Genomic DNA, 109,592 nt, shown 5'->3' on the forward strand with positions numbered 1-109,592 from the left:
TAATGTGATGTAGTGAGATTAGTGTGATGTGATGTGATGAGATTAGTGTGATGTGATGTGATGAGATTCGTGTGATGTGATGAGATGTGATGTAATGAGATTCGTGTGATGTGATGTGATGGGTTTTGATGTGATGACATGAGTGTGATGTGATCAGATTAGTGTCATTAGATCAGATTAGTGTGATGTGTTGTGATGTGATGAGATTCGTGTGATGTGGTGAAATTAGTGTGATGTGATGTGAGGAGATTAGTGTGATGTGATGTGATGAGATTAGTGTGATGTGATGAGACGTGATGAGATTAGTGTGATATGATGTGAAGAGATTAGTGTGATGTGATGTGATGACATTAGTGTGATGGGATTAGTGTGATGAGATTAGTGTGATGTGATGGGAGATGGTGTGATGAAATTAGTGTGATGTGATGTGACGTGATGTGATGTGATTTGATGTGATGTGATTAGTGTGATGTGATGAGATTAGTGTGATGTGATGTGATGAGATTAGTGTGATGTGATGAGATTAGTGTGATGTGATGTGATGTGATGAGATTAGTGTGATGTGATGTGATGTGTTGTGATGTGATGAGATTAGTGTGATGTGGTGAGATTAGTGTGATGTGATGTGATGGAATGAGATTAGTGTGATGTGATGTGATGAGATTAGTGTGATGTGATATGATGAGATGTGATGAGATTAGTGTGATGTAATGTGATGTGATGGGATTAGTGTGATGTGATGTGATGTGAGGAGATTAGTGTGATGAGATTAGTGTGATGTGATGTGATGTGATGTGATGAGATTAGTGTGATGTGATGTGAGGTGACGTGATGAGATTAATATGATGTGATGTGATGTGATGAGATTAGTGTGATGTAGTGAGATTACTCTGATCTGATGTCATGAGATTATTGTGTTGCGATGTGATGTGATGAGATTAGAGCAGTGTGATATGATGTGATGTGGTGAGATTAGAGCAATGTGAAGTGATATGATGAGATTTGTGTGATGTGATGTAATGTGTTGCGATTAGTGTGATGTGATGTGATGTGATGTGAGGAGATTAGTGTGATGTGATGTGATGTGATGAGATTTGAGTGAAGTGATGTGATTAGTGTGATGTGATGTGATGTGATGTGACGTGATGTGATGAGATTAGTGTGATGTGATGAGATTAGTGTGATGTGATGAGATTAGTGTGATGTGATGTGATGAGATTAGTGTGATGTGATATGATGCGATGTGATGAGATTAATCTGATGTAGTGAGATTAGTGTGATGTGATGTGATGAGATTAGTGTGATGTGATGTGATGAGATTAGTGTGATGTGATGTGATGAGATTCGTGTGATGTGATGTGATGTGATGAGATTAGTGTGATGTGATGTGATGAGATTAGTGTGATGTGATGTGATGCTACATGATGTGATGGGTTTTGATGTGATGACATTAGTGTGATGTGATCAGATTAGTGTCATATGATCAGATTAGTGTGATGTGTTGTGATGTGATGAGATTCGTGTGATGCAACATGATGTGATGTGAATGGTGTGATGTGATGTGATCTGATGAGATGAGTGTGATGTGATGAGATTAGTGTGATGTGATGTGATGTGATGTGAAGAGATTAGTGTGATGTGATGAGATGTGATGAGATTAATGTGATGTGATGTGATCAGATTAGTGTGATGTGATGTGATGACATTAGTGTGATGGGATTAGTGTGATGAGATTAGTGTGATGTGATCTGATATGGTGTGATGAAATTGGTGTGATGTGATGTGATGAGATTACTGCGATGTGATGTGACGTGACGTTATGTGATTTGATGTGGTGCGATGAGATTAGTGTGATGTGATGAGATTAGTGTGATATGATGTGATGGTATATGATGTGATGGGTTTTGATGTGATGACATTAGTATGATGTGATCAGATTAGTGTCATATGATCAGATTAGTTTGATGTGATGTGATGTGATGAGATTCGTGTGATGCAACATGATGTGATGAGAATGGTGTGATGTGATGTGATCTGATGAGATGAGTGTGATGTGATGAGATTAGTGTGATGTGATGAGATGTGATGAGATTAATGTAATGTGATGTGATCAGATTAGTGTGATGTGATGTGATGAGATTAGTGTGATGTGATGTGATGAGATTCGTGTGATGGGATTAGTGTGATGAGATTAGTGTGATGTGGTGTGAGATGGTGTGATGAAATTAGTTGATGTGATGTGATGAGATTAGTGTGATGTGATGTGATTAGTGTGATGAAATGTGATGTGATGAGATTAGTGTGATGTGATGTGATGTGAGGAGGTTAGTGTGATGAGATTAGTGTGATGAGATTAATGTGATGTGTTGTGATGTGATGTGATGAGATTAGTGTGATGTGATATGATGTGACGTGATGAGTTTAATGTGATGTAGTGAGATTAGTGTGATGTGATGATATTAGTGTGATGGGATGTGATGTGATGAGATTTGTGTGATGTGGTGAGATTGGTGTGATGTGATGTGATGGAATGAGATTAGTGTGATGAGATGAGATTAGTGTGATGTGATGTGATGTGATGAGATTAATGTGATGTGATGTGATGTGATGAGATTAGTGTGAAATGATGTGATGAGATTAGTGTGATGTGATGTGATGAGATTAGTGTGATGGGATTAGTGTGATGAGATTATGGCGATGTGATGAGATTATTGTGATGTGATGTGACGTAATGTGATATGATTTGATGTGATCTGATGAGATTAGTGTGATGTGATCAGATTAGTGTGATGTGACGTGATGAGATTAGTCTGATGTGATGTGATGTGTGGTGATGTGATGAGATTAGTGGGATGTGATGTGATGGAATGAGATTAGTGTGATGTGATGTGATGAACTTAGTGTGATGTGATGAGATTAGTATGATGTGATGTGATGTGATGTGATGTGATGAGATGTTATGAGTTTAGTGTGATGTAATGTGATGTGATGAGATTAGTGTGTTGTGATGTGTTGTGATGAGATTAGTGTGATGTGATCTGAGATGACGTGATGAGATTAATATGATGTGATGTGATGTGATGAGATTAGTGAAATGTAGTGAGATTACTCTGATCTGATGTGATGAGTTTAGTGTGATGTGATGTGATGTGATGTGACGTGATGTAATGAGATTAGTGTGATGTGATGAGATTAGTGTGATGTGATGAGATTAGTGTGATGTGATGTGATGAGATTAGTGTGATGTGATGTGATGAGATTAGGGTGATGTGATATGATGTGATGTGATGAGATTAATGTGATGTAGTGAGATTAGTGTGATGTGATGTGATGAGATTAGTGTGATGTGATTTGATGAGATTAATGTGATGTGATGTGATGAGATTCGTGTGATGTGATGTGATGTGATGAGATTAGTGTGATGTGATGTGATGAGATTTGATGTGATGACATTAGTGTGATGTGATCAGATTAGTGTCATTAGATCAGATTAGTGTGATGTGTTGTGATGTGATGAGATTCGTGTGATGTGGTGAAATTAGTGTGATGTGATGTGAGGAGATTAGTGTGATGTGATGTGATGAGATTAGTGTAATGTGATGAGATGTGATGAGATTAGTGTGATGTGATGTGAAGAGATTAGTGTGATGTGATGTGATGACATTAGTGTGATGGGATTAGTGTGATGAGATTAGTGTGATGTGATGGGAGATGGTGTGATGAAATTAGTGTGATGTGATGTGACGTGATGTGATGTGATTAGTGTGATGTGATGAGATTAGTGTGATGTGACATGATGAGATTAGTGTGATGTGATGAGATTAGTGTGATGTGAGGTGATGTGAAGAGATTAGTGTGATGTGATGAGATGTGATGAGATTAGTGTGGTGTGATGTGATGACATTAGTGTGATGGGATTAGTGTGATGAGATTACTGTGATGTGATGTGACGTGACGTGATGTGATGATATTAGTGTGATGTGATGTGATATGATGATATTAGTGTGATGTGATGTGATGTGTTGTGATGTGATGAAATTAGTGTGATGTGATGAGATTAGTGTGATGTGATGTGATGTGTTGTGATGTGATGAGATTAGTGTGATGTGATGAGATTAGTGTGATGTGATGTGATGGAATGAGATTAGTGTGATGTGATGTGATGAGATTAGTGTGATGTGATATGATGTGATGTGATGAGATGTGATGAGATTAGTGTGATGTAATGTGATGTGATGGGATTAGTGTGATGTGATGTGATGTGAGGAGATTAGTGTGATGAGATTAGTGTGATGTGATGTGATGTGATGAGATTAGTGTGATGTGATGTGAGGTGACGTGATGAGATTAATATGATGTGAGGTGATGTGATGAGATTAGTGTGATGTAGTGAGATTACTCTGATCTGATGTCATGAGATTATTGTGTTGCGATGTGATGTGATGAGATTAGAGCAGTGTGATATGATGTGATGTGATGAGATTAGTGTGATGCGATGTGATGTGATGAGATTAGAGTGAAGTGATGTGATTAGTGTGATGTGATGTGATGTGACGTGATGTAATGAGATTAGTGTGATGTGATGTGATGTGATGAGATTAGTGTGATGTGATATGATGTGATGTGATGAGATTAAAGTGATGTAGTGAGATTAGTGTGATGTGATGTGATGAGATTAGTGTGATGTGATGTGATGAGATTCGTGTGATGTGATGTGATGTGATGAGATTAGTGTGATGTGATGTGATGCTACATGATGTGATGGGTTTTGATGTGATGACATTAGTGTGATGTGATCAGATTAGTGTCATATGATCAGATTAGTGTGATGTGTTGTGATGTGATGAGATTCGTGTGATGCAACATGATGTGATGAGAATGGTGTGATGTGATGTGATGAGATTAATATAATGTGATGAGATGTGAAGAGATTAGTGTGATGTGATGAGATGTGATGAGATTAATGTGATGTGATGTGATCAGATTAGTGTGATGTGATGTGATGACATTAGTGTGATGGGATTAGTGTGATGAGATTAGTGTGATGTGATCTGATATGGTGTGATGAAATTGGTGTGATGTGATGTGATGAGATTACTGCGATGTGATGTGACGTGACGTTATGTGATTTGATGTGGTGCGATGAGATTAGTGTGATGTGATGAGATTAGTGTGATATGATGTGATGGTATATGATGTGATGGGTTTTGATGTGATGACATTAGTGTGATGTGATCAGATTAGTGTCATATGATCAGATTAGTTTGATGTGATGAGATGTGATGAGATTCGTGTGATGCAACATGATGTGATGAGAATGGTGTGATGTGATGTGATGTGATGTGATGTGATGAGATTAGTGTGATGTGATGTGATGGGTTTTGATGTGATGACATTAGTGTGATGTGATCAGATTAGTGTCATTAGATCAGATTAGTGTGATGTGATGTGATGTGATGAGATTCGTGTGATGTGGTGAAATTAGTGTGATGTGATGTGAGGAGATTTGTGTGATGTGATGTGATGAGATTAGTGTAATGTGATGAGATGTGATGAGATTAGTGTGATGTGATGTGAAGAGATTAGTGTGATGTGATGTGATGACATTAGTGTGATGGGATTAGTGTGATGAGATTAGTGTGATGTGATGGGAGATGGTGTGATGAAATTAGTGTGATGTGATGTGACGTGATGTGATGTGATTTGATGTGATGTGATTAGTGTGATGTGATGAGATTAGTGTGATGTGATGTGATGAGATTAGTGTGATGTGATGAGATTAGTGTGATGTGATGTGATGTGATGAGATTAGTGTGATGTGATGTGATGTGTTGTGATGTGATGAAATTAGTGTGATGTGATGAGATTAGTGTGATGTGATGTGATGTGTTGTGATGTGATGAAATTAGTGTGATGTGATGAGATTAGTGTGATGTGATGTGATGGAATGAGATTAGTGTGATGTGATGTGATGAGATTAGTGTGATGTGATATGATGTGATGTGATGAGATGTGATGAGATTAGTGTGATGTAATGTGATGTGATGGGATTAGTGTGATGTGATGTGATGTGAGGAGATTAGTGTGATGAGATTAGTGTGATGTGATGTGATGTGATGAGATTAGTGTGATGTGATGTGAGGTGACGTGATGAGATTAATATGATGTGAGGTGATGTGATGAGATTAGTGTGATGTAGTGAGATTACTCTGATCTGATGTCATGAGATTATTGTGTTGCGATGTGATGTGATGAGATTAGAGCAGTGTGATATGATGTGATGTGATGAGATTAGTGTGATGTGATGGGATGTGATGTGATGTGATGAGATTAGTGTGATGTGGTGAAATTAGTGTGATGTGATGTGATGAGATTAGTGTGATGCGATGTGATGTGATGAGATTAGAGTGAAGTGATGTGATTAGTGTGATGTGATGTGATGTGACGTGATGTGATGAGATTAGTGTGATGTGATGTGATGTGATGAGATTAGTGTGATGTGATATGATGCGATGTGATGAGATTAAAGTGATGTAGTGAGATTAGTGTGATGTGATGTGATGAGATTAGTGTGATGTGATGTGATGAGATTCGTGTGATGTGATGTGATGTGATGAGATTAGTGTGATGTGATGTGATGCTACATGATGTGATGGGTTTTGATGTGATAACATTAGTGTAATGTGATCAGATTAGTGTCATATGATCAGATTAGTGTGATGTGTTGTGATGTGATGAGATTCGTGTGATGCAACATGATGTGATGAGAATGGTGTGATGTGATGTGATGAGATTAATATAATGTGATGAGATGTGAAGAGATTAGTGTGATGTGATGAGATGTGATGAGATTAATGTGATGTGATGTGATCAGATTAGTGTGATGTGATGTGATGACATTTGTGTGATGGGATTAGTGTGATGAGATTAGTGTGATGTGATCTGATATGGTGTGATGAAATTGGTGTGATGTGATGTGATGAGATTACTGCGATGTGATGTGACGTGACGTTATGTGATTTGATGTGGTGCGATGAGATTAGTGTGATGTGATGAGATTAGTGTGATGTGATGTGATGGTATATGATGTGATGGGTTTTGATGTGATGACATTAGTGTGATGTGATCAGATTAGTGTCATATGATCAGATTAGTTTGATGTGATGAGATGTGATGAGATTCGTGTGATGCAACATGATGTGATGAGAATGGTGTGATGTGATGTGATGTGATGTGATGTGATGAGATGAGTGTGATGTGATGAGATTAGTATGATGTGATGTGATGTGATGTGATGAGATTCGTGTGATGTGATGTGATGTGATGAGATTAGTGTGATGTGATGTGATGAGATTAGTGTGATGTGATGTGATGCTACATGATGTGATGGGTTTTGATGTGATGACATTAGTGTGATGTGATCAGATTAGTGTCATATGATCAGATTTGTGTGATGTGTTGTGATGTGATGAGATTCGTGTGATGCAACATGATGTGATGAGAATGGTGTGGTGTGATGTGATCTGATGAGATGAGTGTGATGTGATGAGATTAGTATAATGTGATGTGATGTGAAGAGATTAGTGTGATGTGATGAGATGTGATGAGATTAATGTAATGTGATGTGATCAGATTAGTGTGATGTGATGACATTAGTGTGATGGGATTAGTGTGATGAGATTAGTGTGATGTGATCTGATATGGTGTGATGAAATTGGTGTGATGTGATGTGATGAGATTACTGCGATGTGATGTGACGTGACGTTATGTGATTTGATGTGGTGCGATGAGATTAGTGTGATGTGATGAGATTAGTGTGATATGATGTGATGGTATATGATGTGATGGGTTTTGATGTGATGACATTAGTGTGATGTGATCAGAGTGGTGTCATATGATCAGATTAGTTTGATGTGATGTGATGTGATGAGATTCGTGTGATGCAACATGATGTGATGAGAATGGTGTGATGTGATGTGATGTGATGTGATCTGATGAGATGAGTGTGATGAGATTAATGTGATGTGATGTGATGTGATGTGAAGAGATTAGTGTGATGTGATGAGATGTGATGAGATTAATGTGATGTGATGTGATCAGATTAGTGTGATGTGATGTGATGACATTAGTGTGATGGGATTAGTGTGATGGGATTAGTGTGATGAGATTAGTGTGATGTGATCTGATATGGTGTGATGAAATTGGTGTGATGTGATGTGATGAGATTACTGCGATGTGATGTGACGTGACGTTATGTGATTTGATGTGGTGCGATGAGATTAGTGTGATGTGATGAGATTAGTATGATATGATGTGATGGTATATGATGTGATGGGTTTTGATGTGATGACATTAGTGTGATGTGATCAGATTAGTGTCATATGATCAGATTAGTGTGATGTGATGTGATGTGATGTGATTAGATTAGTGTGATGTGATGTGATGTGTTGTGATGTGATGAAATTAGTGTGATGTGGTGAGATTAGTGTGATGTGATGTGATGGAATGAGATTAGTGTGATGTGATGTGATGAGATTAGTGTGATGTGATATGATGTGATGTGATGAGATGCGATGAGATCAGTGTGATGTAATGTGATGTGATGGGATTAGTGTGATGTGATGTGATGTGAGGAGATTAGTGTGATGAGATTAGTGTGATGTGATGTGATGTGATGAGATTAGTGTGATGTGATGTGTGGTGACGTGATGAGATTAATATGATGTGAGGTGATGTGATGAGATTAGTGTGATGTAGTGAGATTACTCTGATCTGATGTCAGGAGATTATTGTGTTGCGATGTGATGTGATGAGATTGGAGCAGTGTGATATGATGTGATGTGGTGAGATTAGAGCAATGTGAAGTGATATGATGAGATTTGTGTGATGTGATGTAATGTGTTGCGATTAGTGTGATGTGATGTGATGTGATGTGAGGAGATTAGTGTGATGTGATGTGATGTGATGAGATTTGAGTGAAGTGATGTGATTAGTGTGATGTGATGTGATGTGATGTGACGTGATGTAATGAGATTAGTGTGATGTGATGAGATTAGTGTGATGTGATGAGATTAGTGTGATGTGATGTGATGAGATTACTGTGATGTGATATGATGCGATGTGATGAGATTAAAGTGATGTAGTGAGATTAGTGTGATGTGATGTGATGAGATTCGTGTGATGTGATGTGATGTGATGAGATTCGTGTGATGTGATGTGATGAGATTAGTGTGATGTGATGTGATGCTACATGATGTGATGGGTTTTGATGTGATGACATTAGTGTGATGTGATCAGATTAGTGTCATATGATCAGATTAGTGTGATGTGATGTGATGTGATGAGATTCGTGTGATGCAACATGATGTGATGAGAATGGTGTGATGTGATGTGATCTGATGAGGTGAGTGTGATGTGATGAGATTAGTATAATGTGATGTGATGTGATGTGATGTGAAGAGATTAGTGTGATGTGATGAGATGTGATGAGATTAATGTGATGTGATGTGATCAGATTAGTGTGATGGGATGTGATGACATTAGTGTGATGGGATTAGTGTGATGAGATTAGTGTGATGTGATCTGATATGGTGTGATGAAATTGGTGTGATGTGATGTGATGAGATTACTGCGATGTGATGTGACGTGACATTATGTGATTTGATGTGATGTGATGAGATTAGTGTGATGTGATGAGATTAGTGTGATATGATGTGATGGTATATGATGTGATGGGTTTTGATGTGATGACATTAGTGTGATGTGATCAGATTAGTGTCATATGATCAGATTAGTTTGATGTGATGAGATTCGTGTGATGCAACATGATGTGATGAGAATGGTGTGATGTGATGTGATGTGATGTGATCTGATGAGATGAGTGTGATGTGATGAGATTAGTATGATGAGATGCGAAAAGATTAGAGTGATGTGATGAGATGTCATGAGATTAATGTGATGTGATCTGATTAGTGTGATGTGATGTGATGAGATTAGTGTGATGTGATGTGATGTGATGAGATTAGTGTGATGTGGTGTGAGATGGTGTGATGAAATTAGTTGATGTGATGTGATGAGATTAGTGTGATGTGATGTGATTAGTGTGATGAAATGTGATGTGATGAGATTAGTGTGATGTGATGTGATGTGAGGAGATTAGTGTAATGAGATTAGTGTGATGAGATTAATGTGATGTGTTGTGATGTGATGTGATGAGATTAGTGTGATGTGATATGATGTGATGTGATGAGTTTAATGTGATGTAGTGAGATTAGTGTGATGTGATGATATTAGTGTGATGGGATGTGTTGTGATGTGATGAGATTTGTGTGATGTGGTGAGATTGGTGTGATGTGATGTGATGGAATGAGATTAGTGTGATGAGATGAGATTAGTGTGATGTGATGTGATGTGATGAGATTAATGTGATGTGATGTGATGTGATGAGATTAGTGTGAAATGATGTGATGAGATTAGTGTGATGTGATGTGATGAGATTAGTGTGATGGGATTAGTGTGATGAGATTATGGCGATGTGATGAGATTATTGTGATGTGATGTGACGTAATGTGATGTGATTTGATGTGATCTGATGAGATTAGTGTGATGTGATCAGATTAGTGTGATGTGACGTGATGAGATTAGTCTGATGTGATGTGATGTGTGGTGATGTGATGAGATTAGTGGGATGTGATGTGATGGAATGAGATTAGTGTGATGTGATGTGATGAAATTAGTGTGATGTGATGAGATTAGTATGATGTGATGTGATGTGATGTGATGTGATGAGATGTTATGAGTTTAGTGTGATGTAATGTGATGTGATGAGATTAGTGTGTTGTGATGTGTTGTGATGAGATTAGTGTGATGTGATCTGAGATGACGTGATGAGATTAATATGATGTGAGGTGATGTGATGAGATTAGTGAAATGTAGTGAGATTACTCTGATCTGATGTGATGAGTTTAGTGTGATGTGATGTGATGTGATGTGACGTGATGTGATGAGATTAGTGTGATGTGATGAGATTAGTGTGATGTGATGAGATTAGTGTGATGTGATGTGATGAGATTAGTGTGATGTGATGTGATGAGATTAGTGTGATGTGATATGATGTGATGTGATGAGATTAATGTGATGTAGTGAGATTAGTGTGATGTGATGTGATGAGATTAGTGTGATGTGATGTGATGAGATTAGTGTGATGTGATTTGATGAGATTAATGTGATGTGATGTGATGAGATTCGTGTGATGTGATGTGATGTGATGAGATTAGTGTGATGTGATGTGATGGGTTTTGATGTGATGAGATTAGTGTGATGTGATCAGATTAGTGTCATTAGATCAGATTAGTGTGATGTGATGTGATGTGATGAGATTCGTGTGATGTGGTGAAATTAGTGTGATGTGATGTGAGGAGATTAGTGTGATGTGATGTGATGAGATTAGTGTAATGTGATGAGATGTGATGAGATTAGTGTGATATGATGTGAAGAGATTAGTGTGATGTGATGTGATGACATTAGTGTGATGGGATTAGTGTGATGAGATTAGTGTGATGTGATGGGAGATGGTGTGATGAAATTAGTGTGATGTGATGTGACGTGATGTGATGTGATTTGATGTGATGTGATTAGTGTGATGTGATGAGATTAGTGTGATGTGACATGATGAGATTAGTGTGATGTGATGAGATTAGTGTGATGTGAGGTGATGTGATGAGATTAGTGTGATGTGATGAGATGTGATGAGATTAGTGTGATGTGATGTGATGACATTAGTGTGATGGGATTAGTGTGATGAGATTACTGTGATGTGATGTGACGTGACGTGATGTGATGATATTAGTGCGATGTGATGTGATATGATGATATTAGTGTGATGTGATGTGATGTGATGAGATTAGTGTGATATGATGAGATTAGTATGATGTGATGTGATGTGATGAGATTAGTGAGATGAAATGTGATGTGATGAGATTAGTATGATATGATGTGATGTAATGAGATTAGTGTGATGTAGTGAGATTACTCTGATCTGATGTGATGAGATTAGTGTGATGCGATGTGCTGTGATGAGATTAGAGCAATGTGATGTGATGTGATGATATTAGTGTGATGTGATGTGATGAGATGAGTGTGATGTGATGTGATGTGATGTGAGGAGATTAGTGTGATGAGATTAGTTTGAAGAGATTAGTGTGTTGTGATTAGTGTGATGTGATGTGATGTGATGTGATGAGATGTGATGTGATGAGATAAGTGTGATGTGATGTGAGGTGACGTGATGAGATTAGTATGATGTGATGTGATGTAATGAGATTAGTGTGATGTAGTGAGATTACTCTGATCTGATGTGATGAGATTAGTGTGATGCGATGAGATGAGAGCTATGTGATGTGATGTGATGTGATGAGATTAGTGTGGTGTGATGAGATTAGTGTGATATGATGTGATGTGATGAGATTTGTGTGATGTGATGATATTAGTGTGATGTGGTGTGATGTGATGTGATGAGATTAGAGCAATGTGATGTGATGTGGTGTGATGTAATGAGATTGGTGTCATGTGATGTGATCGAATGAGATTAGTGTGATGTGATGAGACTGGTGTGATGTGATGAGATTAGTGTGATGTGATGTGATTAGTGTGATGAAATGTGATGTGATGAGATTAGTGTGATGTGATGTGATGTGAGGAGGTTAGTGTAATGAGATTAGTGTGATGAGATTAATGTGATGTGTTGTGATGTGATGTGATGAGATTAGTGTGATGTGATATGATGTGATGTGATGAGATTAATGTGATGTAGTGAGATTAGTGTGATGTGTTGTGATGTGATGAGATTAGTGTGATGTGATGTGATGAGATTACTGTGATGTGATGTGACGTGATGTGATGTGATTTGATGTGATGTGATGAGATCAGTGTGATGTGATGTGATGTGATGAGATTAGTGTGATGTGATGTGATGTGAGGTGACGTGATGAGATTATTATGATGTGATGTGATGTAATGAGATTAGTGTGATGTAGTGAGATTACTCTGATCTGATGTGATGAGATTAGTGTGATGCGATGTGATGTGATGAGATTAGAGCAATGTGATGTGATGTGATGTGACGTGATTTGATGAGATTAGTGTGATGTGATGTGATGAGATTAGTGTGATGTGATGTGATGTGAGTAGATTAGTGTGATGAGATTAGTGTGATGAGATGAGATTATTGTGATGTGATATAATGAGATTAATGTGATGTAGTGAGATTAGTGTGATGTAATGTGATGAGATTAGAGCAATGTGATGTGACGTGATGCAATGAAATTAGTGTGATGTGATGAGACTGGTGTGATGTGATGAGATTAGTATGATGTGATGTGATTAGTGTGATGAAATGTGATGTGATGAGATTAGTGTGATGTGATATGATGTGAGGAGGTTAGTGTGATGAGAGTAGTGTGATGAGATTAATGTGATGTGTTGTGATGTGATGTGATGAGATCAGTGTGATGTGATATGATGTGATGTGATGAGATTAATGTGATGTAGTGAGATTAGTGTGATGTGATGTGATGTGATGAGATTAGTGTGATGTGATGTGATGAGATTACTGTGATGTGATGTGACGTGATGTGATGTGATTTGATGTGATGTGATGAGATTAGTGTGATGTGATGTGATGTGATGAGATTAGTGTGATGTGATGTGATGTGATGTGAGGTGACGTGATGAGATTATTATGATGTGAGGTGATGTAATGAGATTAGTGTCACGTAGTGAGATTACTCTGATCTGATGTGATGAGATTAGTGTGATGCGATGTGATGAGATTAGAGCAATGTGATGTGATGTGATGTGACGTGATTTGATGAGATTAGTGTGATGTGATGTGATGTGATGAGATTAGTGTGATGTGATGTGATGTGAGTAGATTAGTGTGATGAGATTAGTGTGATGAGATGAGATTATTGTGATGTGATAGAATGAGATTAATGTGATGTAGTGAGATTAGTGTGATGTGATGTGATGAGATTAGAGCAATGTGATGTGATGTGATGTGATGAGATTAGTGTGATGTGATGTGACGTGATTTGATGCGATTAGTGTGATGTGATGTGATGTGATGAAATTAATGTGATGTAGTGAGATTAGTGTGATGTGATGTGATGAGATTAGTGTGATGTGATGTGATGGTATATGATGTGATGGGTTTTGATGTGATGAAATTAGTGTGATGTGATCAGATTAGTGTCATATGATCAGATTAGTGTGATGTGATGTGATGAGATTCGTGTGATGCAACATGATGTGATGAGAATGGTGTGATGTGATGTGATCTGATGAGATGAGTGTGATGTGATGAGATTAGTGTAATGTGATGTGACGTGATGTGAAGAGATTAGTGTGATGTGATGTGATGTGATGAGATTAATGTGATGTGATGTGATGAGATTAGTGTGATGTGATGTGATGTGATGTGATGTGACGTGATGTGATGAGATTAGTGTGATGTGATGGGATTAGTATGATGTGATGAGATTAGTTTGATGTGATGTGGTGAAATTAGTGTGATATGATGTGATGAGATTAGTGTGATGTGATGTGATGAGATTAGTGTGATGTGGTGAAATTAGTGTGATGTGATGTGATGAGATTAGTGTGATGTGATGTGATGTGATGTGATGTGAGTGAGTCATTAAAGATAGCCTATAACACAATATCTCATGAGATCATAACAGGACAAAATGGATGGCAGGACACAAGAAAGCTCAGAGGAACAGATGAATCTTGGGTTGCTTGTCCACAGGTCCCTGAAAGTGATAGGACAAATTAAAAGAAGGCATTTGTGATGCCTACATGGTATTAAAAGGGGGTGGATAAGTTCGGAAAGGTTTGGAGGGATATGGGCCAGGAGCAGGTATGTGGGAATGGTTTAGTTTGGGAATATATTCAGCATGGATTGTTTGGACCTAGGGGTCTGTTTCTGTGCTGTATGACTCTATGACATCTGGTTATAGTCCAACAGATTTATTTGAAATCACAAGCTTTCGAAGCATTGCTCCTTTGTGAGGTGAAGTGAAGGAGCAACGCTCTGAAAGCTTCTGATTTTAAATAAACCTGTTGGACAATAACCTGATGCCATGTGACTTCTGATCTTTATCAGTCTTAGCAAAGATCATAAAATGTCAGTTTGGAGCTGATTGGTTAAGCCACAGCTGGAATGTTGCGTGCAGTTCTGATCACCACATGACAGGAAAGATATGATTTCACTGAAGGGGATTCAGAGGAAGTTCACCATGACATTGTCCGGGGTGGAGCATTTCAGCTAAGATGACAGTCTGAATATGCTTGGATTGCTTTCTTTGAAGCAGAGAATGTTGAGGGAGTACCTTATAGCAGTATATAAGATTATGAAGATTATGAAGGGTAAGGGTACAGTGAATAAAAAGGGGCAGCATGGTAGCTCAGTGGTTAGCACTGCTGCCTCACAGCACCAGGAATCTGGGATCGATTTCCGCCTTGGGTGAATGTCTGTGTCTGTGTGTGTTTCCTCCCACAATCCAAAGACATGCAGGTCAGGTGAACTGATCATTCTAAATTGCCCAAAAATGTTAGGTGCATTAGTCAGAGGTGGGCAAATGGATTTGGGTGGGTTTCTCTTCGGAGGGTCGGTGTAGACTTGTTGGGCCAAAGGGCCTGTTTCCATACTGTAGGGAATCTAATCTAAAAACTGTTCTCCTTAGCTGAAAGGTCAATAACAAGAGGTCTTAATTTTAAAATTAAATGCTGGAGCTTCAGAGAAGATTTGAGGAAATTATTTTTCACCCAGATAATTAAAAGGGCCTGAAATATATTGCCTGGGAGGATATTTGAGGTTGGAAACCTCACAACTTTTAAAAAAAGTACTTGGATGAGCACTTGAAGGGGGAAAACATTCAAGACTATTGCTGGAAAGTGTGACTCCTGTACGTAGTACTATATTTTTGGAAGTACAGACATGATAGGCTAAAGGACCTCTTCTATACTGAATGATTTTACAATTATAAAGTGATAAAGTCATACAGCATGGAAACTGACTCTTGGTCAACTTGTTTACACCAACCAGACATCCCAAACTGACCTAGCCCCATTTGCCAACATTTGGCCCATATCCTTCTTAACCCTGTCTTCAAAATATTGTAATTGTACCCATTTCCACCACCACCTCTGGCAAACTTGTTCCATACACGCACCACCCTCTGAATGTAAAAGCTGCCCCTCAGGTCTCTTTTAAGTCTTTCTCCTACCTCTGCCCTCCAGTTTTAAACTCTCCTGTGCTGGGAAAAAGACTTTATAAACCTTGATAAAGTCACCCCTCAGTGTCCAACACTCCAGAGAATAAAGCCCCATCTACAGAAACAAGACGAGTCAGGATAAGTACAGGAAAGATGTTTCCAATTATCAGAGACTCCAGAACCAGGTCACAGGATGCAGATAGGCCATGTGAAATTCTCTGCCACAGAATGTGGTTGCGGTCAAAGTAATGAATGTTTTCAAGAAAGAATATAGTTCTTCAGGCTAAAGGAACAAAGGGTAGGAGAAAGCGGGAATGGAATACTGAGTTGGATGATCAGCCATGATTGTTCTGAATGGTGGACCAGGCTCAGAGGGTCAAATAGCCTACTTCGGTTCTGAATTTCAATGTTTCAATGCTGATTGAATGAAATCAGAGCAGCTGGAGTTAACCAATAATACTGATTCCCAAACTGGATGGTCAACTAGACTCTATATAGAGTATAGAGAGATGAATGCAGTCATGAAGGCAGATTTGTACCCAATTCTATGAATGGAAGATTGCATTGATAGGAATCTAAGAGTGATCTATTGAGGGAGTAATAGTGCTGACATCAAAGGCAAAATACTTTTGTTATACCAATGGATAACATTGTTGAATGATGCCATTTTGGTTGAAGAATGCCACAGCTACATTGCAGAAGCCTTTGAGTAAAGTTGTGGTTGTTTTTAGTAATGCTTTAGTTTATTGAATTGATGTTATAGCATACAGTAGCACATGGGAAAAGCATTTAAGATGAGTAGAAGACTTGTTTAAGCAATTACAGTCATCTGACTGAGTAACAAATTTAACCAAAGGTGAATTTGGGAAAACAAGACTAACTTAACTAGGATATATTGTAGGAAAAGAACAAGTGGTGTCAAAGACAGTGAAAGTGAAAGTTCTAATATAAATCATAATTAATCAAATTAAATCATATCAAATCCCTGTTCCTAAAGGTAAATGTACCATCAAATAAACCACCACTCCATTCACCACCAACATTTTGGGAAATCAGACCATAAGGCTGTGTTCCTCCTCCTGGCTTATAAGCAGAAATTGAAGTGTGGGGACCTGATGCAGAAAATCATTTCATAATGGTCTGAGTTAATGAATGAGCTCCTATGTGACTGCTTGGAGTCGGTAGACTGGTCCATATTCAAGAACTTAGTGGCCAAGCTAAATGAGAATGACACAATAATCACAGACTTCCTTAGTAAGTGTAGAGAGGACAGTGTGTGAAACTGGAAACCATAGATAAACCAGGAGATCACTTCCTACTCAAGTCCAGGTCTGAGGTGTTCAAGTCAGGTGACCATGACCTTGACAGGAAATCTAGGTACAATCTTCACAAAGCCATCAGGGATGTCAAGAGGCAATTCCAGTCTAAACTAGAATCCCAGACTAACCACGCAAATACATGTCGATAGTGGCAAGGCTTCCACGATATGATGGGCTACATAGCAAAGTTGAATAGAATTGCTGACAATAATGCATCCCTTTCTGATGATCTCAATGTATTCTATGCTCATTTTGAACAGAAAGTCAGTGAAATGATGTTACTTGCCCTGACAACTGCAGGTCCACCTGTACCCACAGTCATCACACATACAGATGTCAGATCGGCCTTCCTGAGAATGAACTCAGAAATTGATTGGCTTGGATGGATTCCACAGTTGTGCATTCAGATCCTGTGTGGACCAACTGGCAGGAATATTCAGACATCTTTACCTCTGCTTACTCTAATGCGAGGTTCGCACCTGCTCTAAGAAGACTACTATCACCCCAGTGCCAAAGAAAATTTCAGCAACATGCCTTAATGACTACCATCTGGTGGCTCTGATATCCATTATTATGAAGTACTTTGAGAAGTTAAGTAATAGCACACACCAACTCCAGCCTTCCAGATTGCCTTGTTCCACTACAATTCACTTACTGTTGCAATAGATCCATGGCAGACACCATCTCCCTGGCCTGACCCTTATGCCTGGAACATCTGGGTAATAAATACTCCTATTTATTCTTTAGCTTCACCTTCAACACCATAGCTCCAACTCATCTCCAAATTCTTAAGATCTAGAACTCTGCTTTCTGCCTTTGCAATTGTATCCTTGACTTCCTGACCTGCAGACAGCACCTCCTCCATGATAGTTCTCAACATCTGTATCCTGCAAGGCTGTGTTCTCAGCCCCTTAATATACTCTTTATCCACTCATGATTGTGTGGCCAAATTAAGCTCTAACTCCATTTGCAAATTTGCTGGTGACACCACTGTCATGGGTTGGCTCTCAATGATGAGACAGATTTCAGGAAAGAGTTAGCGATCTTAATAGCAATGTGTAAAGATAACAACTGCTGAAAATGTGTTGCTGGAAAAGCGCAGCAGGTCAGGCAGCATCCAATGAACAGGAGAATCGACGTTTCGGGCATAAGCCCTTCTTCAGGAATGAGGATAGTGTGTCCAGCAGGCTAAGATAAAAGGTAGAGAGGATAACAACCTTTCTTTCAATGTCTGTAAAACGAAGAAGCTGGTTATCAACTTTAGAAAGCAGAGTGGAGGACACGGCCTTGTCCATACCAATGGTGATGAAGTGGAGAATATCGAGAGTTTTCACCAACAATCTGTCCTGGTCCATCCTACTGATGCTATATCCAAGAAAGCATGTCGATGCCTCTACTGCTTGAGAAGACTGAAGAAATTTGGCATTTCTACAATGCCACTTACCAATTTTTATAGATGCAGCAGAGAAAACATCCTACTCAAATGCATCACAACTTGATATAGTGACTGCTCTCGACAAGCAATTACAGAGAGTTGTGAACACAGACCAGTCCATTATGAAAACCAGCTTTTCTTCCATTGACTCCATCTATACTTCCTACAATCTTGGGAAAGTAGCCAACATAACGAAAGTCCTTCCCACCCAAGTCATACTGTCGTCCACCATCTTCCATCTAACAGAAAATACAAAAATTTGAAAACATGCACCAATAGATTCATAGACAGCTTCTTCTCTGCTGTGAACAGACTAATGAAAAGACCTTTCATACATTAGAATTGATCTTTCGCTGCACTTTCACTGTAGCTGTAACACTGTATTCTGCATTCTGTACTATTACTCATATGCACTAATGGAAAGTATGATTTGTCTGGATAGCACACAAAATAATACTTATCACTATGACTGTACATGTGACAATAATTGATCAAATCAAAACAAAATGGGAAGTTTATTTAAACCGAATGCAGCGTTCCTATCTATTTAATGATCAAGCCCGTGCTTGACCTCTCTTAAAATCACGTTTGTCCCTTTAACAATCTGCTCCACGAACCGCGCGTTACACTTTACTGTCGCCGCCTTTTAATTTGTCATGTCGTCGCCGCGCCTTTAATGTCGGATAAGCTCCTCCCCGTTAGAGGTCGGGTCATTGCCATAGTGACGCCGCCATCATGCTCAGTAAGAAGTTGGTTCTGTCGCGAGCTCGGGCTCCTGATTTGGACACCGTCCGGAGACTGAACCTTTGGTCAGTACGCAAGCGGACAGGGGTGGTTAGGGAAGGGACGTGGGTGGGGAGTGAGACGAAGAGGTAACCTTAATCTTAACCTGTAATGTTCACCACCCTAGACAATAACTATTGTAACCAGTGAATAACCAGCAGAAAACCCAGAGGAATTTGTATGACCTCACTACAACTGGTTTAACCAGGGTTTCAAGGGCTTTTGGCCGAAACGTCGATTCTCCTGATCCTCGGATACTGCCTGACCTGCTGTGTTTTTCCAGCACCACTCAAATCTTGACTCTGATCTCCAGCATCTGCAGTCCTCACTTTCGCCTAGTTGATTTTAACTGTTACTGTCAGCCCAAGCTACTGAATTCTTGGCTAGTACCCAGGAGGCATTGTGTTGATGTAACCTTGGTCTATTCACTTCTTTTGAGCACCTTCTGTTTTCCTCACCCTTTGTCTTGACTTTAAAATTTGCCTACACCATCAGCTTGAAATGATATCTCAGTCACTGTGATTATATCCTCTATCTCATAATTCTGCATTCCTTCCACTCATTGCTCATTATCTTTCTTCAATCCCTCTGTTCTACATAAACTCACTGGGTAATTTTTGCAACTATTCTATGACCTCATTATCTCGCACAGCCTCACTGCTTATTGGCCATCTCTGATTACTGTCAACCAGTCTTCTCAGACATCCTGTTCACCCCCTCCTTTTTCTCTGTGCTGCTCCTTGGAAAAAACTCTCCAAGTTCCAACACTCAGGCTGGAATCATTTGTTTATTGCATTATTTCTGTTGCTATTGATTTGCACAACTCACTCCACCATATTTGGTACTATGGAATGTGACTTTTGTTACCCTACTTACACCCCTAGTACAACCCATGCCTTTGCTTCCTTTAGTCCAAGGGAAGTAGGCTTACTTAGGTGTGGTGTGTCATAGGTTTAGTCAATTCACAGCTAGGTTTGGCTGCACCACACAGTGCATTATTATGGTCTTCTCTGCCCATACAGCTCACTATTGCAGACTACCTTTTTCATTTGCTGCAAGTTGTATTCTGAAACTTCCTGCCCCCTTTCAGGAAGTGGATGAAATCATAGATCTGATATCTTACCATTGAAGATTAAAGCTACCTAATTAGTTCCATCTGCTATTTCTTTTTTATTCCAACCTTCACTAGTCCACTAGGGTCACACGTCGAACACGTGTGCTGGAAAAGCACAGCAGGTCAGGCAGCATCCGAGGAGTAGGAGAATCAATTTGAGTGGCATAGTGGTTAGCACTGCTGCCTCACAGCATCAGAGACCTGGGTTCAATTCCCACCTCAGGTGACTGACTGTGTGGAGTTTGCACATTCTCCTGCGTGGGTTTTCTCCGAGTGCCCCGGTTTCCTCCCACAGTCCAATAATGTGCAGGTCAGGTGAATTGGTCATGCTAAATTGCCTGTGGTGTAGGGGACTGGGTCTGGGTGGGGGCGGCTCGGTGTGGACTTGTTGGGCCGAAGGGCCTGTTTCCACACTAAGCAATCTAATCTAAAAAAATGTTTCGGGCCAGAGCCTTCATCATTCCTGCCTGAAATGTCAATTCTCCTGCTCGTCGGATGCTGCCTGACCTGCTGTGCTTTTCCAGCAACACTCACTCGACTCTGATCTCCAGCATCTGCATTTCTCACTGGGGTCCCCTGCCCTAGCCATGATTTCACAATATGCTGTACTTTGTCTAGTCTTTCTCTCACTTTCTCTGAGCAATTTTCGAACCATTCCCTGTTTACAACACAGAGGGAGGTCACTCAGCCTGTCATGTCCATGCCAGTGCTGTAGGTGTTATTTACTCAAGCCACATCCTTGCTTTCTGCCTGTCACCCTGCATGTTGTTCTTTTTATGTTGATTATCCAATTCCCTTGTGAACACTTAAATTAAATCTGTCTCCACTGTGCTCTTGGGCAGTGCATTCCAGACTACAGTCATACTCAGTGCATGGAAATGTTTCTCCTCTGTCACCATTGCTGTTTCTGATAAATTACTTTACTTTAACTCTGTTCTCTCTACTTCCATCAACGAGAATAGTTTCTCCTGATCCATGTTAGAAACACATCACAGTGATGGGCTGGGTGGTTGCAGGAGGATATAAATGGGTTGGTCAGATGGGAAAATAGTGGCAGAAGAAATTTAACGCTGATAAGTTTGAGGAGTTGCTCTTTAGAAAATAAAGCATAGTTGGTGAATGGCAGGACACACGGAAGCTCAGAGGAACAAAGGGATCTTCGGGTGTTTGACGATAGATCCCTTAAGGTGGCAGGGCAGGTTGATAATGTAGTTAAGATATATGGACACATCTTTGTCAGTTGAGGCAAACGTAAGAACGGAGAGATTACTCTGTACATATAAAAGTTTGACCATGTGCGAATCTGGTCTCCATGCTTTTGGAAGATTGGATTGCACTTTAGGGGGAAGAAATGCGTCAGAATATTGCCTGGGATGGAGCACTTTAGCCATGAAGAGAGACTGTATAATAGGCTTGGGTGAAGAGTCATCTACAGATTTCAGCATCTGCAGTACTTTGCTTCTCGATAAGTTTGGATTGTTTTTGTTGGAGCAGAGAAGATTGTAGGGGACCTGATAGAGGAGTCCAAGGTTATGAAGGGCATGGAGGGGGCAAATAGAAAGCAGCTATTCCCCTTAACCAACAACAAAGGGGCATAATTTTAAGGTGAAGGACAGGAAGTTTATGCAGGATTTGAGGAAAGGGTGTAAAGAAGTGAGGGTTCTGAATGCGCTGCCAGGGAGGGTAGATAAAGCAGTTTAAAAACTACTTGGATGAGCCCTTGAAACATTACTACGTTCAAGGCTTATGGGGCTTAGTGAGGGCAAGTGGCATTAGTTTAGATTTAGCACTTTCGGCAGTACAGACTTGATCGGCTGAAGTGTCTTTTCTGTATTGTATTATTCTATGATCCCAATAAGGTTTCTAAATTCACAGTTTGATTAATACCTCACAGAGATTAGTAGTTGTTGGGATGTGTGGAAATGAGCATACTTTTTTTTCATAAGAGATTTAAGAATAGGCTTTCGTGAATGGGAGCTATTTTAATGTAGTAAAATTATAATAGATGTTTTAAACTTAATCATCCAGTCACATAGCACAGAAGAGGCCCTTCAGTCTATCAAGTCTGCGCTGACCTATCCAACCTAATCTGACTTTCCAGCCCTTTCGCAGCCTGCCAGTGCCCTCTGTGCTCAAGAAAAGATTGCCTCCTTGATCCCTAGCAGGCCCTACCCTTCCTAAGGTTATCCTCTTTGCATATCGAATATCTTTGGTTTCTCCCTAATTTTACTTGCCAATGTTTTTTCATCCCTCTTCTTTGCTCTCCAAATTGCTTTCTTAAGTTATACCCTGCATTTACTATATTCCATTATTGATTTGCTCCCTTTTTGTACTTGCTAAAAGCCTGCCTTTCCTTATTCAGTCCTGAATATTCCTACATATCCAGGAATCAGGAATGTCTCAACATAGTGCCTGAGACACACCCGTGGAACATACTAGCTATGTCAGTATGTAGGATCTTCAAGGTCATTGAGTAGGTTACTATGAGTTGGTATGGGATTACAGAGGCTGTGGAGGTGTGTATGGAAAGTCCTGAGGGGATTTTGGGGTTGTGTGGGGAGAATAGGTTAGCATGGATGGGGCATGGGGAGGGGTGAGAACATCAAGTGTGAGAACTAGAGAGTTTGATAAGAGTCTCCTCAAAAAGAATAATACAGTAAATTTCTTGGTAGTGTAGATGAGCAGAGATCTCAGTGTGCATGTACATAGAACCCTGAAAGTTGCCAGCCAGGTTGATAGGGTTGTCAAGAAGGTATATGGTGTGTTAGCTTTTATTGAGGTCATGATGCAACTGTACAAAACTCTGGTGTGGCTACACTTGGAGTATTGCATGCAGTTCTGGTCACCGCGTTGTAGAAAGGATGTGAAAGTTTTGGAAAGGTTCAGAGGAGATTTACCATGATGTTGCTTGGTATGGAGGGAAGATTTTACAAGGAAAGATTGAGGGACTTGAAGCTGTTTTTATTAGAGCGAAGAAGGTTGAAAGGTGACTTAATTGAGACATATAAGATAATCAGAGGGTTAGATCGGGTGGATAGTGAGAGCCTTTTTCTGAGAATGGTGATGGCTAACACGAGGGAGCATAACTTTAAACTGAGGGGTGATGGATGTAGGACAAATGTCAAAGGTAGTTTCTTTACTCCGAGTAGTAAACTGCCTGCAACAGTTATCGACTCACCAACCTTACAGACATTGAAATGGTCATTAGAGAGGCATATGGACAAGAATGGAATACTATAGGTTAGATGGGCTTCAGGTTGGTTTCACAGGGAAGTGAGGGCCGAAGGGCCTGTTATGTTTTATGTTCTAATAGGATTCAAAGGTATTTATTGGCTTTTATAGGAATTACATTCACATTTCTTACCCATGATTGATTAGTGTTTGGTATCATACTTCAGATCCATAGCCAGAATTAACGTGTTCCAGGTTTTACATTAATAGGTTAATGTGTGATCAGGCTTTGTCAGATTCTAACTCACTTCCTAAATCTTACACTTATGATTTATCTTACACTCCATAGATTTCAATGATATCTCATCTGATTACTCCCGTAACTTAAATTCTGGCCCTACCTTACCGTACCTCAACTGTTGATTTAATTTGAGGTCCAGAAGTTGACACTTGCTTCATGCAAATGCGTCCTTGGTGTTTGTTTTGCAGGTGATGGTTGAGATAAGCATTTGACTTGCAGCTGAATGCTTCTGTCTGTTAACCTCAAATTCCTATTGAATGTTTTAATGCAATTAAAATGGATATTCTCAGCCTTTGAACAGAAACTTGATGGAGAAATGTCAATATATGAACTTTATTAACTCCTTTCAAACAAAAGAGCTGAGATCGAGAAGATATAGAGAATTTAAACCCAAATTTTGGGCTAAAAGAAAACTATCAAGAAATATTGGATTGAGAGAAAGGAAAGATAAGAGGGAAAATATTCAATTTAAATTTTGATGTTTTTAAGACTACCAACAATTCGCAACCTGACTGGATGTGATACTTACTGTGAGTGAGAGATTGATATGAGGGCTGATCTTATTGAAATGTCAGACTTTGAAGGGTTTGACAAGGCGGATGTTGAGAGGGTGATTCCCCTCATGACAGAATCTACAAAAATGGGGCACAGTTTCAAAATATATGATCTCCCATTTTAGATGGTAGTAAATAAGAATTTTGTCTCATTGGTGGTTTGTTAGTTTTGGAATTCTCTTTCCCAGAGAGCAGGGGCAGCTAGGTCACTGAATATATTCAAGTCTGAGTTAGAGACTTGACCCATAAAGAGGCGATGTCATTGAGATCAGGAAAGAAAGTTAAATTAAAGCCACAATCAGATCAGCTATGACCTTATTGAATGGCTGAGCAGGCTCAAGGGTCCCATGTGTACAATAGGCGTCAGTGATCAGTAATCATTTTAAATAATGATACAACAACTGCTGCATGGAATTGACTTTATTCGATTGAATTATTTAGAATATGCCGTAAATACAAAGACTTGTACTTATGAAGCATGTTCATAACCATTCAATACCACTATGGTAGTGTGAGGAATGATAAAGATTGCCTAAGTGAAAGAACATAGAGCATATCTTGATGTTACAAGGAATTAAGGGCTATGGGGAGAATGCTGGTAAGTGGAGTTGAAATGCCCATCAGCCATGATTGAATGGCAGAGTAGACTCGATGGGCCGAATGGCCTTACTTCCACTCCTATGTCTTATGGTCTTATAGAAAAGTACAGCACAGAACAGGCCCTTTGGCCCATGATGTTGTGCTGAGACTTAATCCAAATGTAAGCTATAATAACTTAACCTACACACCCCTCAATCACTGCTATCCACTTGCATGTCCAACAGTCGCTTAAATGTCCCTAATGACTCTGCTTCTATCACCACAGCTGGCAACGCATTCCATGCATTCACAACTCTCTGCATACAGAACCTACCTCTGATGTCTCCTTTATAACTTCCTCCTAATATCTTCAAATAATGACTTCTTGTACCAGTCAATCCTGTCCTGGGGAAAAGTCTCTGGCTATTGACTCTATCTATTCCTCTCATTATTTTGTACACCTCGATCAGGTCTCCTCTCTTCCTCCTTCTCTCCGGAGAGAAAAGTCCAAACTTATTCAACCTTTCTTCGAGGCAAGCCCTCCAGTCCAGGCAGCATCCTGGTAAACCTTCTTTGCATCCTCTCCAAAGCCCCTGCATTTTTCCTATAGTAGGGCAACTAGAGCTGGACACAATATTCCAAATGTGGTCTCACCAGAGACTTGTAGAGCTGCAGCAAAGCCTCGCGGCTCTTAAACTCAATCCCCCGAGCTTTCTTAACAACCCTATCCACTTGGGTGGCAACTTTGAGGGATCTGTGTACTTGCACATCCAGATCCTTCTGTTTCTCCACACTGCCAAGAATTCTGTCTTTAATCCTATATTCAGCATTTGAGTTCGACCTTCCAAACTGCATAACTTCGCATTTATCCAGGTTGAACCCCATCTGCCATTTCTCAGCCCAACTCTGCATCCTTTCTGTGTCGCGTTGCAGCCTGCAGTAGCCCTCTATATTATCGACGACACCTTCAACCTTTGTGTCATCTGCAAATTTACTAACCCACCCCTCAACCTTCTCATCCATGTCATTTATAAAAACTACAAAGAGCAGATGCCCAAGAACAGAGCCCTGCGGGACCCCACTCAATACACGAGGTGTCATTTTGGTGAGGCAGAATACTTTCCATCTACAACCACTCTCTACCTTCTGTCAACCAGCCAATTCTGAATCCAGATAGCCAAATCTTCCTTTATCCCTTACTTCCTGACTTTATGAATTAGCCGACCATGGGGAACCGTATCAAATGCCTTGCTGAAGTCCGTATACACCACATCCACTGCTCAACTGTCATCAACCTGTCTTAACACCTCAAAGAACTGGAAAGAAAAAGGAATTGGAAATTAAATGTTTGGCCAACAGCTTTTACTCAAAATAATGCTAAACGTGCAATTCTCCTTTCTTTGGTAGCCTCTAAGGAGATTACATGGACTGGAACTGTTTACCCAGCTCTAGGTTTGGAGGACAGTTCAATTAGAATATAGAACATAGAGCTGTACAGCACAGGAACAGGTACACGATGTTGTGTTGAACATGATGCCAAATGAAACTACTCCCTTCTGCCTGCCCTTAGTCCATATCCCTCCATTCTTGTGCTTATCTAAAATTCCCTTAAATGTCCTTATTGTATCTGCCTCCACCACTACCCCAGCAGTGTGTTCTAGACTCCTACCTCGCTGTGTTTTTAAAAAAAACACCTGTCCCTCCTATTTCCTTTGAACTTTTCCCCCTCTTATCTTAAATACATGCTCCCTGATATTAGACATTTCAACTCTGGGGGGAGTGAATCTGACTGTCAACTCTATCTATGCATCTCATAATTTTATGAACTTCTGTCAGGTCTCCTCTCAGCCAGTTGTATGTAATCAGAATTTATTACATTGTTTCATAGGATACTGATGTTGATAATTGCTAGGGTTTACTTTCTGTGGCGAGTTTGACAAGCAAGTAATGCATAAATGCAGTAACTCCTTGAATCTTCTGGAATTTGGGCATGAGGTGTCATTTTGGTGAGACGAGTGGAAGAGAAACATACAACGTCCAGCAACTTCATAGACCTTTTATAGTTCCCTCTCACTGGAGTATTTGCAAATTATTGATAGTGAGCATTGTCTACATACTCAGTCTTACGTCATTTGCAGACTTGGGTAGGAGTGAAAGGAACGGGGTGGTTATTATGGAGCACTTTAACTTCCCGAACATTGAGTGGAAATCTTGTAGCTCTCGTATGTCGGATGGATTAGTTTTTGTCCAATGTGTACAGGAGGGTTTCCTGACACAGTACGTTGAAGGACCGACAAGAGGGGAGGCCACACTGGATCTGGTGCTTGGTAATGAACCAGGCCAGGTTTTTGATTTAGTTGTAGGTGAGCACTTTGGAGAGAGTGACCATAATTCAGTTAAGTTTAGTTTAGCGATGGAAAGGGATAGGGATATGCCATGGGTCAAGAGTTATCGATGGTGTAAGGGCAATCATAATGCGATTAAACTTTGTGAAAAGATTTGTAGCTCGGGTGTTCGTTGTTGTGGTTCTGTTCGCCGATCTGGGAATTTGTGTTGCAGACATTTTGTCCCCTGTCTAGGTGACATCCTCAGTGCTTGGGAGCCTCCTGTGAAGTGATTCTGTGATCTTTCCTCCGGCATTTGTAGTGGTTTGAATCTGTAGCTTCTGGTTGTCAGTTCCAGCTGTCCGTTGCAGTGGCCGGTATATTGGGTCCAGATCGATGTGGTTATTGATTGAATCTGTGGATGAGTGCCATGCCGCTAGGAATTCCATGGCAGTTCTCTGTTTGGCTTGTCCTATAATAGTAGTGTTGTCCCAGTCGAACTCATGTTGCTTGTCATCTGCGTGTGTGACTACTAAGGATAGCTAGTAGTGTCGTTTCGTGGCTAGTTGGTATTCATGGATGCAGATCGTTAGCTGTCCTCCTGTTTGTCCTATGTGGTGTTTTGTGCAGTCCTTGCATGGGATTTTGATTCCTGAAGAAGGGCTCATGCCCAAAGTGTCGACTCTCCTGCTCCTTGGATGCTGCCTGACCTGCTGCGCTTTTCCAGCAACACATTTTCAGCTCTGATCTCCAGCATCTGCAGTCCTCACTTTCTCCTATTTTGTACACTACATTGGTTTTGCTCATGCTAGGTATCGAGCCCTTCGTTCTGGTGAGTTGTTGTCTGAGAGTGGCTGTTGGTTTGTGTGCTGTTATGAGTCCTAGTGGTCACGGTAGTCTGGCTTTCAGTTCGGAAATGCTCTTGATGTATGGTAGTGTGGCTAGTCCTTTGGGTTGTGGCACATCCTCGTTCCGTTGTCTTTCCCTAAGCATCTGTCGATGAAATTGCGCGGGTATCCGTTTTTGGCAAATACATTGTATATTCGCCAAAAAGCGGAAGAAGAACACCTATACAATATATTGTGGTTCTGGAACTCAATCCCTCTACCAATGAAACCTAACACACCGTATGCATTCTTAACAGCATATTCACCTGGGTGGTGACTTTCAGTGATCTATGCACATGGACTCCAAGATCCCTCTGCACATCCATACTACCAAGAATCTTTCCATTGACCCAATACTCTGCCATCCTGTTATTCTTCCCAAAGTGCATCACCTCACATTTAGCTGCATTGAACTCCATTTGCCACCTCTCAGCCCAATTCTGCAACCTGTGACATTCTTCTAAATTGTCCACTACTCCACCGACTTTAGTGTCATCAGCAAATTTACTAATCCATCCACCTATGCCTGCGTCTAAGTCATTTATAAAAATGACAAACAGCAGTGGTCCCAAAACAAATCCTTGTGAAACACCACTAGTAACTGGACTCCAGACTGAATATTTTCCATTAATGACCACTCGCTCCCTTCTTCCAGAAAGCCAGTTTCTAATCCAAACTGCTAAATCACCCTCGATTCCATGCCTCTGCGTTTTCTCCATCAGCCTACCATGTGGAACCTTATCAAAGGCTTTGCTGAAGTCCAAGTATACCACGTCAACTGCCCTACCCTCATCTATATGCTTGGTCACCTTCTCAAAAAACTCTTTGTGAGACATGACCTGCCCTTGACGAAACCATGTTGACTATCTAAAATCAAATTTTTGCTTGCTAGATGATTATAAATCTTATAATCCTTTCCAAAACCTTTCCTACAACAGAAGTAAGGCTCACTGGTGTATAATTACCTGGGTCATCTCTGCTGCCCTTCTTAAACAAGGGCACTGCATTTGCAATCCTCCAGTCCTCAGGTACTAAACCTGTAGACAATAACAACTCAAATATCAAAGCCAAAGTCTCTGCTATCTACTCCCTAGCTTCCCAGAGAATCCTCAGATAAATCCCATCTGGCCCAGGGGACTTGTGTACTTCCACTCCTTCTAGAATTGATAACACCTGTGCATAACTAACCTCGATCCTTTCTCGTCTAATATCTTGTACCTCATTCTTCTCCTCTACAATATTTTCCTTTTCCTGAGTGAACACCGATGAGAAATGTTCACTTAGCACCACTCCGATCTCTACAGGGTCCACACTCAACTTCCCACTTCTGTCTTTCACTGGCCCTATTCCTACCTTAATCATCCTTTTATTCCTCACATACCTATAGAAAGCTTTATTCTATTTGCTAAAGACTGCTCGGGTCCGTTTGGAGGTGGACCCCACCACCAGGGATATATTTTCCCTCCCTCCCCTATCAGCATTCCGAAAATGCTGTGACTCCCTCGTCAGGACCACCCCCCCCCCCCCCCTCCAAAACCCAACCTCCACTCCCGGCACCTTCCTCTGCAACCGCAAGAAATGCTAAACTTGTGCCCACACCTCCCCCTTACTTCCCTCCAAGGATCCTTCCATATCCACCACAAACTCACCTGCACCTTCACACACATCATTTACTGCATCCACTGCACCCAATGTGGCCTCCTCTGTGTTGGGGAGACAGGCCGCCTACTTGCGGAACGTTTTAGAGAACACCTCTGGGACACCTGGACCAACCAAACCAACCACCTCGTGGCTCAACACTTCAACTCCTCCTCCCACTCCACCAAGGACATGCAGGTCCTTGGACTCCTCCATCGCCAGACCATAGCAACACGACGGCTGGAGGAAGAGCACCTTATCTTCCGCCAAGGAACCCGACAGCCACAAGGGATGAACCTAGATTTCTCCAGCTTCCTCATTTCCCCTCCCCCTCCTTGTCTCAGTCCCAACCCTCGAACTCAACACCACCTTCCTAACCTGCAATCTTCTTCCTGACCTCTCCTCCCCCACCCCCATTCCGGCCTATCACCCTCCCCTTAACCACCTTTCACCTATTGCATTTCCGTTGCCCCTCCCCCAAGTCCCTCCACCCTACCTTTTATCTTAGCCTGCTTGGCACACTTTCCTCATTCCTGAAGAAGGACTCATGCGCAAACGTCGATTCTCCTGATCCTTTGATTCTGTCTGACCTGCTGCGTTTTTCCAGCAACACATTTTCAGCTCAGGTCTGGACGGAAAGTCTTATGAGGAAAGGCTGGAAGATTTGGGTCTTTTCTCATTGAAAAGAAGAAGGCTAAGGGGGGATTTGATCGAGACACACAAGATGATCAGAGGATTAGATAGGGTAGACAGAGAAAGACTCTTTCCTAGGATGATGACATCAGCTTGTATGAGAGGGCATAACTACAAATTGAGGGGTGATAGATTTAAGACTGATGTCAGAGGCAAGTTCTTTACACTGAGAGTGGTAATGGCGTGGAATGCCCTACCTTCTAATGTAGTCAACTCAGCCACATTAGGGAGATTTAAATAATCCTTAGATAAGCACATGTATGGTTTGGGATAGTGTAGGGGGACGAGCTGAGAATAGTTCACATGTTGGCGTAACATCGAGGGCCGAAGGACCTGTTCTGCGCTATGTTCTATAAGATCAGCAATTCCAGAAAAAGAAAGTAGAATGATACAAATGACTCTCTCAACAAGTCTGTGTTGCGTGTTTGATTCTTTAATAAACTTTCAGTAGTTTCGAAAACATTTCAACAGTTTTTCTGTTATCAAGCTCAAGAATCTCTCTGTTAACCCTCGGTATTTAACTAAGAAGAGATACTCAGATTCTTATCTTGTTTGTGCAATCTGGTTGAAAAGTGGTTAAAAAGACTGCATGGTGCCCTCCTCAGCATGTTCCTTCCCTTAGTAGAGACTGACATCAGTGTCAAAGAGTGTGGTGCTGGAAAAGCATAGCTGTTCAGGCAGCATCCAAGGTGCAGGAGAGTCGACCTTTCAAGCATAAGCTCGCCATCATTCCTGATGAAGGGCTTATCCTCAAAATGTTGATTCTGCTGTTTCTTGGATGCTGCCTGACCCTCTGTGCTTTTCCAGCACCACACTCTTTGACACTGATCTCCAAGAGACTGACATCAGTTCTTCAGACCCATTCAAGTGTGGGTAAGTTCTCTCTTTCTTCAGTTAAAATGGAAGTGAACACGTGATCCAAAATGGACCCAAATAGGGATAAAGTTTAGAATTCCTTCAGCAATATGAGACCACAGGGTTAGATTAGATTAGATTAGATTACTTACAGTGTGGAAACAGGCCCTTCGGCCCAACAAGTCCACACCGACCCGCCGAAGCGAAACCCACCCATACCCCTACATTTACCCCTTACCTAACACTACGGGCAATTTAGCATGGCCAATTCACCTGACCCGCACATCTTTGGACAGTGGGAGGAAACCGGAGCACCCGGAGGAAACCCACGCAGACACGGGGAGAACGTGCAAACTCCACACAGTCAGTCGCCTGAGTCGGGAATTGAACCCGGGTCTCAAGCGCTGTGAGGCAGCAGTGCTAACCACTGTGCCACCGATAATTTGGCCCATTGTGTCTTCTCTGCCATTCGATCACCTTTTCTCTGTAACCCTTGATCCTCTTACCAATCAAGAACCTATTTATCTCTGTCTAAATACACTCAATGACTTTGCCTCCTCTCTGTGGTAATGAAGACTTATCAGCTTCTGACTGAAGAAATTCTTCCTCATCTTGGTTCTAAACCCTTCCGCCCTATCCTTCTAAACTCCACAGAGTAGATCTGGAGTCCTCAAGCACCCCTCATATGACAAGCTCTTCATCCCCAGGATCATTCTTGTAAACCTGCTCTGGACCTTTTACAAGGCCAGTACATCCTTTCTTAGATATAAAACCGCTTGCAATATTCCAAATGCAGTCTGACGGAAGCCTTCTACAGCCTCAACAGTACATTTCTGCTGTTGTGTTCTAACCTTCTTGCATTGCATTTGCCTACCTAGCTGCCAACTGATACTGCACATAAACTTTAAGCTAATCCTAAACAAAATCCCTTTGTGTGTCAGATTTCCAAAGCCTTTTCCCATTTAGAAAATAGTCTATATCACTCTTCTTCCAAAGTACATAACCTCACACTTTCCCACATTTCTTTGCCCACTCTCCTTGCCTGGCCATGTCCTTTCTGCAGCCTCTCCATTTACTCAATACTACCTGCTCCTCTACCTATCTTTATGTGATCTGCAAACAACATGTACTTTTTTATTGTTATGTAATCTGACGATTATTCTATCACCTTAGCATTTGCATTTTATTGTTTGGAACATTGTGCAAACTACTGAACCGAGTTGCTACTTCCTTGCGGAGTGGTAATGCAAGTTATGTTATGTCTCTTGCAATTCTGTCTTTGACCGCATCATTTCCTTTAAATTTGATTTTTGTTTTTTTGTTACAGGGGAAGTAATCTGAAAGATGTAAGTATATTTTCTTCTTGTGTTTCCCTTGATCGGTACAGTTTAAGAAAGATGAATGTGTTTAGAAATCACAGGAAATGAATCTTTGCAAAAAGAGGTTAGAATGTAAGGGTGCCAAACATTCACCTAAATCTGTACAGGGATTGATACTTTCTTTGGGAAAGTATAACCATAAATCAGAACTGAGCATATGAGGTCCTGCTGCTATTCATGACACCAGAACAATTCTTTCGAGTAATTTAGAAACATTCCTGAATTACTGAATGTTATCCTTTATCCTAAATGTTTATGAAATCTTTCAGTAAGATGGTAGGTAGAGTAGGGTTCTGAGCTTGGGACTCATCTGTTAAGTTTGCTTTTCTTTTCGTTTCTTTTTTTTCTCTCTCTTCTCGTTTCATTTAAATTTTTTTCTTTTTTTATTTTACTTGTTGAGGATCCCAGTCTGGGCTCGAGTGGGCCCAGCGTGGACAATAGCGGGGACATCGAAGGGAGGTTTGGATTCCTGGTAGCTTCTATAGTGGTGAGGCAGTGCAAGCACTGACGCATGTTTGATGCAGTGGAGGCCATTTTGGCTTCCTGAGTCTGTCCAATGCAGACTCGTGGAGTTAGCAGCAGAGGTGGGTTTGGGCCCTGTATGAGAACTGGCAGCATCAGCAGTGACTGCATCAGCGAAATGAGCCCAAAGCTGGCCCATGGCAGTGGTGTCATAGAGTCATAGAGATGTACAGCACAGAAACAGACCCTTCAGTCCAACTTGTCCATGCTGACCATATATCCTAACCTAATCAAGTCCCATTTGCCAGCACTTGGCCCATATCCCCCTAAACCCTTCCTATTCATATATGCATCCAGGTTCCTTTTAAATGCTGTAATTGTAGCAGAGTCCGCCACTTCCTCTGGCAGCTCATTCCAAACACACACCACCCTCTGCGTGAAAATATTTCCCCTTAGGTCCTTTTTATACCTTTTCCATCTTGCCCTAAACCTATGCCCACTAGTTCTGGAGTCCCTGCATCCCACAGAAAAGAATTTATCTATTTATTCTATCCATGCCCCTCATGATGGAAGGGAAACATTTCTGGCTGTAACAGCCGCTCCTTTTTTTTTTTGAGGTATTTTAGGTGCTGGAGGTGATTGCCTCAAATTGCAGGAGCATCAATTAATGTTTCATATGATGTTGCGTTGTTTTGGAACTTTGGGAAAGAAAAGTCAAAACAACAGTAGTTTTGAAAGGGAGAAGAACAGACAAAGGAAGCACATAATGATGTCATTGCAGGGGAGAGAGAGAGAACCTGCCTTTGATGTTTGAATTCATGTATCGCTGGACATCGGAGTGCATCTGGGAAAATGATCAAACAGTGAAATTCACAACTGATCTTGGAGGAACTGTTGGGTGAAGTTCACAGCACAGAATCAGATAAGTTAATCGTTGTTTTAAGTGTGGCCTACAGAGAATCTGCAGTAGTGAGTGGAGTAGGTTCTTTCTTGATTGTTTTTGGAGATATGTCTCTTGATTAAACTTAAAGTATAAGCCATAACTGTTAATGTAACCTGGGGCAGTGTTTGTAGAGGAATAAGATGGTGTTATTTACTGGGTCTGTAGATTGTGAAGGATCAAAAATGGCCTTCAATACAATGATATGTACTTCTTGTCAGATGTGGGAGTTTAAAGAGAGTTTAAGGGTTAATGCAGATTATATCCGCCATAAATGTTGCTGGCTGGGAACCTTATCAGATCGAATGGATCGGTTGGAGAGACAGTTAGAAGCAATGAGGAATTTGCAACAGCAACAGTATGTGATGGATGGCAGTTATAGGAAGAGGGAAAGTCTCAGACACTGTCACGTAGATGGGTTAACTCCAGGAAAGATAAGAGAGGTAGGCAACTAGTGCAGGAGTCTTTTGTGGATATATCCATTTCAAACAGGTAAGCTGTCTTGGAAAATGTAAAGGTGATGGACTGTAGCCCATCTGCCTTGTTCTTGTACCTGAGGTGTGACTACCTCCCTGTAACTCCTCTCAATAGCCCTCTGCGTCCCGAATGGTCCGAAGTTCGTCCAGTTTCAATTCCCTAATGTGGTTTTTGAGGAGCTGGAGTTAGATACGCTTCCCGCAGATGAAGTCAGCAGGGGCACGAATGGTGACCCTTACCTCCTAAATTTTGCAAGAGGAACATTCAACTGCCCTAACCTCTCTTCCTACTATTCTAACATGAAAATTTACTCAAACATCAGTCTGTTTTCAATCCATGGTTGCTAGCCCTTCTGACCCTCATCCCTTAGACCACTCAAACTCCCAACCATTCCCAACTTAGCATCTTCTGGGCACAGAATTCATAAGCCATATAATAGTACTGGTACGACTTTGAAGTGCTCATGGAATTTTTTAAAAATAGGCATTCAGCATTGATTTTTACCATTTTCCCTCTTACATATAGTGCAGTCATTTTAAATGCAACAGTGAAAGTCTCATTGAAGAGACTTTAAATCCTCTTATTACCTCTTAATCTTCGGAACGCTTCAGAGAACACCTCTGGGCCGCCCGAACCAACCAACCCAATCACCCCGTGGCTCAACACTTTAACTCCCCCTCCCACTCCACCGAGGACATGCAAGTCCTTGGACTCCTCCACCGGCAGAACACAACTACACGACGGCTGGAGGAGGAGCGCCTCATCTTCCGCCTGGGAACCCTCCAACCACAAGGTATGAATTCAGATTTCTCCAGCTTCCTCATTTCCCCAGCTTCCTCATTTCCCCTCCCCCCACCTTGTCTCAGTCGGTTCCCTCAACTCAGCACCGCCCTCCTAACCTGCAATCCTCTTCCTGACCTCTCCGCCCCCACCCCACTCCGGCCTATCACCCTCACCTTGACCTCCTTCCACCTATCCCACCTCCATCGTCCCTCCTCCCTACCTTTTATCTCAGCCTGCTTGGCTCTCTCTCTCTTATTCCTGATGAAGGGCTTATGCTCGAAACGTCGAATTCTCTATTCCTGAGATGCTGCCTAACCTGCTGTGCTTTGACCAGCAACACATTTGCAGCTGGCATCAAGGAAAGAGCAACTTGTCAGGTCAGAAAACTGTCTATTAAATAAAGCCAGCAGTCCATGTCAAGCTCTCTAAACAGCCACCCACCAACCTACTCTCCTGCCCGACAGTACTGGTTGACGCGTTGTCTTAACATGTTGGTTAACACTGCCTCAAGGACCTGGCTTAGATTCCAGTCAGTAAACTCTATAGTTTACATAGGTTTCTTCCCATAGTCTAAATATTTGCAGTTTAGGTAGATTGGTCATGTTAAATTGCCCATACTGTCCAGGAATGTGCAGGGTGGGTAGATTATCCATGGGAAATGCACAGTTACAGAGATAGGAATAAGGTTGTGGTTGTTCTGGGTGGAATGCTCTTTGGAGGGTTGATGTGGACTCGATAGGCCAAATGGCTTGCTTCCACATCTAGGGATTCCACAATTCAGTGAATGTGTTCGCAAGATATGGAGCTCAGTTAACCATGTGTAATCAGACTACAGGGTCAACTACTGTGATATATGATCACAGCTGATGTTAGTATCAGACAAGTTAAATCTCAGACTCAAGCCTGGTTTGATAGCTCACATTTTGTTAATGAGGTGATTTCTGGCTGAAATATAAGCCTGCAATGCTTTAATATTGGAACAGAAGTTTATTAACAAAAGGATTGAAAATTAAATATAATAAAACAAGCTATCTACTTATACAAATTCAAGGATTTTTAAGCATACATAAAAGTATAATCCAATTAATCCAAAGATGCTTTCTGAATTGCAAAGAAAGAAATACACCGTATTTATGTAATACCCAAAGCACTTTCATTGAGTACATTAAGCAGAACATCACTTATACAGGGTCTCTGATGTATTATATCTAAAATCTCAGTATGTTTAAGTCTCTTGTGACTTGAACACTCTGTAGCTTCTTCGTGGAGCTATTAAATTCCTAAGCTTAAATGTACTCAGCTTTAAGTAATCCCTTCACAGTTATATTCCAACACTTCTGGTCTGGGACTAGCAGGAAGGTAACAAAGTACTGTGTACTGTATCCTCTCCCTTCTCAGGAGCACAGCTCTATACAGCTATTCCCATCCAAGGACTTCATACGACTGCAGCACTGAAAGTGAAATTAATTGCAGAAGGTTTACATTCTATGGGTGTTTCCAGCAACTTCTGCTTTTGTTTCTGATTTACGGCATCTGCAGTTCTTTGGGTTTTATTTGTACATTTCACAAACTGACTTCACCCTAATGCATAGTTTCCACAGCTTTCAGGAACTAATACATAGCTTTAAGAAAATAGCAATGACAGAGTATTTTGAGTTTGTCACAGGCAAATTAAAAAGTGAACCTGATGTAACCTGAAGAGAGTATCAGGCTGTGGCCTGTCAAGTTTCCCTACCCAGTGAAAATGGGTAATGAGAAATGGATGGAAAACTTCTAAATGCTACCCATTTGTTTCCGATGGATTAATTCAATGTTCATAGAAGAAAACATGGCCCAACACTTGGAATTGGGTGTTACATACTGGTGAGCAATTGATGAGAAAATTTGGCAGACGATTTTGAGAGGTGGTGGTGTGGGGAGGTGTGAAGGTGTATGGTGGGAAAGTAAGTAAACTGAGGTGGAGGAAGGACGAGTATGAAAAGTCAGGGTGGGGGGGAAGGGGTGCAATCTCATGCAGACTTAGAAAATTCTGACAGGACTAGATAGGATAGTTGCAGGGAAGATGTTCCCAATGTGAAAAGTTGGAGGAGAGAAAAATAGCTTGCGGTGTTGCTGGGACAGAGGCTCAAGTTGAGGATGTAAGGGTCATGTTTTAACATCTTTTTGTGGGATTGTGATATTGCTGGTAAGCCTATCCCTAAAAGAGAACATAAGAGCAGGAGGAGGCCATTTGGCCCTTTGAACCTGCTCTGCCATTCATCACAATCGTGACTGATCGTCCAACTCAATAGCGTAACTCTGCTTTTTCCCTGTAACCTTTGATCCCATTCGCCCCAAATGCTATATCTAGCCATTTCTTGAATATATTCCATGTTTTGGCATCAACTGTTTCCTCTGGTAATACGTTCCACAGGCTCACCTCTCTTTAGATGAAGAAGTGTCTCCTTATCTCCATCCTAAATGTTCTATCCTGAATTCTTAGACTGTGGCCCCTGGTTCTGGCCGCATTCACCATCGGGAACATTCTCCTTGCATCTCCCCTGTCTCATCCTGTTAGAATTTTGTAAGTCTCTATGACATCCCCCTCTTATTTGTCTGAACTCCAGCAAAAACAATCCTAATCCAGGCAATCTTTCCTCCTACGTCAGTCCTGCCATCCCCAGAATCAGCCTGGTAAACCTTTGCTGCACTCCTTTGAGAACAAAAGCATCTTTCCATCGAAAAGATCAAAACTGTGCACAATATTCTAGGTGTGGCCTTACCAAGGCCCTGGTGCAACAACACATCACTGCTTCTGTACTCAGCCCCTCGTGATCAAGGCCAACATACCATTTGCTGCCTTTACTGCCTACTACACCGACATGCAACTGGTGCACAAGGACACCCAAGTCCCACTGCTTACTCCCCTCTCCCAATTTATAGCCACTTGGGTAGTAATCTGCCTTTTTATGTTGCTTCCAAAGTGAATAATCGCATTCATTTGCCCACTCACCCAGCCTGCCTAGATCATGCTGAAGGATCTCTGCAACTTGGTCACAATTCACCCTCCCACCCAACTTTGTATCATCTGCAAAGTTTGAGGTATTACATTTTGTTCCCTCATCCAAATCATTACTATATATTGTGAATAGCTGGAGTCTCAGTACCGATTTCTGTGGCTCCCCATCTGTTACTGTTGAAGAAAACTCTCAGACTCTGACCTTGTGAACTGATTAATTTATTACATGATATATCATGGGGAATTCACTATCCTAACTGTGGCTGGGTGTTATTCCGAAGTACATTAGGATACTACAGGATTATATAGAGAAAACAGTTTGGCATGCTTACGAGTTGGTACTAAATTAGAGGTTAGTTATTAAGTTCAAAACTAAAGCACTATTATGCATTCTAGTAGTGGACAGATTAAATGGCATCATCACCGGCTCTAGTTACACATATTGCTAATACTAAACAGAGATATTCCTAATTGGCTGAATGAGCGTGAAGAGGCAATAACTAGAGAAGGAATGGAGACTAATTGGAAAGTCTATGTCAGTTTGACTGGTTCTACAGCCTGCACTGATCATTCAGCAAAGGGAGGAGACACTATCTTGAGAAGGAAGATAAGGATAACTGTTCACATGACCTCATAGTAAGGAATGCATAGCCAGCAAAGTTCTAGCTGGGGACACAAATGGAACTCTCAGCCGAATCAGGAAAATGGCAAATAATGTTAACTTTTCCCCAACAGTTACACTCTGCCAATTTGAAAAGGACCCATTAATTCCTACTCTTTGTTTCCTCTCTGCTAACCAGTTTTCTATTCATCTCAATACACTTCCCCCAATCCCATGCACTTTAATCTGATTTGTCAGATGACCTTTCTGAAAGTTCAAATATGCCACATCAACTGGCTTCTTCTTGACAACTGTACTAGTTACATAGTCATAGAATCCTACAGCAGGAAGACAAGCCTTGGGCCCAAACGGGTCCATGCCAACTAAAATGTCCATCCACACTAACTGCATTTCCAAGGCCCATATCCTTCTATAACTTTTCTATCCATGTATTTGTGCAAATTCACTTTAAATGTTGTTAGTGTATCCACCTCAACTATTTCTGCTGACAGCTCATTCCATCTGCATACCACCCTGTGTTTTTTTTTAAAACGTTGCCCCTCAGGTTCCCTTTTTATTCTTTCCCCTCTAACCTTAAACTGATGCCCTCCAATCCTCGATTTTCCCAATCCTGGAAAAAAGACTCTGTGCATTCACCTTATCTTGCCTCTCATGATCTTGCAATTCTATAACATCCCCCCTCAGTCTCATATGCTCTAAAGAAAAATGTCCTAGCTTGTCCAAGCGCTCCCTGTAACTCAGACCGTTGAATCCTGGCAACTTTCTTGTAAGCGTCTTCTGCACTCTTTCCAGTTTAATAACATCCTTCATATAACAGAGTGACCAAAACTGAACACAGTACTCGCAAGTGTGGCCTCACCAATGTCCTGTACAACTGCAACTTAACTTCCCAACTTTTTAACTCAGTGCTCTGACTGATGAAGGCCAGTGTGTCAAAAGCCACCTTCACTGCCTTGTCTATCTGTGACTCCACTTTCAGGGAACCATGCACCTGAACTCCAAGGTCCCTCTGTTCCACTACAATCTACTACTCAAAGGATGGGTTGCACCTGAACTGGAGGGGCACCAATATTCTGGGCAGGAGTTTTGCTAGAGCTCTTTGGGAGGGTTTAAACTAGTTTGGCAGGGGAGTGAGAACCAGAGTTACGGATCTGAGGATGGAGTACCCAGTATACAACCCGATACAGCGTACAGAGAGTCAATGAGGAGGGATAGACAGTTGATAGGGGAAAGTTGCAGTCAGTGTGATGGGTTGAAGTGTGTCTGTTTTAATTCCAGAAGTATCAGAGGTAAGAGTGATGAAGTTAGAGCTTGAATCAATACTATGATGTCGTGGTCATTATGGATACTTGGATATCACAGGGTCAGGAATGGATGTTTGATGTTCTAGGATTTAGATATTTCAAAAAAGGAATGGGGGTTAGTAAAAGAGGTGGGGAGTGGCATTTCTAATCAGAGTGTCACAGCTTCAGAAAGGGAGGTCGTTGAGGAGGGTTTGTCTACAGAGTCAGTAAGGGTGGAAATCAAACAGAAAAGGAGCAGGACTCCCAATAGCAACAGAGACACGGGAGCAGATTATGGAAAGGTGCAGAAGTAACAGGATTGTTGTCATGGGTGATTTTGACTTCACTAATATTGATTGAAACTTCCTTAGTTCAAATGATTTGGATAGAGCAATTTCTAAGTGTGTACAGGAAGGATTCCTGACTCAATGAGGCAGTATTGGATTTGGCGTTTGGCAGTGAACCAGGCCAGGTGTTCTATCTCTTGGTGGGAGAGCATTTCAGTGATAGTAATCACGACTCCCTGACCATCATGTAGATGGTATAGGAAAGTATTTAATTGGGGGAGGGGGAATTACAATGCCGTTGGACAGGAACAGGGGCACCTAAATTGGGAACAAATGTTCTCAGGGAATTGCGTGACAGAAATGTGGAGGTTCAAAGTTTGTGAGAAGATTTGTAGCTCGGGTGCTCGTTGTTGTGGTTTTGTTTACCAAGCTGGGAATTTGTGTTGCAGATGTTTCATCCCTGTCTAGGTGACATCCTCAGTGCTTGGGAGCCTCCTGTGAAACGCTTCTGTGTTGTTTACTCCGGCTTTTATAGTGGTTTGCCGGAGGCGGCAGAGACGAGCCACTATAAATACCGGATGAAACAACACAGAAGTGCTTCACAGGAGGCTCCTAAACACTGAGGATGTCACCTAGACAGGGGATGAAACGTCTGCAACACACATTACTAGCTCGGCGAACAGAACCACAACAACGTGTTGAGGGAGCATTTGCTGATAGCGCTGCACAGGTTTGTCCCATTGAGGCAAGGAAGAGATGGTGGAGTGAAGAAACCTTGGTGACAAGGGATGTGGAACATTTCGTGAAGAGGAAGAAGGAAGTTTACTTAAAGTTGATTATCTCTAATCAACTATGGTTTTCCAAGTAATCAGTAGGCTTTGAGGGGCAGGTCATGTCTCAATAGCCTTATTGAATTCTTTGGGGATGTGACAATCAAAATAAAAAAAAAGAGCAGTGAATGTGTAGTGTACATGAATTTTAGCAAGGTATTTGATAAGAGTCCCCATGGTAGGCTCATTTAGAAAGTAAGGAGGCATCAGATACAAGGAAATTTGGCTGTCTGGATACAGAATTGGTTGGCCCACAGAAGATAGAGGGTGGTAGTAGATGGAAATTATTTAGCGTGGAGCTAGGTGACCAGTGGTGTTCTGCCGGGATCTGTTCTGCGACCTCTGTTGTTTGTGATTTTTATAAATGACTTGGATGAAGTAATGCAAGGATGGGTTACTAAGTTTGCCGATGACACGACGGTTGGTAGGGTTGTGGACAGTGTAGAGGGCTGTTGTTGGTTGCAATGGGATATTGACAGGAAGCAGAATTGGGCTGATAAATGGCAGATGGAGTTCAACCTGGAAAAGTGTGAAGTGTTTCATTTTGGAATGTCAAATTTTGAATGCAGAATACAGGATTAAAGCTCAGATTCTTGGCAGTGTGGTGGAACAGAGGCATCTTGGGGTCCATGTCTATAGATCCCTCAAAGTTGCCATTCAAATTGATAGAGTTGTAAAGCATGGTTGTTGGCTTTCAATAGCAGGGACTTTGGGTTTAAGAACTGTGAGGTTATGCTGCAGCTCTATAGAGCTCTGATTAGACCACACTTGGAATATTGTGTTCAGTTCTGGTCACGTCATTATAGGAAGGATATGGAAGCTTTAGAGAGGGTGCAGAGGAGATTTACCAGGATGCTGCCTGGACTGGAGGGCATATCTGATAAAGAAAGGTTGAGGGACCTGAGGCTTTTCTCATTGGAGTGAGAGGTGACTTTATAGAGGTGTACAAGATGATGAGAGGCATAGAGAAAGTGTATAGTTAGAGACTTTTTCCTGGGATGGAAATGGCTATCACGAGGGCATAATTTTAAAGTGAGGGTCAAAAATTGTGGTGCTGGGAAAGCATGGCCGGTCAGGCAGCATCTGAGGAGCAGGAGAGTCCATGTTTCGAGCATAAGCTCTTCATCAGGAATGAGGGGCATAAAATCACATTCCTGATAGAAGAGCTTATGCTCGAAACATTGACTCTTCTGCTCCTCTGTACTGCCTGACTGGCTGTGCTTTTCCAGCACCACACTTTTTGACTCTGATCACCAGCATCTGGAGTCCTCGCTTTCTCCCACATAATTGTAAGGTAATTGGAGGAAGGTTTAGATGAGGTATCAGAGGTTGGCTCTTCTCACAGAGTTGTGGGTGTGTGGCATGCACTGCCAGTGGTGATGGTAGAGTCAGATACAATAGGGACATTTAAACGACTCTTGGATAGCCACATAGATGAAAGTAAAATAAAGGATATGTAGGTTAGTTGATCTTAGAGTAGGATAAAAGTTTGGCACAACATCACAGGCAGAAGGGCCTGTACTATGCTAAACTGTTCAATATTCATTCACCATGAACCTCCTACCTAAATTTGATTTTCCAAAATGCAAGACTTATCTATCATAACCTTTATTTGCCATTTCTCGATCTACTTCCCCAGCTGATCAAGGTCCTGCTGCAATTTCTGATAACTTTTCTCACTGTCCATGATGCTGCCTATTTTAATCTCCTGTAAACTTACTAATCATGCCTTGTACATTCTCATCCAAATCATTGATATAGATAACAAACAGCAAAGGGCCTAGCACCAACCCCTGAAGCATACCACTAGTCAGAGGCCTCCACTCTGACAAGCACCCTCTACTTTCTATCATCAAGTCAATTGTATATTTAGTTTGCTAGCTTCCGCTGGGTTGCATGCAATCTGACCTTCCAGAGCAGCCTACCATGTTGAACCTTATCAAAAGCCTTATTGAAAACACATAGACTATATCCACCACCATACCCTCCTCAACCTTCAAAACTCTGACAAATTTTTGAGGCATGATCTCCCACGCACAAAGCCATGTTGAATTACTCCGAATCAAAGTTTAGATTAGAGTGGTGCTGGAAAAACACAGCAGGTCAGACAGCATCTGAGGAGCAGGAAAATCGATGTTTCGGGCAAAAGCCCAAGCTTTTGCCCAAAATGTCAATTTTCCTGCTCCTCAGATGCTGCCTGACCTGCTGTTTGTCCAGCACCACTTTAATCTAAACTCTGGTTTCCAGCATCTAAAGTCCTCATGTTTGCCTACTCCTAATCAAACCCTATCTTTCCAAATGTATGTATATCTTATTTCTTTGAAACTTCTCAAGTGGCTTACTGATCTATCATTCCCAGATTTTTCTTTGTAGCCTTATTCAAGAAAGGCTACAATATTCGCTACCCTCCAGTTTTCTGGGACCTCACCCATGGTTAACAATGATGCAAAAATATCAGCCAGGGCCCCCACAGTTTCCTCTTTAGCCTTTTGCAGTGTTCTTGAATATATCTGGTCAGGACCTGGCGAATTATCCAGCCTCATATATTCTACTACATCAAATACCACCTCTACTATGATATGGGCTATTCCCAAGATATTGTCACTTACTTCCACAGGTTCCCAAGTCGTCTTGTCTTATCTTCGCGGTAAACACACGCAATTCAAACAGATTTGTCAAACATGATTTCCCTTCATAAATAGATTAAAGAATTTTTCCAAATTGATCTAATGCCGGTGGTGAAAAATATGCTTGAACTATTGCACACTATTTGGTGTAGATATACCCACCGTGCTGAGAGAGAATCTTTTCTGTGGTACATTGGTACAACTGAAAGATTTGCTCTGCCAATTCAGAGGTCAGTTGAGAGCCAACCATATTCTGCATGTGGCGAGTTGCATGTTGGCCAGGTCAGGTTAGGATGGCAGTTTTACTTCTCTGAAGAGGTTTATTGATCCAAAAAGATTTTTAGAGCAATCAATGGTGGTCTTAGTAATGGTACCATGAAACTAGCTTTGATTTTCGATTTATTAAATTGATTAGTTGTAATTTAATTTCCACCAGTTTTCCTGATGGGATTTGAACCTTTGCCTCCTGATAATTAGGTTGAGCTTCTGCATCATTAGTCCACTATGTCACCTTAATACAGGGTCAGAGGAGATGGTGGGTTGGTGGATTTGAGGGATTTGGAAAGAATGTGGAGTAGCAAGTAATGGTTGGTACATTAAGCTTAGGAAACCATGTGCTAGGTTGAGACACTGAGGAGCTTTTGGTAGTTGTGGTTGCAGTTGTAGTTTAAAGGTGTGGTTGACTCAAAGGGTTTGGTGAGATGCTGGAATTATTGTTTGTGGTGGTGTTTGTAGTTGAAGGATATGTTCAGAACCTGATGTGTTTTGGGATGCTGAAGAATGTTGTAAGAGATTTGGTGAGAATGAGGAGTGGATAGATAAGACCCAGCTGGATCATTAATTTCCATCTAATGTTTCCCAGTCTGACCTAAATAATGGTTTAAACTAATTATCCAGAGGTGTGTGCAGTATCAGAATGAAGCATTAGAGAGAGGCCAAAGAACAGGGAAAGATAAAAATTGTGAGAAGCATAGATTCCCTACAGTGTGCAAACAGACCCTTCAGCCCAGCAAGTTTTCACCAACCCTTCAGAGAGTAACCCCCCAGACTCATCCCCCTACCCTATATTTATCCCTGACTAATGCACTTCACCTACACATCCCTAAACACTATGGCCAATTCACCTAACCTGCACATTTTTTTTTAGATTAGACTTACAGTGTGGAAACAGGCCCTTCGGCCCAACAAGTCCACACCGACCCGCCGAAGCGCAACCCACCCATACCCCTACATTTACCCCTTACCTAACACTATGGGCAATTTAGCTTGGCCAATTCACCTGACCCGCACATCTTTGGACTGTGGGAGGAAACCGGAGCACCCGGAGGAAACCCACGCAGACACGGGGAGAACGTGCAAACTCCACACAGTCAGTCGCCTGAGTCGGGAATTGAACCCGGGTCTACAGGCGCTGTGAGGCAGCAGTGCTAACCACTGTGCCACCGTGCCGCCCACATCTTTGGGTTGTGGAAGCAGTATTTCAGAAATCCAAGTTGACCAGATGGTGGCACAATCGGATGCTTCAACTGGAGCTCATGTGCTCCACCCACTCTTCTTTTTCTTCTCCTTTTCTTCCTCCTCATGCTTGTTTTCTTTTCCTATTTTCCCTTCGATTCCTAGTGAACGATCATCCCCGGTGGTGGCTCCCAGCCTGGCACAGCAGGCTCCCACTGTGGCCTGGCTGTGTGGCATTGTGACCTCTCGGCCTCTCTCACCCATCTTCTGGCATTGACGTGATGGCATGTCGGCATTACGTGGCATGGCAACCTCCTGACCTAGCACAGCAGCCTCCTGGTAAGGCGTGGCGACCGCCCAACCTGGTGTGGCAGTCTCCTGGCATGGTGACCTCCCTTCCTGGTGCAGTGGCCTCCCATAGCAGCCTTCTGGCATGGTATAGTGACTCTCTGGCGTCCTGCAGCAGTCTTCCGGCATGGCATGTTGCTGGCACGCTGGTGGATACAGGGCTTGGTGCGGACTGGAAGCTAGGTGGCAGCGTGATCTGCTTTACTGAACTTTTTTTTTCTCTCTCTGTAATGCTGGACATTTTATTTCTGTCTTATCTTCAAATCTTGCAACTAAAGAATCTGTGCCTAAGTACTTTTGTATCTAAATCAGCATTCTAGTTGGTGACATATAAACCTTTCACTGTACTCGTTGAATATATATGACAACAAAGGCATCTCTGTTTTGATTCTCTGTTTTTTAGACGTTCGGAGAAGGTGCCAACCAAGGATTCGGAGGTGATTTTCCCAGCGATGTAGATTTTTCAGTAGTTTCCACAAGGGAATGAGAGACTTTTGATAAATGGGATTTCTTATATCATGGAGAACTGCAGAAGGGATGAGAGATAAAGACCGTGCACAGAAATCATGTAGCAATAATGGTAGCATAAGAGGAATGTAAAGTGGTTTTGGAATACAAATAATAAAAAAGATTGAACTGATGTGGGAGCAGAAGGTAGAACAAAAAGTGTGGATGAAGATCAAAATGAATACTTTTCCTATCTCTTCACTAAAAAAAAGAATTCCGCTAGTATCACAAAGACAACAGTAGTAATTCAAGGATAAATAAAGAGGTATTTAAAAGATTTGCAGTTCTCGAGGGAGAAAACTCACCCAGCCTAAGTAGGGGGTGCCTCAGGCCACAACAGTTCAAACCTTAATAGTGTCTGAGTGCGCTGTGGGGAGAGGAACTAAACTTCAGAACCTCAAGCCGATATTTGGGCACATGAATTTGAAACCAACCACAGTAGATGGTGAAATTTGAAATCTGCAAAAATCTGAAATAAAGAACTGGCCTAAAGGCAATAATGTAATCAAATTTAATTGCTTTTTTTAATTTAAAAAATGGGTTCTTTAATGCCCTGTAGAGTGGGAGATTCACTATCCCTATCTGGTCTCATCTACATGTGTCTCTGGACCTACGATGTGGTTAACTCTGGCCCAGACAATGACACCCACAGCTGTGAAGGAAGTAGAAAAAATGCATCCCTAGTCAAAAAGTGATAAGGAATGAACCTAGCAAGTACAGCAATCTACAAAAATGTAAAATGCAGGGTGCATTTGCTGAATCACTCTGGTTGTGATGGCATGGTGATTTATGCAATCTTTAGCATTGGATGTTTTTAAAGTGTAAGTTCCCTGGGGCTATTCTAACTGTTTATATGTTTATTCCACAGGTCTCCATATTAAGGGAGATGTCCAACATAGAAGTGATTACATTAAGGTAATAAAGCATTAGGGAAGATGGCATTAGGCAGGCATCTTCCTCCTTTTTTATTGTATCCACTGCCTCATGTAAAGTTGAGTTGTCTGATAGAATTCGTTGGCTTGTTACACGTGTTGCTACAGCAATGCCACTTTTGCTGCATGGCCTCACTTTAATACCAAACGTATGTATGATATGAATGGAATTGTACAAACAATAAGAATAGGGCACTAGGCTTTTTGAGGCTGCATAGCCATTGAGCAAGATCAGCTCTGCATTGCTGCATATCTCTGATAATCTTTCATCCCCTTGATAATTAACTATCTATCAATCTCCACCTTTAGGGGAAAATAAACTTTAAAAATGCTGCATTCTCAGCCTTCAGAGGACAAGAATTCCAAAAACTGACCCTTGGAGGAGGTAAAAAAGTTTTCTTACCTCTGTTTAAATAGCAGCCCCCCACCTCTCAACTAATGTTTAAACCCTTAGATTCTACCTTAAGAGAAAACATCCTTTTGACATCCACCTGGTCCAGTCCCATCAGGGTTTTACACGTTTAAGTTGAATCACCTCCGACTCTTCTGAACTCTAGGTTACACTCCAAGCCTCATAGAACATAGAACATAGAAAAATACAGTGCAGTACAGGCCCTTTGGCACTTGATGTTGCACCGATCCAAGCCCACCTAACCTACACTAGCCCACTATCCTCCAATGCCAGTTTAAATGCCCATAAAGAGGGAGAGTCCACCACTGCTACTGGCAGGACATTCCATGAACTCACGACTCGCTGAGTAAAGAATCTACCCCTAACATCTGTCCTATACCTACCACTCCTTAATTTAAATCTATGCCCCCTCGTAATCGCTGACTCCATATGTGGATAAAGGTTCTCATGGTCAACCCTATCTAAACCCCTAATCATCTTGTACACCTCTATCAAGTCACCCCTAAACCTTCTTTTCTCCAATGAGAACCGCCCCAAGTGCCTCAGCCTTTCCTCATACAATCTTTCTACCATAGCAGGCAACATCCTAGTAAACCTCCTCTGCACCCGTTCCAGTGCCTCCACATCCTTCCTATAGTATGGCGACCAAAACTGCACACAATACTCCAGATGCGGCCGCACCAGAATCTTATACAACTGCAACATGACCTCAGGACTCCGGAACTCAATTCCTCTACCAATAAAAGCCAGTATGCCATATGCCTTCTTCACAGCACTATTTACCTGGGTGGCAACTTTCAGAGATCTGTGTACATGGACACCAAGATCCCTCTGCTCATCCACACTACCAAGTATCCGACCATTAGCCCTGTACCCCATCTTCTTGTTACTTTTACCAAAGTGAATCACTTCACACTGAGCTACATTGAACTCCATTTTCCACCTTTCTGCCCAGCTCTGCAGCTTATCTATATCCCGTTGTAACCTGCCACATCCTTCCTCACTGTCAACAACTTCATCGACTTTCATATCATCTGCCAACTTGCTCACCCAACCTTCTCGCCCCTTCTCCAGGTCAATTATAAAAATGACAAACAGCAACGGTCCCAAAACAGATCCTTGTGGAACACCGCTGGTAACTGCACTCCAAGATGAACATTTACCATCAACTACTACCCTCTGTCTTCTTCCAGCCAGCCAATTCCTAATCCAAACCTCCAACGCACCCTCGATGCCATACCTCCGTATTTTTTGCAGTAGCCTACCATGGGGAACCTTATCAAACGCGTTACTAAAATCCATATACACCACATCTACCTCTTTACCCTCGTCTACCTCCTTAGTCACCTTCTCAAAGAATTCAAAAGGTTTGTGAGGCACAACCTGCCTTCGCGATCCTGGGGATAATTCAATCATTTGTGTTTTAAGATCTCCGCACCACCTCTTATGTAATGTGGATTCTTTCTGAGGCATCATTATTTACTTGCCAACATTCCCTAGCTTTCATGTCTTTCTCCATGGTAAATACTGATGAGAAATATTCATTTCGGATCTGACCCATCTGTGACTCCACATGATTACCTTGCTGGCCTCTACGGCCCTATTCTTTCCCCAGTTACTCTCTTTTTTTTTGCCCTTAATCTGTTTAGAGTATTACAGCTGTAAAACATGGACAGACAGTCTAACTTATCCATGCCGATCAGACATCCTAAATTAATCTAATCCCATTTATAGAGTCTTAGAACTGGACAGCATGGCAGCAGACCTTCTGGTCCAACTCGTCCATGCCCATCAGATATCCTAAATTAATCTTGTTCCATTTGCCAGCATTTGGTCCATATTCATCTAATCCTTTCCTGTTCATATACCCATCCAGATGCTTTTTAAATGTTGCAATTGTACCAGTTTCCACTACTTCCTCTGCAAGTTCATTCCATACATGCACTGCTCTCTGTATGATAAAGTTGCCCCTTAGGTCCCTTTTTAAATCTTTCCGCTCTCACCTGAAACTTATGCCCTCTCTAGTCTTGGACTCCCATGTCCCCACAACAGGGAAAAGAGTGTGTCTATTTGCCCCTTGTGATCTTCTATAAGATTCTGATGTCTGAGGAAAATAGCCCCAACCTATTCAACCCCTCCCTTTAGCTCAAACCCTCCAACCTTGGCAATATCTTTGTCAATCTTTGCTGAATCTTTTCAAGTTTCACAACATCCTCTTTATAGCATAGAAGCAAAAATTGGAAGCAATAATCCAAAAGTGGTCTAAGCAATGCCCTATATAGCCACAACAAGACCTCCAACTCCTGTACTCAAAGCACTGACCAATAAAGGCAAGCATAGCAAAAGCTTGTCGAATCTGTTTGAAGTCTCCTTTATCCTATCTGCCAAAGCTATCTCGTGTCCCTGTTTTGCTCTCCTGATTTCTATCTTAAGTATACTTCTATACCTTCTCTGCTCCTCAAGGGATTCACTTGATCCCAGCTGCCCCCACACCAGCCTTGTCCTTCACAGTAACAGGAACATGCCCTGAACTCTTGTTAACTTGCTTTTCAAAGCCTCCTATTTTCCAAATGTCCCTTTACCTGCAAACAGCCTCCTCCAGTCAACGTTTGAAAGTTCCTATCTAATACCATCAAAATTGGCCTTGCCCCGGTTTAGCACTTTAAATTGTGGACCAGACCTATCCTTTCTTGTAACTATTTTAAAACTATTAGAATTATGGTCACTGGTCCCAAAGTCACTTGCACTGCCTTATTTCCCAAAAGGAGTTCTGGTTTTGCCCCTTCTCTGACAGAGCCGTTTATATGTTGATTGAGAGTTTTCTTGGATGCACACAACAATGCCTTCTCGACTTATTGTCACTTAAATACAGTGAAAAGCTTTGTTTACAAGCAATACAGCCAGATCATAGTAAGCAGGGACATATAGGGTGAAAAATAGCTTGGACAGAAGCATAAAGCTACATTGCACAGGGCACGTGCTAACCAGGATCAACATTATTTGAAGTTAGAGAGTCCATTTATTAGTCTAATGGCAGCAGCGAAGAATCTGTTTTTCAGTCTGCTCGTGCATGTATTCAAGGTTCTTGCATCTTTCACCTAACGGAAGAAGTTACAGGAGAGCATTGCTGGGATTCGATGAGTCTTTGATGTTGGCAGCCTTTCCGCGACAATAAGCCATGTAAATTAAATCAGTGGGTGGAAGGTTGGTTTCCATGATCATCTGGGCTGTACACAAAACGTTCTGTAGTTTCTTACAGTTCTGGGCAGAGCAACTGCCATACCAGGCTGTTATGCACCTAGACAGTATGTGTTCAGTGGTGCATCTGTAAATGTTGGTGAGGGACTTGTGGATGTGTCAAATTTTCTGATTGTTGTTGTGCCTTTTTAACCATTGCATCTGCATGGCAAGTCCAGGTTGTCGGTTGTCATCACTCCTAGGAACTTGACGTTCTTCGCCCTCGACACATCAACTCCGTTAATGTAGATGAAGCATGTTCTCCTTTCTTTCTAAAGTCTGTGATTAGTTCTTTAGTTTTACCAACGTTGAGAGAGAGGTTGTTCTCATAACACCATGTCAGCAACTATTTATTTTCTGTATTCTGACTCCTTATTGTTTGATATCCATCCTACCACGGTGCCATCATTAACAAACTTGAAGATGCCATTCATTCAGAATTTAGCAACACAGTCACAGTACAATGAGTCCCGAGAATGCATCTTTATGGGGGCTCCAGTGTAGGGTATTATCATGGACGAATTGCAGTAATCTGTCTTCACTGATCGCGGTCTGTGGGTCAGAAAGCTGAGAAACCAGTTGCAGATGGCAGAGCTGCGACCTAGGTCTTACAGCTAGATTGATTACAGCTCCGCCTTTAGTGCTATGAGCAGGAGTCTGATGTAAGTGACCTTATTGTCCAGACGTTGCAAGGATGAGTGCAGGGTTAGGGAAATGGCATCAGTGTGGACCTTTTTGATGATAGGCAAATTGTGGATGACCAAGGCAGCCTGGAAGACTAGAGTTGATGTGGGCTATGACCAGCCTCTCAAAGCACTTCATGATTATTGAGATCACAGCCACTGGGCAGTAGTCACTGGGACACAATGTATGTGCTTTCTTAAGTACTGGACTAATAGTGGTCTTGAAGCAGTTGGGAACTTCGGCTTTTCAGAGGGAGAGGTTGAAGGTGTCGGTGAATACCACCGCCAGTTGGTCCATGTAGGATCTAAGTGTTTGGCCAGGGACTTGGTCTGGGCCTGTCGCTTTCTTTGGGTTGACTCCCTAGAAAATCGATTTGATGTCTGCAGCAGTGACAGTGGGCAGGAGTCTTGTATGTTTGGTTTGTCCCTCTAATTTGGTTGGGTACTACCGCTTGGCATCCCCTGATAGCTTTGTGGAGGTCACATCTGGATTTTCTGTATGGGTCTGCATTGTCCAACTTGAATACTGCACATCTAGTGTTTCAATAAGGAGTGCATTTCTTGGTTCGTCCGAGATTTCCAGTAGGAGAACACCTGGATTGACTTCTTTGGTACAGAGGAGAAAGTGAGGTCTGCAGATGCTGGAGATCAGAGCTGAAAATGTGTTGCTGAAAAAGCGCAGCAGGTCAGGCAGCATCCAAGGAACAGGAAATTCGACATTTCTGGCATAAGCCCTTCATTCCTGCTGGTCTTCTGCTGCCTTGGATCAACATTGTACTTCGTTTTGTGAAGGATTCTCCCATTTTAGCTTCTGCTTGTGAGCTGGGCATTGTGATCTGATTTTCTGAAGTGTGGGTGGGGAATGGAGCAGTAGGTGTCTTTAGTTGAGTGGCAGTGGTCCAGGATGCTTGGTCTTCCAGTGGGGCAGGCGATGTATTGCTGGTACTTTGGCAGCACTTTCTTGAAGTTGGCTTGGTTGAAGTCACCGGCCATGATGAATAAGGCCCATCCAAACCCTTAAGATTGTGGCAGTCCCTGTCTATATTTGGAGAATTAAAACCCTTCTTATCTAAACCTCTGCCCTCTTGTTCTGGACTCCCTCAACCTTGTTCTGGAAAAGACCTTGTCTATTTATCCTATCCATGCCCCTCATGATTTTATAAACCTTTATAAGATCACACCTCAGCCTCCAACGCTACAGGGAAAACAGTCCTAGCCTCTTCAGCCTCTCCCTATAGCTCAAATCCTCCAACCCTGGCAACATCCTTGTAAATCATTTCTGAACCCTTTCAGATTTCACAACACCACAATAGAAAGGGGACCAGAATTGCATGCAATATTCCAAAAGTGGCCTAACCAGCGTCCTGTACATAGTCCTATTCATCTGCCTTACCTGTCAGACTATTGCATTGAGATAAATGCAGTTTAATTCATCAGGTTTCCCTTCTTCCTTGCTATGCTCTTGCCTGCCTTGTCTATTTAACTAACTTCCTTGAATTCTGTACAAGCCTCAATCTTCTCGTTTGTCTCACTACTGTTTATGGTCCCACCATTCTGTCAAGCAGTTCTAGCAAATCTCCCCCTGAAGATTCGTCCTCGATATCCTGATCATCACAACATTTTAGAAGTATTTAGGTAAACATTGACATGTAATAGCATACAAAGCTAAGAGCCATGACATTAGGGGTATGGATAGAGTAAATAGACAAGGTCTTTTCCCTGGGATGGGGGAGTCCAGAACTAGAGAGCGTAAGTTTAAGGTGAGAGACGAAAGATTTAAAAGGGACCCGAGGGGCAACCTTTTCACGCAGAGGGTGGTGCATCCATGGAATGACCTGCCAGAAGAAATTGTGGAGGCTGCTACAATAACGACATTTAAAAAGCATTTGGATGAGTATATGAATAGGAAGGGTTTAAAGGGATAAAGGCCAAGTGCTGGCAAATGGGACTAGAGTAATTTAGGATATCTGGTCGGCATGGACAAGTTGGAACTGAAGGGTCTGTTTCTGTGCTGTACATCTGTATGACTCTATAACTAGAAAATGGGACTAGAATAGATGTTTAATGATTAGTGTGCCCAAAAGACTCTTCTCTGTACTCTGAGACTTTTTAGTTACTGAAGGAGTGATCATAGTACAGTTCATGTCAGTCTGTTTCCCCACCACCCCTCAACAGGAAGAGAGAGTAAAAAGATATGTGATGGCGATTTTTTTTATTTTCTCTTGACTGAGATGACAATTGGAGTACGGGAGAGTAGGAAATCAACCAATATTTTGGGCGTGGATCACTATCTCTCAGAATCCTTGTGAAAAACAACAATGGGTTTGACTGAAAGGTCCTTCACAGTTGTGAAATGGCTGCTTAATTGTTGGGGTTTGTGCAAAAAAAAACAGGTGCTTTCATTGAAGTGCCATAGAGCTACGAAACTGTAGTGGAACCAGCCTCTAGCAAGTTTATAGAGCTGTTTCTCTTACTGGGTTTTCTCTGTGGGTTTTCTTAGTTAAACACTGAGAAATTTGTTTTTTTTTTCTGTGCAGTGCGAACAACATCTCCTCTCTAGTGGATTTCCAATACTGTCAGAATATTAGTGAGCTTTACCTCCGCAAGAATAATATTCAGAAACTGGCAGAGATCTGCTACCTGAAGGAACTGCACCGCCTCAGAGTACTGTGGTTATCGGAAAATCCTTGCTGTGGGGCAGACCCTCACAAGTACAGAATGACTGTCCTGCGCAACCTGCCACACCTACAGAAGCTGGATAACCAAGGTACAGAAGAATTCTGTTTCTGCCCCAATGATTTGGAGATATTTAGAATTGTTTTGCCTTAGAGATCTAAAGCACAGAAAAACACCTTTCAACCCATTGTGTCCATGCTGGACAAAAAACAACCACCTGACTATTCTCATCCCATTTTTCAGCACTTGGCCCATACCCTTGTAATCCTTAGCATCGTAAGTACACATAGAAATACTTCTTAAATGTTCTGATGTTTTCTGCCTGTTCTGCACTTAAAGGTATTTCAGGAATTCCCACCACCCTCTGGATGAAAGTTTTCATTCATATCTCTTCTAAGCACTCTGCGCTCACCTTAAATCATTGATCCCTCTCCAAGGAGAAAAGCTTTTTCTTTTCTACCATATCTAGCCCCTAATCATTTTAAGCATGTCAATTATGTCTCCTCTCAATCTCCTCTGCTCTAAGAAAAACAACCTTAGTCTGTCTAATCTCTCTTCATTACTGAAATCAGGATTTGTTTGTGGGACCTAAACATTTTGTTCAGGAATGGGGACTGGCATTACTGACTCCTGAGTCACTGCAGTACATTTTAGGACTGAAGTTACTAAAACATTTCAGGGAGTCACCTTACCTGAGACTCGACTCTATATTGATAAAACTATATTTAAAGTTTACAGTAAGTTTAAAATACTTCCTCTGTTCAAACATTGTTGCAAGCTGTGGAAATTATTCAAATGGTCCAACCAATATCAACGTATAGTTGCCATTGTCTTGCCAGACCATTGGACTGCTTTCTCATTAGAGAGAGAGATGGCTGGTGGTCGATTAATGTGAACATCACAATGCTTCAGGTGAGGAGAAGGAGAGTCCTCCATGATAATTTCAGTTGGTACAGTAATTGAACCAACACTGGTTGCATCACTTTGCATCACAAACCAGTAGTCAAGCCAACTGAGTTAACTGACCCCCAAGCGATATATTGAATTGGTAAAATGTGATTCAGTCTGTAAAAAAATAATGTAACTACGCTGGGAGTGTTGACATGACTTTGTAATGGAATCTGTTTGCATCTAATAGTGACCATAATATAATGCACTTTAACATGATAGTGAAAATGATGAGCAACAAGTTAATAAAGCTGTTTTTGAGGAAATTTGATAGAAATATAGTTTAAAGAAGATTTGTAGTTCTGAATGTAGGTTTGGTTGCTGAACTGGAAGGTTCACTTTCAAAAGTTTCGTCACCATACTAGGTAACAGCTTCAGTGAGTCTCCAGATGAAGCACTGCTGGTGTTTCATGTTTTCAATTTAAATGTTTGGATTTCCTTCAGTTGGTGATGTCATTTTCTGTGGTGATGTCATTTCCTGTTCTTTTCTCAGGGGGTGGTAAATGGGGTCCAAGTCAATGTGTTTGTTGATTTGAGTTCGGTTGGAATGCCATGCTTCTAGGAATTCTCGTGCGTGTCCCTGTTTGGCTTGTCCTGGAATGCACGTGTTCTCCCAATCGAAGTAGTGTCCTTCCTTATCTGTATGTAAGTTCTTTGTCTGGAGGCTCATTGAAGATGTTACCTAGTATGGTGATGAAAAGTCTGAAAATGAACCTACATCCAGAAATATAGTACTTATCAAAGCAGAATTGTGGAAGGTCAGTTAGCTCACTTGGCTGATTTGTGATAGCGATTAGAACAGCACTGGCTGAAGTTACCATGAACGATTCTCCTTCTCAATCTCTTCCCTCACCAGAGGCATAATGACCCTCAGGTTAAAGCACCACCAATGTCTCGCTAATGAGAGTGCTGCCATATGATTCTAGTAGGATGATGATGATTTTACCATAAGACTATAACAGATAGGAATAGGCCATTATGTTCCTTGAGCCTGCTCTGCCATTCAGTAGAATCGTGGTTGATCTGGTGTTCTTCCCATCCACTCTTTTGTATTTCACTGTGGAACATGCGTGACACTGAATAAACCATGGATAACATGTTCAGTGAGGTGGTCACGCTGCAGATGTAGATTGAGTAGATAGGAAGGATGGCCTCCAGATAGTGTAGAAGAAAGCAGTGTAGGAGTATAGTGCAGATGTTCCCTGTTGCCATCCCCCTGTCTAACAGATATAACGTTTTGGATAGTATTGAGAGAGATCATAGTACAGGGGAAAATAATGGCAGCTAAATTCATGGCACTACGGATGGGTCTGCTGCACAAAAGGTGAGGAACAGGAATGGCAGGGCTATAGTGGTGGGAGATTCAGTTGTGGGAAGAGACAGGTCTTTCTGTGACCACAAAATACTTTCCAGGAGGATGTGTTTCCTACCTGCTAGGGGCAGGCATATCGCTAAATAACTGCAGAACATTATGAAGATGGAGGGCAGATAGACAAGAGATTGTGTCCACAAGTCCCTCACCAACATTTACAGATGCACCATTGAACACATACTGTCCAGGTGCATAATGGCCTCATATGGCCGCTGCTCTGCCCAGGACTGTAAGAAACTACAGAGTTTTGTGCACAGCCCAGATGGTCACAGTAGTTTTGATCTCGGATGTTTCATTACCATGCTGGGTAACATCATCAGTGAACCTCCATTGAAGCGCTGGTGTTGTGTCCCACTTACTATTTGCTTCTTGGTCATTTTAAGGTGGGTGATTTTTCTGGTTGGTAAATGGGGTCCTTATACACTGATGAAGGAGGGCACCACTTCAACTGGGACAAAGCATCCGTCCTAGGACAGGCTAAACAAAGATATGCATGGGAATTTCTAGAGCCTGGCATTTAAATCGGAACTCCATCAATAAATGCATTGATTTGGACCCCATTTATCAACCACTGAGAAAAAGAATGAGAAATTATATCACCCATCTTAACAGACCAAGACATATAAATAGAAAGCAGGACAGAACACAAGCATGACAGAAAACTGAGGCTCACTAATGTTACCTACTATGGTGACGAAACGTCTGAGAACAAAACACTGAGCAAACTTACAACCTGAACCTCATCCTAAGCTATAAAATCTTCTCAAAATCGCAGACAGCAAGTGAGGCAGGTTATGGACCAAGGGCAGGTAGAAGGGATTAGTTTAATTTGAAGTCATGTTCAGTGCAACATCATGGGCCGAAAGTTCCTGTGCTGTACTATTTGATGTTTTATACAATGTCTTCAGGTGAGACTGGGTGGAAGGTAAAAGAGAAGGAGATTTCACAATTTTGATCAGGGAATTAATGACAACAGTAAGGAGAGATGATGTCTTAAAAGGTTCCTGAACTGAAGACATATAAGGTGATCTTAGAAATCATGAAGAAGCAATAACAATGCAGTGAGTGCACTACAGATCTTCAAACAGAAAGAAATAGAAGATCAGATATGTAGGCAAGTTTCAGCAAAGTGTAAACATAATAGGATAGTTGGAGATTTTAATGTCATAATGTAAAAGGCTTAGGGGAGCAGAATTTTAAAAATACATCCAGGGCAGCTTTTAAGCCAGTACGTCGAAGGTCTGACAAAAGAGGACAAGATCCTGGATTTAACTTTAGAGCATAGAACATTGCAGCACAGGAAGGAACCCTTCAGTCCACAATGTTGTGCTGAAAATGGCACCAAATGAAACTAATCCTGTCTGCCTGCCCTTGGTCCATAACCCTCGATTCCTTGCATGTCCATGTGCTTATCAAAAAGTCCCTTAAATGCCATTATCATATCTGCCTCCATCATCACCCCTGGCAGTGTGTTCCAGACTCCTCCTCCTCTATGTAAAAAAAAAGAAAAAACTTGCCCCTCCCGACTACTTTGAACCCCCACCCAGCTCACCTTAAATGAATGCCCCCTAATATTAGACATTTCAACTCTGGGCAAAAGATTCTGACTGTCAAACCTATATGTATCTGATAATTTTATAGACTTCTGTCAAGTCTCCCCTCAGCTTCCACCACTCGAGACAACCCGAGTTTTTCTAGCCTGTTATAGCTCATATTCTCTAATTCAGGTAGCCTCTTGGTAACTCTCTTCTACATCCTGTCTGAAGTCTCCACACCTTCCTGTGATGTGGCAACCAGAATTGAATGCAATTCTAAGTGTGGCCTAAACCAAAGTCTTATAAAGCTGCAACATGACATCCTGACTCTTGTACTCAACACCCTGACCAATTAAGGCAAGCATGCCAGTTGCAGATGAATCTGTCCTTTTCAGTATCTGTATCAGTGACCACTGCACAGTCCTTGTGGAGACTAAAGTCCTGCCTTCGCATTCAGAATAATCTCCATTGTGTGGCACTATCACTCTGCTAAATGGGATAGTTATGTCTTCTGGGACCCAAGTAGTACTGTTGAGCTACTTTTGGTGGTGGAGATTGAAACTCCTCCCCCCTCCCAGAGTACATTTTGTGCCCTTGCCATCCTCCGTGCTTCCTGTCGTTCAACATGGCAGTGTACCAGTTCACCAGCTGAGGGACGATGGTACGTAGTAATCAGTAGGAGGTTTCCTTGCCCACGTTTAACCTAAAGCCATTAGATTTGATGGGGTCTGAAGTCAATGTTGAGGACTTCCAGAGCAACTCCCTCCTGACCGTACACCACTGTGCCAGCACCTCTGCTGGGTCTGCCCTGCTGGTGAGGCAGGATGGTGATGGTGCTGTCTGGGACATAGTCATGCTCACAGAATCATGCCTTGTAGACAATGTCATGCTGTTGCTTGACTAGTCTGAAAGACAGCTCTTCCAATTTCACTACTAATTCCCAAACGTAAGCGATGAAGACTTTGCGGGGTCGACAGGGCCATTTCTGCCATTTCATCGGTAAAGTGAAGAAAGGTTCATCAACAGTGCTATCAAGCAGCACCTACTCAGCAATAACCTGCTCAGTGATCCCACGTTTGGGTTCTGCCAGGGCCACTCAGCCCCTGACCTCATTACAGCCTTGGTTCAAGCATGGACAAAAGAGCTGAATTCCAAACATTTGAGTGAACAGCCTTTGACATCAACTGCTGCATTCGACCAAGTGTGGTGTCAAGAAGCCCTAGCAAAACTGGAAACAGTGGGTATTGGGGGAAAACTCTCCGGTGGTTAAAGTTATTCCTGGCACGTAGGAAAGTGGTTGTGGTTGTAGGAGGTCACTCATCTCAGCTCCAAGATATTTCTGCTGGAGTTCCTCAGGGTAGTGTCCTAGGGCCAACCATCTTCAACTGCTTCATCAATGATCTTCACTCCAGCATAAGGTCCGAAGTGAGGATATTTGCCAATGAGTGCAATCAATGTTCAGCAGCATGCGTGACGACTCAGACACTGAAGCAGTCTGTGTCCAAATGCAACAATATTTGGACAATATCCAGGTTTCGGCAGACAACTGGCAAGTAACAGTTGTGCCACACAAATGCCAAGCCAAGACCATCATCAACAAGAGACACTACTTTCAGTCGTGTTACCATCACTGAATCCCTCACTGTCAACATCCTGGGAGTTATCATTGATCGGCAGCTCAACTGGACTCGCCATATAAATGCAGTGGCCACAAGAGTATGTCACAGGCTAGGTGTACTGTGGTGAATAACTCACCACCTGACTCCAAAAGCTGTCCACCACAAGTCAGGAGGATGATGGACTTGCCTGGATGAATGCAACCCCAACAATAATGAAGAAGATTGACACCATCCATAGCAAAGCTGCCTGCTTGATTGGTACTCCGTCCACAAGCATCCACTCCCTTCACTACTGACGCTCAATAACAGCAATGTGGACTATCTACAATGCACTTCAGAAATTCAGCAAAGATCCTCAGACAGCACCTTCCAAACCCATGACCACTTCCATCGAGGACAAGGGCAGCAGATATATGGAAACATCACCACCTTAAAGTTCCCCTTCAAGCCACTATGTTGGAAATATACCACTGTTCATTCACTGTCACTGAGTCAAAAATCCTGGAATTCTCTCCCTAATGGCTGAGTCAACCCACAGTAGCTGGACTGCAGCAGGTCAGGAAGACAGCTGACCACCTTCTCAATGGCAACTAGGGATGGGCAAAAAATACTGGCCAGCCAGTGACTCCCACATAACACAAAATTAATACTTTTTCTTTAAAAATGTAGTCTGCCTTTACCACCCTATGTACCTGTGTGGCCACTTTCAGGGGGCTATGAACTTTGTTGCTGTTCAGAGTTCTGCCCTTAATTGGATACTTTTCCTTCACATTTGATCTCCCAAAGTGCAGTACCCGGATTAAACTCCATCTGCCATTTCTCCACCCATATCTGCAAATAATCTACATCCCACTGTAAGACATGACCTGCCCTGCACAAAGCCATGCAGACTCCTTAATTAGGCATGCTTTTCCAAATGTGCATAAATCCTATCCCTAAGAATTCTCTCCAGTAGCTTCCCAACAACTGTTGTGAGACTGAACAGGTCCACACTTTCCTGGAATATCCCTATTTCTCTTCTTGAACAGAGGAACACCATTAGCTATTCACCAGTCCTGCGGGTCCTGTGGCTAGCAATGATATAAAGATCTTGGTTAGTGTCCCAGTAACCTCCTCATTTGCCTCTCTCAATAACCTGAGGTTGATACTTTTGGTCCCTGGGGACTTATCCACCTTAATGCTCTTCAATTGATCCAACACCACTTCTTGATTTCAAAATGCCTGAGCATATTACGATGCTCCACACAAATCTCGCTATCCTCCATATCCTTCATCTGGGTGAATACCGATGCAAATTACTAATTTAGGATCTCGCCCATGTTTTCTGCCTCCAAGGACAAGTTCCCTCCTTTTATCCTTGAGTGGTTCTATGTTCTCCCTACTTATCCTCTTGTTTTTTAATGTATCTAAAGAATGCCCTGGGATTCTCTTTAATGTTACTTGCCAAGGTCATTTAATGGACCCTTCTTGTATTCCTAATTTCCTGCTCAAGTACTTTCCTGCTTTCCTTACTGGCCCTGTTAGATTTTAACTTCCTAAACATTGCATGTGTTTCTTTTTTTATTATTAAATTCACAACCTTGTTATCCAAAGGTTCCTTCCCCTTGCCATCTTTGTCCTTTCTCCTTACTCGAACATGCCAGTCCTGACCTCTCAGCAGCAGGTTTTTAAACAATTTTCACATGTTAAATGTGGACTTGCCTGATAACAGCTCTTCCCAGTTAACATTCCTTAGTCCCTGCCTGATACTGGGATAATTTGCTCTCCGCAGGTGCTAACTTATCTTTATCCATGGCTATCTTAAAATTCAAGGAGTTGTGATCACTGTTTCCAAAACACTGTACCACTGAAAGGTCAGTCACCTGGCCAGGCTAATTAGCCAATACAAGGTCCAATATGGCTCCTACTCTAGTTGGACCATCCAAATATTGTTTCAAAAAGCCATCCTGGATGTACTTAACAAATCCTGCCCCATCTAAGTCCTTTCCTCTCAGACAGTCCCAGTCAATATTGGAGAAGTTAAAATCACCCAATTTGACAACTGTATTTTTATTGCATCTTTCCATAATCTGTCCACATTTGGTCATCAATGACTTGGTGACTGTTGGAGGACCTTCAGTATAATCCTATCAGTGATTGCATCATCTAATTTTTGAGCTTGACCAATATTGCCTTAGTGGTTGAATCCTCCAGCATGTCCTTTCTGATGGCATACATAACATTCTCCCAGATTAGTAATACAACTGCTCCACCTCATTTACCTTCCTCTCTATCTCGTCTAAAACAATAAAACTCTGGAGCATTGAGTAGCCAGTCATGTCCCTCTCTCAACCAAGTCTCTGTTATGGCCACAACATCATAGTCCCATGTACTGATCCAGGCCATAAGCTCATCTGCCTTACCTATAATACTCCTCACATTGAAATATGTACACTTCAGCTCATTAGTATCATCATGTTCATTTACCTGTCTCAACCTGTTCTTTTTTTTTTCCTAATTCACTTGTCCAAAAATCTGTTTCCCTGCAATCCCTCTACTTGCTGATCTGCTGGTCTGGTTCCCAGCCCCCTGCCACTCTAGTTTAAACTCTCCCTAGTAACACTAGCGAACTTCCCTGCAAGGTGTAGATTTAGATTTTTAGATTTAGATTCCCTACAATGTGGAAACAGGCCCTTCGGCCTAACAAGTCCACACCCACCCTCCGAAGAGCAACCCTCCAAAAAGCAACCCAGCCAGACCCACTAGGTAAGGGGTAAATGTAGGGGTATGGGTGGGTTGCGCTTCAGCGGGTCGGTGTGGACTTGTTGGGCCGAAGGGCCTGTTTCCACACTGTAAGTAATCTCATCTAATCCATTCCCCTATATTCACCCTGACTAATGTACCTAACACTACAGGCAATTTAGCATGGCCAATTCACCTAACCTGCACAATTCACCTGGACTGTGGGAGGAAACCAGAGCACCCGGAGGAAACCCACGCAGACACTGGGAGAATGTGCAAACTTTACACATAGTCACCCAAAGCGGGAATTGAACCCAGATCCGTGGCGCTGTGAGGCAGAAGTGCTAACCACCGTGAAAAAATATCAATGGGGTGGAGCACTTTAAGGACAGCAGTCATAACAATCATAAATGTCGTGGAGGTAGGGAAAGGACAAGGCTATGTCAAAAATCAAAGTTCTCAACTGGGGGATGGTTGATTTTCATAAGATCCAATATGATTTGGCTAGAGTGGACTGGGAATAGATACTTTTGGGGTAAATCTGTCTCAGAACAGTAGGATGAATTCAAGAAGAAAATATGGAGAGTATAGGATCTACATATTCCAATAAAGTGGGACTGTACACCAGTGCTTCATTGGAGGCCCACTGTTACCCAGCATGGTAACATAAAGTCTGAGAACAAATCTTCTAGTTCAGCAAGCAAACTTACAATCTCTTAAGTCTCTTTATGTACTTTTTTTTGGAAATGCAAATATATTCACCGATCAGTTCCCCCTTATCCTGCCTCAAAGAATTCTAATAAATCCCTTTTAATGAAGCCATGCTGACTCTGCTCTTTTATATTATGTTTTTTCAAAATGCTCTGCTATTGCATCAATTATCATACATTTTAATATTTTCTCAATGGCAGATTTTTTTCTCTCTCTCTCTCTTTTTGAATAAGGCTGTTACAATCCCTTAGACCTAGCCCAAATGTAGGAATTATTAGGTGTTTAGTATCATTGCATCCATCAGCTCTGTAGTTGCAACTTTTAAACACCTAAGATGCAATCTATCAGGTCCAGAGGGCTTATCAGCCTCTGAACCCATAGTTTCCCTCATTAGTTTTCTGTACTGTTAGTTGCTGCGTTTATTCAATCATCTCTCAGCCACCCCATCCTCTGCTTTGAAGATTGATGTGAGGTACTTAGAATTACAGTTAAGTTTATTGTCACACTAATCAAGTACAGACATACAGGAATACAATGAAAAGTTTACAAAGTGTCCATCTTTTTCAACTCCTCTAAACTTTTTTTGGTTCACCAATATTATTTCCCTAGCCTCATAATAGAAGGCCCCCTCGTTCTTTTATGTTTAAAGAGGTTCTCATTTTTACGTGATTTGCTAGTTTCCTTCATTGTTTACTTTTTTTCCTTTTTATTACTTTTTGGATCATTTTATATTGGCTTTTTTCTATTTCCCGCTAACCTCTTCCCAAATTATATACTTTTTCATTCAATTTAATGTCGTCCTGAACTTCCTTGGTTTACCATAGGTAGTTTTCTCCATTCCTGGAATAGTTCTTCCTCACCGGAATATATGGTTGTGAAATGGAGACAGACAGCCTAATCAAATCAGATTCCTTACCACTATTAGCAATTCAATAAAATGAAAACCTTCAAAGACACTAAAAGTTTGACTCCAGTAGTACCTGCCAGTCCTTTTGAAGAACCAATCGTAGAATTTGTGAATATTTAAAAACAGGTGCCTTGTTTACAGTTTAAACAACAGACTTACCAATGTATTAACCAAACAGTAACTTTAACAGAGCAAACTTAAAGAACAAAGCAATCTAATGAATGTCTATGATTTTAAACTTAATAACCTTTTGTTTTTAGTCCATTCACACAAAAGCCTAGATAGACAAACACAATTAAGGGATAATTTAGAAAAAATCTAAAAATAACAAAACTGGCCAGACTACTTCCAATAGATGAAAGCAGGAAATTAGGCAGGGATGTCTTAAAACATCATGCAGTAACATCAACAATCAAATCTCTCAGAAACTCGCCATTCAAAACAATTTAAAAAAAGCTCAGAACATATTTCTGTTTAATCGTCGTGTTTTCTTTCACACTAGCTGATGCTAATTCCCACATACTGACCTTATTAATTACCAAACATCTGCCATCTGATTATGCATACTATCACTGTGGCGTCGAAGAGTCTGTAAAATTTAGGGTGGCTCAGTGGTTAACACTGCTGCCTCCCAGCACTAGGGACCTGGGTTTGATTCCAGTCTCTGGCGACTGTGTGGAGTTTGCACATTCTCTCTGTGTCTGCATGTTGTTTCTTCCGGGTGCTCCAATTTCCTCCCACAGTCCAAAGATGTGCAGGTTGGGCGAATTGGCCTTGCTAAATTGACCCTAGTGTTCAGGGATGTGTGGTTTAGGTGCATTAGTTAGGTGTAGATTATAGGATTAGGGTAGGGATCTGTCTGGCTTACTCTTTGGAGAGTCAGTGTGGACTTGTTGGGCCATATGGCCTGTTTCCACACTGTAGGGATTCTATTCTATTCAAAATTATTTGATCAATTCTTAAGCAATCTGCATTTAACTGGAGGCTTTGTCTCAGAACCAAACATCAGCTTAGATCAAAGGTCACCTATCAACTCCCAGTTCACAGCTCCGAACCAAAAATGATTTTTAAAAAAATACAGTAATGAAATATCAGTGAGGATTCTAATATGACTCCACTTTCAAAAACATGAAACACCATTTTAAGTACACTTAAATTACAAACAAACACTTAAATTACAAACAAACATTCGTTCTTTCTCCCACCATATTACTCATGTCCATCTAACATTTTGTCATGCTCTTAAATTTTCAACTGTTTACATTTTGGATAAAGCATCAGGAGTTACATTTTCTTTCCCTGACGTATGTACAGTTTCTATGAGAAACAGCTGCAAGATTAAGCTGTATAAAAATAGTCTTGGAGTTTTAACTTTCATTGAAAGATTCAAAACTACCTGATTTTCGTGAGAGTCATAAAACGCAGAAACAGACTCACTGCCCTGCCATGAGTATGTCAACCAACAAGCATCAAACTACACTAATTCCAATTACATGCACTTGGACCCTAGCCTACTATGCTCTGGCAGTTTAAGTACTCATCCAGAACTGTCTTAAATACTACGAGAGTACCAGCCTCCACCAGCCTCTCAGGCAACAGTTTCATATTTCTACCACATTACTCTCAACACTTAGTATGACATAGCCCATATCTGTGCCGACTGATGCGATTTAAACTCATCCCATCTGCCTGCACGTGGTTTGCATTTCTCTATTCTCTGCCTGTTCATGTATCTACCTAAATGCCCCTTAAGCTTTACTATAGTATCTGTTTGCACTAATTCCCTTGGCAACGTGTTCCTGGTACCTACTGCCCTTAATTTAAAATAACTTTCTTGCACATCTCTTGTTAGCAATCCCTCCTTTCAGTCCACTCTGTCTATGCCTCTCACAATTCTGTCTACCTCAGTCAGATCACCTTTAGTCTCCTCCGCCCAAGGAGAACAAATCCAGCCTATCTGATCTCTCCTCATAATTGAGAATTTTTGTCTTGGGCAGTATTTGGGTGAATCTCCTCTGCACCTTGTCCAATGCAATTGTATCTTTCTGGCAACTAGAAATGCACGCAGTATTCCATCTGTGGCCTAATTTTATAAAGTTTTAACAAGATTTCCTTGCTCCTACATTCGCCATCCCAGCTAATAAAGGCAAGCATCCCGTATGCCACCTTCATCACCCTATATATTTGTGCTAACATCTTCAGGAATCTGTGGAGTTGCACACAAATGCCCCTTCATTCCTCAGAACTTCCAACGGACCTGTCTTTCATTGTGGACATCCTTCCCTTATTGGATGTCCCAAAATGTAATAGCTCATACTAATCAGGATTAAATACCATCTGCCATTGCTCTGACCAGATTGTCACCTAATTAATATCACTCTGTAGGCTGGGACCATCCTCCTCACTATCAACACCACACCAATTTTCATGTCATCTGCAAACTTAATATACATAATAAACAGCAACGGTCCTAACTCTGATTCTTGTGTTATAGTACAATCAGCAAAACGTCTCTCCCTTTGCTTTCTATTTGTAAGCCAATTTTGGATGCAGTTTGACAACTTGCCTTGGATCCCATGGGCTCTTAACTTTTGGACCATTCCATGTGGAATCGTGTTAAAGACCTTACTAAAGTCCATGTAAATGTACATATTTAGTAACCTTTTGAAAAAACTCAATTAAATTTGTCAGATAGAATCTCCTACTATCAAATTTGTGCTGATTGTCCCTGATCAATCTGTACCTTGCCAAGTGTTGACTAATCCTGTCCTTCGGAGACTTTTCTCATAGTTTCCCTACCACTAACATCACATTAACTGACCTATAATTACCTGGCCTATTCTTGCTGCCCTTCTTGAAAATACTAACCACATTAGCTTTCCTCCAGTCATCTATCACTTCACCTGTGGCCAGCAAAGTATTAAATATCTCTATCAGAGCCCAAGCAATCTCCTCCTTTGCCTCCATAGCAGCCTGGGAAACATCTCATCAGGCCCTGGTGATTTATGCATCTTTATGCCTGCTAAAACATCTAATATCACCTCCTCGTTAATTTTAATATGGTCTATAATCTCATTACTGAAGAAGGGCTCATGCCCGAAACGTCAATTCTCCTGCTCCTTGGATGCTGCCTGACCTGCTGTGCTTTTCCAGCAACACATTTTCAGCTCTGATCTCCAGCATCTGCAGTCCTCACTTTCTCCTATAATCGTAGCTAATCTCATTATCCTAGCTAAAAGCCTACAATGTCTTTTTCTTCTGTGAATACATATATGTTAATTTAAGACCTCACCCATGCCACTGGCTCCAAGCAATGGTTGCCCCTGTGATCTCTAAGAGGTTCCACTTTTTCCCTGATAATCCTCTTACTCTTAATATACTTCTAAAATGGTTTGGGATTTTTTTTGGTACTATGTACCAGAAATATTTTGTGGTCTACGTTTGTCCTCCCCTAATTTCCTTTTAAAGCAACTCCCTACGCTGTGTATTTTTGAGTGGTCTCCCCTGTTTTTAATACTCTGTATTTGCCATATGCTTCAGTCTTCTTTATCAATATCCCTTGATGTCCAGTATTCCCTGGACTTGCTTCCCTGCCACTTGCTTTTAGAGAAACATGTTGGTGCTGAACTCTCACTGCACTACTTTTAAAAGACTTCTACTTTCCAAATTTGGACTTAACTGCAAATAGTTGGTCCTGATCAATGTTTGCCAGATACTGTCTAATGATACTGAAATCGGCCTTATCTGAATTTAGATGTTAACTTCTGCACCATCTTTATCTCTTTCAATAATGACTTTGAAAATTATGGTTACTATAGCCAAATTGCTTGCCTTGTGAAACTTCAACTGCTTCATCAGTATCATTAAGTAGGATTAGGATTAGGCTTAGCACTGCCTTGTCTGGAGTAGGCCTATAGGTATCCCCTGCTTTTTGAAAGTTTGTTTTACACCACTTTGCTTTTACAAAAGACCCACATTAGTACCTGTTTTCGCTAACCGAAGGAAATCTGAAAAGGATTTTCGCTTTTATGAAGCAAGGTAAATTTTTTCCCATATAAATTAATGTTTCTTCACTTTACGCCATTTCAGCTTACGAAAAGTTTCATAGAAACTCTCTACTTTCAGATAGCAGGAGACCTATGTATAGGTCTCCTGTTTGCACTTTAAAAGTTCCATCCCGTCTAATTCTTTCAAAGGAAGGCAATCCCAGTTAATGTTAACAAAGTTGAAATCCCCAAAAACTTTGTTTCTTTTGCAGCTTTCTGTGATTTACCCACATATCTGTTCCTCTACATCCCTCTGACTGTTGGGAGACCTGTGATGTAATCCCAACATAGTAATCATCCCATCTTTATTTCTAAGCTCTACTCAGATCTACGATATCCTCCCTCATTACTGTGATGATGGTTTCCATTATCAATAATGCAATGCCCCACATCTCTTGTAGCCCTGTATATCGTGCCGTAAGCTTCTGTACCCTAGAATGTTAAGTTGCCAGTCCTGTCCTTCCTCAGCATGCCTCAACGATTGGAACAATGTCACATTTCCACATCCTGCTCAATGGTCCAACTTCATCTGTTTTACGAGTCAAACTCCTTGCATTAAAATAGATGCATCTTAGCTTTCTGGACGGCCTATGTACCTTCTGCCCATATTTGAGCATTCCTTCTGTACCTGTGTCAGAGAATTGAGCCCAATGGGTCAGAGACTACAAATGAGGATCGTAGTGAAATTAACAAGTGGTTTATTAAACAAAGCAATGTTGTGGAAGGGCAGTTAACCAGGCTGATACAGAACTGATTCTGTGCACAGATGGCCAAATGCTCTTCCCAGAACAGAGTGCAGGTATATTTTATAGGGGTACAACACAAAGGTGATAATTGTAAAGCGGTTACAGTATAATGGTGAAAATTGTAAAGAGATTAGATTAGTTACAGTTACAGTGTGGAAACAGGCCCTTCGGCCGAACAAATCCACGCCGAACAAGTCCACACCGACCCGTCGAAGCGCAACCCACCCAGACCCCAATCTCCTACATTTACCCCTTCACCTAACACTACGGGAAATTTAGCTCGGCCAGTTCACCTAACCTGCACACTTTTAGATTGTGGGAGGAAACCGGAGCACCCATGCAGACACGGAGGAAATATGCAAACTCTACACAATCAGTCGCCTGAGGCAGGAATTGAACCCGGGTCTCTGGCGCTGTGAGGCAGCAGTGCTAACCACTGTGCCACCCACAAAACAAGAAAAAACTGAATGGAAGTAACCAAGCATCTGGCAGTAGCAATTCATTTGTAATTGACACAGGAGTGGGTGAGAATGTCTTCGAGAGAATTCTTCATTGTATTTCCCATGTGTGTGAATACGTGTAAATGTTACTTCTCCTGGCATCCAGGTCTATCCATTGTGTTCCTCCTGTGAGCAAAGTATTCTGGGGTCTCCCAGTCTGCCTCTTTTGTTTATGCGGTATCGGTTTCAATGGTAAAAGGAACCTTCCCCTTAGGATGTTGGGACTGCAGTGCTAATCTGGGCTAGAGCTGGTTATGAAACCTGTTTTAGGAAGTGTATTCTCTGGTCTGGGAATGGCTTGGCCATGTCTGATTTTTATGTTAGCCTGTTTTGCCAAGACTGGGGTACTCTGGATAGTTTCTGTATGTGTTGGCAGGCTTGATTTCTGTGTTTTGCAGGCCAGCTTCTGTGTTTTTTATGTGAGTATGCTCTGGATCGGCAGGGTGGTATATCTTTTTCCCACAATCTGATTGAACCTTGCTCCCAGCTTGCATCTATGGACCTGTGCCCCATCCCCCTGCTAAATTAGTTTAAAAGCTGCCGGGCAAGGGTAGTGGACCCATTCCGGCTCAAGTGTAACCTATCCAGCTTGTACATGTCCCAACTACTCTTGACCTTACTTTCTCTTAATTCCTCTCGCAGTACCTGTTTCTTTTTTCACTCATGTTTTGGTACTAACATATACTACGATTGTCCTTCCCTTTCCAAATGCCCTGCAGCTGCTGTCAGACATCTGTCACCTTAGCGCGGGGAGACAACATATAATTCAAGAATGTTGTTTGCTACTGCAGAACCACCTGTTGGTTCCCCCTACAATCAACTTCCCTCTCACTAATGTTTTTTTCCTCCCCTGCTGTGCAACAGAGTCAAGTGGTGCCACAAACATGGATGAAGCCCAATACTCACCCCCCCACACTCCACCCACCAAAAGTATCCAACACAGTATATATGTTTGAGAGGGGAATAGCCACAGGGAACTCCTGCACTCCCTGTCTATGATTACTAGTCTTCCTGGTTGTCACCTAATGCTTTTTTGCCTGTGTAGCCCTTGCTTGTAATGTGACCAGCACACTTAGCATGCTACCTATGACATCCACAGCATCAATAATGCTCCGTACTGAGTCCAGGTGTAGCTTCAGCCACCCCATGAAGTCAAACTGGAGTTATGGTTGGACATACTTAGTAATATATTAAAGTAATCCTGGAACATTTCTGTTTCATTCTAATTTCATGCTGATCTGTACTGTGAAAGAATTGAACTTCCCAAATGCCCCAATGGAAGAAACCAATCGAAAAGATTTAATGTTTCAAATAATTAAACTAAAACTAACAGACTAAAGTTGAAAGTAATCGGGAAATATTATTCAATCAAAGTCCTGAGGAATTAAAGTCCTCTTTAAATACCTGCTTCTGGTCTGTCTGATTTTTTTGGGAGAAAGTGAGGACTGCAGATGTCTGATTTTTTTGGGCCATACACAAAAATGTGTAGCACCACATGTAGTCCCAGTGTCTCTTTTGACTATCTTTCTTCAGTAATGTTCAACCACACTCCTAAAAATCCAGTGCTTAGAAAGCGTCAGGTTTGTTTATCTGAGCTCCACAGATATAAACATGCAGGTGTAGCAGGTAGTAAAGAAGTAAAATGGTATGTTGGCCTGAATAAGCAAGAGAATTTGAGTTCAGGAACAGGCATGTCTTGCCTTAGTCAAGCCTGTGGTGAGATCACACTCTAATATTGTATGCAGTTTTGGTCTCCTTATCTGAGGAAGGATACTCTTGTTATTGAGGATGTGTAGTGAAGTTTACCAGATTAATTCCAGATGGCAGAACTGACTGAAGAGGAGGGATTGGAGTTAGGATTATGTTTGCCGGAGTTCAGAAGAATGAAGAAGTTCTTCTAGAAATCTATAAAATTCTAAAAGGACCAGACAGGATAGGTGGAAACAGGCCCTTCGGCCCAACAAGTTTCCACACTGTAAGTAATCTATTCTTAAAAAAAAATGTACAAAGGATGTTCCCGATGGCTGGTGAGTCCAGAGCAGGGGTCACTGTCTAAGGATTCAGGGTAAGCTATTTAGAAGAGATGAGAGAGATTTTTCTTTAACTCAGTGAATTCCACAGGCTCACCACTCCTTATCATAAAAAGCAGTCAAGACCAAAACACTCTGATTTCAAGGAGGAGTTGGAATTAGCACTTTGGGACAAAAGGGATCAAAGGAAATGGGAGGTGGGGGGGGGAGAGAAAGCAAAATTGGCAATTGAGTTGGATAATCCACCGCAGTGAATGGTGTAACAGACTCAAAAGTCTAAATGGCCTATTCCTGGTCTTACTGTCTATGTTTCTAGGATGGTACACTTGTGAAAGTCTTTCTAGAATCCCTCTCATTGCTGAATAATATTCTGGGACTCTGGTAAGAATCACACAGTTATTTAACTTCAGAAGCAAAAAGAGAAATTGCTGGGAAAGCTCAGTGGGTCAAGCATCATCTATGTAGAGAAATCACAGTTACGTTTTAGGTCGTGACCATTCCTCAGAGGAAGGGTCACTCGACCCAAAACGTTAACTCTGATGTCTCCCCACAGATGCTAGACCTGCTGAGCTTTTCCACAACTTCTGTTTTTGTTTCTGATTTACAGCGTCCACAGTTCTTTTGTTATTTATCAAGCCTGGCTTTCTTTTCATTTCAGCTATTCAGCAACACATACACCTTTATAGCCACACTTCTGCTCACTTTCTGTTGAGAAATAAAATTAGACTTTCAGAGTTTTTATGTCTGTTCTGATCACGGACTAAAAAGTACTTGCTTAATCTTAACTATTAATCCCAATTAGCTTTCACTTCTGTCCCATTTCTTTAAAGATTGCCAGCAGTGGAAATCCAATTAACAAACTGAGAACCTGAGTTTTTGGGCTTCTGTTTCTGTTCCAGACAGTCTCAGAAACAAAGTGCTGTGTTTAAAATAACAGAATTTGTTAGATCTTTCACAATAGTGTGTGTGTCTGTACTTAAAAACCAGGTGCAGTCTCTGCCTTAGAAACCAAAAAATGCAATAGGGTGAGAGTTAATACTAACCAATTCCTATTTGATGCTGTGAGCTACATTGGAAAAGATGGCTTGTAAGGAAGGTTCACTAAATTAGTGCATGAGATATGTAGGTTACCTTATGAGGAAAATTTGGACAGGCTGGCCCTGTTTCTATTAAAGTGCAGAAGAATGAGAGATGAATTTATGATCCTAAGGTCAATGCTGAAAGGACATTTCCCCTTGTGGGAGAGTTTGGAAATATAAGACATTAATTATCACTATTTCCCATTTAAGATTAAGGTAATGAAGTTATTTGGAATAGATTGACATTTGGAACCATACTCCAATCAGCCATGCTCCTATTGGATGGTGGAAAAGAATCAAGGAGCTTATTGACTTTCTCTTACTCCTAATTTGTATCTAAGAATCACACAGAATACAAATCTCCAGGATTTGATTCTTGACCTGTTAAAGTTTTCTGGTTTCTTGGTAGTTGGGAAATCTGGATAGTTGTGGCTAGATATTCCCAGGAATTGGTGAGCTTAGCGAGTAGAAAACCTGTCAATTGTTTGGAGGGAGGGAATCTGAATATTAAATTCTCTTATTGGTCAGGCCAGCAGTTAAGTGTCATCAACCTTGAATTATCATGGAGAGTGTTAGGAGACTATCTTAATTCAAAACAGTTTGTTTTCGAAATACTGTTCCATAAGTGGTAGGTGAGACCAGACAATACCAGTACATAAATGATTGACAGATGGCCTCCTCCCTGTGCATGTAACACATGGTTTGGTGGTTTCACTTTTGGCTGTGATCTGGTCTAAGATATTTGTGTATCTTTGTAAGCATAGGATCTGATACAGCTGTGATCCACTAATTGTCTTGGGTCATACAAATGCAAAATGGTTGAGGATCAGAACGAACTGAATGGCTTATCCAATTTAAGTCAGTATGTTTGAGTTAGACAGAGGTGCTGCAGTTAATGCAAGTTTATAAAATTGCTCTTGCTGAAATGTTCTCATTGATCTGTTACAGTTGTGACAGAGGAGGAAGTGGCTCAGGCTTTAGAGGATGGAGAAGAAATGGTGGCCATGCACAGCAAAGAGCCCATGGAGCCAATAAGGAACTGCTCGAGAAGAGAAGTCAGCACCTCTGAATCAAGCACTCAAATGGAAAGTGATGTCTTGAGTTTCAGGATGGAAGAGACAAAGTGAGGAGGGGACAGTATCAGCTTTCTGTTTGAATTTAATCAGGAGGGTCAGTTCACAATTTCCCTATCACTCATCCCTGTTTAGAGATGAGTATTTAACAGTGAGCAGCACATAGCAGGATTGAATGGATACTCAGTAATCTAATTGAAAAGTTTCTTGCCATATCTGTATGGAAGGGTTTTTTGTCTGTCTTAGATTTTATACAAGAGGTGTCATGTTCATTTCTGAAAGGGATCTTGATGCTTGTGAATGTTCTATTCTCCGTTTGGACATAACTCACCTCAAACATCACAGGGTGAATACAATACTCTTAAATTCTACTTTCCTGTTCCCCCTATTACATCAGTGGAAATTCCTTATTAGGGACAATATGGTCTCTTTAAGGATTGTGCTGGATTTAACAGAGTGGTGGGGCATTCAGCCCCAAATAAACTTGTAGCCTATTCCACAGCAATAACATATTGATGGTGGCAGCATAAACAGGCTGAGGGTCAGACTTTCTCCTCTCATTGATAGGAAGTCCAGCCTTGTGAGCCACTGACCATGGCATGACCAGCTGGGACTGCAAGGAGTCCCTGGGAAGAAGGTCATGGTGGCAGGTGCAACGTTGATGACCTAGTTGGTTAGTGACCCAGCCCTCTTTTTCTGGGACACGAGTTGGAGCTGAGTGGAAAAGGAATTGGGCTTTACATGCCACAAAGGCTGCCACCCAGACTGTAAGATTCAGCCGATTGAATCCTAGAGCACAAGAAGTCATTTAGCTCAACTTGCCTGTACTGCCTCCATGAAAGAGAATTGAACCCACTCTTCCCCCATTATCCCTATCACTATTCCATTTCTAGAAATTGATCTTATTTTGTTTTGGACGTCTGCTACCTCCCACCTTTTCATGGAGATTGTCCTATCTCATAGTTGGAAAACACCTCCTCCCTCTCACTCTGGCCTTTTGTCACTTCCTGGCCCAATGTTTAACCGATTATCTGAACTTAGAGGTATCTGGTTGCTGAGCCTTATTCTTATTCTCAAACAATGCCACGTGGGATTCAAACAGTTAGGTGGTCGCTTTTGAAAAGCGCAAATGTAATTGGCCAAAGGGCTTTTTTCTATGTTGACAATGATGTTATGGGGCTGAATTGCATGTTGAGGCCATTGATATTTTGGTGCTCAATTTCATACTGAATATTCACAGCTCTTAAAGGGGACCGTCGTTACATCGCTTTGGGCTGGATTTGCAAAACAATTGTCTCTTCATACACAAGAGAGCCTGAGATACTTAACAGCCAACTCAGGACACCAGAAAAGAACGCAGAATTGTTGGTAAAACCAAGTCCCATAGATAAAAGTCAGTCTCTGATTCCCTGCTGCCCAAATAGCAACCTGATTTGTAATGTTTATAACATTGAAAGTGGAAGGAAAAATTTCAAGTATATTGAAAATTTGGTAATATCAGAAACTGCTTGTAGGCAGTATTACTTTACCTTTCAGAAACTGTTCTGGAGAATATTCACATTTGCAAATATCTGTTCTTATTCTATGCAGGGTGCTTCATTCTATATCTAATCTTACACTTTCTGTGAATGTTGTAGGAGTTGAGAGTGTGGTGCTGGAAAAGCACAGCAGGTCAGGCAGCATCCGAGGATTAGGAGAATCAATGTTTTGGACATAAGCCCTTCCTGATGAAAGTCTTGTGTCCAAAGCGTCGATTCTCCTGCTCCTTGGATGCTGCCTGACCTGTGCTTTTCCAGCACCACACTCTAGCCTCTGATCTCAAGCATCTGCAGTGCTCACTTTCTTCTGGGCAGTGTAGAAGGAATGTTACAATGTACCTTCAGCTGTGCCTGCCTTATGAGTATTTATGGGACCATATAGAGTGAAATTTACTTAATGTATTTAACCTGGCTTGCGCCTTCTCTAAGGAATAATTGATAAGATAGTGTAAATGTTTTTACATGCTATATTTAACTGTGGTGTAGCTAACTCACTGTAAATCAACATAAACTTAAAAAGACAAAAAGGGAGAAAATTAAACTTTGAGGGTAAACTAGCAAGTAATATCAAAACGGACAACAAACACTAAGTATATTTAAAAAAAATGATGTTAGAGGCCAAATGAACATAGGCTGCTTAAAGAATGATGCTGAAGGAACAATTAGCACCCAGGAAGTGGCATAGTTCAAGAAATACTTTGCCCTCATGGTGGAAGACACTAATCACATTCCAGAATTACTAAATAATCAAAGAAGGAAAGAAGTATAGTAATTTCGAGAGAGGAAAAGTATTGGGGAACTATTAGAGCCAAAGTCCAAATTGTCCCCTCGACCATGATGAGTTGCATCTTAGGTCTTATAAGAAGTACTTATGGAGATAGTGGATACATTGGTAGTAATTTATCAAACAAACTTAGATTCTGTAGAAGTCTGAGATGTTTAGAAAACTGTCAATTCAAACACCCTTATTCAAAAAAATGAAGGAGGCAAAAATAGGTAAGTATTAGCTTAACATCTGTTATTGGAAAAATGTTAGCCTCTGTTATGAATGATTTAACAGTAGAGCATTTAGAAATATATAATACAAGCAAGCAGAGTCAATTTTGCTCCATGAAAGGAAGTTTATTAGAAATCTTTGAGGAAGTCAAAAGTAGAATAGATAAAAGGAAACTAATATCTTTAAAATATTTGATTTCCTTAAAATAACGTACCAAACATCAGGCTGGTATGGGGTACTGTGTTAGCAGGGATGGAGAACTAGCTAACTGACAGGAATTGGGATAGAATGGCATTTTCATGGCAATTTGAAATTGTGCCACAAGAATGGGCTGATTCCTATCACTGATCAAGCCTACGGTTAGATGTGATTAAAGTTTGAGAGTCATTCATACAGGAGACCAATTCAAAGTGTGTGTGTATCAACCATAGAGTTATCCACCGAGTAACTTATTTTATGAACAATGATGGCAAAACCAAATCCCTGAAAGAAATACAGTATGGAGTCTCTCATTGTTGTACATCAGACAGATTAGGCAACAGAAATGTATGATTTCAGGGTCACATTTATTGATTAAACTGGGTTTCCGTCTAGTAAAATTCGTGAAGAACTTGGAATGAAACCGCTGGGAAGAGACAAATTTTTCTCCTCTGTTGGAGTGAAGGACCGAAATTCCTACAATGGCACCCAAAGGGTGAGTGAAGTATCTGTTGTGTACCATTTGATAGAGCTATTCCTATTCTTTCTCTGAAATAGCTGCCAGTAAGTCCCACTGCTTTGTAAAATTTTGCTGTTCAAGTTTTTTTTTGTGAATTATTATTGACTTCTATTACTGATACACTCCTCTTTCCAGGCAGCTCACTTCCATATCAAAACCATTCACTCCTTCATACAGGGTCACATATGGTTTTTGTTATTTTGATCAGAGTTCGTCTGGTGACCTAATTTGCCATAATGACTTTTCCCCAGTTTCTTGGAAGTCCTTCATGATAATGAAAACTTATTAAATCCGTCTTTGTAACCTACCTTGTTGTAAGGAGAACAACCCTGTGTTTCTCCAAAGTCCCTCTATCCACAACACCGTACAGGGAAAGTCCTTCTGCACACTTTCAAACGCTGCAACCTCTTTCCTGAAGTGTGGTGCTTAGACTTGACACAATAATGAAAGCAAAATACTGAAGTTGTAAATCTGAAATAAAACAAAGTACTGGAGAGACTCAGCAGGTCTGTCAGCATCTGTGGAGAGAGCAAAAAGGTCATGTTTCAAGCCCGATATGATTCTCCAGCTTGATATTTCAGCTTAGGCCTACCTCAAGGATTCCCTATGCCTCTTTCTTGTACTGCCAGGTTCATCTGTTCTCCTTTCTCTTGCATGCTTCCATTTTATACTGCCTGTTCTTATGCTGCTTTCAGAGGAAACCATTTCATACACCTTGGAATTAATGTGATCTAAAAGTGTTTGTCTATTTCACCAGCATTATGACAATCACTCCATAAGACATAGGGTAGAAATTAGACCATTCAGCCTGTCAAATCTACTCCGCCATTCAATCATGGCTGATAAGTTTCTCAACCCCGTTTTCTCATTTTCTCCCCGTACACCTAGATCCACAATCACTATCCTCCTCATTAGCTCACTTGGGTGGATGGTTGTTTTATGATGCAAAGTGCATTTATCAGATTCACTTACCACACCACCTGAGGTTAACATGAAGGTCCTACTTTCTTAATCATGTCGATCGCCTGAAGCATGGTGACCCTTAGATTAAACTCAATGCCACTCATCTCTCTGTAATGAGTGACTTTACCTTACTTTTTTTTTACTGCATTTTCTAGCTTCATGTCACTTACAAAATTTCAGTTTTTGCACTGTCCACCAAATTCCAAAATAAAAATGTCTCGATGTCCAGAGCACTAAGGACTGGGGGACCTGAATCTGAATTTCCTTCTTGTCTGAAAAACAAAAGTTCAACATTACTATGCTTTCTGACTCTTTTCTCAATATGCAACGACTGCACTGATATTCCAATGGATTTTAGTTTTGCCTCCAAGCCAAGAGAAGTTAGCCTTTATCACGGTGGCACAGTGGTTAGCCTCAGGCGGCTGACTGTGTGGAGTTTGCACATTCTCTCCGTGTCTGTGTGGGTTTCCACTGGGTGCTCTGGTTTCCTCCCACAGTCCAAAGATGTGTAGATAAGGTGAATTGGCCATGCTAAATTGCCCGCAGTGTAAGGTGAAGGGGTAAATGTATGGGTGAGTTGTGTTTTGGCGGGTCGGTGTGAACTTGTTGGGCCGAAGTTTCCACACTGTAAGTAATCTAATCTAATCTAATCAATCTAAATGTCTTTAGGAGTGCAGTCACTTTCTTCATCAACTAATGTGGGTGGCACGGTGGTTAGCACTGCTGCCTCACAGCGCCTGAGACCCGGGTTCAATTCCCGACTCAGGTGACTGTGTGGAGTTTGCACGTTCTCCCCGTGTCTGTGTGGGTTTCCTCCGGGTGCTCCGGTTTCCTCCCACAGTCACAAAGATGTGCGGGTCAGGTGAATTGGCCATGCTAAATTGCCCGTAGTGTTAGGTAAGGGGTAGGGTGGGTTGCGCTTCGGCTGGTCGGTGTGGACTTGTTGGGCTGAAGGGCCTGTTTCCACACTGTAAGTAATCTAATCTATCTAATTTAGTCAGATGTAATTTATCTTTAATAACACAGTTTAAATTCAGAAAAGCTCTTCCTATCATAGTGACCATACATACTTTCTCACTCAAGAAAAACATGAACCATTATAATGAAAAGATTTATTTTTTAGAATCTCTAATTCTTAATACCATTACAATATGTCATTAACCTAAGTTATACCTTTCATATTAATTCTGCACACATATATAACTGATTAGCAAGGTTAGATCTCATGGAATACAGGGAGAACTAGCCATTTGGATACAGAACTGGCTCAAAGTTAGAAAACAGAGGGTGGTGGTGGAGGGTTGTTTTTCGGACTGGAGGCCTGTGACCAGTGGAAGACCAGACAAGGATTGGTGCTAGGCCCTCTACTTTTTGTCATTTACATAAATGATTTGGATGTGAGCATGAGAGGTACAGTTAGTAAGTTTGCAGATGACACCAAAATTGGAGGTGTAGTGGACAGCGAAGAGGGTTACCTCAGATTACAACAGGATCTGGACCAGATGGGCCAATGGGCTGAGAAGTAACAGATAGAGTTTAATTCAGATAAATGTGAGGTGCTGCATTTTGGGAAAGCAAATCTTAGCAGAACTTATACGCTTAATGGTAAGGTCCCAGGGAGTGTTGCTGAACAAAGAGATGTTGGAGTGCAGGTTCATAGCTCCTGAAAGTGGAGTCGCAAGTAGATAGGATAGTGAAGAAAGCGTTTGGTATGCTTTCCTTTATGGTCAGAGTATTGAGTACAAGAGTTGGGAGATCATATTGCGACTGTATAGGACATTGGTTAGGCCACTGTTGGAATATTGTGTGCATTTCTGGTGTCCTTCTTATCGGAAAGATGTTGTGAAACCTGAAAGGGTTCAGAAAAGATTTACAAGGATGTTGCCAGGGTTGGAGGATCTGAGCAACAGGGAGAGGCTGAACTGACTGGGGCTGTTTTCCCTGGTGCGTTGGAGGCTGAGGGGTGACTTTATAGAGGTTTGCAAAATTGTGAGGGGCATGGATAGGATAAATAGACAAAGTCTTTTCCCTGGGGTCGAGGAGTCCAGAACTAGAGGGCATAAGTTTAGGGTGAGAGACCTAAGGGGCAACTTTTTCATGAAGAGGTTGTACGTGTATGGAATGAGCTGCCAGAGGATGTGGTGGAGGCTGGTACACTTGCAACATTTAATAGGCATTTGGAAGGGTTATGTGAATAGGAAGGGTTTGGAGCGACATGGGCCAGGTGCGGGCAGGTGGGACTAGATTGGGTTGGGATATCTGGTTGGCATGGACAGGTTGGACTGAAGGGTCTGTTTCCGTACTGTACATCTCTATGGCTCTATTGGCTAGCTGAAAGAAGACATAGGATGGTGCTTGATGGGAAATATTCATCCTGGAGTCCAGTTACTAGTGGTGTACCGCAAGGATCTGTTTTCGGTCCACTGCTGTTTGACATTTTAATAAATTACCTGGAAAAGGGCATAGAAGAATGGGTTAGTAAATTTGAAGATGACACTAAGGACGGTAGAGTTGTGGATAGTGATGAAGGATGTTGCAGGTTACAGAGGGATAAGCTGCAGAGCTGGGCTGAGAGGTGGAAAATGGAGTTTAATGCAGAAAAGTTTGAGGTGATTCACTTTGGAAGGAGTAACAGGAACGCAGAGTACTGGGCTAATGGTAAGATTCTTGTTAGTGTAGATGCGCAGATAGATCTTGCTGTCCATGTACATAGGTCCTTGTGAGTTATCACCCAGGTTGATAGGGTTGTTAAAAAGGTTGTTATACTGTGCTGTAATGTTTTATATTCTATTAAGAGAAGCAAAACAGATAGTAAACTTAAAGAAAACACGCTGTACATCTCTATGACTCTATTGGAATCAGTCAAATCTTTACACTTTTTCTTTTAAATATTTAATAATGCATCTGCTATCACGTTTTTACGATCCACAACATGTACAATTTGTAAATTAAAAGTCTGTAAGATCCAATGAAATAGTCTCTCTATATTTTTAAACTTTAAATCTTTCCAAAAATGTGAGAGGATCGCCTCCGTATACACAACTGTATCCGATACATTGTTTGTCACATAAATACTAAAATGTAGTACGGCCAATACTAATCTCAATAATTCTTTTTCGATGACAAAGTATTTTTTCTGTTGGATATTGACTTTTTTTTTCGAAAAGTAGTCAATTGGCTGTTCAATTCCATCATCATCTTCATGCATCAATACAGCTCCAACTCCTATATTGCTTGCATCGATTGCAACTTTGAAGTGTTTCAAAAAGTTAGGTGCTGCTAAAGCTGGTGTTGTGGTTAATACTGCTTTTAAATTCTCAAATGCCCATGGCGTTGTTCTGTCCACCAAAATTTTGCATTCTTCTTTAGTAAATCTGCCAGCGGTGCCACCACACTGCTGAAGTTTGGAACATAGCTTTGGTAAAATCCGGTCAGTCTCAAAATTCGAAGCACCTCTTTCTTCGAGGATAATATGGAAATTCCTCGATGGCCTTCATCTTCCTGTTCTTTGTGGTTCACCTTCCATATCCAGTGTTATGCCCCAAGAACTTCACCTCTGCCGTGGCGATTTCTGGGTTCTTTAAGTTTATTACCATTTTTGCTTCTTGTAATCATTCAAAGAGCTCTGCCAACTGTACCATGTGATCGTTCCATGACTTGCTAAAGATCACTACATCATCCAGATAAACTGCATAATTTATTAATCCAGCCACACTTCTGTTCATGAGCTTTTGGAATATGGCCAGTGCGTTTTTCATTCCAAAGGGAATCACTTGTAACTTCAAATGGGCTTGCAATTCAAAGCACAAAAACTTCTTTCGCTTTCTGTGATAAATGTATCTGCCAATAACACCAGCATGGCCAACTTTGTGATGTAAGTGGCTTGTCCAACTTTCTCTATATAGACCTCCAATCAGATAGGAGTCCGATTTAGTTACGGTGCTGACCTTCCAATAGTCCATACAAAATGGTTGAATCCCGTCAGGTTTGGGAACTAACACGTTTGGCAAACTCCTCTCATTCTGACTCCATTCGATGATATCTTCGTTGAGCATTGCATCCACTTCCTTTTGGACCTGTGTGGCTTTGGGAGGATTATTCCACCCCATGCACAATAGTATCAGTCGTCTCCATCTTTCTCCTGCATATGTCCTCATTCTGCTGCAACTAACCTTTCAACTGGGTTCTTTGCTTCTGAGACAGATATAGCTCACTATTCTATACCACTCCTGAATGACTTCCTCATTATTTAATATATTTTCAGGCACATCAAAATCCACACCATCGAGATTTGTTTCCTCACTCTGCGGGGCAGTAATTAACACCTGTTTCACCAGTTCCCTGTCTGTATTATATTAAAATTTCAACTTATTCACATGTACCCAATACAGTTTTTTTCTATCTGACATCTTTACCAGATTGTTTACCTAACTCAACTATTCCTCAATTTGATAGGGACCACTAAACCTGGCTTTGAAAGGATCTCCTACCACGGATAACAATTCTAATAGGGTGGCATGGTGGCTCAGTGGCTCTGCCTCACAGTGCCAGAGACCCGGGTTCAATTCCCGCCTCAGGCAACTGTCTGTGTGGAGTTTGCACATTCTCCCTTTGTCTGCATGGGTTTCTTCCGGGTTCCCCATTTTCCTTCCACAGTCCAAAAATGTGCAGGTTAGGTGAATTGGCCATGCTATAAATTGCCCGTAGTGTTAGGTGAAGGGGTAAATGTTGGGGAATGGATCTGGGTGAGTTGCTCTTTGGGGGGTAGGTGTGTACTTGTTGGGCCGAAGGGCTTTGTTTCCACACTGTAAGTAATCTAATATAATACATCATTGCCATGGGAAAAAATCCGAATTTTAGAGTTCTTATCTGTCACTTGCTTCATTCTATACTGTGCCCTCTTTGGGTGCTGTTTAGCTAATTCCCCTACCCAATTTAATCTGTCCCTTGCCTCAGACACATAATCCAAAGTTAGATCTCCAACTTCAGTCCTATCGATCTTTCTTCAATTAACTTCAAAAACCCTTTCATTTCATGTCCGAATATTAACTCAAAGGGAGTAAACTGAGTAGATTCATTTGGGAAATCTCTAATGGCAAACAATACGAATGGGATACCTTCATGCCAATCATTTGATAATCCTGACAGTACGCACTTCACATTGTCTTCAGGGTCTGATGCCACCTTTCCAAAGCTCCATGGGATTCAGGATGGTACACATTTGATTTAAAGTGCTGTATGCCTAAGGTATCCATGATTTCCTTAAACAGCCTAGCAGTAAAATCAGACCCTTGGTCTGACTGAATGTCTCTTGGTAGCCCATACCAGGTAAAGAAAGCTACAAACTCCTCCAGAACACGTTTTACCTTAATACTCTGTAATGGAATTGCCTCCAGAAATCTTGTAGACACATCAATTATGGTTAACAAATATTAGTTCCCACTTTTAATTTTAGGGAGGGGACCTACACAATCAATCATAACCCTCATGAAACATTTTTCAAATGTGAGAATTGGCAAGAAAGGTTTTATTACTGCCTGTGCATTTGGCACGTATGACATGTACGGCAAACTTTAACCATATCCTTATGCAGTCCAGGCCAATAGAAGTGCTTTTGCACCTTAACCTGAATTTTCCTCACACCTTGAAGACCTCCTAATGGTAATTCACGTTCTATCCATAATATTTCCTGTCTGTATTCTACCGGCAACACAATCCAGTGCCAACCATTTCTCCTCTGCACAAAGCTGCCGTGGTCTTCATTTTCATCTTGGGATTCTATCCTTAAAATAATAACCCTCAAGAGTACAGTCTGATTCCTTTTCTGAGTATGCATCAACATCTTTTATTGTCTCTCCTTTCTGTTGCAAGTCCGTTAGCCTCTCAGGACTAAACACCTCTGCCTGACCCGCTGTTCAGGTTTATCCTGCACTATTACAGCAAAGAAGGTGTCAGTTAACTGAACTTCAACTCCTTCGTCTTTCTCTTTAGCTTTTCCTTCTTACTGTAACTTATGGCAGTTGGACCTTGCCACTACACAATCTGGGAAAATTCCAGGGTATTTTTCTTTTAACTCCTCGGTCTTCCTTTGGCTTATCCATCACAAGTGGTGTCACCCCTGCCTTGGATCCTGCGAGGTTGTTCCCAAGAACAAACTGTATTCGTGGAACTGGTAATCTGTCAATCACTCTCCCTGTTACTTCCCCAGTCTTGATTTGGCTCTCTAACCTGACCTTGAACATGAAACCTAACCTGAACATGAAATTTCTGTCCATCTATTCTACAAATTATTACCTTCTCAGGTAACATGTGCAAATACTTTCATCTCTTACTATTAGAGTCTGAGCAGATCCCATATCTCTTAAAATTGTAACTTCTTGTCCTGTTTTTCCTGGGTAAACTTTATCCACAGAGGTGAAGTCCTTATAGAGATGGGGCACTAACTCTAGACCCAGCCCCTGCCTAGGCTGTGCACTCCCCTGCAGCTCCTTGACTGTTCTCAGGGTTTCCTTTTACTACTTTCACTAATACCACTGCCTTAGCCTCTTTTACCACATTTTTTCCCATGGTGCCTTTGTTCAACGACCAGTGTGGTGACTTTCCGTGTCCCACCTTACCACAGTGGAAACACCTGAGGCCTTTCACCTCCTTTCCATTATCTTGGGCTTCTTTTTTTCACCAGTAAGCTTTTGCCAGTGTGCTCTACTCTTTGCTTTGTAGTGAAGGGTCTCACTCTCTCCCAATATCTATTCCTCAGAGGATGAAATTCCTGTCGGACACTAAATTTCACCTTATGCACCAATGCATATTCATCTCTCATCTCTGCCACTCTTCTCACTTCTTGAACCTTCTGTTCTCTTATCATGTCTGGAAGTGGGTTTTTAAACTCCTCCAGCAGAATAATCTGTCTTAGAGCCTCATAGGTCTTGACTATTTTTAAGTCCTGGACACAGCTATCAAAATTGTTATGTTTAATTCTTTCCAACTCAACATAAGTCTGACCTGGTTCCTTCTTTATGTTTCTGAACCACTGTCTGTATGCTTCTCGTACCAATTCATGGGCACTCAAAATAGCCTTTTTGACATCTGCATAATATTTTGACACATCATCTGACACGCTACAAATATCTCACTCACTCTGTCTACCAGCTTAGCCTGAACTAGCATTACCCACAAGGACCACTCCATCTGCCTAGCCAATTTTTCAAATGAAATAAAAAAGACTTTGACATCTTTCTTGTCAAAATGTATTTTAACATATTTGTGTATATCCCTACCTTCTCTCTTCAACTCCAACCTGTTAACTTGACTTTCCCAATTAATTTGCAACTTCTGAAGTTCAAATGCTCTCTCCCTTTCTCTTTGCTCAGCCAAGAATTTTTTTCTCCCTCTTTATCTTCTAACATGGCTGTTCTTTCCCTTTATTTATCTTCTAACTCCATTTGCCTCAATTGCAATTTAAGTTTTTCTAACTCTACTGAACTTTTCTGTTTCTCTGATATAACTAAATGCTTGACCAACTCCATTACAATTTCAGCTTTCCATTTGTCCCTAGTTAAACCCAATCCTAACCTATTTGCTAATTCTAAAAGTATATCCTTCCTCTGTCTTTCTAAACTTTCTTGGTAAATTTGAGAAGTATCTTCAAACCCCAGAACCTCTTTAGCAATGTTAAGAGCAGTTTTCTTCACTTTTAATTTAACCAACCACAAGTAACCAAAATTAAACAAATGTTTTCATTTAAATTTTATTTAAAGATCAAGGACACTATTGCCGAGTGTTTAAATCTGCTGGGACCTTTTGGACCCCACATCTGTCCGAGTCCCTGACTGGATCTGTGTAAACATGTTCAAATCTGTCTCAACGCAGGATGCCGAGCACCAAAGTATTGCAACATGGAGTTGAACCCCTCTGTTAATTAAAACCAAACAGCTCGCCTTACCTTGTAATCTGTTAAAATATGTGAGAACCCCTAAATTCCATTTCTTAAAAAAAAACAATTTTATTTTTTTCTAACTCTAATCATGAATGTTAAACAAAAAAAACTATTCATAAATCCAAGCCCTCCACCTTTTCTTAATTACTTACTGTCTGACCCTAATTCCCTAAAATAATATGCTGTTCCAATAACACAGTTATTAAACATTAATCTCAAGAATACAGTCTCTGTCGTCTTCAATGTTTTCACTCTTCTGGGTGCTGATCTCCCTGGATCGTTGTCTTTCTTATTTAATCAAGTATGTTTCATATGGAAAGTACCTTTGATAGAAAGCATTTTGTAATTTCTTTGACAGCAAGATATTTGTTGCTGTCCAGCTCTGATCGATGGCAATTGCCCTCCTAATTTTCAAAATATCAGGTTAATATGCCCGGCCTAATGACACAGTAAATTTTTATAATTTAATTGTCAAAACAATAAAATTCAAATTCCATTGGTTCTGATGTCTTGGGCATAATTTAAACTAATTGATTAAATTTGGATTGTTGTCCAAACAGCAACCAAAATTCAGGTATCCATTTAACGGCCAATTGTTACATTTGGAAAAGCTCGACCTTTAGCTGGTAGCTGTGGCTATACTTTAAATTCAGAAAAGCACTTTTATCTTACATACTTTCTCCTTCATAACACTGTAGACTTACAGTATCCTCCTCACTATCAATAATACCACCAATGTATTTTTCTCTTTCCAGTGCACTTCCAATGTCCTGAGTGCTGTTCTTTTGCTCTTGAAAGAGCTCGATGGAGATGGGCTGGAGATTGTATACAGAATGACAGAGCAAAAACTCCGAATATTGCACAGGAAAGAGACTGAACAGGACCAATGAGCTATAACCAACCAAACTCACAGACAGTGCAAGTTGATTTTGACTCATGGGAGCTGTTTAAAAATTCAAGGAAATGCTAGAGAACATTAAAACTGTGACTTGTAGAGTTGAGGTGAAGCGACTTCACTGAAGTGTTACCATCATAGACCTAGAAGGTATCCATCCCATTATTTACATACCATTATCCTCCCTAACAGGAACTGCTTTTTGTAACTATTGAAGTAGCTGCATAAACATTTCAATCCTTGTAATCACCACTCCTGGTTTAACTGAAGAGTCCAGATTCACCAGTCAACCCTCAAATTAATGCAAATATGACTGAGGAGATTGGTTGTGTTACTGTATAAAAGATAGCAGCATAATAAAAGGGAACATTTGCAAGGAAAATTAATCTCATATTTCCTCTCTAAAGCTTTAAGGATTTAATATTGCTTGTTAGAACTTTTGTCCTCTTATCCTTGCAACTAGTACTTAGGCATCCATTTTTGCCTCAAGTAATGATCTGAATAAAAATCTATTATAAAAATGCTATCATCAGTGCATCAATATGCAGAGCATGGACCTTGACAAGAGCAGTGCCAAGAAAGTCCTGTGTTTGTATTACCCACAAATTTTGTGTGTCCAGTCACTCACTATCTGAAGACTTCTGATGTTTTATTATGGACAGTTTAATTAAGCTGGTGTTATCCCTCCTATTTGAACAGCCATCACCACCAGCTTTTGCATGGACAAACACTTGCTTAAGTTCTATGGTCATGTAAGTGTTGATGGAGGAGGAACGAGAGGGAAACCTGCGATCAAATTCAGATCCCAGTGTAGTAAAACACGTGAATTTATTTATTTAGACCACAGGTTTTATGAATTTGCTGGACTTTCCTATCTCTAGCTTGCTGTCTGGACCAAGATAAGAATGCAGTAGCTCATTATTACCAAGTATGTTATAGCATCCACTGAAAGACTCCTGGCTGTAATGTGTGTAACTAAATGTTTCGACACTTTTATGTTTTTGTTTTCAGAGCGATAAACTGGTGTATAATTTGAGTAGTGCATGTAGGTTAACAATATGTTATGTCACAGAGGTCAAACCCCTAAATTAAAACTAACACCCCAGAAAAATTCACCTTGCCTCATAATCTGCTAAAAATGTGAGTGAAAGAAAACCTCTGATTTCCACTATTTAAAGAAAAAACTAACAATTTACTTTCATAACTCTTAACAGTGAACACTAAACAAAACCTCGGGCCCCCTTTTTCTTAACTAATCACTGTCTGATTCCAACCCTGTAAAAATGCTGCTCAAATAATGCTAAACCTTAAACTAAATCTCTCAAAGTCCATACTGTCTCTCATGCTGTCTTCCTTCTTATCATGTAAATGTGCTGTTTCCTTCCATCCTTCCGATCCTGCTGTCTTCTCTCTGGGTCATCTTCTATGATTTTTTTTACTACCAGTATCCTTGTATAAAATTCCTTGAAATCTTTAATAGATGATGCATTTTGAGAGATTTCTTTGAGAGCCTTGAGATCTTGAGCATAGCTGTTGGCTCTGACTAATTTTCAAAATGCCCTTCTTATTCCCCAAAATTATGTCCTCTCGATGTTGTCAGTACAATCAAATTTAGTTGGTTTTTGGTACACTGGGCATAATTTAAATAATTGGTTAAATTCAAATCTGTTTGCCTTAATATCAAAACAACCCCAAGCTGATAGTTATATATTATCAAATCTCTGCACTCCCTGCACCTGTGAGTTGGTCACAGATATGTGCTGTCACAAATTCTCAACTCAGAAAAGGCAGCTCTCTCTTAAAGTGATAATACGCTCTTTTGACTTCATAACAAATATAAAAAGCAATTATTCTATAATTGCATTTTTCAAGTTTCATGTTTGAAACATAGAAATGTATTTCAGAGCTCAATTCTTTGAGATGTTTATTATAGTGGATTTTGTCTTTGATAGGGAGGGGGTGAGCAGGTCTAGTTGGTGGTGGCATCACCACTGAACGTAGTGAAATGGTGGAGGATGATTTGCTAAATACGGAGGATGACACAGTGGAAGGTACAGATGAGGAAAATCCTTTCATGGTTATGGAAAGGAGTGTAAGGGGTGACAGCAGATGGTAAGAAATGGGTTTTACATTCAACTACTAAAGAATGAGTGGTGGGCAGGTGGAGGAGTTATTAAAGATGAAAGATATCATTACATAAGTATTGCTATTGAAAATTGCATTATGTGACCAGAGGCGATGGTAACAGAAGAATTGGGAGAAGCGGAATAGAGCCTTCACATGACATCAGAGCATGAGGAAGTTACTTAATAGTGTGATAATCTTCACTAGAAGTAGAGATAGAGAAGTAAAGATTGAAGAGTTGAGCATAGACCCTGTCGAACCAAGTAAAGTGTGGATGTGGGAAGCAGAAAGTGACAGTGATACGGAATTCAGTGTACCGAAGTAGAGATGAGGGATGGTCCCCTGAGTGCGAATGTGACATGTTTGATATGTCCTACAGAAGGAAGACAGAGCTGGCACCCATGCAATATCCAAATTTGAAAGAAGTTGAGTTGAAGGAGAGTTAGTTCAGAGAGAGGGGACAAGTCAAGCTGGGTGCAGAAAGATGGGTTGAATGGCACTGTTTGGACATCTTTTTGAGGAAGGTATGGTAGAGTCTTCAAACTATCCCAGTGAGATTTAAGCTGTAGAGAGAATAAACAGATATGATATAGGGACATGCTGTGAGTTAGGGACATGAAATTGGAAATGTTTAAAATAATGGAAAGCATCATAAGAGTCAAAAAAGCAGAGAAATTGTGATCAACCTTTATAAATCTCTGGGTAGGTCACACGTTTATGTATTGCATCTCATTCTGAAGCATCAACTGTCTGAAAGATATGAGAATTGTTGTGAAGGTTTAGAGAAGATTCACAGATATTATTTCAAGATCTGAGGGGATTTAACTGCAACACAAGGATGTAAAATTGTTCTCTGGATAAAGGAGTTTGAGGGGCAGTCTGATAGAGATTGGTTTAGATGCCACGATATTCAGGAATTCCATTCAGAACTTTTAAAAAACAGCACAATAATCTACAATCTCTTTAAAGGGATCTTGTCTGTGCATGGATTCCACTTGGAAAATTCTTGAAATTTAATTCCACTAAAACAAAGGGTACGCATGAAGTAATGAGACAGGTGGCTGACAACTGAGACTTGGAAAGTTTCACATTCTTGTTTCACTGTCCCTGGTGGTATCATGGCCGAATAGGTATAGGCACTGAGTAGTGCAAAGACTGTAGGCTCTCACAATACTCTGATGATAGTACTGAAGACTGGTGTTCCAGAACTTGCTGCTCCCCTAGCCAGTACAGTTACAACATGAGTATTGCCCTGACAAAATAGCCCAAGAACATCCTGTACACAAAAAGCAAGTCAAATCCAACCCAACCAATTACTATCCCATCAGTTTACTCTTGATAGAAGGTATGCTCAACACTGCTATTGAGTACCATCTGCTCAGCAATAACCATTGGTACCCAGTTAGGTTACAGCTCATGACTTCATTACAGCCTTTATTCAAACATGGACAAAAGAGCTGAATTGCTGAGGTGAAATTGAGCGACAACCCCTGACATCAAGGCAGTGGGCGATCGAGTGTGGCATCAAGCAAATTAGGATCAATTGGTACGAGGGGCAAACTGTCTGCTAGTTGGAGTCGTGGCTGAGAAATGGGAAGATAGTTGTGGTTGTTGGAAGTCAGCTTCAGGACATTGCTGTAGGAGTTATGGCTATGCAAGGAATTGAGACATATGGACCAATGGCAGGCAGAAAGAATTAGTTTCATTTGGTGTCATGTTCAGCACAACATTGTGGACCAAAGGACCCATTCCTTTGCTGTACAATTACCTTGTACACAAGGTAATGTCCTCAGCCCAACCATCTTCAAGTGTTTCATCAATGACTCCATCATAAAGTCAGAAGTGAGGATGTTCGAAACTGATTGTACAACATTCACAACATCTCTGAATCAGTCCAATTTAAATGCAAAAAGATGTAGACAGTAGTCGGGTTTGGGCTGACAAATGGCAAGTAACATTCGCGCCACGCAAGTGTCGGGCTTTGAGTATTTCCCTTCAAAAATAATCTAGCCATCGCTCTTGACACTCAAAGTTGTTATCATCACTGAATCCACTCACTATCAACATCCTTGGAGTTCAATTCAGTTGGACTCCCTATATAAACACAGTGTCTGCAAGAGCAGATCCGATCCGATCCGAGGCGAGGCATACTGCAGTGAGTAACTCCACTTCCTGACTCTCCAAAGACTATCCAAATCAGGAGTGTTATGGAATATTCTCCACTTGCCTGGGTGGGTGCAGCTTCAACAATTCTCAAGAAGCTTGGATACCATCCAGGATAAAGTCAACTGCTGCACATCATTCCAACTCCACAAGGATCCGCTCCTTCCATCCCCTATGCTCAGCAGCAGCAGTGTGTCCTACCTACAAGATGCACTGCAGAAATTCACCAAAGATCCTTGCAGCAGCACCATCCAAACCTACAACCATTCCTAGCAAGGGCAGCAATACTGGGAACATCACCACATGCAAGTTCCCTTCCAAGTGACTCTATCCTAAGTTGGAAATGTGTCATGGTTCCTGGAATTCCCTCCTTTATTGTGGACTGCAGCGGTTCAAGAAAGCAGCTTCATACATGTTCTCAAGGACAACTATGAATGTACAATAAATGTTGGCTAGCTGCAACTCGCTCTGACACACTCCAAATCACACAACCTTACTCCCATTCACTTCAACTGATTGCAATTCACTCTTCACTTGATTTCACTCCATTTTACTTGATCACACTGTGACACATGTCACATTACTCTATCTTCATCATACCAATTTTCAGTCACATGCTCTTCTTCATTCAATTGCCCCCTCCAATTTACTCGAAGGGTGATTCAGTGGTCCTCACAGAGCCTGGGACCTGGGTTTTATTCCAGCCTCAGGCAACTGTCTGCATGGTAATTGCACATTTGCCACCTGTCTGCATGGATTGCCACTGGATACTCCTGTTTCCTCCCACAGTCCAAAGGTATGCAGGCTAAGTGGGTCAGCATCGGAACTGTAGGTTTACAGGGCTGGAGTAGGGGAATGGATCTGAGTTGGATGCTCTTTGAAGAGGCCGTGTGGACTCAATGGGCTAAATGGCCTGCTTTCACATTGCAGGGATGCTATGATTCTATTATCTCACTACATATCACTCTAATTCACTCCAATTTTCTAGTTTAATCCAGCTCACTCTTCCTCATTTCAAATCACACAAACTTACTCCATCACACACCAACACTACAACTCAACCCAACTCACTCCACCACACTCAAACTCCATCCAAAGCACTCAATCTCTCTCCAAATCATCCACCTCAATCCATCACTTCTTAATCTAATCTATTTCACTCTAATAAAGTTGATCTAACTCACTCCCACTTACTGCAAAGCACTCCCATTCAGTTCAACCAAATGTACCGCACTCCAAGTATTTTTACTTCTCCCAACTCACACTGATACAATTCAAATTGGTTTGAGGGTTGGAAATACTAACTCTAAACCAATCTAACTCTTTATTCCTTCCTCCAGTTCATTACATCCCATGTCAACTCTCACTAACTAACTCCACTTCACTCCAATCCACTTTATCTCTCCAAATGAATCTACTTCAAGTGAATTAGACTAAGTTGGAGTGAACTCACACTAGCATACTCCAAATTATTAAACCTTACTTTCAATCACTCCAATTTGCTTGTCCTCACTTGACCTTACTCTAATTTGATTTATCTCACTCCAAGTCACTCTACTTCACTCAAACTCAACCTGACTCATTCCAAATCTCTGTACCTCTGTCCCGCACATTCCATGTCACTCAAACTTATTCAACCTCACTCCGAATCACTTCAACTAATTCCACACCATATCAACTCACCCCAACCCTCTCCACTTAAGTCCAACTCATTTTACCTTGCAATAATATACTCCATCTCTCTACAACTCAAGCAACCTCACTTGAAATCACTACACCTAATTCCAGATCAATCAACTGCAATCCATTTGCTCTACACACTCCAACTGTAACTTTCTCACTGCAATTCACTCCCATTCACGCTACTTCACTCTGTCTTACTTAAAACTCACACAAATTCACTCTTTCTCACTCCAACACTGCCTAACTCAATCTAACAATCCATCTCATTCTACCTCACACTAATTCACTCTGCCTCACTCCAACTCATACTACTGCTCTCCAACACATTCAACCTCGCTCCAACTCACTCTGCTTCACTCCACCTCACTAACTCACTCTGACACACTTCAAGTTGCTCTACCACATTCCCACGTTCATTCCAATTCCCTCTATAGTACTCAAGCTTAACTCACACAAATTCAGTCTTCCTCACTCCAACATTCTTCAACTCAATCCAACTCACTTAATCATACTCTGCCACATTCCAATTCTTCCCCAGTTTACACCACACTCCAAATCAATCAATCTCCCTTCCATTCCTTCCAACACACTCTACCTCACACCAAGTCACACCACCTCAGTCCAATACACTGAATGTCCTATCAAAGTATTCTACTTCACTCCTATTACTCCAACCCTCTTCAAATCACTCAGATTTATTCTGCCTCTCTTCAATTTACGCCAGTTCACTCTGACACAGTTCAAGTCAGTTTAACTTAGTTCCACTCACTCCAAGTCACTCTTCCTGGGATAAACTTGCATGATTTCCCTCTTCCTCTCTACAGCACTCCAACATATTCCAATTCACTCTTCCTCACACAAACTCATTTTAAGTCACTGTCACCCTGACACCCTCCAAATTGCTCAACCTCTCCCATTCACTGCAATTCACTCCACTTGACATTATTTTCTCACTCTACCTCATTTCACCTTGCACCTCATTTCTTCTTCACTTCTTAAACTCTTTAATTTTAGAATTAAGGTGAATCCAAAGGGTTTTTACAAATACATTAAGGACAACGAGGGAGAGAATAGAGCATTTATTGGTCTGAGCATTGAGTACAGGAGTTGAGAGGTCATGTTGCGGCTGTACAGGACATTGGTTAGGCCACTGTTGGAATATTGCGTGCAATTCTGGTCTCCTTATCGGAAAGATGTTGTGAAACTTGAAAGGGTTCAGAAGAGATTTACAAGGGTATTGGCAGGGTTGGAGGATCTGAGCAACAGGGAGAGGCTGAACAGGCTGGGGCTGTTTTCCCTGGAGCATCGAAGGCTGAGGGGGTGACCTTATAGAGGTTTACAAAATAATGAGGGCCATGGGTCAGGTAAATAGACAAAGTCCAGAACTAGAGGGCATAGGTTTAGGGTGAGAGGGGAAAGATTTAAAAGAGACCTAAAGGGCAACTTTTTCACACTCCTTCAAATGCCCCACACCAAATCACACCACCTCAATCCAACATACTCAACCTCCCTCCAACTCATTCTTCCTCATTTCACTCAATCCTAATTGCTCCATCATTATCCAAATTATTCCAACTCAATCTGCCTATCTCTAACTAACACTACTTCATTCCAAATTACTCTGACACACTCCAAATCAACCTAAATCATTCTCACTCATTCCACTTCACTTTAACTCAGTCCTACTAACTCTGACAAACTTCAAAACATTCTACTTATTCCGACACACTGAAATTCACTCCTCTCCCTCATGCTGCTCACACAAACTTCCTCTTTCATAACTTGTCACACCCAGTCATTTGAACAAACTCTACCTTTCCAGCTCAGCACTGTCCCCATGACTTGTCCTACCTGCCTGTCTCCTTTTCCACCTATCCACTCCACCCTTTCCTCCCTGACCTATCACCTTCATCCCCTCCCCCACTCACCCATTGTACTCTATGCTACTTTCTCCCCACCCCCACCCTCTCCATACTTCAGGCTCACTGCGTTTATTCCTGATGAAGGGCTTTTGTCCAAAACGTCGATTTTGCTGCACTTTGGATGCTGCCTGAAATGCTGTGCTCTTCCAGCACCACTAATCCAGAATCTGGTTTCCAGCATCTGCAGTCATTGTTTTTACCTCACACTAATCAGACTACCTCAGTCCAACACACCTCAACTTCCCTCCATTCAACCACCATATTCCAAATCGGTCTATTTCACTCCCACTCCTTCCAATGCATTCTGCTTCACAACAGCTCATACCACATTATGCCAAAACCCACACATTCCCTCAATCTGCCTCTATCCAACTTGCTCTACTTCACTCCAAATAATTCTAACACACTAGAAATCTAATAAGTTTTACAAGCTACAAGACAATGATCAGAATGAGGGAACAAAACAGCTTCCCAGCCAACAAGACTCATTCTTGATGAAGGGTTTATGCCCAAAATGTTAATTCTCCTGCTCCTTGGATGCTGCCTGACCTGCTGTGCTTTTTCAGCACCGCACTCTCAAGCATGAGGGTAGGGCTGATCAGGGATAGTGGAGAGAACTTGTGCCTGGAATCAGAGGATGTCAGGGAGGTCCTTAATAAATATTTTGCTTCTGCATTCACTAGTGAGATAGACCTTGTCATTTATGAGGACAGTGTGAAACAGGCTGATATGCTCAAGCAGGTTGATGTCAAGAAGGAGGATGTGCTGGCAATTTTGTAAAGCATAAGGAAAAATGAGTCCACTGGGCCGGACAGCATATTCCAAAGGTTACTACAGGAAGCAAGGGAAGGCTGCACTGTCTTTGTATCGTTCTACAGGAATAGTGCCAGAAGACTGGAGGATAGCAAATGTGGTTCCCTTGTTCAAGAAGGGGAGTAGGGATAACCCGAGTAACTATAGGCCGGTGAGTCTTACTTCTGTTGTGGGCAAAGTCTTAGAGAGAATTGTAAGGGATAGGATTTATGAACATCTGGATAGGAATAATGTGATCAAGGATAGTCAGCATGGTTTTGTGAAGGGCAGGTCGTGCCTCACAAACCTTATTGAATTCTTTGAGAAGGTGACTAAGGAGGTGGACGAGGGTAAAGCGGTAGATGTCATGTATATGGATTTTAGTAAGGCGTTTGATAAGGTTCCCCATCGTAGGCTACTGCAAAAAATACGGAGGTATGGCATTGAGGGTGAGTTGGAGGTTTGGATTAAGAATTGGCTGGCTGGAAGAAGACTGTGGGTAGTAGTTGATGGTAAAGGTTCATCTTGGAGTGCAGTTACTAGCGGTGTTCCGCAAGGATCTGTTTTGGGACCATTGCTGTTTGTCATTTTTATAAATGACCTGGAGGAGGGGCTAGAAGGTTGGGTGAGCAAGTTGTTGACAGTGAGGAAGGATGTGGAAAGTTACAGTGGGACATAGATAAGCTGCAGAGCTGGGCAGAAAGGTGGCAAATGGAGTTCAATGTAGCTAAACTGCATGAGATAAGCAAATTTCAACAGTGAAACATTCAATTCAATCAAATACCTTAAAATCTAATGAGGATCATACTAAAGTGCAAATCTCAGTGAGATAAGCCATTTTGAATAGCAAAATATCAAATTCAATCAAACCTTTTCAAATTTGATGTTGATCATATTAAAGTGCATATTTCAGAAAGATAGACACATTGGCACCTCAAAATCCGTGAGTCCATCAAACTTCATGAAATCTGATGGAGATCATACCAAAATACATATCTCAATGAGATAAACAGGTTTGAACAGAAAAATATCCAATTAATTAAAACTTCTTAAAAGCCAATGAGGATCATACTAAAGTCTACATTTCAGTGAGATAAGCAATGTTCACTCAACACTATAAACCGACTGACTCCCACAGCTACCTAGATTACACTTCTTCCCACCCTGCCCCCTGTAAAAACGCCATCCCATATTCCCAATTCCTTCACCTTCGCCGCATCTGCTCCCAGGAGGACCAATTCCAATACCTAAAAACCCAGATGGCCTCCTTCTTCAAAGACCGCAATCTCCCCTCAGACGTGGTTGACGATGCTCTCCACTGCATCTCCTCACTTCCCGCTCCTCCGCCCTTGAACCCCGCCCCTCCAATCACCACCAGGACAGAACCCCACCAACCTCCAGATACATCGGATCATCCTTCGTCATTTGCACCACCTCCAAATGGATCCCACCACCAAGGATATATTTCCCTCCCCACCCCTATCAGCGTTCCCTCCCTCCGCGACTCCCTTGTCACATCCACACTCCCCCACCAACCCAATCTCCACTCCAGGCACCTTACCCTGCAACCGCAACAAATGCAAAACTTGTGCCCACACCTCCCCCCTCACTTACCTCCAAGGGATTCTTCAATATCCATCAGAAATTCACCTGCACCTCCACACCTGCATCCGCTGCACCCGATGTGGCCTCCTATACATTGGGGAGACAGGCCGCCTACTTGCAGAACGTTTCAGAAAACACCTCTGGGACACCCACACTAATCAACTCAACCACCCCGTGGCTGAACACTTTAACTCCCCATCCCACTCCGCCAAGGACATGCAGGTCCTTGGCCTCCTCCATCGCCAGACCATGGCACCACAACGCCTGGAGGAAGAGCGACTCATCTTCCGCCTAGGCACCCTTCAATCACAAGGGATGAATGCAGATGTCTCCAGCTTCCTCATTTCCCCTCCTCCCACCTTTTCTCAGTCCCAACCCTCAGACTCAGCACTGCCTTCTTGACCTGCAATCTTCTTCCTGACCTCTCTGCCCCCACCCCCTCTCTGGCCTATCACCCTCACCTTAACCTCCTTCCACCTATCGGATTCCCAATGCCCCTCCCCCAAGTCCCTCCTCCCTACCTTTTATCTTAGCCTGCTTGGCACACCCTCCTCATTCCTGAAGAAGGGCTTATGCCCGAAATGCGATTCTCCTCCTTTGATGCTGCCTGACCTGCTGCACTTTTCCAGCAACACATTTTTAAGCTCTGATCCCCAGCATCTGCAGTCCTCACTTTCTCCTAGATAAGCAATGTTGAACAGTAAAACATCCAATTCAATTGAGTGTTTTAAAATCTATTGCAGATGCTCCCATAATGCATTTCTCAGGGAGTAAACAAATTTGGCACATCAAAGTCTTCATTACCAAACCAACTTCTTTAAACCTGAAGTTAGCACATTAGCACATCAAATCTCTAAATCAATCAAACTTGTTAAAACCTGATTCAGAATGTCCTAATAGGCACAATCAAGTGAAATAACCAATGTTCAACAGCATAATATCCAATTTAATCAAGCATTTTAAAATCTGATGTTGCTTATCTCACTGAGACAGTGTATTTCTCAGTGAGATAAGCAACATTGAACAGTATAAAATACAGTGCAATCAAATGTGTTACAATCCAATGAGGATCATAGTAAAGGGGATATCTCTGTGAGAAAAGCTATTTTGAACAGCAAAATATCCAATTCTATAAAACTTTTTAAAACCTGATGCGGATGCTCCTCTAGTACATATCTCAGTGGGATATGCACTTTGCACATCAGAATCTCCAGGTCCATCAAACTTCGTAAAATTTGATATGGATCATACTAAAGTGCATATCTCAATGAAATAATAACCAAGGCATCAAATTCAGTGTATTTCTCAGTGGGATAAGCACATTGGTGTATTATAATCTCTAACTCAATCAATCTTCTTAAAATATAATGTAGATCATACTAACCTTCACACTCGGTCAGGTAAGCACATTGACTCATTAAAATCTCTTTCTGATGCAGATCATTCTAAAGTGCATGTCTCATGAGATTTAGAACTTTGAAGAGAAAAATCTCCAATTCAGTCAAACTTCTTAACATCTAATGCAGATGCTCCCACAGTGCATATTAGATTAGACTTACAGTGTGGAAACAGGCCCTTCGGCCCAACAAGTCCACGCCGACCCGCCGAAGCACAACCCACCCATACCCTTACATTTACCCCTTACCTAACACTACGGGCAATTTAGCATGGCCAATTCACCTGACCCGCACATCTTTGGACTGTGGGAGGAAACCGGAGCACCCGGAGGAAACCCACGCAGACACGGGGAGAACGTGCAAACTCCACACAGTCAGTCGCCTGAGTCGGGAATTGAACCCGGGTCTCTGGTGCTGTGAGGCAGCAGTGCTAACCACTGTGCCACCATGCCGCCCACTGTGCCACCATGCCGCCCATGGTGAGTGTGATAAATACATTGGCACATCAAACTTACAAAGTCAATTAAGTTTCTTAAATTCTATTGAGAAACATACTAAACTGCATATCTCAGTGAATTAAGCAACTTTAAACATCAAAACATTTAAAGCTGTCAAATGTCTTAAAATCTAATGATCATACTAAAGTGTAAATCTCAGTGAGATAAGGTATTTTGAACAGCAAAATATCCAATTCAATCAAACTTTTTAAAACCTGACATGAACGCGTATCTCAGTAGAATATGCACTTTGCAAAATCTCTAGGTCCATCAAACTTCTTACGATTTGATACATATCTCTCACTCATAAACACTTTCTCTCTCTCTCTCTCTCTCACATGCACGCGCACACACATGTACATCTACGGGCTGAGTTTTCATTTGCATAAACACACACACAATCTAAAAGCAGTCAATTTTTGTGACATTTCATTAATTCCTACTTTGGAAGTATACCAGTCTGGATCAAGATTGGGATACAGGCAGATTCTAACCTCATACCTTTAATGTATTGTCTGAGCTGAGATGTCACTTTTTTATAAAACCTTAAGTTGTCTTGAGAATGTGACTGGAAATAAGTTCTGGGATTTACATATTAATGAACCAAAACCTGCAGCCCATTCTAAAAGTTGAAATACTTAACAGGTTTTTCAATATATCATTTCAGTTGCAGCACACTGTGATCTTTTGCTATAAATTCTGTGTCTTATGATCTGGCTCCACCACTACCTGAGCAGTGCTCTGAAAGCCAAATAAAGTTGAACTATAACCTGGTGTTGTGTAATTTTGAACTTTATCTTGAAAGAGACAGAGTTACCGTCTAGGCTTCCTTCATAGACTTTGTAACAATGTTGTACTTAGTTGCTATTATCTAAATAAACTAAATCTCAAAAAGGGTAATCTCAGGGTTGAGTAGTCAACTCAGATGTGGCAAAACATCTGTTATTTTGTCAGTTGGTTTGTAAATTAAATGGGGAAAAAAATCTTCTGCTGTCTCATCTCCACTCAACATCTGTAAATATTTGACTTACTCGTGATACTAATTAAGTTAATTACATAGGAAAATGAATGAGAATGGAGAAGGAACACTTCAGCTGTGGAATAGAATATGTGTATATTTAATATTGAAAGTGATTAGCCAGAATTCATTAATTTAGTCAGAATCACCCAATTAGCATGCTTAACCACGGTTAATTGTTGGCACTAATATATTATCATTGTTTAGTTTAGAGCACAAAATACACACTAATTGTAATTACACTGATTACTACAGAAAAAATGTTCTGTTACAAACGATAAATATGCAGCAACGCTAAAGCTTATTGAAGGATTCCAACTACGAATGTTAATCAGCACACTCTATTGTATGATCTGGTTCTGAAAAAAAATTGGCTAGTTAAAGGAAATTGGAAAAAGACACTGACAAGGTGGAGAATGGGCTGAATTATTTAAGAGAATTTGATATGAATGTGAAGCATGCTTCTTGCTTTCTTTCAAAAAAAAATTATTCAAATTAAATAAAGTTCAGCACAATAAAGGTGCAGAGAGATAAAGGCAATTAAAACCAAATTATTAGATTGACAAAGCTATGATTTTTTTTAAATCTCCAAGGTATGGAGAATGTAATAACAAAGAAGTAGCAATGAGCTTGTGTGTAATCATAACAAACTTCAGCTGTAGGATTTTGGTGACTATTAAATGTAAATAAATAAATGATAATAAAATGTTCTAAAGTGTTGAATGCAGTTTCACAGTGATTCACAACCACACACAAATTAAAATGCAAAAATATTAGAAAATGTAATCTATTCTCATTACAATGCTTATTGAAGCCAAAGTTGAGATCCTCAAGAGAGCGTGCATTGAAGCACAGCAGGCCTGAGGCAACATGGTAACTTAGTGCTTAGCACTTCTGTCTCACAGCATCAGGGACCTATGTTTAATTCCACCTTTGGATGGCTGTCTGTTTGCACATTCTCCATGTATCTGCATGGGTTTCCTCCACAGTTTAAATGGATTGGCCTTGCTAAGTTGTCCAGGGATATATGTGACAAAGCCACCTTAAAAAGATTATTTTGTCCTGGGTCGTTTTTTGAAGATAGGCTGTAAAAGCAGGGATACTAAACTAGCTATTGAAAATGACTTAAGTAAACAAATTAGGAGATCTTTAGGTTTTGTTTTAAAAAGGTTGGAACAATAAAAACAGCTTGAACTGGAGTGGCCAGCTCTCACAGACCAGGCTTTCGTTTTTTTTTAGTTTCAGCAGTCAGAAACTGTTTGGCGTCTGTCGGACTTAGGCTCAATCTACCAACTTACTTTCTTCTATGTGTGAGCCCAGTCCTGCGTGCTCTTTAAATAAAGCAATAGGAGAAGATATTCAATCTTACACTTTTAGTTTTATTCTAGCAATAAGTGGATAAAGTATACAGAGCTCTGGGTCTAAACCTTTCTGTCCCTGACAAACTACTAAGTAAGTCAGTTCACAAAGAACAAAGACGTATTCCTGCCCCTGACCATACCATACAAAACATCATACAATCATTCAAGTGAGATTGTCTTCTAATTGGCTGTTGCGCTGACTCCATTCCCCGCCTCCTCGCATTCCCGGATGTCCGATCCCACGTGACCCTCCTTTGTCTCTGAAAAGGAGCACCACGCGGCCTCCTTTTGGGCGCGAAATGGCAGACTCGCACATATCCGGGGCGCGAAACGGCCGATCACGTGACCTCCCGGCACTCTTCCGGAGCGCGAAACAGGAAGACCACGTGACCGCGCCCAGGAGCATCACGTGATCATCCTCTGCGCACGCATCAGAGGACCACGTGACCTCTGAACGCCGAGAACACGCCCACTCGCAATCTACAATTCATTCTACTGGTAAGCCATATATATATTTACAAATTGGATAGGAATAGTCAGCATGGTTTTGTGAAGGGCAGGTCATGCCTCACAAACCTTATTGAGTTCTTTGTGAAGGTGACCAAGGAAGTGACCAAGCAGTAGATGTAGTGTATATGGATTTTAGCAAGGCTTTCGATAAGGTACCCCATGGTAGGCTACTGCAAAAATTATGGAGGTATGGCTGGAGGGTGCATTAGAGGTTTGGATTAGGAATTGGCTGGCTGGAAGGAGATAGAGGGTAGTAGTTGATGGTATAGGTTCATCTTGGAGTGCAGTTACTAGTGGTGTTCCACAAGGATCTGTTTTGGGACCATTGCTGTTTGTCATTTTTATAAATGACCTGGAGGAGGGGCTTGAAGGCTGGGTGAGAAAGTTTGCGGATGATACGAAAGTCGGTGGAGTTGTGGACAGCGAAGGAGGATGTGGCAGGTTACAGCGGGATATAGATAAGTTGCAGAGCTGGGCAGAAAGGTGGAAAATGGAGTTCAATGTAGCTAAGTGTGAAGTCATTCACTTTGGTAGGAGTATCAAGAAGATGGATTACTGGGCTAATGGTAGGCTACTTGGTAGTGTGGATGAGCAGAGGGATCTTGGTGTCCATGTACACAGATCTCTGAAAGTTGCCACCCAGGTAAACAGTGCTGTGAAGAAGGCATATGGCATACTGGGCTTTATTGGTAGAGGAATTGAGTTCCAGAGTCCTGAGGTCATGTTGCAGTTGTATAAGACTCTGGTGCGGCCTCATCTGGAGTATTGTGTGCAGTTTTGGTCGCCATACTATAGGAAGGATGTGGAGGCATTGGAACGGGTGCAGAGGTGGTTTACCAGGATGTTGCCTGGCATGGTAGGAAGATCGTATGAGGAAAGGCTGAGGCACTTGGGGCTGTTCTCATTGGAGAAAAGAAGGTTTGGGGAGATTTGATAGAGGTGTTCAAGATGATTAGGGGTTTAGATAGGGTTGACAGTGAGAACCTTTTTCCGCTAATGGAGTCAGCTGTTACTAGGGGACACAGCTTTAAATTAAGGGGAGGTTGGTATAGGACAGATGTTAGGGGTAGATTCTTTACTCAGCGGGTTGTGAGTTCATGGAATGCCCTGCCAGTAGCAGTGGTGGACTCTTTATGGTCATTTAAGCAGGCATTGGATAAGCATATGGAGGTTATTGGCTAGTGTAGGTTAGGTAGGCTTCGGTCGACGCAACATCGAGGGCCGAAGGGCCTGTACTGCGCTGTATTTTTCTATGTTCTATGTCTCCCTTTTGGTCTCATGAAAATGAGACCAACAAACCAGTTTTATGCATCACATTCACTCTCCGATGCATAGTCCTCCCCTCTTGCCAGAGCCATGGTTTCCGTCTCCATCTGTGACATCTGGTAGGGCGGGGGAGCTTTCCCTTCAATTGCTGTAATAATTACCTTGTTCAAGAAAGATCTAATACAGGGAATACAACAACATCCACACAACACGAACACAATGCTCATACCAACGAGGGACATAAACACAGACACAATTAATCCTTTCCATTTCCCTACCCAGGAATCAAAAATGCTTCCTAGAGGGTTGTCAATACCTGAATGTTCATGCATTTCTTCAGACAAGGTTCTTAGTCCATCCAGGGCTCTGGTTACCGAGCCATCAGGTGCTGTATTGTTGGGGATGAACGTACAACATTGATCTCCAAACATAGAGCACACTCCCCCTTTTTCTGCCACCAACATAGCTAAGGCCATTCTATTTTGTACTGTCATCAATGACAGTTGTTCAGAGAGTCCCGCCACCACGTCTCTAGTTCTATTAGCTAGCCGGAGTACAGTGTAATGTACATAATTAATTCAATCAACGTTTTTATTCGGCGTAACTGGGAATAAAGCACTAATAATTGGGAGATTCTCAAATCCTGTTGCTACCTGTTCTACGAACTTATATTCATCCACAGGGAACGCTTATTACAACTTAAAAGCTTCTGTCATCAATTCCACAGTAAATCTGTACCTTTTCAGAACCAGGATTAATGTCGAATCTTGTCAGGGTTAACAAGAGAGGATTTTTAGCTCTGAGGAATGATCAAGTTGCTCCTTTGTCAGGCTCACATGGTCTCTAACCTCCCATCTATTATCCGTGGGTGACGACTTCTTAGGTGTCCATTGTACCCCAGTCCATGTTACTACATTAGCCCACGACGGGCATGGGTCATAGTAAATAGTGTAGATACAAAGATATACATCATACTCCCTCCAGTTCCCTGTATTTTGGCCACAGTCAATTACTTGACATAAGTCAAACTGGTATATTGTATCACGCTTTTTATCATGTCTAATGTGTACCTGGCTCCCCGCCTCCCTTAAACATTTGTCCATCTCTTGTCCTGTTGATCTCTTATTCCTGAGACTCTCTACCTCATCTGTGTGTTTGTCCCTCGTGGTTGATTAACAATATCATAACACTTATACATAAAATAGTAAAAACTCCCAACCTGAACGGCCTAGGATAATGTGGGCTAGTTACTAAAATAAACATGATATTCGTTACACAAAAATTAAAAGTTTAAGACCCTTCTACTCTTTTTCTGTTCTTATTTGTTCTAGAGTTCTCGTTGGCGGTTCTGTGGCTGCACACTGGCTCCAATGGTACCAAGTGTCTCCTTTCCCTTGTAGTCGAACCGCATGAGATGTCCTTTCCACCACCTTGTAAGGTCCCGTCCACTGTGGCTCCAACCACTTCTGTTTGATCACCTTCAGCAGGTCCCACTCTGTGGTGGATGGCGCCTGGCTCTGTAGGTCCCCCTTTTCCGATCCAACCTGTTTAGAAAAAGCTGACACCAAAGCTGTTAGTTAGTCATAATAAGGTTTGTACCTTATTGAGACTCCTCCCTCTAACATCTGTATTCCAGCTCCTGGTCCCGGGAACTGCTGCCCTGTGGTTAGCTTGTATGGGGTAAACCCTGTAATAGAGTTTACTGAGCTTCTAATGGACATTAAGGCTAAAGGTAAAGTTTAACTTTGTTTGTGCACACACTTTTCCTATTTTTCCCTTTATGGACTGGTTCATTCTCTCCACTTTTCCCTGTGACTGAGGATGGTATGCTGTTCCAAACGCATGTTTCAATCCTAAAGCTGCTTCTACTTCTTGCAGGTCTTTATTCTTAAAATGTGTGCCATTATCTTACCTGACTCTCTTTGGAAACCCATGCGTTGGAATATATTGGTTTATCAAAAATTTGATCACTGTCTTTGCATCTTCCTTTTTCGCAGGTATCGCTTCTGGCCAACCAGTGTATACATCCACTGCTACCAAAAGGTACCTGTATCCGTTTACACTTTCTACCATGTCAGTGTAGTCAATCACTATTTCCTGACCTGGCATTCTTGGGAGAGGGAATTTTCCCTCTTGTGGTTTCACTGTTGCTTTTTTGCTGCCAAGTCTGCTTCCTGATTGCCCTTAGCTATTATTGTATCAGTTTTATCATGTCCTCTACACTTAATCACCGCCACTTGTGCAGGTTTCATTAGGGCCACTACTAATCTTCTCACCTCTTTTTCATGTTTAATTGTTTTGCTGCTGTTAAGAATCCTGCTCTGATCCATTGACTAAGTTCTACCTGTATGGCCCCTGCCACATATGCAGAGTCGGTGTAAATATTTACTCTTTTTCCTTCTGACCATTCTAACGCAGCTATCATTGCCTGTAGTTCAGCCAATTGGGCTGATTCTTTGCCTGACACTTTTCCTATCAACACTTCTTCAAATCCCTCACTTGTCTGTCACAGGCTGCTTTAAGTCCTTCAGTTGGATGTCTGTAACAGCAACCATCTGTGAACAGCACTTCTTCTGGATCTACTAATGGAATTGCCTGTAAATCTGGCCTAACTTTGGCATCTCTCTGTGCCCTTTCCTCCCACATATGTGGCTCTCCTTCTCCCATATTATCAGCCATGTTAATTCCTTCATGTGTAAAATTTATATGTGGTGCACTCAGGATTTTCTCGAACCTGATCTGCCGCAGTGGCGTCATTGTAAAGGCTGTTGAGTGATACTATGTGTCGTCAGTACTGTTAGTGAATGTCCCATGACTATATGTGCTACCTTTTGGAGAATCTTTGCTACCCCTGCTGCATGTCTTGTACATGGTGGGTGTCTGTCCTCTATTGGGTCAAGGGTAACACTTACATACATCAGCACCTGACTGCCTCCCCCTTTTTTCTGAAAAAGAACACCATTTATTGTGTGTGCTTTTTCAGAAATATGGAGGAAAAATGGCTCTTTGTAATCCGGGACCACTAAATCAGCAGCCCGCGTTAGGGCCTGTTTAAGAGATATAAAACTTTTGTCTGCCTCCATGGTCCACTGCAAATGAGCCGACAAATTTCTCATGCCTTGCTCATTTACCATGGCCCTTAGAGGGAAAGTAAGCTCCCCATATGAGGGAACAAATTGTCTACTGTATCCTGCCAAATGAGAGCATGTCTTTTACAGTGACTGGTTTGGCGTGATGCAGAATAGAGGATCTATGGGATGGAGACACACCTGTTCCCTTACCGGAAATAACTCTACCCAAAAAAAGACACCATTCGTCTGCAGCATTGTAATTTAGCCCGTGAAACTTTGAAACCGACGTTATACAAGAGAAACAACAACGGCTTCGTAGCTGCCAAACAAGAAACACGGTCGGGTGCCGCCAAAAGAATGTCATCCACATATTGGATCAATGTCACCCCGTCTGGGAGCATCAGATCCTTCAGCTGCTGTTTCAGTACCTGATTAAACACCCCAGGTGACAAAATGAACCCTTGAGGGACCCTTGTATAACGAAGTTGTTGGCCTTTATAGGTGAACGAAAAAATGTCCCTTAAATGATCAGCTAGGGGCAAACAGAAGAACGCGTTGGCCAGATCAATGCACGAGTCAGCACAGACATCGCAGTATAGGGACTGGAACTGTCGGAGTAGAAACAACACTATTGATCCATCTAAGATCATGCGCCATCCTATATTTACCTGTATTCTGCTTCTCTACAGGTAAGATAGGAGTGTTCCAGGCTGACTGAGAGGGTTCTAGCACCCCTGCTGCTACCAATCCTTCAATTGTGTCGGCGATGCCGGCTTCAGCCTCTGGTTTGTGTGGGTATTGTCTCTGCCAAATCGGAGTGTGGTCTATTAAATCGAATGTGATTGGTGTGACGTGTTCGCAGTAACCAATGTCCATTGAACCTGCTGACCACAAGGCATCCGGTAGAGTATCAAGCATTGCTGCAGCCTGTGGATGATCTGTCTTTTCCCTGCCATGAAACCTTTCAATCTGCCTATGTTCCAGCAACACCTTGTCAGTTGTTCCGTGCATAAGTCTATAAGCTTCAACTGAGGGTGAATATTGCAAGCCGGGTAACTGAGCCCAAACCCAATCAGTTAGCTCCATCAAGCGTTTGGACATAGGTCCCAGATCCTTGGCCTAATATTCAGCATGCACTGCCAATGTGACATGCGGTATAGCTTCTTCAGACATCTCATACCATTCCAACTGTTCCAGAGTTAGTTCCACAACACCCATCACACCTTCAATCCCTAACAGAATGCAACTGGAGGAAATATCCCATTGAGGTCCTTCTAGGTGTTGATAGAATGCATGCTGATAGATTTTATTGTCATCTGTCGTAATATAGGGTCACATGAGGGGGATCTGCTGGAGGAGCATAGGGATGCAGCATCTGAGCCCAGGGTCGCCATTGGTTGTATAAAGACTGTATGCCGTTATTCTGCCCTTCCTCAGGTTCAAGGAGTCCCCAGTATATATCTGCCCACTGCCCTTCTGCCATTGGTGATGTATCTGGTGATAGCATTTGGGGTCCAGAGTGAATCATCGCATTGAACAATTAACAGAATAACCATTTGGAAAGGTCACTACGAGTCCGTCTGGTCCGCACAGAACTGAGACCCCGCATCTCACCAGCAAGTCACGTCCCATCAAATTCACAGGGCATGCAGGTGATGGTGATAAAAGGTCTGTCTGGCCACTGATGTGATCAGTGGCGATGTCAAAGACAGATTAGGAGGCTGATTTAAGGGGACATACTGTCCTCGGATCAATCCCTGGCATCCCTGAGGCCCCCACAGCAGTGGACAATTTCTTCTCCGATGCCAGGTTGGCCACATTCAAAACAAGTCTGGTGGCTAACCTCTGACTCCTCCACGGCCCCTTCCTCTACCACGCATTCGTCCCGGAACACCTCTTGGCCTACCCCCATAAAGGGAGTAGTATGGCATCGAATCAGGTGTTGGGTCTAGACTCGGCAGATTGGTTTTGTGGTGACGGCTGCTGAACCATCTGATTAGTCGTCTTTTGAGAGGCCTTCTTTGTTTCATTAACCTTCTGTCTAGCCTCATCAAGCTGTAACTTCAACAACTGCACTTGAGCTGACTCATTGCTCTGTTTATCTTCATCCTGTTTTGTCCTATATTGCTTCATGTGATGCATCAAATGTTTTTCCCACTGTTCTGTAGAACACCCTGGGATATCAGGATTACTCTCCATTGCGTCTTTTACTTCCTTAGGCATCCCTGCCATAACAGCATTCCTAAATAACATGGTCTGTAGCTGACCTGACCCTGGATGGCTCCCCGTAGTATCTGTCCACGTGCCTTTACATCTAACCAAAAAGGCAGGCATCTGCTCGCCCTCCTTCATTGTGAAGGTGAGCGAGTGCATCGCCCCCAGTGGTATTAGGAATCTATCCCTCATAGCCCTTCCCACACAGGTGGCATGCTGCACAAACGGGTCCGAGTCAGGTACTAAGGTGGTCCCCGCAGACACTTCAATCTGCTGTATCTCCCACATGCTCAATTGTTTGCCCAATAATGCTCTCCAATCGCCCATGGCCAACTTGAAGCCTAGTGTGTATTGGCAAAATTTAGTCATCCAGGGTCCACCTCCCTCCATGGGTGGGGACATTTTATCCAAAATGCAATTCATATCCGTATAGGTAAAGGGCTGATACACATCCCCCATAAAAGAGTCTTTATAAACTAGAGGCAGTTGGTGCTGATATTTTATGGACTGCCGCAATATCTCCCTCCGTCGCAAATCATAACTGTTTCAAACGGATGCTGTACCCCTAATGGGCTCTGTTCAGTATTTATGGTAAGTGAGCCTTTTAAAGTGACAGGGTACGTGTTTGGACCGCCCCCTGGGCGGGACTCATCGTCTTCACTATCTGTGCTACTCCTTGACTCCTCCTCTCTTCTTTCTCTTCGCCTTCTTTTGTCCACTTTCTTCTAACCAATATTGACCCTCTCTTTCCCTTCACATGCTCTTCTATT

General features: G+C 41.6%; 1 protein-coding gene across 2 annotated transcripts; it reads left to right on the forward strand.

The window, feature by feature from the left end:
- Positions 1 to 19,745: 19,745 nt before the first annotated feature.
- Positions 19,746 to 88,243, forward strand: cfap410 (cilia and flagella associated protein 410). 2 transcript variants are annotated; one of them, XM_060826560.1, is made up of 8 exons: positions 19,794 to 19,837; positions 33,255 to 33,273; positions 46,236 to 46,409; positions 47,794 to 47,840; positions 54,727 to 54,956; positions 74,028 to 74,202; positions 77,282 to 77,381; positions 87,060 to 88,243. In XM_060826560.1, the coding sequence occupies exons 4-8, from the start codon at positions 47,812 to 47,814 to the stop codon at positions 87,192 to 87,194; spliced, it is 669 nt and encodes a 222-aa protein (XP_060682543.1). In that variant the 5' UTR covers positions 19,794 to 19,837; positions 33,255 to 33,273; positions 46,236 to 46,409; positions 47,794 to 47,811; the 3' UTR covers positions 87,195 to 88,243. The 2 variants fall into 2 exon arrangements, with proteins under 2 accessions (XP_060682542.1, XP_060682543.1); XM_060826559.1 differs by lacking the exon at positions 46,236 to 46,409 and having other exon boundaries at positions 19,746 to 19,837.
- The last annotated feature ends 21,349 nt before the right edge of the window (positions 88,244 to 109,592 follow it).

This window comes from Hemiscyllium ocellatum, chromosome 6 (genome assembly GCF_020745735.1).
Source record: "Hemiscyllium ocellatum isolate sHemOce1 chromosome 6, sHemOce1.pat.X.cur, whole genome shotgun sequence".
In the NCBI taxonomy this organism is placed as follows: Eukaryota; Metazoa; Chordata; class Chondrichthyes; order Orectolobiformes; family Hemiscylliidae; genus Hemiscyllium; species Hemiscyllium ocellatum.

Coding starts and splice junctions, on each gene's coding strand:
- cfap410 (XM_060826559.1), top strand. CDS start 19,764: ATGCTCAGTAAGAAGTTGGTTCTGTCGCGAGCTCGGGCTCCTGATTTG. Junction 54,957..74,027: donor ACAGAAGCTGGATAACCAAG/GTACAGAAGAAT, acceptor GATCTGTTACAG/TTGTGACAGAGGAGGAAGTG. Junction 74,203..77,281: donor TTCAGGATGGAAGAGACAAA/GTGAGGAGGGGA, acceptor GTTTCCGTCTAG/TAAAATTCGTGAAGAACTTG.